Source organism: Phaseolus vulgaris, chromosome 5, assembly GCF_000499845.2.
Source record: "Phaseolus vulgaris cultivar G19833 chromosome 5, P. vulgaris v2.0, whole genome shotgun sequence".
NCBI classification, from domain to species: Eukaryota; Viridiplantae; Streptophyta; class Magnoliopsida; order Fabales; family Fabaceae; genus Phaseolus; species Phaseolus vulgaris.
Genome location: NC_023755.2, coordinates 4714243 through 4858421, shown reverse-complemented (window position 1 = coordinate 4858421; position 144179 = coordinate 4714243). Strand labels below are relative to the sequence as shown.

General features: G+C 30.5%; 12 protein-coding genes across 20 annotated transcripts in view; 5 read left to right on the top strand and 7 right to left on the bottom strand.

Annotated features, from left to right (window-relative positions):
- Positions 1-11890: 11890 nt before the first annotated feature.
- LOC137834954 (aspartic proteinase NANA, chloroplast) lies at positions 11891-15491 on the bottom strand. Its single transcript, XM_068643219.1, has 2 exons — positions 14467-15491; positions 11891-13024 (listed from the first exon to the last, which is right to left on the bottom strand). The coding sequence occupies exons 1-2, from the start codon at positions 15159-15161 to the stop codon at positions 12202-12204; spliced, it is 1518 nt and encodes a 505-aa protein (XP_068499320.1). The 5' UTR covers positions 15162-15491; the 3' UTR covers positions 11891-12201.
- A 22133-nt stretch (positions 15492-37624) lies between these two features.
- On the top strand, positions 37625-41109 carry LOC137834953 (cyclin-C1-2-like). Of its 7 annotated transcripts, none has more exons than XM_068643217.1 (6): positions 37625-37685; positions 37822-37920; positions 38010-38116; positions 38502-38538; positions 39942-40060; positions 40190-40674. In XM_068643217.1, exons 3-6 carry the CDS (start codon positions 38041-38043, stop codon positions 40429-40431), a joined length of 474 nt encoding a protein of 157 aa, XP_068499318.1. In that variant the 5' UTR covers positions 37625-37685; positions 37822-37920; positions 38010-38040; the 3' UTR covers positions 40432-40674. The 7 variants fall into 7 exon arrangements, 4 of the variants coding, with proteins under 4 accessions (XP_068499318.1, XP_068499317.1, XP_068499316.1 ...); XM_068643216.1 differs by lacking the exon at positions 37625-37685 and adding an exon at positions 37690-37742; XM_068643218.1 differs by lacking the exon at positions 37625-37685 and adding an exon at positions 40722-41109 and having other exon boundaries at positions 37749-37920; positions 40190-40291.
- A 4240-nt stretch (positions 41110-45349) lies between these two features.
- LOC137834952 (DEAD-box ATP-dependent RNA helicase 47B-like) lies at positions 45350-47585 on the bottom strand. The gene has a single exon (XM_068643214.1). It carries the CDS (start codon positions 47172-47174, stop codon positions 45501-45503), a length of 1674 nt encoding a protein of 557 aa, XP_068499315.1. The 5' UTR covers positions 47175-47585; the 3' UTR covers positions 45350-45500.
- Positions 47586-55693: 8108 nt separating this feature from the next.
- LOC137836224 (beta-hexosaminidase 2-like) lies at positions 55694-58586 on the top strand. The gene is made up of 2 exons (XM_068645066.1): positions 55694-56530; positions 57475-58586. Exons 1-2 carry the CDS (start codon positions 55735-55737, stop codon positions 58407-58409), a joined length of 1731 nt encoding a protein of 576 aa, XP_068501167.1. The 5' UTR covers positions 55694-55734; the 3' UTR covers positions 58410-58586.
- A 3364-nt stretch (positions 58587-61950) lies between these two features.
- Positions 61951-66412, bottom strand: LOC137836162 (uncharacterized). Its single transcript, XM_068645019.1, has 10 exons — positions 66100-66412; positions 65881-65986; positions 65051-65784; positions 64753-64852; positions 63793-64695; positions 62941-63654; positions 62740-62890; positions 62376-62446; positions 62141-62285; positions 61951-62046 (listed from the first exon to the last, which is right to left on the bottom strand). Exons 1-10 carry the CDS (start codon positions 66410-66412, stop codon positions 61951-61953), a joined length of 3333 nt encoding a protein of 1110 aa, XP_068501120.1.
- Positions 66413-69229: 2817 nt separating this feature from the next.
- LOC137836161 (uncharacterized) lies at positions 69230-69667 on the top strand. Its single transcript, XM_068645018.1, has one exon. The coding sequence runs from the start codon at positions 69230-69232 to the stop codon at positions 69665-69667; it is 438 nt and encodes a 145-aa protein (XP_068501119.1).
- Positions 69668-80601: 10934 nt separating this feature from the next.
- On the bottom strand, positions 80602-81756 carry LOC137836223 (zinc finger BED domain-containing protein DAYSLEEPER-like). Its single transcript, XM_068645065.1, has 3 exons — positions 81346-81756; positions 80941-81259; positions 80602-80832 (listed from the first exon to the last, which is right to left on the bottom strand). The coding sequence occupies exons 1-3, from the start codon at positions 81634-81636 to the stop codon at positions 80726-80728; spliced, it is 717 nt and encodes a 238-aa protein (XP_068501166.1). The 5' UTR covers positions 81637-81756; the 3' UTR covers positions 80602-80725.
- A 571-nt stretch (positions 81757-82327) lies between these two features.
- Positions 82328-82974, bottom strand: LOC137836160 (zinc finger BED domain-containing protein RICESLEEPER 4-like). The gene is made up of 2 exons (XM_068645017.1): positions 82380-82974; positions 82328-82335 (listed from the first exon to the last, which is right to left on the bottom strand). Exons 1-2 carry the CDS (start codon positions 82972-82974, stop codon positions 82328-82330), a joined length of 603 nt encoding a protein of 200 aa, XP_068501118.1.
- A 6087-nt stretch (positions 82975-89061) lies between these two features.
- On the top strand, positions 89062-90222 carry LOC137834951 (non-specific lipid-transfer protein 8-like). The gene is made up of 2 exons (XM_068643213.1): positions 89062-89658; positions 89920-90222. The coding sequence occupies exons 1-2, from the start codon at positions 89321-89323 to the stop codon at positions 89927-89929; spliced, it is 348 nt and encodes a 115-aa protein (XP_068499314.1). The 5' UTR covers positions 89062-89320; the 3' UTR covers positions 89930-90222.
- A 4364-nt stretch (positions 90223-94586) lies between these two features.
- LOC137834950 (protein neprosin-like) lies at positions 94587-98240 on the bottom strand. Of its 3 annotated transcripts, none has more exons than XM_068643210.1 (7): positions 97522-98240; positions 97037-97123; positions 96644-96898; positions 96047-96211; positions 95858-95911; positions 95615-95761; positions 94587-95348 (listed from the first exon to the last, which is right to left on the bottom strand). In XM_068643210.1, exons 1-7 carry the CDS (start codon positions 97681-97683, stop codon positions 94971-94973), a joined length of 1248 nt encoding a protein of 415 aa, XP_068499311.1. In that variant the 5' UTR covers positions 97684-98240; the 3' UTR covers positions 94587-94970. The 3 variants fall into 3 exon arrangements, with proteins under 3 accessions (XP_068499311.1, XP_068499312.1, XP_068499313.1); XM_068643211.1 differs by having other exon boundaries at positions 97493-98053; XM_068643212.1 differs by having other exon boundaries at positions 97260-97807.
- Positions 98241-120024: 21784 nt separating this feature from the next.
- LOC137836159 (uncharacterized) lies at positions 120025-127555 on the bottom strand. Its single transcript, XM_068645016.1, has 7 exons — positions 127524-127555; positions 122315-122757; positions 121767-121990; positions 121542-121670; positions 120551-121174; positions 120221-120397; positions 120025-120102 (listed from the first exon to the last, which is right to left on the bottom strand). The coding sequence occupies exons 1-7, from the start codon at positions 127553-127555 to the stop codon at positions 120025-120027; spliced, it is 1707 nt and encodes a 568-aa protein (XP_068501117.1).
- Positions 127556-139749: 12194 nt separating this feature from the next.
- The window catches only part of LOC137834949 (myosin-12), a 12362-nt gene continuing 7932 nt past the window's right edge, over positions 139750-144179 (top strand). Inside the window, exons 1-16 of the mRNA XM_068643209.1 lie at positions 139750-140060; positions 140175-140303; positions 141119-141262; positions 141368-141513; positions 141598-141754; positions 141830-141888; positions 141980-142139; positions 142224-142373; positions 142466-142602; positions 142683-142829; positions 143062-143163; positions 143245-143302; positions 143384-143485; positions 143570-143607; positions 143825-143951; positions 144036-144179. The exon at positions 144036-144179 is cut by the window's right edge and continues 27 nt beyond it. Of these exons, the coding sequence (XP_068499310.1) occupies positions 140058-140060; positions 140175-140303; positions 141119-141262; positions 141368-141513; positions 141598-141754; positions 141830-141888; positions 141980-142139; positions 142224-142373; positions 142466-142602; positions 142683-142829; positions 143062-143163; positions 143245-143302; positions 143384-143485; positions 143570-143607; positions 143825-143951; positions 144036-144179 (1803 nt within the window). The 5' untranslated portion in view covers positions 139750-140057. The remainder of the gene's footprint in view (positions 140061-140174; positions 140304-141118; positions 141263-141367; positions 141514-141597; positions 141755-141829; positions 141889-141979; positions 142140-142223; positions 142374-142465; positions 142603-142682; positions 142830-143061; positions 143164-143244; positions 143303-143383; positions 143486-143569; positions 143608-143824; positions 143952-144035) is intronic.

Sequence of the window (144179 nt, the reverse complement as noted above, 5' to 3'; positions counted from 1 at the left end):
GATGAGGGTTGGGCCTCGGGCCTTTTCTGAGTCCTATATTTTTTTTCCTTTTGCTGAGTCCTAACTTTTTTTTTTTTCAATTTTAAGAGACTAAATTTAAAAAAATTAGGAGAACAAAATCAGAATTTACTCAAATTTGTAAATCCTCTTTTATCAGATAAAAACTTATTTAGATTCATAAATAATATTTGGTAATTTCTTTTTTCATTAGTTTGTGTTTGAAGACTTGAAGTCACGTCTTTTAAATTGTAAAGTTCTAGTTCTTAAATTTTTTATATTTATTCATGGTTTGTTTATAATACTTGTTAAATTAATGTTTCATCCTTTAAATAAGATCAGTATTATTATAATTTAAGATACATAAATCAAAATAAATTAAAGTAAGACATTTTCTTGATTATGTTACTTTTATTTAAAACTTAATTTGAAGTATTTTAAGATATTGCATAGTTAGTACTATAAAAAAAAATTAAAAGTAAATATAAAATAAAATTAATTGATTTATAAAAAGAAATTACAATATTTTAACATTAATTAAGAAAAGTAAATTGTAAATACCTCAATATATTTTTATCAGTTGAACTTTGATATGAATTATACTTAAATGTGTCTATTGTGTTGTTTTACATTTAAAATATAATTTAATAAATAATTTTACCGAATATTTATAGTTCAATAACTTAGTCTAACCAATTTCAGCTATTAGAAATTCTGCCAAGAGTTAGTTTTCCAGATAGTTTTTGCCTTATATGACCTAAATATCTAATTAAAATAAACTATATGTTGTGAGTGTATGTATATTTATTTTATATATGTAACTATATGTTGTGAATCAACACTTCTTAAAAACTTTGAAGCATATGATCTATGAAGACTACAATAAAGAAGCTTTGACAAAGAATTATGAAGAAATGATATGTGTATTGTAACTTGGCTAATTAGATTTATGTTTGTAAGTTGTCATTGCCATGATTTGATCAAAGGTAGATTTTTAATAAGTTAAAGTGAGTTTTTAATAAATTAAAATAAATATTCTTGATGGACTGAAAATACTGTAAAAAGAAACATTTTAATCGAATTAATCGATTAAAAAAACTTCAAATCAAGAATAAGATTCTGTTTTAATCTTCCAAATCAATTTTAATCAATTTAAAGTCTCATAAATAGATTATATATATATATATATATATATATATTTATCTCAGATTTCAAAGTCTTAAAGGTTTCAAGACTTTGATTCTTATTTGTTTTTCCTTCTTTGTTTGGTAGTGTGGTTTTAAAACTTAAATATGATTGAGTAGCTAGCTATAGAACCAATGTATATTCTTATAAAGGTTAATTCGGTCAATTCATGGTACTTAAATTATTATATACTCAAATAAAAATAATTCTATTCTAACTATTAACTATAACTTTTGATTTAATAACAAACCTTCAATCAAATAAAATAATTATTAGAATTAAAAATAAGTCAAATTAATCAATGTAAACTTAAGTTAAAATAGAATATTTTAAATAATATACCAGACTTAGGATTTTATAAATATCTATTTAGTTGAAAATGATCTAGCATCAAGCCATTTTAAACGCTTTTAAGAACTATAACATGCCCACTTATTTAAGTAATTTAAATAATATTAATAATAATATTATTATAATATAAAAAAATCATATATATATATATATATATCTTAATAGTAAGAATATTAATCAGCACAAGAAAGAAAACTTAAAAGATTATTGAAATATAGATTTGTATTTATTTAAGACTCTCATTGGCTTTTAAATAAGTAATCCATTATGTAATATTGTACATGCATAATTATATATATATATATATATATATATATATATATATAATTTTAATTTATCTATTAGAAAGTAGTTTATGCAATGTATTGGAATTTATAAATTTATTTTATTTTAAAAATTGTAAATATTAATCACATTAATCATAAGAATAGTTTTATTTTCATCCTGCAGTTGTCTTCCGAATGTAAACAATTCTTTTGTAAGAAGCCACAAAAACTCATTTTTTAAATTATTTAGATTTTAAAATTAGTAGTAAAAATCTTGGTAACTAATTAAATACTAATTTAGAAATTATTTAATAATAATAAAAATTAATTTAAAAATTAATTTTTTTTTAATTTTATAAAGTAATTTTTAATTTAGTTAATATAATAACTAATTATTTTTTGTCTTTATAATTAATTTCTATTTAATGATTTTTTTGTAATGAGTGTTTCAATGGACAAACAACTAATATTCTTCAAAATCAATGAAAATTCTAAAATAAAAATTTTAGAAATATGAATTTTGGGGTGTATTTAAAATATGTTAAGAACTTAAACTAGGTTCTATCATAATTTCTATTTGGTAATGAGTGTTCACAAAAAGTGAATTAAAAACCTAAAACAGATTATTTTTATTGGAGATGGTGTTAGATGCTTGATCTACCATTCAGAAAAACTAATCTGATTGATATATTTGTATTTGTCTAAATTAATAATTTAATACATTTCAACCAAACACCTAATTATTAAGACCATAATATAGTCTACATAATTTTATGTTTTATTCTTATTGTCATCTTTAAACAGACAAAAGGACTAAAAAAGGTCCTCCAATAATTTATTAATTTTTTTAAAGCAAACTTAAAGTTTGCAATATAAAAGGCCAAATGTTTGAAAAACTTTTTAACCTTTTATTTAACTATTCATCTTCATATTTATTCACACTGCTTTTTCCATTTTTCTAAAGAACTACGCATGGGAACCCTAATTGTGTTCTAACAATGTAAATGCTTAAAACTATAAAAATTATCAAGTGTGTGAATTAAATTATTGGTTGGATCTTTTCAATATTTGAAAGTATATATATATATATATATATATATATATATATATATATATATATATATATATATATATATATATATATATATATATATATATATATATACTGGTATGGGTGAGGCCGAGTTCACTTGACCGAGATCAAGGGAAACTGGCCAAGACCTCATAAGACTTGGCCGAGAGGCTGAGACCTTAGAAGGCTTGGCCGAGACAATCAAGACCACTGGAATATGGCCGATGGCCGACCCATGTCATGATGATTTGACCGACGGCCGACTCCATTACAGTTAACGCTCAAAGCAATGTCAGTGAAGTTAATCTATCATTAGGAATTAGGTAATGCGACCCTAAGCGGTATCCACCTCGATAAACGGGCCCAACAAGGTAGGCCCATTAGAATAATATAAATAGCACACATCCCAAGAAGTAAGGTATGTCATTTATTACTGTTCACCTACCTAAGAGCTGATCACCCGCTTTACTGACTTGAGCGTCGGAGTGCCTTCGCAGGTACCCCCACCATCCGGTGATTTGCCCGAAGACCGAGTGTCGAGTACCGAAGGATAAGCAGGAGGACGAGAAGAATCATAGTTCATCACCCAGTCACCTGCCCGACCGAAGGAAGGAGAAGAAGACTTCAATAGTTCTCTAGGTCCCATCTCCCTAGCAGGAACAATATATATTCAAATTAATAAATAACCTTTGAAAGTAACTTTAACCTTGTACATTCTTTTTTGTTTTAAATAAGTCTCACATATTATCATTAAAATACAATTTATTTTTTCTACATAATGGACTAAATTATATTTAATTGATATTCAAAGAAAACAATATGTTTTAATACTTAAAAGGAAAGATCAATATTTGAAATGAAAATTATATTCAGATATTAAAACATTTATATGCTTATAAGTAACAAATGAAACATTCTACCTGAATTATTAAAGTTTAATAACTAGTCACACGTCTAGAGCCAAATTGCCTCCTAAAAAAGAAGAAAGCAATAAGATGCTTTGTGTTTTGACATTCATTTGAGAATATCACAAGATAACAATTCAATAGTAAAATGTAATTAAATAAAAACTAATTTTAAAAAATAAAAATAATTAATTATTATATTGATTAAATTAGATGTTATTTTATAGACTACAAAATTATTGATATTTAAAGTAGTTTCTATTATTAATAAAAAGTTATAAACAAGTTTCTAAATTAATATATAATAAACTACCAAAGTTTTAGACTGCTAAGGTTGCTGAGTTTTATAGAGTTATATATGATTTGGAGGAAGCTCAAAAGATGAAGCTTACTAATGTATGACTTGAATGTGATTTTGTCTTGATTTGTGCTACGTTTACGGTTAGGACTAATGTTCACTGGATACTTCGTAATCAATGAAATACTTGTCTTAATTACTATGAGAAAATAGGTTTAGGGTTACTTATATTTTTCGTGAAGGGAATACTGTGTTGATAAGTTAGTTAATTTAGGATTTATTCATAGAGAATTATTTCATTGATATAATAGGCTTCCATATAGAGTCTGTTTTTAGAATTCTTTATGAATAGATATAGTCTACTTATGTAACTTATGTAACATTTGTGCTATGTTTACTGTTAGGACTAATGTTCACTGGATACTTCGCAATCAATGAAATACTTGTCTTAATTACTGTGGGAAAATAGGTTTAGGGTTACTTATATTTTTCGTGAAGGGAATACTGTGTTAATAAGTTAGTTAATTTAGGATTTATTCATAGAGAATCATTTTATTGATATAATAGGCTTCCATATAGAGTCTGTTTTTAGAATTCTTTATGAATAGATATAGTCTACTTATGTAACATATGGGTTTTGGTCTAGTCCTCCCATATTTTTTTTGTATTTTCTTTCTTTTATCTTTTTTAATAATACTTTATTCATGTGATGGCAGATGATTGTCATTACTTGAGGTGTCAGCTGAGATGTCAAGTTGTATAGTGATGTCTAACATGAAAACTTTTATATAAAAAGAACTCTCAATGTTTTAGCTACCAACTTTAGAATTTAAAGTAATTGATAATTAAAATTGTACTTGTATAGGCTGAGGGGCCCATATAGTACCTGCGACTGGATGTACAATTGTTGACGTGTCAGTGATCTCCAAATTCCCTTAAGTCTCTTTCTTTCAATGCTGATGCTCGGTCGGTCAGGGGTACTTGCGAATTGCACTCCAACTCTCAAGTCGGTGTTCTGGTTAGGTGTATTCTAGTAGAATGTAAAAAAAACATACCTCATTTCTTCACAAAATGCTCTATTTATAGTGCTTGGTTGAATATTAGTTGTTAACTGACATGCATAGCGGTTCTTTAATATATGAGGTGTATCTTTGTTTAATCAGTTTTATCTATTATGTTAGAGATATTTCTCGTATATTTTAAAGTGTGAGTTGACTCATTCAACGCCTCGTAATTGTTGTTACTTACTACATTTATATCCTTTGACTCGGGTGGTCGGTCACCTGGACCGAGACTGATTCCGATATTGACTAGTACAAAATATTTCGTAGCTAATCATATATTAATTTAAAAATTAATTTATAGATTTTTATTAATAATAAAAGCTATTTTAAATACTAATAACTTTTAGTTTATAAAATAATATCTAATTTAATTAATATAATAATAAATTATTTTTAGTCTTTAAAATTAATTTTTATTTAATGTTTTTTTAAGTGAGCACCGTAGCAAGTGTATGCTTTTGAGTCAGTGCAAATGACAAATTACTTTACTATAAATTCAGCTTTGATTATGACTAAGAGTTGCATATGTGCACATGGACTTCAGAAAGTGCTGACATCTTCATTCTTATTCTCTTAAGAGAAACAATCACAGTCTTATATCTGTTCTTGAAAGTTTCCCACTTTATATCAAATTCCAAATGCATTAAAAAATGGCAGAAGAAAAAAAAACCAGATACATACAAGAATAGCAGGAAAAGTGGGTAGATAATACATGGCCACGACCGGGTAATGCGCCTTGATTGATGTAAAACACACAAACCTGAATCATTGATCATCTTCTATGCACTTTTTTGTTGATAATTTTAGTAAAGTTACATTTGTATTCATTAATAATTGTGATGCTAGCATTTGTGCTAGATGCTAGTTGTCATTTTTTAACTACCACCTTTGATTATCATTTCTTATGCCAGATAAACAGTAGTATTTTACATTGTAAATTGTTTTCAAAGGTTGTATAAAAACATTTTTCTTTGTCTGAAGTAAGAGATTGTTACTGATAGATAGATATGTAGCAGCCAATTCAAACACACTTCCTCTAAGATCTTTTATTCATGTTCGTGACTTGTTTTTCCACAGATTTAGCTTATGGAAGATGCATGCATGTAGAAGATTCATGATTGCCAACGGTGGTTGAAAACCTTGTAAAATCAACTTCAGTTCTCTCCAATTCGCACATGGACATGTTGTGTAACATTGAATTTTGGTTCTTTTGAAAATATGTGTTTTTTCTAGTAAATAAATAAATACGATTGGTGTTCCTAATATTAATTGGAGAAGCTAATCAAGATGACTTTTTTTAGGGTTATTTTCCTTTTATTTTAATAAACAAATCCTATCTATTTTTAAATGAGTAATTATTTTAAAAACACTTATTCTAGTAAACAAAATTGCCATGATCTACTTGGTGATATGCTTGTAGAACAAGTTTGGAAGATGTGGTGTAACATCACACAGATGAAAAGTTTGAATTTTGTGTGATCCATGAACTCCAAACTTGCGTTGGAAACTAACTTTTTGATTTTGGAGACGCTTTCGGTAATCCAAAAGCTACCTTTCATAATCGAAATGATAATAAGAACAACAGAAGATATATATACGAGTCAAGAATTTTTTTTTTTCTTTCTAGTTTCTGTATACAGTGAAGGATTTCTTATTTTTATAATGACGGATTTAGTAACATTATATGAACAAATATTGATTGTATTTTCGTTTTGAAAATATTATGAAATATGAGAGAAGGGATATAAAAACCAGTAAGAATTAAAAGCTACATGAAACCATAAAAAAAAATATTGATGAAGAGATGCTTTGCAGATTTAATTTATCTTGTTGTCATAGCGTCCGGAAGTTATAAGTGAGTTTATATATATAGTTAATAAGTGAATAATTTATATAGTTAAACCTTATTCAATGAATTAACTTTTCTAATTTTTAATAAATTTCTTAATTTCTTTTCAATAATATTTTTTTATTCTTTTACATATAAGATTACTTAGGATAATGTATCTTCTCTCTCGAGTACGGTGTTAATTTTTTCATAGAATAATTTATTATTTTTTCTCTTTATAATAAAGTATCAATTTTTTCATATTCCACCAAAAAAGTGTGAAATAGAGTACTTGAAAGATTTTTTTCTCATTTAAATGAAAATAAGTTTTCTCTATAATCTTAATCTTACAATTTTTACCAATAGAAATCTTGATTTGAAACATAATGGAAAACTTTTCCTTCCCACCAAAAGATTTAATATTATCTTATACTTTATTTAAAAAAATCGTTGAATCTTAACTTAAAAAAAAAAAAAACTACTCCACACATATGACTACAAAAGATAGATTTTGATTATCCAATATAAATTTAAATGCTCAAATCACAAACTCAAAAATTGAAAATGATGGTGCTCCACTTTTTTTTTTAAAGAATTCACACTCTTTTCTCAACCTTTTATTTATATATATATATATATATATATTATAATTTAGTTATATTTCTAGATAATGTAAGATCTTTAACATGCATCCTCATATAAAAATATCAAACGTTTATGTCAAGGACATTTTGTGTAAAAATAGAGGAATTTATAATGAATGGTATGATTAACTCAACTAATCTCAACTAAGATAGACTTTTAATAACTCATTATATGTTAATAAGTGATTTCATGTTTAACTCAATTCTAAAAAAAATATTTAGTAAAGTGGAATTTGTATCCACCTATATGTCTATAAACATATCATTTGACCTTATTTTTATACTATATGATCTTGTACATTATAAGTATGACAAGTGACAATGAAGACATTAAAAAGAACAACAATATTAATGTGAGTAAGTTTTATGTGGTATAACTATTTTAAAATATCAAAATTTTAATAATACTAAAACTATTTTTAACTACAATCCATTTGTATTAATATAGATTGGCTCAAACTTCAATTCATTTGCAAACTATAAATACAAAAATAAAATTTAAATAAAAAACCGACAATGTCAAATATAAAAAAAAAATCAATTAACTTTTATCAATTAATGAGGCTATCTCTAAAAAAACGTTTTATTTAATTGAATTTCTATTTTGAAAAACTTATTTGTATATCAAGATCCAGGAAATACAAAAATCTGTCCAGCATCAAGGGGTGAGATACCAGTTTCAATAAGTAAAAATTTAGTTGTCGAAAATTCATCCAACAATTACAAATTACATAAAAAAGAAAAGAAGAATAATTTCCATGAACATCAATTGTTCTTTTGAATTGGGTTCTTATTTATTTTATTTGGTAGCCAATGCCATTATTCCACGTAATGCAAACATAATAATTAGGTTTTGTTTCTTCTTAATACATAAAATCACGAAAAGAAAGAGAAAAAGCAGAAGAAAGATTATATTTACACGCGTTCTTTTGCCATGAAATGGACATCACAAACTCCCAACTTTAAACTATGAATTAACTAAATAATTTGTCTTATTCACGATTGATTGAGCAAGCCATAGATATTTTTCAATTAATATAGTGCAAATAATGTTTGCTTAGTTGTCACATTATGATGTAAAATAACTGATACGTGTTCATTGATTACGTCTTCAATATTATTGTTGGAGATAAGAGAGATTATATATTAAAAATATGTAAATTTTATTTTATAAGTTAATTTTGTAAGATTAAATTAAATTTAAACTTTATTTTTTAATAATTACTTTATTAAAGGATTTGTTTCGTTTTCTTAATGTTGCATGATCATTTAATTATCATCAATAATTCCTTAAGATAGGTGTAAACGGTACACGTCAATGATTAGAGTGGCAAATTTTAATACACTTGCTTCATGTTGCTGCCACATGTGAACATTGTACAGGTCTCAATCGATTCTATACTTAGTTTTCAATATGTGGCTTTATTACAACGACAAGTAAATTAATTTAGAGGTATATGTGTTTGGTTATTATTTTCACACAAATTTTATTTGCATGGTTGGATAAACTTGTACGTAAGGACTTTAATAGGGAAATAAAATAAAATAAAATAAAATGAACTTTTTCATAAATTAAAAAAAGTAAAAATATAAATAAGTTATATAAAAGATTTTTTATCAATTAACTTTTTCATAAACTAATTTTTACTTATTCATAAGTTAATTTTAAGTTTTTTTTTTCTCTTACAGAAATCTTTAAGTTTGTATTAACATTCTTATATATTATTGTTATCTTTAAAATATAAAATTGATGTAAAAGGACAACAAGTAAGTTTGATCAAATTTAAGTAAAGATGGATGAAAATTACGTGAAGGTATAAATGATAAAATAATATATGCAAGATTAAATTGAGATCTTCAATTTTTGTTTAAAATATTACAGTTGCTGATGAAACACACAGACAAATAACTTTTAGATATGTGTCCGTTTGAGTATTAGAAATAGAATGTAACGACATTTATTAGATATAAATTGTAATCATTGATATAAAGTAGAAATCTAACATGTCATACATTTATTAAAAGTAGTAATTATCAATGCATATCCATAAATGGAAGGATCCATATTTGTAATTACGATATTAATAATGAGAAGTAACATAACACAAAATAAGAAAGAATATAAAAATAGAATAAGAAAAAATTATTTATAAATAAACATGTCATTTCACAACTATGGAATTTTTTATAAACAAATTATAAATTTAAAAAATTCAATTGAAGAATTATCATAGTTTTAATAATTGTTCAAACTTTTACAAGACACTCAAACATATGAATTCTCTTGAAAAAAATAGCTAACATGACTAACTAACTTATAACTAACCAACACATATAATTAAATATATATATATATATATATATATATATATATATAATCGATGGATGACTTCAACAATTGAACACGATCAACGATGCACAATCACAAAATGAACGTTTTAGTGGACGATCCAAAAAAAAAAAGATCCCAAGAAATAGTCTCACAAATCTCCACCTTAACTCATCTTCTTCAAAACTAGTATTAATAGTGACTAAAAGAATCAACATTATCAACATTGAGAAAATGCAAAGATTGCATGAACTTACTCCTCAAATTTGTAACTACCAATGTATGATAAGCAAATAAAGATTATGCCATGACATAATCTTAAAAATCTCCACTTTGACTTGAGTATTCTTACAAACTAACGTTAGAAGTGATTGTTATTGACAATTAACATTAAGCAGGTGTAACATAACATGAACTTACTACTTTTGGATATGACTTAGGATTTGAGTATTAGAATAGATTTGGATTCATTTGTATAATGTAAATATATTAGAGATTAAACACGTCATATGTCCATTAAAAATAGTAATTATCAATAAGAATTTATAAATAGAAGTACCCAAGGTAGTTATTGGTGGTCATAATATTAAGAACGAGAAGTAATAACACACAAAGAAGAAATAAGATAAAAAAATTCAATGAGAGAAAACCAACTGCACATTTAAGCCCCTATATTATACCGGTTGACTCAAGTAATCAGTGTAATATATGGTCACATATAACACCGGTGACTTAACCGGTATTATATATAATTCACATTTTACAACGTCCAAAACAATACTGGTGCCAGGATCGATATAAAATGCCTCATAAAACCGGTGTAAATATTATTTCTGCATTGATAGTAATGAAAAACTTTTCCAACTTCAAAAGAAGTGAATATGTATTATCCTCCTCTTATGAAAATACACTTATAAATGTTATTGCCATTTTTATCTTTCATGCATTCTTTTTACTTATTAATTTTGCTTATCTTTAATTTATTTACAGTTTTTATCCTTTATACATATATTTTAAATTTATATTTAATTGCTTTACACTTACTTTACTCAAACTTAGATCAAATTTATTCATTTATTTTCAAGCCATTTTATTATTTTTGATCATTTACATTCATTTCCTTATTTCAATTTCACTGCATTGCTTTACATTTCTTACTTTTACAATTAAATTAATACTTTCGACATCGTATTTTGAGACAAGGACTCCATCAATGTTGTATAGACAATAGCATTTTTTTTTCAGAAATAATATACTCAGCTTTCCTTCCGGAAAAACAAAGGCAAATTTAAAATTTAGGCATATACTCATCAACTAACATTTATTATATAAAATTGTAATGATTATTTTTAAAATTAAATTTAGAAAAATTTAGTGATTAACAATATATCAGAATTGTACACTTACATTATTTCAAATTATTACACAACACACAAAAAAACATATACTTTGTCACGACATAATATATGATGTTGACGCTGACTATCTTTATTAGTTTAATTGAAACCATAAAATAACATTTGATTGCGACATCTCTCTATTATTGAAAGGCATAGTTTATTTATTTCAGAACTAATTCACTGTTCTAGCCGCAATCTTTTTCTTTATTCTTGCTGCTATTTAGTCGACTTCCTTTGAGATCAATGCTAATTATCTTCTTATTAAGTGTTGTTCTTCATATCTCACATCCAATAAATAACCTTAATAATCCTATTTTAGAAAATTTCATCTCTGAATATTGATAGTATATACGGAGAGAGAGAGAGAGAAAGGAGAGTTTGTTTTGATATTCAATATAAATTATATAAGAGTAAATGTGTTTTTGATTACATTGTTTGAGAACACTTTGATAAAGAGAATAAGTATAAATAGTATTATGATGAGGATGTGAAGAAATGATTGCAGTGGTGGTAGTGTAAAATGAGAGAGATGGAAGTGTGAATGCAAGAAATTGTATCTAATGGAAATCTGTGGCCCAGCCACGTATGATTAATCATAAGTTGAATTAGATGTATGATACATCTTTACACGTAATATTTTTACAAAGGTGAAAAAATAGAAAATGAAAAGAATGAAAATGGAATTGGAATTGGAATTGGAACTGGAACAAGAAAAACACCTAGTGAGTTGTTTCTGTCCGGAAGGGAATGAAGAAGAGTGAATATGGAGAAAGAAAGGGAAATAATCACATTGACAAAAGCAGATAGGTGCAGCAGATAGAAGGAATTAGTTGCATATATGTTTTGGAGGAAATCAATAGAACTAGGTGCAGATAGAAGGAGCAAACCCCACTGTGTTTTTTGCAAAGTCAAACTCCCAGAGATGGTCTTGCTGCATGATATTGCCTATAACTGAGACACCATTCTCACCCATTACTTGCACAATTCCAAGGCACTTCACTTGGGGTGCCACATCAATGATGTAGCTCTTCACTGGTGGCTCAAACCTTGCTCCCCCTGAAAAGTGGAAGGCTAATCTTGGCATTACAATCTCATCAAACCCTTCATTTTCAAAGCAAAAGTCCAAAGAGCCAAATTCTTGCGCAATGACCTGCTTCACTTTGGCTAGGGGTTTGGTCAAAGCCTCAAAAACTGGCTCATAGGCTGGGGTAAGTAGAGCAGTCAGGGTTGTGCCTGAGTCAACTATGGCGCCTCCTTGACCATTGAAATCCCAAATATGAGATGGGATTTTCAGCATTTCGTTCCCAATTGAGATGCCTACCACATTCACACCATAGAATGGAGGAAACAGAACGAGATCAGTTTTTTTCATTTCAGCCATCAATTTGGCTCTGTGATAGCCACCAAGTGTTAGATAACTAGAGACGTCTCTGTGGCTCAAATGGTCAACAAGACAGTAGGAGAACTGGGAACCATATTTACCACCAGCTTTGTCAATGAACGAGTCCTTGGCATAGCCTAGCCCCAATATGCCGCCAGTTTCCTCGTTGAAGTTTACCCCATCTAGCATTTCTGTTGTGCACCCAACTGTGACATTATGCAGTTTTTCATGCTTCCCATTTACGCGATTTAATGTGATACTGTCAGTGCCAAAGAACCCCCTTGCAGATGATCCATCGGCATAGCTGTCAATGATAAGATCAGAAATGTCAATAATTGAGCATTGTAGGCAAGAAAACAAAAATGAATCATAGGGAGAGTCCTTATAATTGAAGAGGGGTTCACTCTGATTTAAAAAATTAAAGTGAAAAGCTATGTAGATGGGGTGGTGATGGTGTGGTAGCAGGCAGAGACTCATGCCTTGGATACAGAAATGTGGGTCATGTGATGCTCACCTACTAACATTAATTCTCATTTATAACCATGGTTGGATGCTGGAAACAATGGTTGCTGGCTCACCAGCAGGAGCATGCCACTTTTTGTGCTTGTGTCTGTTTATGAGGGGTACCTTTTTGTTAATTAGTAACCCCAAGATTTTTCTTTTCTTAAAGAAAGCAAACAAGCCTAGCACATTTAGATCTTTGGCTATGATGGCCATAAAACAGGAGGCTTGTTATAAATGTCCACTCCCTCCTTTCACAACTTTAAATGCTTTGCTGGACTAGTAATGTTCTCTTCTTATAACTGCTCCTTAAAGTTGTGGAGCTAATAGGATAATGATGTGTCAAAACTTAAAGTACCCAAAATCATAAAATGGTCTTGTGAAACAAATAGTATCATTTGAACCTTAAACCAAACAACCACCAAGGCTCAATTATTAACAAATCATAAAGATCAAATTTGTGCCTTGATTCATGCCATACCTAATAATAACTATAAATAAATGAAACTTAAATCTCTTTCAGAAGAAAAAACATTCCAAATATTTTGTGCTATCTATCAAAATTAAACTAGACATCTTAATATTACTTTGGAAAGGACATACCTTTCCACCCTCTTTAATTACCCATCTCACTCGCACACAGACACAAACTGAATTTCAGGTCCAAAAAAGACAGCCATTAATTTCTCCCCCACCCTCCAATTCATTTTTTTCTTCAGTAGATATTAAAAAAAAAATCATTCAAATCACAGTCAAACATAAAACATTTCTTTTTACAATGATTCTAACTTTAATCCACCATTCTAAAAAACTAGCCACTTTCATCTCACCCTGTTCATCACCAACTCCTTTCCAGAATGAAGATATCACAAGGCCTCATCTCCTTTTTCTTTTCTAGAAAAAAATAAAAGAGGGAAAAACCCGGTGCCCCATTCCTGCCATCTTTCCACAACAACCCCATTAATTATTTCCACCAAAACTCCAGAATGAAGAAACGAAACAGAAAATAAAATAAAAAAACTTTTTCACCCCACCCAATCAATGAAAGAAGAAAACTTACACGAACATATAACATCATTGCATTGTTGGTTTGTAATCAAAGTTACAATTTCTCTCCACCAAAGAACATTCATTAAACAGCAATGCATATTGTTATAATAAAACTCTAAATCTGACAAGAAAATGTAAACATGAGATTGTCCATGGTGACGAAAAGAAACAAGAAGGAGAGGAATTTGACGAAACCTGATATCGTATAAGCAAGGATCAGAAGGATTGGGGCAACTGGTCAAGGAGAAAAGCTCGCTGAGGTCAACCTTGCACTTTCTGGAAGAACATGTCACAGATTTAAAGCTCTGAGACTTGTGCGGACAGAACACCCCATTGCAGGGATCGCTCTTCTTGTGACTCTTGCTCTTCTTCTTCGAGTGCTTCTTCGACCCTTTGTGGTGGTGCTTCTTCGCGCGACGCGCACGCTTCTTCTTGTGCCTCTTGTGTGGGGTCTCATTCTTCTGTTTCATCACGGCGTTGAACCACGTGAACTCGCTGCCGGTGTCGGCGGCGAGCCAGACCCGCTGCCCCGGAGAGCCCACCTTAACCTCCACGAAGTACTCTCCGATGCCCATGTCACGCCCCGTGAGCAACGGCATTTCCACCTCAGACGGCTCCGTTTCCGTGGCCTTCCTACGGTTGTCGTAGTCGGCGCTAATTCCCAACCTCTGGTTGATCTGCAGGCGCCGCACGCTGTCCCTCTGCACGAACCCTTTGAAGGCCTCGACCCGATCCAACTCCCCGCCGGTGAAGCGGTCATGGTGGCGGTGCAGCAGCTCGAGGCTGGTGCCGTGAACCGGCGCAGGGAGGAGAAACAGGAAAAGGGTGAAAGAGAGGAGAATCGAAAGCTTAAACATGTTGTTGGTGTTCCATTGCATTATCCTCCCCATCAATTGTGTAATGTGATATATTGATGATGATGATAATGAGAAAGATGGTAGTAATGAAATGGTAATGTGTTTTGACACAATGTGTGCTTTTGTGTTTGTGTTTGTGGTTTTGTGTTTGGTTTTGGTTTGAAGAATGGGTGGTTGATGAAAATGGGGTTGTGAAGGAATGAATGAACGAGAGGGGGAGAATAAAGGGGCTAGAAATGTGAGGGAGAATGAGATTGAGCTGGTTTTGGTGAAGATGGGTCCATTTTACTAGGATGGCATAATCATATACGAGAATGGCTTTTCAAGGTAGCACCTTTGTTTTCGTAACACTTCCTTTGGGGCTCATAGCCTTTTGCCTATATATATATTCATAACCACCCTTCAAATATTTTATTTTTATAGTAAAAATATTATCCAAAATTGTTTTTTAAATGATGAAATATTTAACAAAACATTTAAAAAAAAGGACTCTTACAGGATCTAAAGTAAATATTTGAATATTCAAACATTAAATTTATTCTAGAGTTAAATAGTTATACAACATTAGTCAAACCGAGTTTAGATTGTGAATCAATTAAAAAAACAGTTGTCGTGTGATTTTTATATCAATGATTGAATGTGTTAACATGTAAAGGGATTAAATTACTTCTTCTATATTTGATCATATATTATTATTATTATTAATAATAATATTATTATTATTATAATTATTATGAGTGTTTTTGTGATTTACTTTGTGGTGGTATTAGTTTGTTGTATTGTGGGTGGCTTTTTCTCTCTCTCATGCTCTCAACGTCCACGTCGTTTTTTGCTTATTTGTTTTTGGGGTTTTGTCTTCGTTGGCTTCCATAATTGGTGCAGAGTTTTTGCAGTGCTAACTATTTTTTGGATGCTGGTTTAGTTGCCACCACCACCTTTGATATTATTTTAAGTTAGAGGTTTTTGGTTTTCCTTTTTTTGTAATGCCATTTTTATTAGTTTGTTGGTCTTGCCCACGAAATTGAGAGGGTTGTGTTAATTTACCTTTTTTAGAGTATTATAATAGGCATTATTTTGTTGAGGAAATTCAAGTGAAAAAAATGGGTATTCGTTTCTTTTAGACTTCAAATTTGAAAACAGTTTTAGATTGTCAATTATAACCTTACGTAAAAGTTGGAGCCATCTTCCCTTAATTGAAAGTTTTAAAATTCAAGTGGCAGTGTTAGTGTTTGGAATGGGTCTAATTTATCTGATAATAATAAAAGTGTGGGGTTTAATTGAACCAATTATGGTGAATCTACGAGCCCTTTTTTATTTTTTTTTTAAATTGAAACCTTGAATAAAAGGATAGTTTTTAAAAAATTATTGTATTATTTAAATTATATATAACACTGTAACTTAAATCCGTAAGACTTACAAATTAAATTTTAATTTAAGATGATAATTTATGTTCTTTTCTCGTATTTTTTTCACATAAAAAATGTCTTACTATCAATTTTAATTGTGTAAACTCTTACACTTTCTTTGGACAAGGATGAGAGTGAAAAATGAAAGAAAAGAGAATTAAAAGTTATGTTATTTGGTGGAGAAAATGTGTGAAAAGTTAGTACATTTTGAGTAAAAAAAATTTTGGTGAAATGTAAAAACAATTGTGTTTTTTATTAATTGATCGAAATATTATGAAATTGGGAAGAATTTCAATTAAAATAAAAAAAAATATTTATATATATATATTTATTGATATATATTTAGAATTCGTTTCAAATAAAGAATAATATTTATAATTAAAAGTATATATATTTATGTAATTATTATTTTTTGAAATTTGTAATTAAAAAATAATATAAGATTAAAATATTTTCAACCAATATTTTTAGGTAAAGAGAATAATATTCGTAATTATAAACAAGGTGAATGCATAATTGATTAAGTGTCCTACATAATTCAAATATATGTGTAATTAATTACAATAAAAGGCATAATATGTTACCGTGTGAGTGGTAATTGATTATGTGTTAAAATGTAACCGATTAAGCGCTTCATGCACCATATTTGCAATGTGGTCGTCATGCATGTAATATCTTCAGTCTCATCATCAAGGAACAAACAAATTCATCAACACAACATTTGTTTATTACACACTATAACAAACTCATCTTCTTCTTTATTTTATTTGGTCATTCGAAACATTCTTATTTTGTTGTTCAATTTTTCTTTCTCTCTCGTTCATTCATTCAAATTCATGAGATAATTTTCCTCCCAACAATTCTAAAAATAAAAATAATAAAAATAAAAATAATAGATGTTGTAATTGTCATAAAATTTCAATTATTTGTATTACTCTTTTTTATAATTAATTGATGTTAATGAAATTATTATTTGATACCCTATTTTAAAGTTTATGTATAACTTCTTCCTTAAAATCTTGACATTGAAAAAAAAGAAAATGTGTGTTGTTTTTATATTGAATCTTTAATAGTATAATATTTTATTTACTATTTTTTTTAAAAATTATTTAATTAATATTAATATGAGAGTGCATGTATGAGAATGAGTACATATATAAGATATGAGAATGAGACACAAATTTTATATTTGACGGACATGAGAATGAGACACAAGTTTTATATTTGACAGAGATGGAGATAAGAATGAATATGAATTTTTACTTTAAAGATAATAATAAATATAGTGAATGTCAAATTTCTTACTTAAGATTTTACCAAAATTATAGCTTTTTCAGATTGTGTTTTATTTATATTTTTCCTTCATATTGTTCATGAAAGTCTTCATATATGTTTTCACATCAAAACTCTTATAAAGCAAACTTTGGTAGCAAGTACAAATGTATAAAATAACTTTATGTTTAGTTTTTAGCTAACCAAAGCTTATCTATTTATACTTTTGGGTTATATTTTTTTATTAAAGATTTATTTACAAAGGTAATTCTACTAAAGTTTACACATCATTCTCCCTTACTAAATCAATTTCAAAATTAACGGCTTGTTCTTGAAACTTTGCACATGAAAAGCTAACAACTTTTTAATAACTTTCATTATCAAGTAGATAAGTGATAAAGTGACCTTTAAAAGATATTTTTTTATATATTTTACTTCTCCTAAAATATAAAAAAATAGGTTCATCATAGATTTATAAGAGTTTGACTAGAAGTTTAACTTATCCTAATATTTATTGTCATAAGATTTCAAATGAAACTTGTATTAATCAATTACATTACTCTTTAGAACAAGAACATTATAGTAAATACGAAGTTTAGTTGATACCTTTCATTTCTATTAAGTTCAAGTAATATTATTTTAGTTAGATAACCCAAGTTTTCAAACATTTCAAATTTAATTGATATCTTCTCCATAACTCATAACTTATAAGAAATTTTTTTATTTTTCTTATATGGAATCTTATTTTATTATAAATTTTTCTTTTTTCAACTACTCCATTGGATCATGACACTAAGGTGGAGTTATTTCACATATTAGTTCCTTTTAAAAAAAAAATCATTAAAAAATAGTAATCACCACCCTAAACTTATATTTTACCATCTTACCCCTTAAATTATTAATAAAAATTCTAATGTTGAAACTCTATTTATGATTTTGATTTTTGGATTATTATTTAAGTGTTACATTTTTTAGGATTATTAATTTATATTACCCTTTTTATTATTATTTTAATTATTCAATTATTTATTAAAAGTTAATAACCATTTTAAATTATGGAAAATAAATTCTACATGGATATTAATTGAAATTTAATTAATATAAAAAAATGAAAATTGTAAAAAAAATAAAAAAATAATAAAAAATGTATAAATGTATATAATTATTAAATATATAATTACTTAATATTAAGATTCTATTTCATAATTAGTCACGACTTATTTATCATTTTACCGTTTCGAATTAATTTATCAACTAGTTTTGCCAAACATTATTTACCAAATATGATTTTCAGTTCATTTTTAAATATATGTTCATTTATTCTTATCAAACATAGCATAAACATGTTCTTAAACGGAAAAAAAAGAAATTAACCCTTTTTTTAATATTATATGTCTAAAATTTATTGTATGTTACATGCTAGATAGTTTGATTATTTCATAACTCTCAGTACTTGGTCCAATCCTGTATGTTCTTTTTTCCAAAATTGTTTCTCCATATATTATATAACTCTTTCCTTATTTGTATTAAACTTTTTTAAAATTTATTTAATTAAATAACAAATCTAGTGTTAAAAATATTAAATGTTGAAAATTTATGAGTTTAGATTCTTTCCCTATCATATCAGTGATACTAGTGGAAACACATGTGCAAACGCATGTATATTTACATTTATTTATTTATTTTATTATTATTATATATATATTATTATTATTGATGTAGTAAAAATATATTAAATAAATTTAAATTTATAACTCAATTATAGTAAGATTAAACAAATCCTAAGAAAATATCTATTTTCTAATATTTTTCTCTTTTCGCTAGAATGTCATTTTGATTTGTTACTAATATAAAACTAAAAAAAAAGAATATAATAATGAAAAGAAAAGGAAGAAAAATAAGATGAGAAATTTCACTAACAAATCCTAAGAAAATATTTATTTTCTAATCTCTTTCCTCTTCTCTGCAAGAATGTCGTATTCGGAATGCATTCATTCTCCCCGTCGACTACCTGTGCAAAAATCGGAATGCTCTGTATTCAAGTAACGATTTGAGATATTTTGCTTCTCTATCTTCTTTCTCTTCCGCCTCCACTTGTGGTACAAAAAAGAAAATCAGAGTAAAAGAAATAAAAATGAAGAGCATTAACAATTCACTAGTGCAAAATGTATAAACAAGTGCGATTTATTTAGTGCGGCTTTGCGCTCAAACGCTTTCGTTAAAAACGCGTTGCATTTTTGTAATTAAGTTCATTTACAAGTGCGGCTATTAGTAAAGCCACACTTGTAAATCAAGCGTTTGGATTTACAAAGGCGACTATTTGTACAGTCGTCCTTGTAAATCAAAACGCTTGATTTACGAATGCGACTTTACAAATAGTTGCCTTTTTAAAACCTTTTTAACCCTAATTCAGAAATGTGCCACTTACGTTTTGATACTCTCCTTTCTCTCGCGCTTCGTTTCTTTTATGTGCTTCCTCCATTAATTGTGTTTCCTCTTTTCTTCCTCTCTTCTTTGCATTGTCTTCATGCCATCGGTAAACATTGTCTTCCTCTCTTTTTCTTCACCATTGATTTTTGTATGTTTTGCGTTTCTCTTATGTTTTGTCTTATGCATTGCTAAGGTCATGCTTCATTGAGAAGGTTTTTGTTTGTTGTTGCTGCCTTGCTCCGTCAAATTTTATTTGTGTTTTTTGGACTTCCATTGGGATGAAATACGAAGAGATATGATATGGATGCACCAAGAGATAAAAAGAAATGATAAAATAATGACCATATTCTTCAGAAAATATCAAAGTTGAGAACTTTGATTAGAAACCCAATCAACAGTGAAAAAGAAAAAAAAAAACTAAATGTCTCTCGTAAATGCGATTTATAAATGCGGCTATGTACATAGCCGCATTTATAAATCGAATTTATGAATGCAACTATATAGCCGCCTTCTTATCTCTTCAATCTACACATGCGTACTCATCAAATGCGGTTATATAGCCGTCATTATAAATGTAAAATATTCGCACTCGTTTTGCTTTTCTGCACATGTGGATTAAACTATCATAATTTATACAACCTGTATTGATTGATTAGGACAAAATAAACTATAATAGAAATACCTTTAGATTGGAGAGAATGAAAAAACAAACTAAGTTTTTGTGGTTTACATTCCTTTCTTAATGTTTCTTTTTCTTTTTGTTTTGTATTTTGTTTTAGTATTTTTTTTTCTCACATTTCTACCAAAAGTTTAGTTTTCTTTTCTAATGTGCCTTTTTGCACGAAAAAAAAGTAAAGTAAACTACCCAACAAACCATGTTTGAAATCAAAGTTTTATTTGACTCATTTTTTTCAAATAAATGTCAAACAGTTTTTTAAATTTAATATTAACTCTTTTTTTTTAGTTTTAAATTTAAATAATTATAAAATGACGAAATAACCAAAATAAAATAATAAAATGAAATATTAATATAAAGATAAAATAAAAACAAATTTATGTACAATAAAAAATGGTTAAAATGGGAAATCCCCTTTACATATAGGTATAAGATATAAGAGGAAAATGAATAATCACACTAAAAATTAAGTAATCGCCTTTTTTTTTCTTCAAAACGTTAATAAATTAAGCGATTAATTAAAAAAAAAAAGAGATAACTAATTTAAAAAATATTATAAAGATCATTTTGAAAAAAAATTGCAAATTATGATAAATTTAATGTTCATACCCAAATTAATAAATTCCTCAAATATAAATTAGTTAAAAAATCTTATATGAACATGAATACGAAAATATTTCTTTAACAATACATATCTATTAAACATATTACCTAAAAAAAAATTATTTGTGAAAACTCTTCTCACCATATTCTTTTTCTCTTTCTCTCCTTCATAAATTTCTCCTTTTCTCCCTCTAACTTCTCCGATCCCATTTTTCAAAACCTCATCCTCTTTTTACAATATGATAACACATCACCTGGTAGTAGTAACAAAAACAAAGATTATTTTCAGCTGATCATACTTTAGTAAGTTCCTATTTATTCTGAAAATTCTTTATTTCTTTTCTTTGTGAATGTAAATTTGTCATCAATCTTGTAAGGTTAGTCAAGAAAAGTGATTCCCTCAACTTGGTTAATCTTGTACTGAATTTTTATTATGTTGGAATATTTTGCTCTTGATCTCTACATTTTTAGTAATTCTCTTGTTTGGGTTAAAACGTTTTTTAGAACCAGAAATTACAAGTAAAGAAATTTTTTTAATGTTTTTTTTATAAAACCTTCGGATAGATTATTAAAGTAAAGAAATTTTTTTAATGTTTTTTTTATAAAACCTTAGGATAGATTATTAAAGATGATTTAGTCATATCATCTTAATTTCTATGTATGGATTATGTTTTGCTCGAAAACAAATTGAATATATGAAATTGAGTGAGGATTTTATTTGAGTTTTTGATTAATAGAGAAATATTTTAAATGCTTTGAATCTGATACTTTTATTCAGATTTTGATATAATAGTTAAATTATGCATGTTAAAGTATATAAGGTTTCTTATCCTCAGTTTTGAATATGATTTAGATGAGTAAAGTTAGTTTCTTATAATTTTTCATATATTAGTTTATGAGTTTAAAGTGAATGAAAATATATATTAAATTTGAATGATTAAGATTGAATTAAAATGAGTAAAACATGATATTTAAGTAAATTATGGTTGTATAAATATTTTAAATTTATTTAAAAGTTATATTTATTAAATTAATTTTGAATAAAACTTTTAAAAATAGAGTTATTATGCTACATGTAGTTGAAACTTATTTTGTGATATTTTTCCTAGCGAAGAATTTTGGGTTAAGTGAAAAAAAAAATAAAAAATTATGCGTACATTATATTTTGAAATACTAAATGATTTCTGTAGTTTATAATAAAAATATAATTTATGAGAGTATTACATTATTAAACAAATAATAAGTTAAAATATTTTGTAAAGTAACCTAAAAAAGAAGAAGTAATGAGTATATGAAAATAATTATAAGATTCGTAAAATTTATGATTTATGGTTTGGAGTTTATATATAATATTTTAATTATAAATATTAAAAATAATTATTTATATTTAAATATAATTGAGTTATATATTATTTTATTTGTTATCAGACATATATTTTATTATATTTATGTATATTATTGATTTTTTTTAATAATTATATATAATTTTTCTAAATATTTGTATTATACGTAAAAAAAATTTTATTTTATATATTTTTTCTTCGTTATCTTTTTTTTAAAGTATATCTATGTTTTTCCGTCTTTAGAAACTAATAAACTCTTATAACGAATGAACATAAAGAAGTCAACATTATATTTTATTGAGCGGTAACTTTGCAATTTTTCAAGGACTAACAAAAGTTGTACTTTGAGGATTGATTTCTATTTTTTTAAGGACTAAAAGATAATTATCTAATAGTAAAATCATATTTAACTCAAAGATATATATAATTAGGTGGTTGGAAAAGTAATAACTTAGTTTAATTTTATAACTCCTAAAAAGAAAAATGTTTACAGCATAATTTTTTTTATTTATGAAACTCAAATATAAGATGTTGGAGTTTAAATGTAAGCAGGTTAATTGTGTTATATTATGTAACGTTATTAATTTGTGCCTTATTAGTGAAAATCTCCATAATGTTTTTCTCTCTTTAAATTAGCCAACTGCTTAAAAAATATTAAATATTTTTAGTATTTAAAATATATATTTATCGTTAAGGGTGAAAAGTGTGTCAACTTTTTCTTAATTAACATGGTTTTCTTTCTAAGTGTAATTCTTAAAAGAACTAATCTTTATTCAATACAATTTATGTAATATAATAATTATAATTATCGTTCATAAGAACGAGCATTTTTAAGTAGTATTTAAAAATAAAAATAAAAAAACTAAAAAACCCACTTTTCTCTTGCAACAAATTTCTTTTTCTTGTTTGACTCAAGCTATAGAGGAAAAGATTAGTCTCTCAAGATATAAAGATTGATTTATGGATTTGACTTTTTTCATATACATGAATTTATAAGGATCATTTCTTTACTACACTCCTAAATAACATTGTGGAAAGGGAAAAAGAATACATCTTATTAAATAATATTAAATAATGAAAATAAAACTATAACTACCTAATTATTAATAAATAAAAAATATAAAAATTTTAATTAAGTGAAGAAGAAAAAACTCAACTCCTCAAAATAAATAATCAAATTTATAACATAAAAACAATCTCCACTAAATTATCTATCCTCAAATAACAATGACTAGTGAAGTAAACATACTCGATATAAATCTAGAATTAATCCATTCACACAATATTAAATAGTGTTTAATCAGCAAAATTTAGACAAATTTCTATAGCATTAAAATAATGTTTAGCTAACAAAAATCAGTTTTGGTGAGTACAGATAATACGTGGTTTCTAAGTTTGAGGTATTGGTGTGACCTTGAAAATAAAAAAGCTTCTTATAAATAATTGAAACAGCTATGAATATTGAATGATATATTACTTTATTTGGTGGGAAATATTGAATATATTACTATAAAGAGAAAAGGTTGTGAGATTTGACTTGTGAAGAAGGCCAGTTGGCTGAAAATGAATGGTTGAAAAATAACACACGCTTTGTATTTACTCTTTTAATCAAATGAAGAACCAAAGAAAATTGAGACCCTTTTACTTTAATAACTAATAACGTGCATTGCAATTTTCATAATAATTTATGAATGCTAGAGTTTTCTATATGCTGATTTTCAGGTGATTTAAAATGTCTGCAGAGGAACTACACCTGGTTAGCACAAAAGCATTACATCTAAATATGAACAAAACATTATATCTGAAACATTGTTTATTCTATCCTTTAAATTAGTTTAATGTGAGAGTAGATGTGCAGATGACAGAATGTGGGAGAAGTAAAGTAATGGCCAAACATTCTTTTTAAATGTTTTTCTTGGACTTTTGTTCAAGCTTCTCATGCTAAAATGTTTGTAACTATACAAAGGTTTCCATTCATCATGCAATTCTTTTCCATATTTCGTTAAACATTTTTGTTTCTTTTATACATGTGCTTTTGTGAATATGTTTTTTTTTCATATGCATCATAGTTATATTGATGTGTAAACTTAATGTGAGATATATGTTCAAGATAATCACTCTCTTTACTAACAAATACTAGATAAGTTAAGGAGAGTAATTATGCATGATCTTTTAGGCTTTGTTTGGATTAGAGGTTGTGAGAGAGTGAAAAGTTGAGGATGTGAGGGAGTGGAAGTGTGAAGAAAATGTGGAGAAAGTTGAACTTGTTTGGATTGAGATATGTTAGAGTGGATGTGTGAGGAAAATTTATTGAAATTGGTGAGTGATATGATGGTTGTAAGAATATTATAAATTATTTTGAATAGTAAAATTTATAAGATTACAAATTTATCCTTATATATAAAAGAAGAATAAATAATGATTAATTTTTTTTTTCATATTTTAGTTAATTAAAATAATTTAAAGTTTCATTTATAAATAAAAAAAAAATTAAATTGAAAGAAATAATGAATTATAATTTTAATTTTAAGTATAATTTTATTATTTAACATTTTATTAATTAAAAATTATTTTTTACTTAAGTTAGTTTATTTACGTAATTTTAATATTATTTATGATTCTTTAAATTATGTTATGTTATATATATAAATATATATAAAATTAATTTTAGTAATGATTTACATTATTATGAATAACAAAATAAATATATTTTAAAAAGAAAATAGATATTTAGAACATAACATGAATATTAACTAGTTGTTAAAATATATAATATAAAGTCATTACATTTGATCGGAAAGCGATATAAAAACATTTTGATTTGTTTGTAATCTAGAAATTTAGAAATTATGTAAAAATGAAGAACATAATAATGTTAATTAGAAGAAGAAAAGACATCCCCACTAATAACATTTTAATCCTTCTTGTGCAGACCTTCGAACGGTTTTCTAAAACATATCTTATTTCGTTGTATGATAATAATTGCATCTTTTTTATCGGCAACGTCTTCAATGCACCATTTGAAAAAATTATAGCCTAGAACCATGTCACTTCTAATCTATTTCTTCTCTAAAATTTTACAACTTATTTTAATTACTACAACATTTTTTATAATATTTTTAATTATAATACTAATAAATAATGTTAAAATCTAAAATTATTAAAACCCTAAACATTATAATTTTTTATTTTCATTCTGTCACAATTTTTTTTAAAAAAATAAATAATTCTATTTTTTATAAACAATTCAATTTTCATAAAATAATAACTTTCTACATTTATTATTAAAAAATCATATTTCTTCTCTAAATTTTTACAGCTTATTTTATTTACTACAACATTTTTTATAATATTTTTAATTAACAGTAATAAATAATGTTAAATCTAAAAAAAGTAAAACCCTAAAAAATTAAATCTTATAAAAATAATACTATCTACACATATTATTTCAAATTAAAAAATTCTCCTTAAAATAAAATCTTCAAAAATACAATAATAAATACATAAACAACTTAACAGACAAAATTAATTTACTAACTTATTAACATAAATCACTGCTATAAACCCTAAACAAATTTAATTACAAAATCATAACCATCAAAAAATAATATAAATGTTAACCACAAATTTAAACCACAAACAAAAAATACAAATAAAAAAAAAACTGAACACAGTAGAGGAGAGAAAGATCAATTCAACTAAGGAAGAACACCACCATAAGAAGACACTGCAAAGCTGCCTGGAAAAAAAAATTATTTAAGCAAAAAAAAAATTCAAATTCTGAAAAAACTTAACCGATTAAGCAGTGCCTTATAAAAAGAGGATAATCGATTCTCCAACCAATTTCAAAGAAACATAATCGATTGTGTATACACTTAAAAAAATCACATAATCGACTACTGTATTACATAATTGATTATGCTCCAAAAACAACAAGAGATAATCGATTATGCAACGAAAATAATCGATTATCTGCTATATTTTACACCATAATCGATTATTCAGGCCCTCTATTTTCACTCATAATCGATTATATGAAAATAAAAACCATGGCAATGCTTACTTCAGATCAATGAACCACTGCGAAAGTCACCCCCTACTACTATGATGCCTAAGGAAGCTCTCCAAGCCCAGTTTAGTTTGAGTTTCTTTCACTTATGAAGTTTCAATGCACTGGTTTTAGTTTTATATACAACTCAATAACAATTAATAGGAACCAGCTACCTCAACCGCTGCATTCATGTCTTTGAAAGGCACTGACTGGTCAAACGATTCCTGAACCAAAGTCAGGAATATGATGCCATGCGTAACAGTGTAAGGTCAGTGCAAAGGTGCATGCAATTTTGTTGTTGCATGAAAGACACACACATGAAGAAGAAATGAAAAAGAGAAGGTTACATTCGTAACTACTCAAATATGACGTGGCTTTCATTCCTCACTCTCTTCTTTTCTCTTCATTCCTCAGAAGAACCACTTCCCCCTCTACTTTCTCACCATCTCCTCCCTCACCCGCATGCACCTATGGAACCAAACAGGGGTGGCACTGGGACATCCGTCGTCGACTACATTCCACCCCCAGAAGCAAACATTGACTTATAGTTACACTATGTGATAATGATTAATGTTGTTAGTGTTTATATCTAATACAAAGATTTGTTCTAATTAGTGAAAAAGCATTAAACACATTTCTAACATTAAATTATGTTTATTTTTGTTATTTAATTAAGTTGATGAATTGTCTATTCGTTAGGATTATCTGACATGAGAAACAAGTTGTAACTACTGGTAGGAGATAATCTCTTATTGATTATGATTACGATATGGTAGAAATTAAAGATGATTTTGTAGTTAGACTTTTCACGATAATGTGAAGGTTGATGAGGAGATCTTTGTAGACATGGCAGGACAACATAATTTTTTTAAAATGAATAACTTTGTTGTTTCATTGTATATTTTCCTACTAGATGCATTAAAGATTACTGAAGTATCTTCCATGTTAAACATTAAAGACAATGTGATATTTTTTATTTAATTACATTTTTTAATATTATAATTTAACTAAAATATATATCCATTTAGGTGCATTGAAAAATTGATTATGGAGTAAGGAAAATTTGAGGCATATAGATTTGTTGAGTATTAATTCATTTATAAATCAAAGAACACAAAAATGCATATCCAAGACACTTACAAACATGGATGAGAGAGTGACAAAAGACATAAATATTTGACTCCATACATAGATTGGTTATTTTTGAACAATTTGTTATTTTGTAATTATGATACTTAAATCAGTATTTGGTTTGTCATTACAAGGTCTCATTGACAAATAATTGTCATTATACTAAGGCATTACATTGTTGTATTGTGTTGTTCATTAAAGCGCAAGTCCACCAATGAAATGAAAAACTTATGAAAATGGTAAGTTTCAAAGCATTATCCCATTTTAAAATATATTATCGACTTACATGTGTAATTCATTTAATAAGAGTTATAGTTGTATTTTAAGTGAAAAAGAAAGAAAAAAGATAATTATAAACATTTACCCTTCCAAATCACCAAATTGGTCCAATAACCCTTCATGTCTTTTGTTTTATATAGATTATTACCATTATTTTTTAAGAATTTTTCATCTTTGTTTATATAACAAGGAAGCCCTAATACTAGACAAAAATATTATAACAATTGTTTACGAACTATCATTGATTCAATTGTTCCTTAAAAATCACACAAAGCCGAATAATAGTTATAATTCTTGTTATTTAGTTTAGATAGGATGACAATTTTGATATGAATCATCATTGTTTATATGACTTTTGATATTAGTTTTTAGCTATTTTAGATGATGATTAACTTAGAAATTGTCGTTGTTGACATGTGATGATGAATTATTGATAATTGTCGTTATTGTTTCCCCAAAAATTGTTTTTATTTATTCTTGGTCAATTTAGATGATAGTTGTAATATATCTGTCATCATATATGTATTTTTTAGTTTAATCTATTTTATAGTTTTATAAACATCTGCATTTGAAAAAAATATCTAAACATACAACAATTATACCACAATTCTAATTCAATTCACGTCACAAACAATTATAAACAAATGACCCAACACCATTTGAAATAAAAACATAATTTACATATAACAACTAAAATTGCCCCTTATAATTTTAGAAATGTCCATTGCTATAAGAACATTAAAAACCATATTTACTTACATATAATTAAAAAACTATGAAAAATAATTATACATATAAACAATGAAGTTTAAAAGTTATTCTACTTGTTGACTATCCTAAAATGTTATAAAAAAGGGACAAAGTGCATTATACACATGTTTCTTGTGTAGTGTAGGGCTTTTGAGTCCATGAAAAACTACAACATTGCCTTTAGTTGGTTAAATATATCAATAAATAAGCATTTGATTTATTCTTAAATGATAAAACATATATTTTGCTTACATAATCCTAAATTTGTTTGATTCTAACTCAAACAAGGATAGTTATCTATTATATTTTGTAGTACTCACACTTAGTCTCTGGTTTGTTTATTACATTATAATTTAAAAGGAACATGATTAAATCATAAACATTGTCGCCAAATAATAAACCAACAATATGATTAAAATAGCTTCAACGTCAATCACTTAATATATTATATTTGGAGTAAACACTAATGTCATGAAAACATTCATTATGGAAAAAGTATTTGTAAACTTAATTTTATACATGTAAAAATTTAGTTTCCCTTACCAAACTTCAATGTATTTAAAGTATATTGAGATCTTTTTGTACATAGAGCAAAATCACACACCAATGTGATCATCCGAAAGTATGACAAGCAATTGTTAATGACATTTGCATTCTATAATAATAATTACAAAAAATATAATTTGTTAACTATAACTTATAACTTATTTATTAAACTAAACTTATTCGCTGATATATGGTTAAAAATAAACTCATTCCCCATGACTCCAAATTGCTTATATAAATTTGGGTTTCAACTTTCTTATTGCTCATTGATTAAATGAGTTAAGGATTAAGGAATCCATAGACATCATGTTTGTTCTTATTAACACACAATCCAAATACATACTTAAAACGAGTAAAAATAGTGAATATTAAATTATTTAGCAAAAAAGAGTCTAAACAAAATATATTATAAAGAACTTGCATTATTGATAATTGCCTCCAACACAAACATGTTTATATATAAATGGATGTCACTATTCCTTCCAAAAATATTGATGTCACATGCCACTTCCGTTGGGTTTGAACCAATGACCCTAGCAACCTTCAATAATGCACCTAAAGGATCATTGGTAGATAAATGTGTCTTATTTTTTGCAACAACCTCTTTCTAATGTTTCTATTGCACACACACAAGAATTTACTAGTAGAAATAATATAATAAATAAATAAACTTTTTAATGTAAGAACCTACCAATTGTCTTGATATAAGCATAACAGGATGCTTATGCTAAATAACAAAAATGTTAAGTATTTGTGCCATAGTACCAGCCTCATATGTAGGCACTAACTAGAACATGAACATCACCTTCATGGATCTTCTTCACCATAACCTTTACCATATCCATAGGCGACACACATTATATAACATAGTGTCCCCTTCAAACATCTTTCTATGAGCTACCAAACAAGGCGAAGTATTGTCATGAACATATAGGTGACATTGACTAGTGAAGCCAATGTCCTCTCCTAATGAATTCTTAAAAGTGTAACTCTTGTTTATGCTGAATCAATTTAAGAGTGATGTTTTAACCAGTTATCCTACAACTATTTTTTTGTGACAAACCAAGAGAAATAAGATGTTGGTCAAATTGCTCCCAAAGCCATTTTGTGACTTTCTTTGTCACATCCAGTTTGACCTCCACCCTTTTTTTCTATTAACCACTACATAAACTCTTAGTTAAAGGTCTCAAACAAGTTTGGTTCAGTGGACGATGTTCCAAAGTAGGATCTAATCATCACACATGCTCCAACAATACGAACATGTTCACAATGTTGAAGTTGTCCAAATGTAGCACTGAGTATATCTCGGCAACCATGAGGACTAAAAGCACCTTGTATGCTTTTGTTAACCAAAGAAACCTACAAAATAATCAAATAATATTACCATGTAAGTTTTATATAAGTAATAATAAGGATTAATTATTATAAATTTATTTATGATTAACTTACTACTCGACATAAGTCCCTAAAACTATAAACACTAGATATTTTAATACAAGTTTTGTTTATGTGGATAACATTCTCAATGAAAATAATCCTAGGAATATTAATAACATAATCACTCTTTTTTATCAGGACTTTCGTATCAAGAACTTAAGACTTACTACTTTTTAGGGATTGAAGTTGCTCGAAACAAAATTGGAATTCATCTTAGTAAGAGGAAATACACTTTAGACCTTCTTGAAGAGACTGGAATGCTAGCATGCGCTACTGTGCCTACTCCTATGGTCCATTTTGCACGCTTTTATGTTAAAAAAGGTTTCAAGCTTAATGAAAAAGACTCATCCTCATATAGAAGACTTATTGGACGTCTCATTTACCTCACCAACCCCCATCCTGATATAGCTTCTTTTTTTCAACCATCTAAGTCAATTTGTCTTTGCTCTCACAATTGATTATCAACAAGTTACTTTTTGTATTCTTAAGCTTTTTGTATTCTTAAATATTTGAATGGTGCTCTTGGTATCAAAATTTTTCTTCACAACAACAAAATTATTAAACTAAAAGTTTATCGTGACTCCGATTGTGCTACTTGTCCACAAACCAAAAAATCTATCACAGCCTTCTTCTCCGTGAATCCCTTATATCATAAAAATAAAATAAAAAAACAATAAATTGTTTCTGAAAACTGTTTTGAAACACAACATTGTGCTTTTGTTGTATCAACCTGTGAGATTCAATAGATCACTTATCTTTTTCAAGATCTTCCGTTGTCTTACTTATCTCAAACCTACTCTCTACTATGACCATCAATATATTCTTCAAATTACATCCAACTACTGTAAAATTACTACTTTATATATAAAAGTTTCATAACTTTCAAGAGGTTAATTTTTTTTTCTTAATGTACTAATATGACTTTTCAAAATAAAACCGTAACAAAATTATAGCTTCAAAGTTAATAATAGTATCTCAAAAGTATCTTATCAATGTATGATGAGGTTGAGATAATTAAGAAGAAAATAAACAAAATAAAATAAAACAGCAATAGAGATACCTTCCTGAAAATATGTGACAGTTTCATAGTAACTACCTTATATCATGTTGTTTACTCGATTTTTGTGAAATACTAGGGTAGAAAATGGAAGAGTGGGACCTAAGTTGAGCTGTCACTGCCAAAGACATATGGGACATGCATTTTATATGGAATTGTCTGATTTGGTTTGAGTGATGATGTGCAATTATATATGTGTTCATGCAACCATTGTGGAAGACAACTTTCTCTAATTCACCACACAACGCGGTTAATTAATTTCATCCAAAGAAATTCAAAGAACGAAAACTTGTTGGAAGTGTCAACTTCTGCAAATGGCTGATGATATATCATTAGGGTTTCGAAGATGACACTTCTATATTATAATTTCTTCATTTAGTTTTTAGATCTTTAACATCATTAAAAACATTTAATGTAATATTCTTTTCATTTCTTTTCTAAAAGTCAAAATAAACATGGTGTTTATTATTTTTTATTCTAAATGGAAATTTATTAGTACTGATAAAGGTTGACGTATACTGTTTAAACTTTAATGTAAGTATTGTAATATATTTGGTTTCAAACTTTCGTATATTCAAGTTTATAATAAGTTATAAAGTTATATTTTATTTTTTGTTTTTTCTATTATGGAGTTATAATATATGTTTTTCAATATTATTTTATGAATTTGTTATAAAAATATCTTGTTATGTATTTCTATCTCTATTCCATAACTGCAATTTAATTGATTTTTCACAGAAATTAAGAATAATAATGAATAGATTATTTTTTTAAATAATTTATTATAAAAAATCTAGAAAATCATGAAATAGAAACCAATTTTTAGACACCAAAATAATTAGTTGCAATAGTAATTAAATTAGAGACCATTTTAGAAATTAAAAAAAAACGGTTTCTAAATTAGTTTTTATTATTGTTAAATAGTTTTTAAATTGGTATCTAATTAACAACCAAAGTTTTAACTACCAATTATTTAGTTTTTAAATTTGGTAACAAAAAACCTTGATGGCTAGTTAGATATCAATAGAAACTATTTAACAATAATAAAAATTATTTTATAAACTATTTTTTTTTAGTTTTTAAAATGGTCTCTAATTTTAATTACTATTACAACTAATTATTTTTGTATCTAAAAATTGATTTCTATTTCATGATTTTCTTGTAGTGTTAATTACCATAAAAGTGTTACCAAACAAATTTGTCAAATATTTTATTATTATAAACATTATATATATATATATAAATCTAACCTTAAGTTAATTTTGTAAGACTGAATTTTTAATTTTTATTAACTAATTTACAATAAAAGTGCTGTCAAATAATCAAAGATCTTATTATTAAAAACATTATATATATATATATAAATCTCATCTTATTATTTTTAAGTTTTATTAACTAATTTATTTTTTAAAATTAAATTAAAAAAACAGAGTATTTAATTGTTATTATTATTTTATTTTAGAACCAGTTTGACTATAATTGATCTGTAACACAATTGAATCATTAAACATCAAACTAGTAAAAATGATTACTCATATTTAGCTCATCACTATACTCACAGATTTATTATTTGAACGTTACTGATTATCTGGATGTTTAACTTATTTTTACTATGCATAAAAATATATTTTGATCATTTAAAGAATTAGCAAAAGTTATTCCACTTTAATAGTGAACAAAAACAAAACATTATAAGTTCCCGTAGAGAAATGTAGGTGCATGATGTAGATCTCTGTAATTTGCACGTTGCAGGTTCTAATAATTGGAGAATCTATATTCCCTATAATCACTCTCACCACTGTATGATGATGTTTGTGGTGCTACGTTGCTGCTTTTTTCAGAACATTCACAGACACATTCATTTTGAATATCATCTTCAACAAATATCACAATCATAACCATCTTCACCCATCAAACCATACATGCCATATCTAGTATCAACCAATACAATCTAATCAGATAAAAAAAAGTAGAAAAAGCTACTTCATATGATTTTTTTGGTAAAATAATCATCTCCTTTTTGTTTCACCAAAATGTATTCACTATTGTTGGTTTTTTCATTTTTTTTCTAATGCATGGGAATGAACATTTAATAAAATAATGAAAATAGAAAGTTTTTTATTGAAAAATATATATTTAATAGGGAATTTTTTTCTAAAAGTGTGGTATTTCTTAAAATGGACAAAAAAAGAATTATTTTAAAATTGAATAAATCTTGCATGTAGAATGCGATTTCAGTAAAATTTAATATAACATTGAATTTTTCATCACCAAATACAACTTCAATTTAATATATCAGAAGTTGTCATTACCAATTACGAAACTTTAAAATAAAGTCGCATATTGTATTGTAAGTACGACTTGTCAAATTTCAGATCAGAAAAACAATTTGTTGATTTAAAACAATATCAAATAAAATTACAGCATTTGAAAAAGAAAACTTTGAATAAGATATATTTAATATTTTTATATCATTTATCTATTTTTTCATTTATTTAAAAAATATTCTTTCAATATTTATTGGAATTAAGTGTTAATTGAAATCTCACATTAAAATAAGACGAACAATACAAGATTTTAGGTTTATCAAATCAACTTCCACTACAATAATTTTTTTCATACTTTATAAGATTCTTTTATAAACTTTTCATTAAAATTTTGAAAAAAAATAGTTTAGTATAATTTTTTTAGTGTAGTTTATAATTTTTTACGAAATATTTGTGATAAATTTTCTACAAAATATGAATTTTTTTAGTAGGATTATGAGTTAAATTAATCCATTAATTTGCATTTCTGTATGATTGCATGTTCATATTGAAATTTTAGATTATTGGTGAGCTTAAGCAGTCCGTGTGCCACGAATGAAGAAAAACTCTGAACATGCTATAACAGATGAGGCCCTCATACCTTAGATTGTGGATCGTGTGCAGACTGTTTGGGTTTGGGCTCAGTGAAAATTAAAGCCCAAATTAAAATTGTGTCATTTGACATATTTTTCTTTTAAAAAAAATTATGACTAATGTTGGATAGATTAAGAAACGTGTATTGAACGAAAACTGGACTCGAATTCTCCAAACAAGATTTATTATGCAAATTTCTGTGCCGGTAGGACACCCAACCATCGAGTAAAGCGATATTCACACTATAACAAGTTCGCAGAATCACTTGTAATTAAAGTTGAATAAGTCAAAAGGTACCCCAAAATATCAGGGAATCACTATACATGATTTGAGAATCACTACACACGTTTTGGTGAACTGATTATCTGACCCACACAATGAGAGACTCAAGTCAACCTATAAACAAGACTTCTTAAGGAGGAAAATGTACGTTTTTCATATCCTGAGAGAACAAACTAAAATAGGAGCACAGACTTGAGTGTCGGAGTGCAATCGCAGGTACCTGACCGACGGAGCACGCACATAACGAGAAGAAAAGCTTCGGAGGATTAGAAAACTACCAAGACAACAATGAATTGTGTATCAGTGGATAAATATTACCTAGGCTCCGTCATCCATACAGATACAATTTCTAAAATCAATGGATATTATAAATATTATGCCTGTCTACGTTTTTTTCTTTTTCTAATTGATGCTTAGATCCTATGGTTTGTATTAGGATGATCTTATGAGATGTTTACTTAATATGTCAGGTGTCTTTCTCTGGGTTAAGTTAGAAGTGTCTTATATAGCCATACTTGGTACTGGGTGTGGTTAAGGTTATCATTATGTATAAGGGTTGAACCACTCTTAAAGTGGTTCATATTTATTTATTTATTATTATCGATAAAAAAATAAAAAATAAAAATTATAAGTATTATGTTTATCTAAAAAAATAAACATTTAAGTGTATTTAAGTGAACCAATAAAAAATAATTAAAACACAAATTAATACTAAATATCAATCAGTTATTAATGGTTTTACTGGAAACACTTAATAAAATAGACATTATACTTAATTTGCATAATATCTTAATATTATTTGATAATATTTTTAGATGATATAAGATGTTTAATACTCTCTCCTACACGAAACATTTATCATAAAAATAAAGGAAACTTCGATAATAATAACATTGATACGTCTATAATTTTACTAGAATATAATATTATCTTAGAAAATAAATTTCAAGTTTAACTTATTCTCAAAAATAAATTAGTACCTTAGCATGCTCCATTGAAGGATTCATGCATGTATGGCTTCAATATTTTTTAAATTTGTCATATTTTTCCAAAATTATGCTTCTACGTATTAAAATACAATGAAAAAATAATATAAGAAAAGTATATGTTTTACTTATTGATAATAAATATGTTATAATTGGGAAACTTCAACCATCCAATTTCATCATGATGCTATGTTCCTAAAAATGTGATATATATTTTCCCTATGAAAAACTTACTAACATATATATATATATATATTTGTGGTTTGATTGATTTGGTTTGGACTAAAATTATAAATTGATCTGAATAACTTGACCTACAAAATCCAAAACCATTTATCTTATTAATTTTCATAGTTTATGTTGGTTTTCAATTATTATTTTTGAATCCGATTAGTTTTGATTAGTTATTTGATTCGAAATAGTCCAAATAAAATTACTAAATGAACCACCATGATTAGTAACGGTACCCAGATACTATAAGCAAAAAATTAAAAATCGTGGGTGTAAGGATGGAGGAAAAATAAGTCCATAATCAATAAATTGATTCAAATTTATAATTTTAACGGTTTTTTAAAATCCAAATTATTTTTTTAAAAAAACTCTATTTGAAAACATCTAAATTTAAAATTACCTATTATGCAAGGGACATGAGAAGCCCATTTCAATAATTTTATAAATGCAGAAGAATGATATGTGAATAACACTAGGAAGAAGAGTGTGAAATCCCCCATCTTGTACTTTTCAAGGTACTCTCTTTAATCAAAATCACTCTGCATTATGCAATTGAAAAAAAATTCTATATTTATATTTTATTTTAACACTTTCGAAATTCAATATTCTAAATTTTGTTTTTTTTTTCCATAAATGAGAGAGGGAGAATGAGATTGTTAAAAAAATTGCAAGATTTTCTTTCTGCACCCCCTAATTCATGCCCTTTTTGTTTTTTACTTTTTCTTGGATCTCATGTATTTACTTTGAATGTAAAGAATGAGAGAAAGAGGATGAGATTTTTCTTTCTGCACCACATAATTTTTTCATATAAAATTACTAACATAATTAATTTAAAACTGTATTTTGAAATACATAATTCAAACATTTTCTGATTATTATTCAAAATATTTTCTGTATTTTGAAAGATATTTTAAATTATACAATTTCAATTTCAAATATTTTAAATTTTAAATCATATTTCAAAGTAATTATATTTTTTATTTTATACGTATACTGAAATAAAAGATACATTTTATATATTTTATAAATATTTACAGATTCAGAAAATGTATTTTGAATTGAAAATTCTAAAAGATAATTTCAACTGTTATTTTTGGCGGTAAGTCGCGGTTTTTCCATTAACCCTGTTCTTGTGTTTTTCTTTTTGTTACACCTGTTCTTATGTTTCCTTCATAACGTAAGTGCCATCCGCGTTGTCTTTTTATGTTCACCCTTTTTGTTTTGTGCAATTCTGGTTTGTTTTTCATCCTTGGTTGAAATTGGATCAATTTTTAATGGGTTCCTCTTCTAAATGGGTTTGGTTCACTCTGCAGTTGCACTGTGATTGTCCACCGTTTTCTGGTTTCTCTTTGGCTCAATTTCGCTCATCTCTGAAGAAACATGGCTGCCAATTTCTGGACATAATCTCATCAGTATGTTTCATCTCTCCCAAGATTCCTTCTTTCTCTCTTTGTGTGCATCTGTGTGTAATTTGGGATTCTTGGGATTCTGAACCTTGCAGCAAGCATCTTCTGGAACAGGAAGATGTGGATATGGTGAATGCACTAGACAAGGAAAATGGTGTCACACTGGAGGATTTTATGCTCATTAAGATGCACATGGCAGATTGTATGATTTCTTTTTTTATGTCTTTCTTCAATCTCTATCATACATGTATTTATTCCCCTTTTGCCCCAGCACTGTTTTGTTCTCTAACCTTTTGTTTCTGGCTATTGCTTATGATTATCATTCTTTTACTTGTTGATGTGGTGTGCGTTCTGAATTTGTAGTTGCTGCTGTCATCCTTAGTTTTGTGTGCCAGGGATTGTTTTCAGACGGAATTTCTTATGATGGTTTTATGGATTTTTTTTTGGCATGCTGTTGTATATAAAATATTTTGAAAGATGAATAATTAGGGTTATCGTTATTGATATCCTTCGTTGACTATAGAGGGATTTGATTTTTGTTATTTATCTGTGCTGAATTTCTTCTTTTTCCTTTCTTGCTTGAGCAGATATTTTGAAATTGGCAAAAGTAAAAGTGAGGCTGAGGTGTGAACTGTATTTCTTGAATATGCACAAATCATTTCTTTTATGTTTATAATTGGTTACGTTTTAATGTGGTAAGGGTGGGGGGAGAAGTATAAAGTGAAAAGTATATTGTATTACCAGAGAAAGATTCGTATATTGGTTTGATCTTTCTGGCTTAAAGGTCTATGCTTAGTCTGCAATGCATGAAGGGGAGAAAAAGGAATTGCCACACTTCTTGAGGCCAAAAGCCCCATGGACAAGCAGAATATGAAGTATATGTATCGTGTTGATTCTTTTTCTAGCCTTGTTTAGTTTGCCTGCATTTTGATTCTCCAATAAGCAAGACACGACCTTCAAGATTGTATGAGATGGGAGTTACAACAGTTTTGAATGCACAATTAACATAAGAAATTTTAAAATAAACTGAAAATTAGGATAAGTCAGCCATTATGTCATTACTAAACCTCCCATCTTCTCTTTCTGATCAAGGTGATATATCTATAGATGTCTGGCTTGTCTGTGATGTAGGTTTATGCATGTACTTTATACACCCACTTTCTAGAGATTCTGCAGAACCATGGCTTAGGAAATAGAGATCCATAACCACTCCCAAATGCTATGCTGCATATCTATAGTTAATTTACTATGTCCTTGATGAATTTCTTTTCTAATGTATTAGTTTAGTATGCATTTATTTATGTTTATTGAAAGTTACTTTTTATGCAAAATTGGCATATATACGATATTGATCCATGGAATACATTTGTAATTTCATAAGTCTCTATGACTTTGTTTGATCAATTTTTGATGTAACAGACTAGACTTTTAGTGATGATCATTTACATTTGAAAAGGATATATAACACCCATATTCCCATAAGTAATGATGCTTCCTTGCCTTTTGCCATTCATAAGTGTATATGAACATGTAGAAGAGCTCTATTAGAATTTAGGAGTCTACTCAACCAATAGTGATACCACTTTAGAAGACAACTGCTATGTATTTCAGTTTTGAAATTGGACAAGTAACAAGTTGACCTTTATTACAGAAGTAGAAAATTCATCTCTAATATCCAATTCATTTATATACAATAAGGGGAACAAACAGAAGAGAAAAATAAAAGAGTAAGTGATTCCATCTTCTGCACATTTTTTTGTTTAATGTTATAAAATTTGTTTTGTTTCTTGGTTGCTTTTACTGAAAAAACTATGTTTTTAGCAGTAGCTAACTTGTTGCCATTGCTGATTCTAATATTTTTTATTTTCTCTTAATAGCTTCCGAATTTATGTGCTTGCATTGTTTTAATGTCCAGGCTGTTTTCTTATTCATAACGCCATCTTCTTCTGACCTGAAAGTAGTAGTATGTGCTTAATACCCTCACTAAGTGTCAACTGTTGACAATCTTCACTTTTTGTCATTTTAAGGAAGAGTATGGCAGAATATGATCCACGCTTGGTAGCTCCAACATGCTTGTACCTGGCATCAAAAGCAGAAGAAAGCACAGTGCAAGCTCGGCTTCTTGTATTTTACATAAAAGAATTGTGTAAGATGTTAACCTATAATTTTATTTTTCTTCATGTTGACTTCTGAACTTAAAGTGAGTAATTTGTTTTCAAAGTTGTCTCGATACTAGATTTCCTTTCTATGCTGAAACCACAGACTTTTTATGCAGATGCTGATGAGAAGAATAGATATGAAATGAAGGACATACTTGAAATGGAAATGAAGATTTTAGAAGCTCTTAATTATTACCTGGTTGTATACCACCCATACTGTGAGTGTTTGATAATGATCTCTTTGTTCAAATTTTTCAATTGTTGTACACAGGAGTGTGAAAATTATGAAAAAAACAATTATTTTGTTCATACTTTTCTGGCCAGAAAGCTTGCAATTTTAAGGGTGTTGTCCACATAACTTTCACTAATCTAATCACAGAAAAGAGAAACTAAAGACAGTATAAAAACTGAATCACCTAGTTTAGGAAACAAAATTGTTTAAAACAATTTACATGTATTCATTGTTCCTTCTGTTCTCAGTCTTCACATTTCCGTTCTGACAGAAAGTCAAACAAATACAAATAATGAACATTTTGGCAAATTGAGTCCTGTCAAGTTAAAAATTGGTGACAGAAGAACTGGTCTGACATTCGTGTCATTTATATTCATTTATGACTTCTCATTGTGATTATATTGATAATTCTCCAGGTTGCTTCAGGATGCAGGTTTGAATGATCTAAACATGACTCAGCTAACTTGAATAAAAGTTAATTATAATACATAACTAGCTTTTTTAGGAAAGGTAAGATATGAAGAAAATAAAAAAAGAGCAAGTTGAATTTTAGGGAAAAAAAAATATTAGAGTAGTGGTGAGGAAGGTGAATGTAAGAAGGAGCAGTACTAGTTTGGATATTTCAAAAAGTTTAAAATAGGGGAGTGGTGAATATTAAAGAGGGTGTGAACAAAGATTTTATTATGTATTTTATTTGTAATATAGCCCAAATGAAATTACTAACTCTACCCCTATACTATGGAGGTCTCTTTAATCAAAACCACCTTTTATGGGTTGGACAATTGAAAAACAATTCTATATTCATATTTTATTTTGTTATTTTCGAAATTCAATACTCTAATTTTATACTTTTTCCATGCCTTTTTTGTTTTAATACATTTTCTTGAATCTCATGTATGCACGTTGAATGTAGAGAATGAGAGAGGAGATGAGATTGCTAAAAAAAGTGCAAGATTTTTCTTTTTGCACCCCATAAATTTTTCAAATAAAATTACTAACATGTTCCCTCATAATTAATACAAAACTATATTTTAAAATATATAATTCAAAACATTTTCTGATTATTTTGAAAGATAAATACGTAATTCAAAACATTTACTAATTATTTTGAAAGATATGTTAGATTATGTAATCTTATTTTAAATTATACAATTTAAAATTTTGTTTGAAATTATCTATTTAAAATTTTAAATCTTATTTCAAATTATGCAAATAAGAAGAGTGTGAAGGATTATTATGCAAGAGGAATAAAAAAATAAAAAACTGCAGAGAGTATGTACTTCTCCAATAATCCAACTATTTAGGTAAATGATTTTTTATTATTTTTATAGTTTCTTTGTACATTTCAATCCTTACATTTTTCTTCTTTTGTATTCTTCTTCTCATGACATTCTTCTTATTTTTTCTTTTCTTCTTATTCTTCTTCTAACTTTTTATTCTTCCTCTCCCTTTTCTTTTCTTTTTCATTTGTTTTCTCCTTTTGTCTTCTTCTCCTGACATCTTTTTTTTTCTTCTCTTGTCTTCTTCCTTTTCTTATTCTTTTTCTTCTTCTTCCTCTAATTCTTGTGCTTGTTCTTTTTTCTTGTTTTTGTTGTTCTTCTTTCTTCTCGTTTTGTCTTCTTATATTCTTCTTATAAGAAGACAGAAGAAGAAGAAGAGGAAGAGGAAGAAGAAAAACATAAAGAATAAGCAGAAGAAGAAGAGGAAAAAGAGGTTGAAGAAAAAACTGAAAGAAAAAGAGGAAGAAAAAGAAGAAGAGGAAGAAAAAGAGAATGAAGAAGAAGAATTAAAATTTGTCCTTAAAACTGTGGCTACTACACTAATAAATGATCTAAGAAATAGGTTTTAATCTTCTTCTTCTTTGTTATTTTTTACGTTCCTTTTCTTCTTTTGTATAGTTTCTTCTCATGACATTCTTCTTATTTTTTCTTTTTTTACTCTTCTTCTAACTTTTTATTCTTCCTCTCCCTTTTCTTTTGTTTTCTCATTCTTTTCTTTTTCATTTGTTTTCTCCTTTTGTCTCCTTCTTCTTCTCTTCTCTTGTCATCTTTTTTCTTCTTCTTCGGTCTTCTTCCTTTTCTTATTCTTTTTTTTCTTCTTCCTCTAATTCTTGTGCTTGTTCTTTTTTCTTGTTTTTGTTGTTCTTCTTTCTTCTCGTTTTGTCTTCTTCTTCTTATAAGAAGACAGAGGAAGAAGAAGAGAAAGAAAAAAAACTAAAGAATAAGCAGAAGAAGAAGAGGAAAAAGAAGTTGAAGAAAAACTGAAAGAAAAAGAGGAAGTAAAAGAAGAAGAGGAAGAAAAAGAGAATGAAGAAGAAGAATTAAAATTTGTCCTTAAAACTGTGGCTACTACACCAATAAATGATCCAAGAAATAGGTTTTAATCTTCTTCTTTGTTATTCTTTAAGTTCCTTTTCTTCTTTTGTTTAGTTTGTTTATTTCTTCTTCTTCTATTTTCTTTTCTTCTTACTCTTCTTCTAACTTTTTATTCTTCCTCTCCCTTTTCTTTTGTTTTCTCATTCTTTTCTTTTTCATTTGTTTTCTCCTTTTGTCTCCTTCTTCTTCTCTTCTCTTGTCATCTTTTTTCTTCTTCTTCGGTCTTCTTCCTTTTCTTATTCTTTTTTTTCTTCTTCCTCTAATTCTTGTGCTTGTTCTTTTTTCTTGTTTTTGTTGTTCTTCTTTCTTCTCGTTTTGTCTTCTTCTTCTTATAAGAAGACAGAGGAAGAAGAAGAGAAAGAAAAAAAACTAAAGAATAAGCAGAAGAAGAAGAGGAAAAAGAAGTTGAAGAAAAACTGAAAGAAAAAGAGGAAGTAAAAGAAGAAGAGGAAGAAAAAGAGAATGAAGAAGAAGAATTAAAATTTGTCCTTAAAACTGTGGCTACTACACCAATAAATGATCCAAGAAATAGGTTTTAATCTTCTTCTTTGTTATTCTTTAAGTTCCTTTTCTTCTTTTGTTTAGTTTGTTTATTTCTTCTTCTTCTATTTTCTTTTCTTCTTACTCTTCTTCTAACTTTTTATTCTTCCTCTCCCTTTTCTTTTGTTTTCTCATTCTTTTCTTTTTCATTTGTTTTCTCCTTTTGTCTCCTTCTTCTTCTCTTCTCTTGTCATCTTTTTTCTTCTTCTTCGGTCTTCTTCCTTTTCTTATTCTTTTTTTTCTTCTTCCTCTAATTCTTGTGCTTGTTCTTTTTTCTTGTTTTTGTTGTTCTTCTTTCTTCTCGTTTTGTCTTCTTCTTATAAGAAGACAGAGGAAGAAGAAGAGAAAGAAAAAAAACTAAAGAATAAGCAGAAGAAGAAGAGGAAAAAGAAGTTGAAGAAAAACTGAAAGAAAAAGAGGAAGTAAAAGAAGAAGAGGAAGAAAAAGAGAATGAAGAAGAAGAATTAAAATTTGTCCTTAAAACTGTGGCTACTACACCAATAAATGATCCAAGAAATAGGTTTTAATCTTCTTCTTTGTTATTCTTTAAGTTCCTTTTCTTCTTTTGTTTAGTTTGTTTATTTCTTCTTCTTCTATTTTCTTTTCTTCTTACTCTTCTTCTAACTTTTTATTCTTCCTCTCCCTTTTCTTTTGTTTTCTCATTCTTTTCTTTTTTATTTGTTTTCTCCTTTTGTCTCCTTCTTCTTCTCTTCTCTTGTCATCTTTTTTCTTCTTCTTCGATCTTCTTCCTTTTCTTATTCTTTTTCTTCTTCTTCCTCTAATTCTTGTGCTTGTTCTTTTTTCTTGTTTTTGTTGTTCTTCTTTCTTCTCGTTTTGTCTTCTTCTTCTTATAAGAAGACATAGAAGAAGAGAAAGAAAAAAAACTAAAGAATAAGCAGAAGAAGAAGAGGAAAAAGAAGTTGAAGAAAAACTGAAAGAAAAAGAGGAAGTAAAAGAAGAAGAGGAAGAAAAAGAGAATGAAGAAGAAGAAGAATAGGGACAAATATTTTAATGTTCTTTATTAACAAAAGAGTAATGTTTTTGGTTAAAAATTTATAATTTTTTTTCACAAACAGCCATTATTTTTTAAATTTCATATCACTCATCAGTAACTCATTGTGTTAATTTGATTAGTTGATATAGTCAAAATGAACCAGTCTCTAACCAGTACAAACAAACTCATAAGAAGAAGAATAAGGTCAGGTACTAGTTTTTCTGTCTTATGCGTAACATTACTCTTAAAAATTTCACAATAAATTGTAGCAGTGGCTTCATTTATCATTTTATTCCTTCTAATTAATGGAGGAAAAAGTAAAGAATGCAGATACTTGATAAACCGGAAAGTCCTATAATTCATGTATGTATATATATATATATATATATATATATATATATGCATATATTGATGAATAACACACAACTTTTTCACAAATCACTGATGATGGTAAAAGGTAAAAGCAAAGAAATGCACGTTATATAATTTCTAAATAAAGCAATCTAGATTTCTTAAGTAAAGATAGTATACTAGTAGATTCTGTTCATTAACAATGCTCAATTCAAAATAAATAAAAAAATTAACAATGCTCCAACAGTGATCTAAAGATCCTATAGAAGGTCCTAGAAGCATTAAGATGTCTCATTCAAAATGAAGCATTCCTAATGATTATCATAAACATTACCTAAACTTAATGTCGTTGACATGCATATGCATTTATTATTGGTGAAGAAAGGTGCTGCCACAACTCCTCCATGAGAAATAGCCTAAAGGGATGAAGCAACAACATTACATTGTCAAGAGAAAACCACAAAGTGTCTTGTGCAAATACCCTTTTAGAATCAAACATTGGATCATTACTAATAAAACAAGGTTTAACCACTTCAATAAATAAATCACCTTCTGAGGTTACATCCTCCACCCTCTTATATGCACACCTTCGATGGGATAATATTCTTTTCAAGGGACTTCAACATCTTTCGGCCATGTGCATCACAAATCATGGGATTTATATAAGTTGTTCATAAACATTAAGGCAAAATCCCAATATCCAGTAGAGTGATAACTAATTGAATCAATTATTGGTTATGTGAAACAAATATGAGCTACTATTATCACTTATCAGTCTACTCAATTTCAAATGTAAAATACCAGGAAGCTTTTAATGTGCACTCATGTACAAGTTGTCATTAAGTACAATAGGTAAGAAGCAATATGAAGAATTAAACATGGAACATGGGAACTGCATCGTTGACTAGACTAAATAAGTAGTAAAATATAACACATCAACTGATAGTAGAAGTGCTAACTGTTTCCTCTTCTTCAGTGACAAGTAGTTTCCCCTCTGAAAAATCACAGGATACAATTGGTATTCCCAGCTGCTTCTTCAATTTCTTCACAACAAACACTTCTGGCTCTTCACATATGGTTAGCACTGTACCATTCCTACCAAGCCGACCAGTTCGGCCAGCCCGGTGCGCATAATGAATTGAATCTGTTGGTAAGTCGAGATTAACCACAAGATCACATTCTGCCACATCCAAGCCCCTTGCTGACAATTCATTTGTCACCAGAACTCTCACCTCACCGTTCTTGAATTTCTTCAGGGTTGTTGACCTTGCAAGCTTCCCTAGATCCCCATGTAACTCCACAGCTTTCATCCCACGGGCCTCCAGCTTGAAGACAACATCCTTTAGCTGTTTAGTGTGGTTCATGAAAGCTATCACAAATTTGGCATCCAGTGCATGAATACACCTTCTCAACACATCAACTTTGTGCTGCAACCTTGTTACACAGTAATAGTGTTTCAGCGCAGGAGGCAGACTCTCTACCGCTGCTTGAGATGGCACAGCCGAATTGGGCAAAGAAGACCGGGATAAACTGACAGGCTCAGAGGGAGAGACAGTTTCAAGCGGGACAATTTTCTTAGCTTGGACAAGAAGAGGGTCACAACCCCAGCTTCTTGCTGCCCTTACAACAGAAAAGGGCACAGTTGCAGAAACCATGATTAACTGACGCTCACTCTTTCCAGCATTTGAGTTTGGGTCTGCATTTGATTTCCTCCCTACATGCTCCAATATCCGGTGCATGTCTTCCCGAAAATTGAACGACAAGAGTTCATCAACTTCATCTAATACCAAATATCGACATCCATGAGTACGAAGTTTCCCGGATGCACTTAGCTCTGCTATCCTACCAGGTGTGCCAACAACAATTGCAGGTTTATTTTTCTTGAGAGCTTCTTCCTGCCTGGTTCGGTTGGCACCCCCCACAAGCTGCTGAACCACTCTCTTGTTATCCATTCCTAGCACCTTCTCAAACTCCCTCACTATCTGCATTCCAAGCTCTCTAGAAGGAGCAACAATCACTGCTTCTATTCCCAACTTCTTCCCATTCTCTTCACCATCATCACCACCTTTCCCCCTCAGCGGTCCAACAACCGAGAGAATAGGAAGCAGATAAGCTAGTGTCTTCCCTGAACCCGTGTAAGACTGAATTATGACATCGCGGTTGTTTAGAATGGTGGGAACTGCAGCAGACTGAACTTCAGTCGGAACAGTAAAACCCTCCTTCTGTAGTCTCTCAATCAACACATGTGGGAGGCCAAGTTCTGGAAATGACTTTGCAGCAAAAGGGGCAAACTCTATTTGCTGTTTTTCTACAACCCTAACTGCTTTCTTCTTCTTCTCATTAATGCCAAAGGGTTTTTCTTTGCTCTTGAGATTCTCAGAGGGTGAACCAAATTGCTTAACCTTATTAGATGTGCTTCTATTCCCAGCTTCAGTTTCAGTTTGGAAACCTATGCTAGAGAGGGTGAGGGAACCATGATTAGGTTCCACCTGGCTCATGCACTTCACACTAGTGTGCAATAAAACAGACCTAGAAGTGGCCAAAGCCCTTCTCAAGTGGAGTGACTCCCCAACAAGCAAAAGAAACCTAGATGAAATCAATGTTGGCATCTTTTAAACAAGAAAAAAAGAACAACCTCGTATGTCCGGTTCGTCCTCCAAATCGGACAACACAAATATTAATGGATGCTAAAACCCCTTCAAATAAACCTTAAAATCTGCTACTGATAAGAACGACAAAATCCCCAACCAAAATAAATTCAAACTTCGAGACAAGGGTGGTGAAAAAATGAAACCTTTTTGGTACTCTCAGTTCCAAGATATGTGAGAAACTAGTTGCTACTATTTCCACAATGTGAACCAATGGCCATGAAGTGACTAGCAAGTACCTGAATTAGGAAAATTGCTTTCCTGATTGAGGAATTTGGCCATGGCTGAACTTCACAACTTCAGGGCTCTTTGTTCTCGTTTGTGGAAGAAAAATCTATCAGGGTTTATCTAAGATTTTTATTTTATATATTAAAAACTATTTTATTATACTATATTACATACATATATATATATATATATATATATATATATATATATATAAAACTTATCCAGTAGGAAAATATCATCGAAGATAAAATCTTAGTATTGCAGTATCTGGTAAAGCACGTTTGACCCAATACAGTAACCCATTAAATCCAATTTTTCTAGCGATTTAGATATTTTTGTTTTAATATACGAACCACTCTTCATTTTAATTTAATTGAGAAGTATCTTCATTGACTTTTATACTTTTAATAATTCGATTTTTATCCATATATTAGAAAAGTTTAATCAGTTGTCCAAAAATATTGCATTAACTTCTTTTATATTCTACCATGCATATATCTTCCTTTTAAAAATGCAAGAAAATATTGTTAGGAATATTTAACAAGAGTTTAAAGTTTACGAAGAAGGGTAATTATGTTTTTAAATTAAATAATAAAGATTATAAAATAATTTTACTTTTTTATTATAAATGTTTGACTTTTTTTAACTTCAACTAAATACTTAAATTATACTCTACTGTGTACTGTACTCGCGGATGAAAGACATACCGAATATGTTAGGTATTTCTTTATATGTATTTGAGCATATTTGCAAGAGGAAAGATGTTGGTTTTGATTTCATCCTTATTTTATATGTACAAATTCACGAAGAAAGCCCACACAGAATAGATTTAATTTACTTTCTTGCTCATCATGCACTATTTTTTCATTATAATTTTACAAAACTTTCTATAAAAAATAAATATCAAAATTAATTATTAATATAAATATACCGGTGAGGGTCGTACAACTGATGTTACATCTCGGTTCCATCATTGGGCCGACCGAAGTTAGTCAATGCCCACGTCCTTCGAGATGACCAACAATTCAAGTCCAATTACGCTCAACCAAAGTCAGTGAAGTTAATTCGTGATTAAGAATTAGGTAATGCAGCCTTAAACACGGTTCAACTTCTTAACCTTACCCAATAAGGAAAACTCACCAAAAGTAATATAAATAACACATATTCCAAGAATCAGGTACGTCATCATATATAGTGCATTTATCTATATTAGCAAACAAACTATTTTTCCTAAGCACTAAAAGAACCTCCCTAAGGTGACTTCGGTGGGAATATAGGCTTTGACTATAAACTAATATATCATCAAAATAAACTACTACATATTTACCTATGCAATCCCTAAGGACATGATTCATAAGGCTCATGAAAGTGTTAGGTGCATTAGTTAGTCCAAAAGGCATCACTAACAACTCATATAGTTCAAATTTGGTTTTAAAAGTAGTTTTCCACTCATCACCTTCTTTGATTCTTATTTGGTGATATCCACATTTAAGATCAATCTTGGAAAATATAGTGGACCCATGCAATTCATCAAGCATATTATTAAGTCTAGGAATTGGATGCCTATATTTGATGGTGATGTTATTGATGGCTCTACAATCACAACACATTCTCCACTTGCCATATTTCTTAGGCACCAATAAAACAAGTACAACACAAGGACTTGGACTCTTTTGAACCCAACCATTATCCAACAATTCCTGAACTTGTGATTCTATCTCCTTAGTCTCCTCAAGATTAGTTCTATAAGCTGGTCTATTTGGTAGACTAACTCCCGAAACCAAATCTATTTGGTGTTCTATACCCCTAAAAGGTGGAAGTCCAATGGGTCCTTCACACCGACTCAATTGGAAGCTGAATCCTCACAGGAATACATCACCAAATTCTTTTAAAAGTCTTTTGACTTGAGGAGGTAGCTCACAAACTTCACAAAGTGTGGCAGTGCATGCAAGTGTTCCTTTACAAAGAAGGAGGTTGGAAGGTTGTTCAGATAGAAGAATCTTTTCAACTTTATTTTTTTCAATTTTTTCTTCTATTTGAACACTCTTCCCCCATGCCTCAACTTTGTCCCTAAGAACTCTTGATTTTCTATTTTTATTTCTTCTCATTTTCTCTTTTTTGTTTCATTTGTACTTGACCCTTTACCACTTATGGAGGTGTTCAAGGATAAAGTACAAACTTCTTTTCCATATGAGTAAAAGTAATCTCATTGGTAAGACCATTATGGATAGTTTTCTTGTCAAATTGCCATGGTCTTCCCAATAAGATGTGGCAAGCTTCCATGGTACTACATCACATAAAATTTCATCTTTATAATGACTGACTTTTACTCGCTTATCTACAACTAATTTCTCATCTTCATTTATCCATTGAAGTTTGTAAGGTTTTGGATGAGGTATTACTTATATATTAAGCTTTTCAACCATCCTAGTGCTACAACAATTGCAACAAGATCTACTATCCACAATGAGAGAACAAATGTTTTCTAAAACTTTACATCTTGTGTGAAAGATGTTCTCTCTTTCTGTTTCATGGTTCACAGTAGGTTGATTGTTGAGGGTTCTTCTAATCATCATTAATTTCCCTCACATGGATATGTTTCCTTACTATTTTCTTTATCTTCTTCCCTACTAGACTCATCTTCGTGGCTGCTATACTCATCCTTCCCTTTTAAGATCATGGTTCTCCTATTTGAGCATTGAGATGCTATATGACCTCTACCAAGACACTTAAAGCATTGAATGTCTCTACTATGGGGTTGTGCGGTGGACAAATCTTTCCCTAAACTTTTAGGAGTTTGCTTGGATTTATCTTTCAAAAAACTCTCCCCCTTTCTTTTTTATACTCTTTCTTGGGAAAAGAATTAGAGTAAGAACGCTCCTTGCGACTTGACCCTTTTCTCAAAATTTGTTGCTTAACTTTTATGCAAAGTTGGATCAAGTCATTCAAGTCCATATAAGGAAAGAGTACCACTTTATCCTAATCTCAAGATTGAGACCACTAAGGAACCTAGCTATGGTGGTGGTTTTTCCCTCCCTAATAGAGGCTCTCATCATATAAAGCTCCATCATTTGCCTATACTCCTCTATACTCATGTTTTTTTGTTGGAGTCTTTGGAGCTTGTTCATTAACTCCCTATTGTAACAACACAGAATATGGCAGCGTCTCAAGGCTCCCCTAAGGTCATTCCAATATTATATGGGAGGGTCCTTGTGGAGGTGCCTATCTTTCTCTAGGGTTGTCCACCAATACATAGCATTTCCTTGAAAGCTTAAAGTGGCTAGGGGTACTTTCCTCTCCTCACTAACACGATGGCAAGCAAAAAGTTGTTCTACTTTCATTTCCCAATCTAGATATGTTTCAACATTTTCCTTCCCATAAAAATAAGGTAACTCTACCCTAGTCTCTTTTGGGCTTTCTCTTCTAGTTCTTCTCAATTGAGGTTGATAATATTCATTTATTCTAAGACTCCCCTTAGCATGTGAGTCACTCGACCTAGAACTAGATGCATGTGAATATTTTTTTAGTTTTCTTGTGTATTCATCTTTTTATTTAACAAGTTTCAACTACTCTTCCAATATTGCAAGATGGACATCACTTTCTTTTTTATCTTCCAAGATTTGAGCTTCATGTTGCACTTGTCTAAGTGATAGCAATTGTCTAAGTGATAGTGATTGAAAATCTTTAGCCAATTGTTTCAAAAGAGATTTTGTAGACTTTATATCACTTTCTCTATGACTAAAGTTATGTGATCAAAGTAATTTTCAAAAAGAAAGATAGGTGGAGTGAAGTAGGTAATTTCCCAAGAAAGGGAGGTGGATCACTTGGATTCTTGAGTACCAAATCTTTCCTAGCCAGATACTATCCCACAACACTTTCACAAACCTTTCTCTAAGAAATTTACTTAGAGCACAACCAAAGATGAAAACAAAGTTTTATGCAAGAAAACAAATGCAAAGCAATAAAACACAAATGAAAATTGTTATCAAGAAAGCTTTAAAACAATTTTAAGGCACTCTTTCACTTGTAGCTCCTTTGTGTATATTTTTTTTTGTAAGTTTGTTGCTACCCCTTGCTATGCCTCTTTAGGATATTTAACCTTGGACATTCAGCTTTTTCCTTCTTTAGTGATGTAGCTTTCATCAAGAATTTTCAGCTCCATAGTTCACCAAAGCACTTTTTAGGTCACTTCCACCAAGAGAGGTCAAACAAGTTTAAAGCAACAAATGGAATTGATATTTGACATGACTTGAAAGAGTATTCAATAAAATTGACAAGCAAAAAAAAGGTACACAAGAAAAGGTAGCACATAAATTGAAACCTAAAGAATGACACTAGAATAGATGAATAAAACCAAAATGCACAACATATTTTTTTTTTTGTGTAAAAAATTTCTCAACTTGCCGAATTTATACTAGGCAGAATATTTTAAATTTGAATTTGAAATTTAAACCATAGAAACCTCAATGTTTAAGCTCAAATTAGGCGTTGGAATTTCACAAAAATAGTGCGCAATTTAATTGCAATATGTTTTTTAAATTCACTGCCGCTTCAATTTTTTTCAGAGTCAGAATTTTGCACTTTGTTCATTTTTCTTTTATCATTTTTTTTTCTTTTTTGATTTTTCCTATACTTCTTCTTCTTCTTCTTTTTACTTTTTAGTAACATATCAATTTGCTCAAATCCAGAATTTCATAATTTTTCACCAATGAAATTAATTTTTATAAACATTTTCAACCAGCACAGGAACTGTGAAACAGAGGAATCCTATACTGGAATTAAAAACAGAATTGAAAACTTCAACAACACAATGAAATTAAGTGGAAATGAACTTGTATGGAACTAACACACAAGTATGAACTCAAATTTGGAAAAATAAAAATGAACCAAAGCTCAAATTCATAATAGAAATTGTACTCAAATTAAATTCAAACAACCAAAATCAACAATAAAGTACTAATTTATGAAAATTTTGGATGAACATGACTTTGACAAAACTTGAACTGATTCAAATATTAAAATGACTCAAGTACCAAATAGTTTGCACCGATTGAATTAACAGCAAGACTTAAATAAAAGAAAAAACAGAACAACCCCCTTAAACCGAACATAATTTTAAAAACAACAACACAAACTAAAATCAAAATTAAAAAAACAAGACAATTAAGAACATGATGAACAACACGGAAGAATGAAGAACACACAAAAATAAAATGAAGAGAAACACTAATCTCTTGAAGAACCAAAGCTATAAATAGCAAATTATGGTGTTGGCTCCATTTTCGAGTTGGCTCCTTGGAGAATTTGCTATCTGGATTGGCGGAAGCTCAATGGAAGTAGCGGACAAGGATGACTCCAATGGAGCAATGATTTTATTGAAGGTGCATGATAGGTAGGGAGAGTGATTGGTTGGGCCATATAACTTGAAGAAGGTGAAAAAGAATATCAAAAGTGTCTAACCTAAAGAGACTAGACAAGGGAGTATAAGCTTGCAAAACTTGACAGCATTTACTCATAAAATTGATCTTGTAAATTCATGAGTCAAACACCTCTTTATATAGCCTAGAAGTCCGACCATTGTACAAATAAATTGGTGGGAAATTCAAATGCAATGGGTTTGAATATTGGCGCATATTTTGGAGTCACAAGGCAAACATGATCAAAGTGTGCCTCATGTGACTCTTTTTAGGTTTAGAACCGACCTAGGTTAATTTATGAGTCTTCTAGAAACCCTAATTTAACCTAGGTTGGTTTATAGGTGCCTAATTCAACCCTAATTACAATTAAGAAAAAATTACAAGTAAAATTCCTATTCTACTTTTGACAAGAAAATAAATTCTACTCTAGGTTTATGGCATTTTTGAACATGTATAGGAATGTTTCTTTGCCATCAGTAGCAGAGTCTTAGTCTTCTTGTATCTTGCTTGCCATTAACCTAGTTGTTGGGTCTGAACTTGGTCTTCTTCCATCATTTCTTGTCCCTCAGCCAATTCAAGTGAGATCACAAAAAATATAATCAAATGAACACAAAAGAGGCATAAACATAAATAGTTGTTGCATAGATTCTTACAACAAACAAACTACAATAAAAAAAATCCCATGCATTGTACTGGGTATCAATACCAATTTGAAAGTATAATTGAAGCAAGGTACATCTATCTCTGTTCGTTCCGTTTGAAGAAAGGAAGGATGTATAAGATTTGTATCTACCCTTATACATCCTTAAATACTATATTGTTCTTATGGTTCCATATACTCCAAACAATAGCAAATCCACGCACCTTTCCATACATGATTCTGTTTTTTATTTAGTTGAGAACAATAAAATTGAAAAAAATGGCACATTGGTGAATAATGTTGAACAATTTGGATTCCTACCCAGCTACAACACAAATTATAGACATTGGAAGTTATTTTATTGGTGAAAAAAAAAGAAGATGATTTACAGTTTCATCTTGTTCTGAACATAAGGGACATAATATGTTATTTAGGTTGACCCAAACAAGACTTATTCTAGTTGTCACACACCACAACAGAATCCTCCAAATCAATATATGAGCATTCGGTTGTGCTCTGATAGACCAAAAATAGTGAAAGTTTGTTGTGTTAATCGTGTACTATTACTGTTATGCAAACAAGCATAAACATACCTTACAAAGAATACACCATTATACTCCCCTATCCATGTCCATCGTTCTAAAGTTATTCGTGTTCAGATTGACTCTATAAATTTTCTGCACTAATTCTTTCTCTAGTGCAATTTCCCAATAGTATATGATTCTTTTCCATGATAACTGTCACTCCCATTCATTATTCCTCCTAATCACTATTTTTTGTTGTAAAATTTTATTATTACAAGTTGATATATAATATAATCTAGAAAATTTATGCATGAAACTACTTCTCATTCCAAAACCTGACATCATTTCCATACCCTAATTTTTAGATTATGTTTTTTTATCAAACAAGGTATCTTCTTCAATCACCTTAATGAGATCTCTCCATCACCAATATTGTTGTTTAATTGGTATTGTTCCACACTTCCTAGCAACCTCATTCTATATTTTGAAAGTAATATTTCACTTCACTTTCCTAGAGTTTCGGTCCTCATCCTCCATCTCCATTGCAATTAAAGAAAATAATGTATTCTTTTTAATTTCTTATAATGCAAATATTTAGAAACTGAAATAAAAAGAGGCTGAAAACAAAATCCTATTTTATAATTAAGAAAAGAAAAAGGAAAATAAAATCATAAGTGAAGGTTTCAAAGTATCTTTGTAATCTTAATTAACTAATGAGCAAAAGTGATAATCTATAAATAGGAAAATGGAACACATAATTGCCGGCAAGTATTAATGGATGTCCTATTTTCAGTTGAAATCCGAACACATTGAGAGTGGCCGGCAACTATTTTCAAAACAAATCAGTTTTTTCTAATAATCCAAAATGGTGAGTTAGAATAAAACAAAAATAACCTTTAGTTAAACATAGAAGGCCTAGAACTCCTTAGTTAAACAATTTCATTTGCCTTTCAAATGAACCTTTTCCACCAACAAAGTTCCCTTTCATGCAATATTATAGTGTTGTTTTCTTGGACTTATTTTGAAGTAGTTAGAGCAGGGTTAAACTTTGTATCAGACATGTTCCATCCTTGAACATTAAGAAAGACATGTTTGGAAAGATGAAAGTGAACACAAAATCAACATAGACTTCCACGCCGGCAAAGAATTAAACAATTTCCATGTAATTGCCATCACTGAACAGTGTGACATAACTGCAGCATGTTAATAAACTGAAACTTCAAGGATTGCTTAGTTTTAAAAGGAAAAGGAAAGTTAAGAAAAGAAACTATATGGATGCATAATATACTACTAAATTTTCAAAATAAATTTGTTTTTTATAATATAATATAAAGAGTTTAACACCATTTGTCAGTATAACAATTTTTTACAATTGAACATAACATCTTATTAATGATTTATCAGTGCAGTCCATTGCTCTAAACAATAGATTCCTTCTAAATCAATCTGCAAAGAAACAAAGGAAGTGTCAACACACATACTCCAATCAACAACCAAACAAACAGCAGACAAACAAAGAACCAACTTTCCAATGAATCAATCTGCTGACTCTTAAACCACTTCCATCCATTTTCAAAACAATAAACATACTTTAATATCACTGTTATCATTCTTTTCAAAACACAAATTCCTTGTATATAATCCTGAACTCCACCCATCACAACCATATAAAACCAGACATTCCAACACACAATCTTATCAGCACAACCACCATGACAAAACCAGAACCAACTCTCCTTTTATTACTTCTCTTCCTCTTGTCATGCGCATGTTTCACACTGAACAATGCACACTCAACCACCATCCTCAATGTCTGGCCCAAGCCCAGAAACCTCACCTGGACTCCACCATATCAAGCCACCCTCACTGCCTCTAACTTCACCATCACCACCACCACTCCCCACCACAACAAACACCTCTCCGCCGCCATCATCCGCTACCAAAACCTCGTAAGATCCGAACACCACTACCCTCTTGTCCCCCCAGAGGTGAACATCTCCACAAACCTCCCACCATTAGAGTTTCTCACCCTTATCGTCCAAGACCCTGATGCAGCACTCGTCCATGGTGTTGACGAGTCCTACACCCTCTCCATCCTCCCTTCTTCGGCCATCCTCACTGCTAAGACTACGTGGGGCGCCATACGAGGACTTGAGACGTTCTCCCAACTTGCATGGGGTCGCCCCACGTGTGTTGCAGTGGGAGTGCATGTGTGGGATTCCCCACTCTATCCCCACCGTGGGATCACGTTGGACACGTCGAGGAACTACTACCCCGTGAAGGACTTGTTGAGGACAGTGGAAGCCATGAGCATGAACAAGCTCAACGTGTTCCACTGGCATCTCACGGACTCACAATCTTTTCCATTGGTACTTCCTTCGGAGTCATCTTTGGCTGAAAAGGGTGCATATGCTTCTCACATGGTGTACACACCAGAGGATGTTAAAACGATTGTGGAGTTTGGTCTCGATCATGGGGTTCGTGTTCTGCCTGAGATTGACGCACCTGGTTAGTTCAATTTCTTTTACTTTTGAAGTTGTTCTTTTTTTGTCTCTTCGGCTTCAAGAACAATAAATTAGTGAACTACATGTGTTTGATTCCTGTGTCTGTTTCTTTCTGTATATATTTTGACACTTTAAGGAATTATGATCAATTAATTAATCACAAACTCCGGGTAAAGTTTGCATAAGATATTCTAAGATAGTCTACTGCGTGTTCAATCTTAATACATTCATATACTTAATAGGTTAGTTTTCCATTGAGAACCTTGTTCCACCATATTTTTTAAAGGATTATCATAATTTTGACAGATAGAATTCAGAGTGGGATATTTTGATACTAAATTCTCTCGAACAAAGATTGGAATCTTACTGCATGATGAAAGGGGGGGTTCTCTCACTACTGTGAATTTGTGATGCTTAGTTTCTCTGGTGAGAAGCAGAGAACTTGTTAGGAGTTAGTGTTTTGTTTTTCTTTATATACAAAAATAAGAAAGACTTCAAGTGCACCACCCCCTTTTCCTGTTGGTTAGTATTAACATAATCGAGCACTAAAAAATGATAGCTCTAGGAATGATGATTAAATTTGAGATTGGCAGAACTTGAGCGTTGTCTTGCTGCAGCTTACCATGAAATTTTAAAATTTTAAATTCTCTGTTAAAGTGATATTTTGGAAATTAGGCTGATTGGTGATTAAATTGAAGCCTATATTGGAAAAGCACAAAGGATCATGGATTACAGCTTACCACGACAATGTCACATTCTTTCAGTTTAGAACTTCACACACATAGACACAGAAAATTAAATCTTGTAATCATATGGCCAATTAATAAATTAATTAGGCTTTTGTAACATTGTTTTTTGTAATGATACTCTACTTTGTGTTTTTCTCTTTCACCAGATACTAGTTCTGAGAATTATGGTCACTGACTGGTATGAGCTACTTTTTTGCAGGGCACACAGGATCTTGGGCTTTAGCTTACCCTGAGATTGTAACTTGTGCAAACATGTTCTGGTGGCCAGCTAAAGGTGATGTCCTTGCTGCAGAACCAGGAACAGGTCATTTGAACCCTCTAAACCCCAAGACTTACCAAGTCCTAAAGAATGTCATACGTGATGTGACCACATTGTTCCCAGAACCATTTTACCACTCAGGTGCTGATGAGATTATACCAGGTTGCTGGAAAACTGATCCCACAATTCAGAAATATCTATCAAATGGTGGAACTCTCAGCCAAGTTCTTGAGAAGTTTATCAACAACACTCTCCCTTTCATTCTGTCCCTCAACCGCACCGTTGTCTATTGGGAAGATGTTTTACTAGATGCAACAGTCCATGTTTCATCCACAATTCTTCCCAAAGAGCATGTGATTTTGCAGACATGGAACAATGGACACAACAACACTAAAAGGATAGTTTCCATGGGATACCGCACCATTGTGTCATCGTCAGACTTCTATTACCTGGATTGTGGCCATGGTGACTTTGTGGGGAACAACAGTATCTATGATCAGCAAAATGGGGATGACAAAAACAACGGTGGCTCTTGGTGTGGACCTTTTAAGACATGGCAAACTGTATACAACTATGATATAGCATATGGGTTGAATGAGGAAGAAGCAAAATTGGTTTTGGGTGGGGAAGTAGCACTGTGGTCAGAACAATCTGATTCAACTGTTTTGGATGCAAGAATTTGGCCTAGAACTTCTGCATTGGCTGAGTCATTGTGGTCAGGAAATAGGGATGAAAAGGGTATGAAAAGATATGCAGAGGCCACAGATAGGCTGAATGAATGGAGAAGCAGAATGGTAAGTAGAGGAATAGGGGCTGAGCCAATTCAGCCACTTTGGTGTGTTAGGAACCCTGGTATGTGCAACACAGTTCAATAAGCCTAGTTGCATTCTTCCTCTGTCATGAAATGGAAGGAATACACTTAAAAGAAGCCATTCAGCCAAACCTTTTTATCTTAATTCTAGCAAAAAGGTATATATGCAAAATATATCTTATAGGTGTGTAGGACTCTTTCAAAAAGCTATTGTTTTATGATGAGTGATTGTAGTTGTGAAGCAATATTAAATTTTTACATATATTTATGCAGTTTTTTATTTCAATTAATCTGTCTTCAGCTGGTTTATTGATAGATTAAGACTATAATCAATGTTCCTGCTGGGGTTTTAGGTGTTTGAGTGTTGTGTTTTAGAGCAAGGAGACAAATGGAATCAACAGTGATAATCAACTTGACTATTCTTCTAACTTTTTGGACTCTATTCTTCCTTCTATTTTGACAGATGGACACTGAAAACTCCGATTGCATATATTCAGAGGGAAGGTTAAATTACATTGATTCTTCACTACAGTATTTTTATTTCTTTTTATTTCTAAAATATTTAATTTAGTCCTTTAATTTTTTTTACATTTAATACTGTTCTTATATTCAAATTAAAATTAAGTTAGTGAAAAGGAAAGAGTGAGACGGAATATATTCTTTTAGATGTAGAAAATTAAATATAGAATTTTAGAAATACAATTGACAAAAATTTAGTTAGCAAAATAACTTATTATTATAAAACAGGGGTGTTTTTTTAAGCTTAAAATTGTTTTAGACTAAATTACAACAAAATAAAAAATACCTAAATTTTGACAAATTCTTCCACCACCTACCTCCGTATCTCTTCTACCTTTAAATTAAATTATGAACATTTTAAATTTTTTTAAATAGTCTCAGTTGTACCCCTTCTTTCTAATCGCATCATTTTTATTATCTTTTCACTGCAATGTTTAAGTAAATAATCTATCATTTAAGAGTGTGTGAAAGAGTTGACTAAAAGATTCGTTGTATTCCATGTTTCTCAATTTTTTTTACATTATTGATTTTTTTTCTTAGATTTTGTGATTTTCAAAAGGATAAAAAAAAAATTAACAAATCAAAATAAAATCACCATCCATAAAAGCACCACAAAGTTTATCTCAATCATGTTTATCGATAACCACCACAAACAACCACCACTATTTTAGAATGAAGAAGGAAACATTATATGCACCATCATAATTATAAATATATTATTAGAATTATATATATATATATATATATATATATATATATATATATATATGTGGTATTGAGGTGTTGAGAGAATTATTTTCCCCAATTTTTTTTTATCAGTTTTAGATTGGTTTGTCTAATGCATAATAGTTCCCATATAAGCTAGGATTTTAAAATTATTAGAACAATTCTCACTCAGACCAATTGAACTATTTTTATTCATTTTTTAAAGCAATGATATAAATAAAAACGAATGGAGAGGACAAACTTAGTTACCTTAAGAAGATGATGAAATGACAGACAATAAAATGGGTACTTAAATAGAAAAGTTTTTAAAAATAAAATAAAAATTATCACAAAAAAGAAAGAAGAGTTATCTACACTACAAGAAAAAAAGGTTTTAATAGAGGTTATTTAGTGGAGGTTAATATAACCTTAGGAATTGATTTAATTAATGGAGGTTTTTTCTAAAACCTCAACAAAATAACGGAGGTTTTTTAATCTTAGCTAAATTCCAAAGGTTTATTCTAAAACCTCAGTAAAATAACAGAGGTTTTTTTAACCTTTATTAATTTCCAAAGGTTTATTTTAAAACCTCCGCAAAATAACGAAGGTTTTTTTAACCTTCGTTAATTTCCAAAGGTTTATTTTAAAACCTCCACAAAATAACGAAGGTTTTTTTAACCTTTGTTAATTTACAAAGGTTTATTTTAAAACCTCCATAAAATAACAAAGTTAAATTCTAAATATTTATTCTAAAATCTCATCAAAATAATAGAGTTTTTTAATTTTTTTTTAAGTGTCAAAAGTTTATTGTAAAACATCAATAAAATATTTTATATTTTATATTTTCTCAATTCTTAATAAATAGATATAATTAAATTTTTTAGTGAGTTTAGCCTAAACTGGTATATATATTTAAATATGCTTTGAACTTAGGTCTTAGAGGTTGATTTATTAATTGAAGTTAGAAGACACTTCATTAATTGAAATTATTATTCAATTCTTAACGATTGTTTTTATGAATTTCAATAAGTAAAAATAAGTTGTTTGTAAAGTGACATTAACTTATCAAATATATACATCATCATAATTTATTTTTTGGTTACATTTGCAGTATCAAATTTTGAAGAATCCGAAACTATTCATTATAATAATATTAATAATAATATTTATAATAATATTAATAATAATATTAATAATAATATTTATAATAATATTTATAATAATAATAATAATAATATTAATAATAATATTTATAATAATATTTATAGTAATATTAATAAAAATATTTATAATAATATTAATAATAATATTTATAATAATATTTATAATAATATTAATAATAATAATAATATTTATAATAATATTAATAATAATATTAATAATATTAATAATAATATTTATAATAATATTTATAAGAATATTAACAATAATAATAGTAATAATATTAATAAATATTAATAATATGAATAATATTAATAAATATTAATAATATTAATATTAATAATATGAATATAATATTAATTATAATAATAATATTAATAATAATGTTAATATAATATTAATATGTATAAATTATGTTAATAATTATAAGTGAAATAAAAATGATAATATGACCAAAGAACTTCTCTGGTCCAGTGGTTAACCCTTCTTTGATTACTGGAAGAACTCATTTTTTCTTGTAGTGCTAGTAAGACAAAAATATTAGGTAAAATAAAATTTATATTTATATTGAAAACATAAAAGAATAAACTAGTTTCATAAAAGGGTAATAATAAAGATGTTAAATTACTCTTTTAGGCCTTTTTATTAATAATAATAATAAATAAATAAATAATAATAAAAATAATAATATTAATATTAATATTATGACCTATTCACTTAAAAAAACAAACATTAAAATATGTTAATTAAGTGTTTGAGTTATGGTGTAAAAATATACATCTTACATCACATTTCCAAACTAAAAAGTTAAGAACAAATTTAACATTCAAACATGTTTTTGATCTTTCTTTCTAAGATGTTTTCAAGAGAAAAATATGTTGTTTCATTATATGAAACAATGTTGAAAAACATTTGTTAAAAAATATATTTCTTTAAGTCTTATTGTCTTCATAAACTTTTTAAGGTCAAATATGCATCAAGATCTTGTTCAGACGAAAGAATTACAATCTAATCTTTAAGCAAAGTGCATCTCACATGACATATTAAATTTTTATTTTTTTTTATCAGCAAAGAATAGAATTTAATTAAAGGGGATACAAAGGGGTATCCCAACCCTTTTACACAAACATATTGAAGATATAAATCTTCTATCTGCAAAATGCAAAAACAAGCTACTGCTACAACAAGGAGACCCTGCTACAAAGTGTATCCTGGCATTACTAAGCTGCTTTAGGATTAACCATCTGTGCTTTTGCACAGCAGCCCCTCCGTGATATGGCTCCACCAAGTTGTCGACACCATTCTCGTTTGATTCTCTATCATTCAGAACCACATCATCATGACCATTTGTTCTTCATTCCATAACAGCATCCTCCAAATTTGTAAATGACGCAAGCTCCTTCAACCAACCACTCCATCATAAGCACGTCCCTGGTCCTTCCTCCCTCTTGATAGCCAGTGGGCATAAATAATAGCAGCTCCCACTCCTACACCGTAGGACCTGACTTCATTTGCGTCACACAGTACCAGCCCAACCTTGCTTCTAAGCTCAATCCTAGCAATCAACAGAGTTCAGCCATTCACACGAAACATTACCAAGATCAAACTTCTCAATAAAGCAAGGTTACTATGCATTAAACCATACTTCTGCCTCTGCATCATCCATGGGATGAACACAACAGCCTGCTTGTTACTTAACACTTCTAAGACAGATGACTGGGTTGAGGACCCAATCAAAAAATGAGTAGTTAAAAGAATGCGTCTTGTGCTTCAGCCAGAGCCAAGATTTGAGCTGGGCTTTCTGAAAAATCTCATTCGCATCTACTACCCCTTGCTGGAATACGATTAAATTCCGTTGGTCCCAAATGCATCTGATCACGTTCACCCAAACACCTTTCCAAATCTGATTTTGTTTATTTGTGGCTTGGAACAAATAAAAGTTCAGAAAATGCATCTTAAGGTCGTTGTGTTGGACTGTAGATGTACCTACCCACTTAAAGCATTCTAACCATACCCGTTGGGCATATTTGCAAAGTAGAAAAATGTGCTGGCAGGATTCCTCCTTTAGCTGGCACATAGGGCATAACATTGAGTTCATCAGCACCCCTCTTCTGCTCAAACATTGTCTCGTGGGCATTCTCCCCCTCAACACCCTCCACGCTGTCATTAACACGTTCGGAAAGGCCTTTGTTTTCCATAAAAAGTTATACACTTCGGATTGCGGATCTGCACTATGCTTGGTTAGGCATTCGTAGGCAGCGCTTACAGAAAACATTCCAGAATCCTCCTTCCCCCACACCTGTATGTCCTCCATATTCTTCTTTAGTGTGACTCTGGAGAGGAGTAAGTTAAGATCAGCTTCCAATTGGGACTCCCACTCAAATCTGATACGCCTCCACCTCAATGTCCACGTCCACTCTGAATTACACCACATTCCAACTTCGCCTATAGTTTGGCCTTGGTGTAGGGAAAGAGAGTACAGACGTGGGAACATGGTTTTAAGGTTCTCACTTCCAACCCACACCTCCTCCCAGAATTTTGCTTTGTCTCCACATCCGAGTTCCCATCGTAATTCTTCTTGGAACCACCCACTACCTACACCCTCTTTGCATGTTTTGTTTAGATCTCTCCACCACCAAGATTGGTCTTTGGCAGTTGTACAACCGTTATCACAAACCAGATCATACTTTGACCCCAACACCTCCTTCCACCTACCTTTCTCCGGTGATATACAACGCCATTTCCATTTGGAAATCAAAGCTTGATTGAACTTCCGAATATCCCTGCAACCCAATCCTCCGTCCTTATTTGGTTTGCAAACGTCTTTCCAACTTACCCATGATATTGGTTTGTTGACCTTCCCCCAACCCCATAAAAATCTGCTTTGGATTTTGACTATCCTTGTACATACCGACTCCGGAGCCCTGAACAACGAGAGATAATACAAAGGTACAGCTGTTAAAACAGAGTTAATCAGGCAGCTTCTCCCTGCTAGAGATAAGAACCTCCCTTTCTAAATGCTGAGCCGTGCTTTAAGCTTATTGAGAACAGGTTCCCAGAACTGTTTCTTCCTTGGGTTCCCTCCCACCTCAATACCCAGATACTTAAAAGGTATTCCCATCTGAGTACAGTTCAAGATCTTGGTGAAACAAGTTACAGTATTACTTTGTATGTTAATGCCAGCCAGTTTAGACTTGTGGAAATCAATCTTCAGACCTGAAGCAAGCTCAAAGCCCCTTGGGATGGCTTTCAGAGTTATCACATTACTTATATTATCTTCACAGAAAAATAAGGTGTCATCCGTGAATTGGAGAATGCAAACTTCCTCCTCTTTGCGTCCTATCTTGAGACCCGTCAACATCTTGACCTTTAGAGCTTCTCTTACTATCCCTGCAAGGCCTTCCGCAACAATCAGAAAAAGAAACAGTGCCAGGGGATCACCCTGCCTCAACCCCCTAGTAGGTTTGAACTCCTCCGTAGGACTCCCATTAACCAACAAGGACACCGTAGCAGAATCCATACACCCTTTAATCCAGGAGATCCACAAGCTATGAAACCCCATCCTGCTCAACATGTCATATAAAAATTCCCATCTGACCGAATCATAAGCTTTCTCAAAATCCACCTTCAGACAGAGCCCACTTCTTCTCCTTATCCTTAGTTCCTCCAGAACTTCATTAGCCGTCAGCACACTGTCCAGGATCCCTCTACCCTTTAGGAAGACAGATTGATTGTCGTCTATAATTGCTGGCATCACCTTCTTCATTCTATTGGCCAAAACCTTTAAAATGATTTTGTATAAGGCTCCTACTAGTGAGATGGGTCTGTACTGTTCTAGCTTAGAAGGATCCTTATTCTTAGGGATAAGTGCAATGAACGAAGCATTGCAGCCTTTCGGGATCGACCCCGTCGCATGAAACAGGGCCATAGATGCTACTATCTCTTTGATAAACTCCCAACTCTTCCTAATGAAGTTGAAGTTAAACCCATCAGGACCAGGGCTCTTTGAACCCTCACACTACCACACTACCTTCTTTATCTCTTCCTCGGAGAACATGGCTACAAGGGTCTCATTCTCCATGGCTGATAAAGACTGCAACTCAACACCATCCAACCTTACCCCTAGATCATTCGTAGCACAGAATCTAGATTCAAACAACTTCTTGGCCTCTGTTCACACTGTTGACGGTTCCTCAGACCATTGGCTCCCTACCTGAACACCTTTCACTTCATTCTTCAACCTCCGCCACCTCAGTGACGAATGGAAAAATCTAGTGCAAGAGTCTCCATTCTTAAACTAGCTAGCTCTAGCCTTCTGACATATGAGGGATTCGATTCTCTTGTCATTCTCTGCGAGACAGCTTGCCAACTCCATTCTTTTCAGTCTATCTCTTTCCCCCAAGTCCCCATTACAGTCTTGGCTATCAAGATCCTCCAACTCCTGTAAAATCCTCCGCTTGGTATTATCAAGATTACCGAATACCTCCTTATTCCATGTCTTCAGGTCAGACTTGAGGCATTTCAGTTTTTCTTTAAGAACTAAGAAAGCGTTCCCCTGTACTGTATAAGACTGCCATCGAGCTTTCACCATCTTAAGAAAATCTTTATCAAAGAACCAAGCATCAACAGATCTGAATGGTTTGGGTCCCCAGTCCTTCTCCACGGACTTCACCAGTGCACAATGATCAAACACTTCCCTTAGAACGTATTGTTTGCTCATCGGCCATATTTGTAACCAATCTTCAGTAGCAAAGACTCTATCAATTCTGCTTTTGGCCGTTCCATCGGGTTTGAACCACGTAAAAGTCTTGCCAACCAAAGGTAACTCTATCAGGGAGAAAGATTCAATAAAGCTATTAAATCCCCTGATTTCACTTGATTGTTCAACCCTACCCCTAACTCCTTTCCTTTCGCTTCTACTTCTTACAGCATTAAAGTCACCACATAAGCACCAAACGTATCCTTGGGATGCCTCCTTCACCTTAGAGAGTTCCTCCCAAAGAGCCTTCTTACCACTCAGGTTACACGGAGAGTAAACATTAACCACCACACACCTAGAAGAAGATTTAAGATGTTAACCAAAAACTGCAATAAAGCCTTTGCCCATCAGGTGGTTTTCATAAGAAAAAAAGTCTTTGTGCCACATAGACAGCAAACTTCCACTCCCTTCATCCCCTTTATTATGAATCCAACCAACTGTATTAACTCCCCATAAAGAAAAACATCTAGCATCTAATAACTCTTTAGCTTTTGATTCTTGCAAACACACAAAATCAGCTCCCTCACATCCTATAATCTGCCTCATATACCTAGCCTTGGTTCCTCCCCCCAGCCCTCTTATATTTATATCAACTATAATCATAATAAACCATCCTTGTTCCCTTCCTCAACATTCTTCAAAAACTCCACGTCTCTAGCTTCCATACACACGTATTCTTTTTCGACCTCCTGATCATCCCCTCTGTAAAAAATCCCTACTCTTCTACTAATCTCCCACAACTTAGACGGATCCGCTGGTGAAACCATATCTCGAACTCTTGAGTTACAATTATCGATATCCCCATCCGAAAGGGAGACAGAGGACATACCTCGAGAGGTTTGATGCAGATTCCCAACACGGGCTGCCTTGGATCTTATCCTTACCGAGCGACGTGGGTGAGTGTTCAGAGTTGCCAATTCCATTAATCCTTTAGTCTTCCTTTGGCGTTGAGCGTTTCCTACGGACTGCCCCCCCTCTTCAATTCCTGCGCGTAGAGGGAGCCCACTCTTTGTGCAGATATCCCCAAGGCCTTTCGCTTCTACGGTTGCTTCGTGTTGGTGACAGCCTTTGGGCATCTCTTCCTATTCCACGGTCTTCGTCTCCGCCCCACTCTAGGGCTATTGTACGGCTGGCATTGTTTTCCTTGTTCGAATATGCTGAGGACCACTCCTCCTGAGACTGCTTCGTCGCACTTCCTCCTAACGGGCCTCCTATTGCACCTCGAACAAACCTGTGATCATTGTCTAACCCAATGCTCGACTGAGATGGCCCAGACCCGGATCCACTCGCACCTGCACCCGTCTGAATCTCCACGGATTGGGCCTCCAAATTTCTAACTTGGCCCAAACCCCCATTGATTGTATTTTGGGTATTCAGGCATTCAATATCCACAACTATTCTTGCCAGCTCATCAAGTTCGCAGTTTCTAAAAAGGGATAACCACAAAGTTGGTCATAAATGTTGTCAAAAGCAGGTTCCAAAAGAGGGTTCTGATTCTGTATTACTCCCTTCGTGAAAGAAAATTCTCCTCCCTTCTGACACTCTCTACTGCGTGCAGAATGTACCTCAAAAAAGGCCTTTGACTTTTGGTCATCTCTTCCATCCTCCTCCCCTCCTCCGACCGCCTCTCCTGTTGGTCGCCATTCTACCCCAGGTTCACGGTTGCACTCCTCCTCTCCACTCTTCACGGAAAGCGCGGATTCCTCAACATAGGATTCTATAGAGGTAATGCTGTCAGAAGACTCAAAGTTACAGTGGTAACCATTGCATTTTCCTACCGATGCCTTGGGACACTCCTCTTCAATAGAAATACTAAGGATTTGATTATTGATCCTCATCTTCTTTGCCACCTTGACAAAGCGACTGTTCTCAACGCGAACTTTCAATCGAGCGAACTCCAAGTTTTCCCATAGTAGTGTGGTATCATCAATAACAATCAGAGAAGAAGCCGATTCGCCAATCACCTTCGCAAAGCATTCTTGATTCCAAAGTGAGATCGGTAACCCAAAGCATCTCACCCAGACGACCCTGTGGTTGACGATTTGAGCTGCTGACCAAGGCATAATACTGATAAAGACACTATCGAACCACTCTCTGTTAAGATGCACCAGCTCCTCCATATTCTCTCCCTCTCTAGGTATTAACAAAGCTAAGTTGTCCCCCAACGATCTCACTCTTACTATATTCATACCCCCTCGAACAAATTCTTCACCCAGCTGTTCAAAGTCCATATCTTCATTATATTTTCCAACCAGGCTTTTCTCCATCCATGGCAAAACCTGTTTGTGAGTTTTAAAGACTGGTCCCTTCCACTCCAAAGATGTATGACCTCTAACAACATCAACGAACGGTTTCAACCCCCTCCTTTCCTCCCAGCCTTCCTTCCTTTTTGTAGTCTTGTTTTCGTCAACATCTTCCATCTTGTTCTTGCCCATCGTTGGCCTCACCATGATCATTTTCCTGTCGTCCTTTGACTCTACCCTAGGGACCTCCACTTGATGACGACGATACTTCGGAATATTAACATAGAGTTTCATGTTTACTATGTAAATCTGGTCAAGCTCCTTTTCCATCTTTGCCACGTTCTTCACATCGAATAAACTCACGAAGTCAAATCTTCTTCCCCACTTATTCAACCTACGGGAGATGAAGACATCTGTCACCCTTGCCCACCTTTGAAAGGTTTTGAGCATGTCCTTTTCTCCGTAATCATCTGGAAAATTAGAGAAAAAGAACGTAGTGGAACTATTACTCCTATAGACTCTTCTGTGCTGGGAACCATTACCATCATTCCTCACTAGTAAGTGAGATCTGCTGCCCTCTCCGGTCTCTTTACGACGGTCTCCGGTCATGTTATTGCTGATGAGGTGTCCCATGAGCGATTGTCTTATGTTGTTTATATGTTGTGATACATGACATATTAGATGAAAGATCATAAGTTTGATTGTTTTACACGTGAAGTATTTGTTTTAGCTTCATTAATCAAGCAATTTTCGCAAACTAAGGAAGAAGATACATAAGAGGCAAGGAAGAGGAGACAGACTGACTGAGTGACTTTTCGAATAGTGTTGTGCTCCACATAATGGATTTCGTAAACTCAAGAGATGTGGTTCGAACTTGTGTCTTGTCTAAACGATTGAAGAGCCTATGGAAACATATCACCACTCTATCTTTCTACTCCTCGTGAAAGGATCTACCAAATCTTGTTACAATGGAAATTCAATCTTCATTCTTTGTTAGATTGAAGTTCTTGAAGATTATAATGGTGAATCCGCACAAAATATCTGATGAAGAAGTAAACATAATAGTACGACACTTGCTTCAAAGAGGATGGAAGTAAACATAATAGTTTATGGAAGGAGATTCTCGTGTCTAAATATGGCAGCTGGAGAAGTTTGAGAGAGGATGAAAAAAGTCGTAAGAGCTCTCTCTGGTGGAAAGATCTAAAAGAGGTGTGGGCTTCGGAGGGGTGGGGTAGAAACTTTGAAGATAGGGTCGAGTGGAAAGTTGGTAATGGTAAGAATGTTTATTTTTGGGAGGACAGTTGGCTTGGGAGCGATGTGTTGAAGAAAGTATTCCCGAGATTGTTTTCTTTGTGTTTGGTTAAAGGTGCAAAGGTGGTTGATCTTGGGTCATGGTCAGTTGGCGTGTGGGTTTGACGTCTTGCTTGGCGTAGACCTTTGTTCGTCTGGGAGAAGCTTTTGGTGGAACAACTGCGTCAAGCTTTACTTATGGTTAGGATGATTTCGGGAGAGGAGGATAGGTGGGTGTGGAAAGGTGAGGGTCTCATTTTCTCTGTCAGCTCTGCTTACTCTCTTGTAAGGAGAGATTGTGAAGCGGATTCCTCTCCGGTTTTCGGTAAGTTATGGAGTTGTAAAGTTGCACCCTCTACCTTACTTAGTGCTTGGAGGGTGTTGGAGAATAAGATTGCTATTAGGGCCAATTTGGTAAGGCGTGGGGTGGTGGTGGATAACTCTCTGTGCTGCTTGTGTGGGAAGGAGGAAGAGCACTACTGTCACTTGTTTTTCGAGTGTAGTTTTGCGTGGCGGGTTTGGTGCTTGTGCTTTAAGAGGCTGGGTGTGTCATTTGTGTACCACAGAGATCCTTTGTCAAACTTTGTTCAATTCAGGATGAGTCAGTCTTCTGAGATGATTAATGATGTGTGGAGATCTATCTAGGTTGAGATGGTGGGAGAAATTTGGAACCACATGAATTTTATAATTTTCAACAGGGGGTGGCTGACGCGTCTGAAGTGTGCGCTTTGATGCAAGCTAAGGTTTGGTCTTGGATTTCTGCAAAATCTCGTTCTGCTTCGTTTCCCTTTTCCAGTTGGTGTTTGGAACCTTTGGAATGCATGGGGCTGTTCGTTTGATGTAATGTTAGGTTTTCTTATATGTTAGCAATAAGGGGTGTTAGGTTGGATTTTGAGCTAGTATCCGATTATTGTTTTATTGCTATTGTTTTTATGTATACGGGTTGAACTACTCTAAAGTAGTTCGCATTTTATATTTAATTGTCATTGCCTATAGAAAAAAAAACCAACACTTGCTTCAGAACTCGACAATCACCACAATTGTTCTTTATCATGAATTTCAGGAAGTTAGATTGTTATCCTATACTGCACTGTTGAAATAATTATTTTACAAATTATTTAGTTTTTCCTGCCTTATTTTTCTCTTTTTGATAATTGTTTTCAGTAGATGTTTTTTATTTGACTAGATGAAAATTCTAAGAAACCATTGTTTATGTGGGAATGCATCTAAAAAAATATTTTCCAAAACAAGTTTTATGATTATTCTTGGATACTAAAATGAAACAGTTATGATTTACCTTATTTGTTACTCACACACACATGTAAAACTACAATAAACAATACATTTTCAATATCATATTTTTCCAGCATCATCATCAAAAGAAGCTTCTCTAAACTCTTTTCAAAAAGAAAAACATAACTAAAATATATATACATGTCAACCTCTAACGTCTCAGCACGTTAATTTATAGAAAACAATTACCAAAATTTTATGTCTAATTGAAATGAAAAATTCTAGAATAGTTGAACCAAACACGCGTTTTTGTCATCTGTAACACTACAAATCCATTATCCATCATGAAACTGATCTATAGTGTTCCATTTTATCACACACACAATGAAACAGAAGATGTTGTGGTTTAAGCACAAATTCCTACAATTTTTAATGAACCAAAGTCAGGTTCAAGTCAACCTTCCCTTCCCATCAAAGATCCCCAAAATGGCCACTTAATTTTCTCCTCATTGCTGCGCGTCAAGAACAATAAAATAGAACAACGTTTCACACCAAATCATGATAACCACCACCAAATCTCTACCCACTCAATAATATATGAGTAAAAATGGAAACCAGACACAAACTAGTCAAAACTTCTAGTAACCTTAAACCCAAAAACGATTAAAAAAACCAATATTTATCAATTGATAATTTAAAAATTACAAGGTCGTTAAGGATACATTTAATTTAATTTTTATTGGTGATCTTAAATGCTATATAATTAATATTAAGCACAAACCCATCATATTATTATAACATTATTGCTACTTTTAAGAATTTAAACATTAGCTTGTTGGGTTTCCGCCTTTTCTTTTAAGTTTCTTAAAACTAAAAAAAAGTGCATAGTTAATCTCTAGAAAACAATTAAATTGATATAATTTTTTATTTTTAAATTGGCTATTATTTATATAAAAATAATCCCAACCAACCATGCTAAAATTAAAATGACAAGATGTTTTACAATCATCAATAAAAAATAAATTACCAGCAAAACAAATGCTTGAATGAAATTATCAAGAGAGATGAAACGAAAATTCTCCTTCCATTAATTACTTTTTATATAAATTTAAATTTAAGATCTTAGTAAACAAATTAAACCTTATTTTACTTGAAACATGTTCGTTTTAATGTTGACTGTTTAATTAAAATAACGTATCTTTGGCTTAGGGTACAAAGTCATGAAATGAGGTGTAAGATGAAGTTTTGTAGAATTTCCCAGTTGTGAAGGAAACATATAATACAAACAAAAGTTTCCACTCCCATGACTCCGTCAATTACTTTCGATCTCTATATACGCATTCTAGAAACAAATCTCGTAACATTAACGTTAAAAGATACACCAGTGTTGTTGTTGTTTTTTTCTTTTCTCTTTTTAGTTCAACTATATATATGTTTCTCTGTGTTACACTTCAGTTATTCTACAACATTCTTTCTCTCAGAAAATCAGTGTTCAAATACTAACTGTTTCCGTTATGGAACATTCTGAGTTCGAGTTTCCCACAACGGCTTCCGTTTCAAGAGCCTCCCCAGACGACGTCGTTTTCTGCGGCAAAGTCATAACGCGCCGATCCGAAAGCGAGACCCGGGTTCTGTTGATGTCCGAGTCTTTGGGTCGGACCAATGGCTTTGTGGCGTGGCTCCGGTCGCCGTCCGGGAGGGAGATCCGGTGTCGGAGGAGTGAGAGTTTCCAGCGACGGTATAACGGAGTATTTGGGGCGGTGAAATTTCCCTTGCAAATGGATTTAAGTGACATGAAGAGGAGGCAGGACCGGCGAGATATGCCACCTCCGCCGCCGAGGTTTACGGCGAAGGAAGACGGCGGAGAGGGTTGCTGGGAACTGGTCCGGCCGATGAGGCGACGGGGAACACTCAAGAATGCCTTATTTGGATGCCTTCCCATTGTTTAGGAATTTTTTTTCATTTATTTATCTATTTTCTTATTCATTTGGGTGAACACCTTATTTATTGATTTATTTAAAATAGATAGATTTTTTTACCATGTTTCATTTCATTGAAGAAGTTTAGTTTCGAGTTTATAAACTCACCCGAGATAAAATTTGTATATTAAAGCAATTAATTTAACCATTACAAATACATAAAATAATATTAAAAATATATAGACTATTATTTTATATTGTAAACTAAAATTTCAATAAAATATAAATTTATAAAAATTTAACATTTAAAATACGTATGAAAAATTAAAATTTGTGTACTATGCATTAAGTTTCATTAATATTCATAAATATTTGTTAACAACAATAAGTTTATATGTACAATTAAAAATAACTAGTTTTTTTATGTTGGTTTTTATTTTTTTAAGAAAAAAGTTAAAAGTCTGAGTTACTAATTAATTATGCGCTGCTTTTCTTTATTTTTAGATCAATTTTACTAGATTTAGTGATTTTGTTCATCACCACTTTAAGATCAGTTTTACGAATAAGTGCTTAATATTTCCTTTATTCTATAATAAATAAATTTTCGTTATATGAGAATTTTACCAAAAACTAATAAAAATAATTTGAGAACTTTTACTTAACTAATGTAGAAAAGTTATGGTTGATCTAATCACATATATTATGTATAATTATTCAACAAGTTTATTAAGTGTTGTAGTAAAGAAGGGATTGAGAGATAACTTTTTACTGATTAAACAATTAACTCTTCTCTTAACTTTTTTTTTTTTTTTTCAGTTCCAGGGATTGAGAGATAACTTTTTACTGATTGAACAATTAACTCTTCTCTTAACTTTTTTTTTTTCAGTTTGACTTCGCTTTCTTCCTTCTTTTATTCTTTGTTCCCTGCCTTCGGCTTTCAGTTAGGAGGACACTTGTAAAAGGTGTTCCAACGCCCCAGTAAGTGTTAGGTATTCGGTGCAATAAATGCGTAATAATGACATACCTTTTACTTTAGTTGTTATGCCTATTTATACAGTTGTGCTGGATTTGGATCTTATTACTGTTGGACCGATATTAGTATATGGGTTCTGATTAAGGACATGTTACCTAGTTGTTCATTTTGCTTAATCTTCTTAATCATCCTTTAATCTTAATACATTTTAAGTATGTCGATCGGTACTAGATACCAAGACATCTTGAAACCGCTCAGTCCTGACCCATTAAAAAAACAAATGGTAATATTTTTAGGATTTCAATTCTTATTGGCTAAAAATTAAATTAAATTACTTGTGAGTCTATAACTTTTGAAAGTTATGAATTTTATTACCTACATATGAAAAAATAACATAAATTTATAAATATCGATATTAAACGAGTCAAATAATGTGAACAAGATGTTGAGAATATTTCGAGACCATAATATTGATGTTAAAGTTGATGAAAGATAACCTATCCAAGATTCAGATAATTTATTTTAAAATAAATAATAATAATTTATAATTATTTTTATTATTATTAATATTAATATTATTATTGATAAGTATATTTAAAGACATGAAAATGATGGATTAAAATATATATTTTTTAACATATGTATATCTAAATTTCATCTAAATTAGTGGATGTATTTACAACCTTCATTTACAAAGAGGACTGGAGGATGCAAAGAAGGGGAATTGCAAAAATGAACGCGTAATTAAGAAGTACTTTGACCAGGATTAAAATAAGCAACACATAGACGATTTTACTTAATTGTCGCCTATTTCAAAAATTTAGACTATAAAATCGTAGTCTATGCCAAGCTTATAGATTATGATTCATATGAATAACCATATAGACTATAGTTTTATCTTGAATCGTTTTTTATATGATCATGTTAATTTCAAATTTGTCACCGCATTTTATTTAAGCCATAAATGATTTGGAAAAGAATACTGAAGTGTACTTTGCAATAGTAGTATGTCAATGGAACTTGACTAATTGGTCAAGAATTAGACGTATCTTGGGTGATCAGACGGAGTAAAATAAAAGTACCGAGTATCTTCTCTTTCCTTACAACTTTTATATTACATGTTATAATTGCTTAAACTAACTAAAGAAGGAAGGAAAAACGTAAAACCAAACTTGCAAAATCATTTTATACACTGCTTAAAGTTCATCTTTGTATCGTCTGATATTGCTTGCACAAATTATGCAAGCGAAAAATTGCAAAATTTTTAAAACAGAATTCAATCCCCATTTCTTGTGTTATTTTTTGTTTTTCACAAATCTAATGTTGGAATAGTGATAAATGTAAGATTTCAGTAATATTTCATATGAAAATACAATCACTTATGGATATTAACTGATAAAATAATTAGAATATAACCCCTAATTTTTTAATTTAATTTTTTTTTACATATTTTGTGATTATAATTTGAATAAGAATGATTTATTCCCGAATTTCTGTTAATTTCAGGATTCTAGAAAAGAATGGAGATGAAAGGGCAAATATACAAAGCTAGAAAGGGAAAGCTGGAACACACCAACATTCACCCAAAATCGCCCAAGCCAGAAGCTCCCAAAGGATTTCACCCAAGCAAGCCCAATCTCGCCCTGGCGAGATCACTCCAAGTGACGTTGGACCTTTTTTCGTGCAACTTGACCAAGCGAGGCCAATAATGTCCAAGCGAGAAGTCACTTAGCCCAAGTTCAAATAGGTTAAATATGAGGTGTGAGGCACAACCCTAGACATTCATTGGGAGAATAAGAGGTGTTAGAAAACTCTAGAGGAAGTAGCCGTTAAGGAGAAACATCATAGATATTCTTTTCTTGCTCTCCATGCTTGTAATAACCAACGTGAGTGGCTAATTCTACCCTTTGGGATTGAAAGTAATATGTTCAAACTCTTATGTATTGAGGTGATATTTAAAAATAATATTATGTTCTTGATTGAGGATTGGTATTTTCATTTTTATTTGTAATGCTTGTTTCTATGATCTAGATCCTTAGATTTGACTAGAAAGTACTTCTAAGTTTCTGACCCAAATGATAATGCTTAACAAATTTGTCTTGAATCTTCATCCTTATCTATACTTGTGAATGGTAGCCCCACCCTCGAATTCAAACCTGAGAAAGAACTAAGACAAGGCGATTCGCTCGCTCCATTTTTGTATATGGTGGTCGCGGAAGGACTAATTGGTGCGATTAGACAAGCGCAAGAGAAAAATGTACTGGAAAGTATTAAGGTGGGGAGAAATAAGGTAGAAATTGTTAGAATATGTGGCCAAAACAAGAGGGGGCTAAATTGTTTTCACAAGATTTTCGCAAAGCTTGGAAGTAGAGTGAAAAGTTCTGTAAAATTAGTCAATTGATTTTTTGTTCAACTGGATAAAATATATTTATGAAAATCAACTAGTTATTTTATCAAACAACTGACTGTTTATACTAGAAACCAAAGAACAAAATGTAAAGTCGTGTATAAGAGTAGGGAAAGATAGATTCACATAGAGAGGTTTATATTGGTTCACTCTTAATCAAGAGCTACATCCAGTCCTCAACTAACAACTGAGAATTCATTATGCAATCAATCATAGATTACAAAACACACACCAAGAATGTTGATCTTTAACCCCTCAATAACACAACACTCCTTGGCAACACCACAGTTTGCAGAAACCCTTTATGAAACTGACTTACACACAATTACAGAATTCAAAGAAGGAAATAGAATACACATGGGCTTTACAAAGCAGTAGTACAAATGAATAGAAAACTTATATCCTACTTCACACACAAGCAATAATCCAAAAGCTTTTGATCTTCTCTTGAAAACATTTTTAATAAACTATCTTTCTTAGCCATTTGAAAAGATCACATAACAGTCTTTATATAGACTCGAAGAAGTGGTTAAAACTGTTATATCATTAATCAAAAAGCAGTTAGAAACATTTAAAAGAAGTTTGGAATTCATAACAGAATTCTGTTAAAAAAAAACAACTGATATATTTGAAAAACAACTAATTGATTTATTTTGCTGTTAAGGATTTCACATAAAACAACCATTTGTTTTATCGAAATAATTGACTGTTTATGCCTTACAGAAAAAGGCAAAAGAAAGCAAATCTTTTTCAAAACCTTTGAAAAACACTAAGTGTCAATCAACCAATTGTTTCAACAAATTAACTGGATAAAAAACTTGTTGTAGTCACAAGACCTTGAAAAACAGTTTTTTCAACTGATTGAAAGCTCGAAACAACTAACTAAAATTTACACAACTTTTTAGAAAACACTTCTTTCAAAAGAGATAAACAATCAAGTGAGTTTGGATCAATATTAGATGTGAATTGACAATTCAAAAACAACTAAACAACACATACAAAAACAACAACAGGTTCTTCAAGTCTTCAAAGCAGATTTGGAAGCATCAAAACACCTTGTTCAACAATCTCTCTCTATTTGATGAAGAAAAATCCTTGGTTTGTTTGTGTTGTAGAGTTTGAACTTAAGAATTCCTGCAAAACAGAATTATATACCACACAATACAAGTATAACAACACGGTAAAATAGATTTAAGAAAGCACACTTAAAAAACTAGTTTTTGCATAACCAGAAAAGCAGAAAAACTTAAAAAATTCAAAAGTGTTCAAGGTAGTTTGGTGCAAAGCAACAATAGAAGAGTTAAAGCTACCAATACAACCAAATCAAACAAATAACTTCTCCCCCTAGTTGTCTTCACAAACAGACAAAGAGAACGGATACACAAAACTGGAAACAAAATGATAAGGAATTAATTAAGTATTACAGATTATATAAAAGCATTTCAAAAATAGAAAATGACTTTGAGCTTTCAAGGATCCTTGCCATTGAAATTCAAAGAGTTGGTTTTGAACAAATTCAATGTGCTCATCTAGATGTTGGAATCTGGCAGTACAAAATTCATAGTGGTTATTGATGAAATGGGGGGTTGTGGAACTAAATGCTGATGGAGGAAGGCAAAGTAGATAGAGGGTGATGGAGGATGCTAGAATTTTGTAGATGTTGGAAATATGCAGAAGAAGATGTAGAATTCAGTTTGGTAGATGGATCGAGTTAGGTAGATGGATCGAGTTAGGGGAGTACTAGGCACGATTGATCAATGAAAAGGGGGAATAACAACTAGAGAAAGAAGGCAAAGAGGGAGGCGGGGGTGTTGGCATTATACACAAGGCAAACAGAAAATATAAATTCACCTCGGTGGACACAAAAGAAGTTTGTTGCATTGCTCAAGCTTGAATAACAATACCTGGTGTGGTCTTTTGTGCTGCATAATCTAGATTTTCTACATATGCTTTAAGACTGAGTATAGATTTATATTTGCGTGCGGTTCAAAACATGTTCATTCTGAACTTGGCATAGTGCCTGGCTTGTTTCCTTTCTTGGTGTCTTTGAACTCTTGAATTAATGTGCTTATGGAGATGACCTTATGTTAACAACTCCAAAATCATTTGTTCTCTTATTTGTTCAATTTTCTAGACACGTGAACTGTTGGAGATCCCACATCGACTAGAGATTAGAGTATTTCATTGTATATAAGAGAGTGCAAACCTCACCTCATGAGCCAATTTTATGGGGTTGAGTTAGGCTTAAAGTCCACTTCTTAACATGGTATCAGAGTCATTTAAAGCCTATCCTAGCGAATGTTTGTTGGGCTTATCAGGTCACCCGCTATCGGGCCGTTATCGGACCATCCATAATATGTTATCCCATGCACAAACTATCACTCTCGACGTGAGGGGAGTGTGTTGGAGATCCCACATCGACTAGAGATTAAAGTATTTTATTGTATATAAGTGGGTGCAAACCTCACCTTATGAGTCGGTTTTATGGGGTTGAGTTAGGCTTAAAGTTTATTTCTTAATATGAACTACTGAATTTATGGCATCTTTTGGTTATTTGGATTTTTAGGAGAACTTTATATTTATATTAATCTGTATAAGAGTTAAAATTCCTAAAGTATTCCATGTATTATTCATTTTAATTGGTGATAAAAGAAAATTGCCTCAATAATAAATTTAAATAAAAAATGTACTACTAAAAATATTGATAACGGGTTAAAGGGTAACCAAAAGAAAATTAAACTACCAAAATCAAACATAAAAAGAGGCCATAAAATTAGTATTCTAGTGCATAAATGAAGAAGATTGAGCCTAGAAACGTCTATGACTTGTGTACATTCTTTGAACATTACCTTTCAAGTTTGTCTTTAACTATACATGCACTTATATTTATGACAATCGTATCCAATACGTGCTTCTTCCTAACTTATTAATGTAGTTTCTCGTGACCTTGTAACTTTTTCGTGATCGTGTGGATCCAAAGAAAGTGACTGACCCAGACAAACTAAGTTCAAAGACAAGAAAATTGGAAAATTAATGTGAAGAAGAGGATACATCCGTAAATAATTTACAAAAAGAGAAGAAGAAAGAATCTTAGAATATGGACCACTTTCCTAGTTTTTTCCAATACAACATTGTTACATATTAATCATCATCGGAAACAATAATTAATAACAAAAGAAACCTTAAGCACACACACATAGATAATCGCTTTCCAACAAAATGCACTTTAAATAAGGGACACAAATCTTACTACTTGGATATTCAATTCAAGTTAAAGGAGATAACAATAACCTACAATAGAAACAATAATGTGGTAGAAAATTTAACTTGGATAAATAAGAGATAGTGTGTATATTTAAAAAGATAAAGCTCAAACTTGAAATATTATTTAAGAGGATCTATTAAGACCAATAACTTGTACTAGTGTGTATATGAGAAGGTGAATGAATCCTTTTATACCAAATTTTCACGTTTAGTAGTGTAAAAAATTTAGGTTGTACACACATTAGTTTACGTGTAATTTTGTAAAACTTATTACTTAATGGATAAAAGACTCATTATCCAAACCTAAGGATAATATTGTCACGATCATGGATCTGTGCAACTAATAAATAGGATGTGTGATATTTGATATTAGAAGAAAATTATTAAATAAATATTAATTTTATATATAAAAGATAATTAGATATTATATTAATTAAATTAAATATTATTTTATAGACTAAAAAATTATTAATATTTAAAGTAATTTTTATTATTAATAAAAAAAATTAAATTAGTATCTAATTAGTTTATTAAGATTTTATTTAATAATTTTTAAAATTTAAAATGATTTTGTAGTTAAATTTTGGTAGTTAAAATTTTGAAAGTTAATTAAATATAAAATTAAAAATTATTTTATATATTTTTATTAACAATAGAAATTATTTTAAATACTAATAATTTTTTAATATATAAAATAGTATTTAATTTAATTAATATAGTAATTAATTATTTTTTTATTTTTAATTAGTTTTTTTTTGTAATGAGATAAATAGGTATATTTAAGGTATGTAGTCTAATGTATGAATTTTTTGTCTATGGAAAATAAATTCTTAAACTGAGTTCAAGAAGAATTTCAAATTTTAGTAAAAGTTTCTAAATAACTTTTTATAGTCGAGAAAAAATAATTTATAACCTTGAGCCAAAATAGTATGATTGAGTCTAATGATGAGTCCGTGCAGAACTCGACGCTCTTTTTTGTTTTGTACTGCGCGCAAGGAATCATTATCATCCGAGAAGATTTTATATTGGATGATAAACAAAATAAGAGTTTAAAATATTTGGAATGATTGAATTAAAACCACCACATGTGACATTGTTCTTAGTTGGCAGAGTGATGCAATATGAGAAACCTTGATCAAGACCTGTGAGCCCCATCTCTACAAATAAGCTAGGATATCAATTTCAATTTTGGAATCATCATGTTCATTTTATATTAATATATAGCAAACCCAGATCAAATTTTATTCAATAGTAAAATAATACTGAAAAATAAATAAAAAGAAGATAAAAGAAATTATGTTCACAAACAAATATAATTCTTCTTTTGATAAGATTATTTTTTTTGTCTTTTTGGAGTGATAAAAAATATTTTCTTTCGTATTGTTTTCATTTTGCTTAACCTTGAAGGTGCCCTTTTCATTTGTTTCATTCTCTTGTTCTATTTTTGAGTTTTACCATTATGTGGTTTTGGTGCACCTCTTTTTGGTGATAAGGCTTTTAAGGTCATAATGTCATTGCCTACATGGAAATATGACTAGTTTTTATTGATCCTACGTTATAAATAGGGGTGACAAAGCGGGCTGGCCCGCCCCGCTTTGGCCCGTCCTGCAAAAATAATAAGGGCCAGTTTTCATGACTCGCCTCGCGTGCGGGTTGGTCCGCATAACTTTTATAAATAAAATATTATATATAGATGTAATATGAAATTATGAATTAATCCAACTTGCGGTGTACTATAAAGTATGACAAACAAATACACCTCCCAAATTCTGAAATTGATTATATAAGGTGGCCAAAAAACAAATACACATCATCAATAGTTACAAGAGATTTGATGAATTCAAAAACAACACTGAATAAATAAGCAACAATTAACAATCAAGAGCAGTTATCACATCAAACACTTGTTATGCAATTGCTATTATGTCATCTTCTTCCACTTCAAGAACATTTGATGCAACCTTAGAAGAGCTTTCATCTTCTACTTTTTGATAATTATAATCTTTTCCATCATCTGCATACATTTGAACAATAACAATGAAAGAATGAATTTACCCTAAAAAAATCCATGCTTCCAAAAATAATACAATAACAATAGAATTGGTTAAAATAAATAAATTACCTTCAGAAAATCCATGCTTCCAACTAGAAGTACAAATAATTGCTTCCACATTTTCAGGCAAAAGAGAATTCCTATACTTGTTAAGAATTCGAGAAGCAATGCTAAATGCAGATTCTGATGCAACTGTGGTTATAGGAATACTCAACAAATCTCTAGCCATTAAAGCAAGATCCGAAAAACGTTGACTATTATTTTTCCACCACTCTAACACATCCATATGCTCCAAAAAATCAAAATCCAAAGTTGGCTCATTCAAATAAGTGTCAAGTTGTGTTTTTCCACTTTGATTAGCTACTTGAAGCTTGCGCATTTTTAATTCCTATTATAAATGTAATAAGTTAGTAACATGGGGCAAGTACAACAAAAACTAAAAAATGAATTGAAGTACATTCAAAAGCAACTTACATAAAAAAGACTTGGTTTAGAAGTAGATGGGGATGAAGATTGTCCTTGCTTACGCTTTAGAGTATTTGATGTTGTTGCTCTCAAACCTTTGCTAGAATATTCAGCAAAAAGTTTGTATAATTTTTGCTTGATGTTTTCCAATTTCAACTCCCAAGTCAATGAATCAATTTTTTCAAAGCAAAAACTCAATGTTTCTAACTTCATCCTTGGGTCTAAAATTGCACCAAATGCAAGTACAACACTATATTCATCCCAATATTTTTGAAATTTGACTATCATAAATTCAGCCATATTCTTAATTAGTGCATCTTCATCTTTCACATTTTCTATCAACAAGCTTTGAATTTTCCAAACTTGTAAAAAATACAAGTTGGAAGTTGGATAACTTGTAGCAGAAATCAAGGTAGTGATATCATAAAAGCGTAACAAGAACTTACAAATTTTTTCTGCTCTCTGCCAATCTTCCTCTAAATGGCAATATTTATAAGATTCATCAACCAAGTGCAAGCTTCCAAAAACACGTTGATATTTAAGAGCACTTTGAAGCATCAAGTAAGTTGAGTTCCACCTTGTAGGGACATCAAGACACAAACCACATGATGCATCAATATCACTAAACTTTTCCAGGCATTGTTTGAATTTCACCATTCTACTCTCTGAACCCCTCACATATTTGATGCTATTTCTAATTTGGTTCAAAGCCTCACCAAGCACCTTTAGTCCTTCTTGAACAATTAAATTTAATATATGTGCACAACAACGAACATGAAAGAATTCACCACCACATATCAAACCGTTTTGTAAAAGAAGTTGGCTTCTTAGAGTATTTTGGAGAACATCATTAGTAGAAGCATTATCCAAAGTGATAGAAAATATTTTTTTCTCTAATCCCCAATCTTGTAAAAAATCATAAATTTTCTTAGACAACTCAAAACCTGTATGGGGGGGGGGGGGGGGCATATGACAAAAGTTGAGTAGCTTGCTATTTAACTTCCAATTTAGGTCAACACAATGAGCAGTCAATGATATGAAACCTTCAGTATTAATAGATGTCCATAAATCAGAAGTTAAGCATATCCTACTAGGAATAGAAACAAGCAATTCCTTAAGCACTGTCTTTTCTTTTATATACATTCTCCCAATATCAGCCTTAACAGTGTTCCTAGAAATCATAATTGCATCAGGACACAAGTAGCTTATCCAAGTCCTAAGTTCGGGATACTCAACAAATTTATAAGGCAAATTATGTCTAATAACTAGATTAGACAACAATTCACGATGTACAACTTGATCTATCTTTTTTCCTTTCAACTTTCCCTGCATATCTAAAATCATTTGACCCACATCTTCAGTTTTTCTTTTATCACATTTCATAATATGACGATTTAAATGAGAAGTGCCATATTTTCTTCCACCAGTTAGATATATTCTATTGCAACTATTGCACCTTGCCCTTTCTTTTCCATCTTTATCCACCCCAATCTTAGTAAAGTACTCCCAACAATCAGAGGTGGTAGTCTTATCCCTTTTCTTTTTGTCACCTTCAACAGTTTCAGATTGGTTTTCAAAATCATCTTTCTCAATTTCATTTTCACATTCGGGAATATTAATATCCTCTTCTTTAGCCATTCCAATTTCAAAATTAAGATCCTGATTAATTAATAGCATAAACATAAGAACCTATCTAAATATAACCATAGATACAAAGAGATAAATGCAACATAACCAACATGATGTAGAATTTAAAAATTAACCCAAAGCAGAAAGTTGTCACCTACAAAGCCAATACGATAACAAATACAAACAAGTTGTTGCTCCACAAATCTTGAATGACTAAAATCCTAAAACTGCAGAAAAAAAGTAATGGAAAAAAAAATTCTCATGAGTAAAAATGGCGGTTGCAGATGGTGGAAGGTTAAGGAGGAAGAGATAGAACCTGGAGGAAGACGGTGGTGGAGGGCGACAGTCGCAGATTGGTGTTGGCGGTGGAGGACGACGAAAACTGACGGTGGTGGAGGGCGACGGTCGCAGATTGGTGTTGCCGGTGGAGGACGACGAAAACTGATGGTGGTGTTCGTGGAGGAAGAATGGTAGCGACTGGCAGGGCGGTGGAGGACGGCGAAAACAAACAGTGGTGTTCATGGAGGAAGAGAGGCACAACGACAGCTTTGCAGTTGCAGATGCTTGTTGTTTGTATTTTTTAGGGTTTCAAATTGAATGTGTGTGAATGAATTTGGGAGAAAAAAAAAAGGGCACCAGCAGAGCAGAGCACAGCACACATCAGTTTTCACATAAGCGGGTTGGCGGGTCAGCCCGCCTCGCCCCGTCGTAAGCCCGCACTGGCCGCGAGTTATGCGGGGCAGGCTTAAGTGGGTTGATGGGTCAGAAAAGAGAACCCACCCCGCATTTTTTGGTGTGGGCTACGGGTCGGCCCGCGCGGCCCGCCCCGTTTTGCCACCCCTAGTTACAAAGTACTTTATTTGTTTATGCAGTGTAAGTTAGCAAAGTTGGTATGGAATAAAAGCTATAGATGGATAGGGATTTTGACTGCACAACATGAAGATTGAAGATTTAAGGTTCTTGAATAATTCTATTAGTATAATGTTAATCGAAAACAAAACTTGATTTGGAAGGGTCATGGATGGTTGTCATTGGATGTATTTAGGAGTATAGAAAGAGGACAATCGTTGAGCAAGGAAAGATTGATATGGAGGAAGTCTCCACATGGTCCAATTAAAAATATGGACTTGTTGAAAGTAAAAATAATAAAATTTAACTTTGGGTTTGGTGAGTGGCTAATGAATCCATATATGTTATTAAAAATGTGTATATAGTGGGTTGATCTGACTAATGAATCCAATCAAACTTTTATTATTTTGTTTTATATTTAGTGAATATTTTATTTGATTATTCAACTGTTCTTTGTGAGTTCGATATCCGTTCTTAGGGACACATTATTACTTTTAACAACATGATGTACTTGCTGTAAAAAGTCATCAAACACATTTTATTCGTAGTGAGACAATTGTTGAGGGAGACATTATTCTGGACTGATCAATCATCTCATGGCCGATGTCAAGTGGGCCAAACCAGAAGCAAATATAGTGTTTGATTATTTATACTCTTAATAAAAAAAGAGTTACATCTTGACTATTTGTTATAACTTTTAACCAAGTGGTAAACACTCACTCCAACATTAGAACAACAATCTTCATTGTCAATTACAAATATATTTATTTTATTTGGACATTAGAAGCAATATGTTCATGTCCTAAACACTTTAAACATTTAATGGAACTTATCCTTTGTTTAGAAAAAAATGAAGAAGTAGAAGAAATGAAATCAAAAGAATTCTTTCCTTTTACCAAAAGCTTACCTTACTCTTTGGAGGATGATCCTTCACCTTTGAAGAATAGCTAGAGTTTTAATCTTGATAGGTCTTTTTGCTTGAATTCTTCTCTTGAATTATTGTTCCATGTTAGTTGTTAGGTGGAAAGGGTTTTATACTCAGAGTTTTACAATGACTTGAATATTTCTATTCAACCCATGCAGAAATGTAGTCATTGTACCGTCTTCTTTTTTTCCAATTAACTTGATAATAGTTAGTTCCATGCTTTGTAACATCCCTTCATATTTTTGTCACCTTATACAAATCTTTGTAGTTTGATGTGAAATTACCTTTTATAGTAAAAGGCACAAACATTTTTCTCAAGTAAGCCATACCAAATGATGATGTAAAATCCTACAAATTTAAGCTTAACGAGTAAATAAAAACTAGTATTTGTATGTTAAAAAAGTTCTGGTGTTAATTTTGAATATATATGGAGTTAATTTGTTTTTTATGGTTTATCTGTGATAGTTATTACTATGTCAAAAGCTTAGGACTTAATAGAAATGGAAATGGACTTAGAAAACTAATTACAATGAAAGTAAATTGTATTGTGTAAACCCTAAACCCTAAACCATACTACATAAAATTTAAGTTGTTTTGAGTTAGTTTATATTTTTCGAAAGTTTTAGGTAATTAACACTAATGTCAATGATAATTAGACATATAGATTTACTACTTTTAGTAAATTCAAACTTCCCATTTTTTTTGACTAATCTAGTTTAACCGATTTTGGCAAGGAAATAAAAAAGACAAATTAGTCACAAGTGGACATTTATTGTATCTGCAACCAAGATTACATCCTTGCCATCAAATTTGATCCAAATCAAATCCTTATACCTTCAAATAATTAGAAGACATTGACTATCTTAATACTTTCTCTCCAATAGCTAAGATGATCACCATGAGGTTACTTCTTTCTCTAGCTTCTATCTATTCATGAGAATTGAAACAATTAGACATAAACAATGTCTTTTTACATGGAAAGTTGAAAGAAGATGTATACATTGTTGCTCCTCCTGGATTGACTTCTATTTAACCAGGACAAGTTTGTAAATTAAAAAAGGCTTATATGGCCTTAAGCAAGCAAGCAGAGAGTGGTTTTCCAAACTGACATCCTTTTTGCTTTCTATGGGATATACTCAATCTATGAATGATCATTTCCTGTTCATTAATTCTTTTGAAGGATCGTTTATAACATTATTGGTGTATGTAGATGATATAATATTGGCAAGAAATGATAAAGAGGAGATTGAGTGAATCAAACAAGCCTTGAATCAAACATTCAAGATTAAGGATCTTGGGAATTTAAGATATTTTCTTGGTCTTAAAATAGCAAGAAGTAAGAAAGGGATAATGATGAATCAAAGGAAATATGCACTGGAATTATAAACATATGCAAGTATTTTAGCCTGCAAACCTGCACCTATTCCAATTGATAATCATGCAAAATTATCTTCTACTAGAAGTGTTCCTTTCATAGATGTCCAAGCCTGTAGAAGATTGATTGGAAGACTTATGTATTTCACTAATACCCAACCTGACATAACCTTTTCCGTGCAACAACTTTCTCAACTTCTTGCTAAGTTGGCAATTGCTCACTATAATGCAACAATTAGAATTCTCATATATATCAAAGGAGCTTCGAGTCTTGGTTTATTTTTTCCTTCCAACACTTTTGCTCATTTAAAAGTCTTTTGTGATAGTATTGGGGCACCTATAGAGATTCAAGACAATTAATGACTATTTTTAGTGTGTATCTTGGCAATTCCTTCATATCCTGGAAATCAAAGAAGCAAGGAACAATATCAAAGAGTTTATGTGAAGCTGAATACAGGACAATGACCGCTGTTACATGTGAAATTCAATGGCTAACTTATCTTCTTCAAGATTTTAAAGTTTCTTTTGAGTAACCATCTTTTTTGTACTATGACAATGACTCAACAAGATACATTGCAGCAAATCCAGTGTTTCATGAGCGTATGAAACACATAGAAATAGATTGTCACGTGTTAGGGAAAAATTGAAGAAGGGTCTCATACATTTGCTTCCCATTTCTACCATAGAGCAACTGACTGACATTTATATCAAAGTCTTAAGTCTTCAATCTTTCGAGGGTATTTGTTTCAAGCTACGTCTCATCAATATTTACTCTCTAGCTTGCGGGGGATAACAAATGATATGGATGCAAGGCTTCTACAAAGAAGCTAATATTAATTTTGTCTTTTATAATTCTTAGTGTTTCTCTTTTTACATATGTTTAGCCTTTATTTTGTCTTTTTTTATTCTAACCTTATTGACTCTTTATTTTACATTATGTCTCTTTAACTAGACTTAGAATGAGTGTATTGTTGGTATATATTTATATTATTTGCTTTGATTTAAGGAAGAAAAATAAAATAGAAGAAATATTCTTTCTCATGTCTTTTATCTTCCTTTTTCTCTTTGATTCATTTCTATTCTATTTTATAATAAAAAATATTGATGAAGAACACAAATAATAAATTAATTGATCATATTATATAAATAATAAAATATTTTATGTTTTTTAGACCTAGTTTAAGACAGGAGTACAAGTAAATCAATTATCATAAGTGATAATCACTTATCTTGAATATTTTTTATTATTATAATATATCATTAATTATATTAAAAAATTTAATCGATTATTTCTAAAATGTAATAATAAGGGTCAAAAACCTTATTCTGCTTAGAATAACCGATTATTTAATCAATTAGGTAAAGGAATAATAATTGATTACACTGTATATATAATGCGGATTAGCATGTCAAATATGATATGAATGTTAGACATTATTTTTCTCACACTTATATTTTCTTTATTAACTTAAAATAATAATCTCTTTATAGTGTTTACTCCTATCTTTATAGAAATCCTAGGTTGTATTCTATAAATTTTTCTTCAAACTCAAACAATATATTAAAACAGAATGTAACTTAATTAAAAGAAAATTACACTCCATAAGAAGTGTTATTTTTTCAAGTTATCGTAACTCATTTTATCTATGAATGAAGTTTTATAGGCTCGGTTAATTAAAAGTGCTTTTTTACATGTTTAGATTATTTTTTTATTTTTTTTCTAAAGACTTCTATAACTGAAAAAAAAACTCATAAATAAAGCATAGGAATTTTTTCGTATAATTTTTTAAAATTTTATTTTTAACTTTTAACTACAAGAAAATCATTAAATAGTAAATAAATTTAGAAACTAAAAATAAATAATCACTATATTAACTAAATTAGATACTTATTTTAGGAACTAAAAAAATATTGATATCTAAAGTAATTTTTATTATTAATAAAAATTTATAAAATAATTTTTAAATTAGTATATAAATTAACTACGAAGGTTTTAGTTATTAATATTTTAAATTCTAAATTAGTCTCTAATTTGAAGACTAATTTAGAATATAAGTAATTAGTAGATAAAACCTTAGTAGCTAATGGTTAGATATCAATTTAGAAATGACTTTATAAATTTTTATTAATAATAAAAATTACTTTAGATATTAATAATTATTTTATTTTTTTAGGATGGTATCTAATTTAGTCAATATATTAACTAATTATTTTGATATCTAAAATTAGTTTCTATTTCACAATTTTTTTTTATAGTGTTTAGATAAGTTAATTTTAAATTTTAAAATATTTTTATTTTATTTTTTCTGAAAATCCTTACGAATGAATTCTAAACAGAACCGATTTCAAAAGACACATACAAGCTTCGTAACATATTTTGAAGGTAGAAATTAAACTTCAATCCTAAGAGAGGTTCACAAAAAAAAGAAAGTATTTGCCAATATTTTTAATTATAAAGAGTAAATCAGTCACATCCCTGTTAATGATATAATCATAATGCTCGAGAGTTACTTGAACATCAACAGTGATAGATTAGAACATATATTCAAGGAAAAATAAACATAATAAAGGACACAACCTTAAAAAAGTGTATCAGACAAAAAATTGTCAATAATTATGAAACTTTGAACAACCAAGCAAATGCATCTAGTGAAAGCAAGACCCTCTGACATAAATTAATGTAAATTATGAATATTATATAATGTATGGTTGAAATATCCAATTGAGGGGCCTATTGCTCCAACCAATTAAAACACATTTCAGAGCCAGATAATGATCCTGTGATAGTAACTTGCACATGATTTTGTTCCTAAACAGAGAAACTGTCACTGTTAGCAACAAAGTTGCAAGGGTGTGACACCACTCACAAGGCTTACTTTCACCAAAATTAATGGTTTTTGTAATAAGCAGGTTAAGTGACCAAATTCTTGCATGAATGGAAATCATACAAGAAAATAACCCTTTGCTCCAATGAACTTTCACATGCCCCTTTTACTTGTTGAAACTGAATAACCCCTCCTTCACCATTTCCACCTAACCTAGAATTTGACAAACACAAAAATGACAAGTTTCTTGTTTCTTGCACTCATTTTCCTCCATTAGTCAAATCCAGCCTTACTTGCAGATTTTAGCTTCCCTTTGAAACTCTATAAATGGTGAAAAGGAAACAATGCAAATTCATACCAGTTTTTTCTGTTTTGAGCAAGCATGAAATCCTCAGGAGCATTATTCCCTGCCCTTGTGATTCTGATCCTTCTTGTATCAACTTCAGAGGGTGCAATTTCATGCAGTGATGTGATAAAGGACTTGAGGCCTTGTGTGAGCTACTTGGTGAGTGGCAGTGGACAGCCACCAGCTGCATGTTGCTCAGGAGCCAAGGCTCTTGCATCTGCTGCATCAACCACTGAGGATAAGAAAGCTGCTTGTAACTGCATCAAATCCACTTCCAAGAGTATCAACATAAACTCACAATTGGCTCAGGCTCTTCCAGGGAACTGTGGAATAACCCTTCCTGTGGCTATCTCTCCCAATGCAGATTGTTCCAAGTAACATTCATTCACTCTTTTAACACACTCTTTTCAACAACAAGAAATTATCCCACCTTTTTACCTGCATAAACTAAGCTCATGCATTATGTAATTTGTAGAAGCTTTCATTTAACTAATGTAAAAGTTAATTTTAATGTGTCAAAAATCACTAAAAAACATCATTATTTTTTTTACTGTTTTGGCTAACTCTTAAGTTAAGTTACTTATTGTGGACTTCATTACATGTTTTGTTTTTTAATTGATGTACAATTTTGGCAGGTTTGGTTGAAACTTGGAATTGGAGGGTGATGCAAACATGCTCAACATTTTTTCTGCTACATATGTATGGGAACTTAAAATATTTACTGTAATAAACAGGAATCTACCTACGTGGATTTCTTCACTGAGTGCATGTTTTTGTTTTTAATATGCTGTCTCAATGTTTTTTCTACCGTGATTGTAGAGCAACTGAGGCACCTTTTATTTAAAGTTCACAAATGTTGTGTTGCTATCTATTTGAAGGACAATGTTAAGTTTATTTGGATAACAATAATAATATTCAAAATTCAAAATAAATAAAAAGAAGAGGGTGCTATGAATAAAATAAGAGTTTGTGTTTTGGAAACCATTCAAATCAATCTAAATTCACGTTAACCTCAACATTATTCATTTTAAAATGTCATCAGTATGAGATCTCCAACTCCAACTCCAACTACATGGTTGTGAATGTTTCTTCTTATTCTTGATCATAATGGGATTTTGATTTGGATTTCAACAAGCACATAAAAATAAAATACTTACAAAAAAGTTTTCAAATACTGAAATTAATATTAGTAATATGTATTTTTTTTGTGTGATGTTTTATTTTGGTGGACTATATCAACACAAAAATAATCGAATTTTATATTAGGAGAAATTCTTAACTAATTATGAGGTACCTAAAAGTGTAATACACCTGTTATCCTCTTTCCAAACCAAAACATAAGTTATTCCTGGTCTAGATTTGATTTGATTAGTCACTATTTGTAGTTTGTTTTGTGGTTGACTCCAACTCAAATACGTGTTAGGCACTATCTCCATTAGGCAGGTTGAATATTTCCAACTTAGGGATTATAAATTTAAGATTTCATTTTATAATATTATCTATAGTCCCTATAAGAGTTATATTGGTGATAAATTATTATATCTAAAATAGTTTATATTATTAATAAATAGATTTTAAATGTGTATGTAATTTTTAGTTATCAACTTTTAAACTAAAAGTTAAAGTAATTAGTAACTAATTATATATAATTTATAAATTTTATTAATAATAAAAATTATTATAAATATCAATAATTTTTTTTTCTAAAATAGTATATAATTCTATTTAATATATTAAAAATTGATACAATTTTATCGTACAAATTACATATTTAATTGAAATTCATAAAAATGAACTTGATAAATTTTTTGGAGAGAATAAAAAGTACAAATAAAGTCATCTCCCAAACAAGCCCTTATCCTTGGTATGGCTTTTTTCCTTTGAGCATAATTGGCGTTCCTAACTTGGATATGTTTGAAAAATTTGTTGAATGGGACAACACCTAATCATTAATTATTTATGCATTGATGGACAGCTCTATTACTCACATCACATGTGGCATCAATACATGCTTTGACTTCTAAAACTAACACTTAGGTATAAAGAGTTTTTGCTATGAGCAATTTACCCTAACTCACTTTTGAAACACATTATTGGAGTCATTATGAGAAATGGACTCCTAAGTGTTACTCCTACCAACCTTTTATAGGCATTTAAATTACACATAGTCTTCCAATTTCAAATCTTCTTCCCAAACACCATTAATATATATATATATATATATATATATATATATATATATATATATATCACCATATCTCCCAAAGGAAAAACATAACATGGCTTTGAAATGACATGTAATCTCACTTCAATAATGAATGGACACCTTCTTTATAGTACTTGTAGACCTTTGCAAAAAAAAAAAAAAAAACTAGAGCATTTACTAAACATGTAGGTGTATGTGTAGGAGACATGCTTATAAATAGAACACTTGCTTCATGAGAAATAAAGGTGAGGGAAAAAAGTTTTTTTTTTTATTCCTTGCCCAAATTAATTGAGATTGATAGAAAATATAAGGGGGGAAATGTAAGAGTTAAATTCATCTCCTTCCACTTTTATTATCTTTTTTCTCCAACATTGAGGGAAATTAATGGGAATGAAAGTAATAATGAACTTAGATTTTTTTTTAAATTAAAGTATGGAGTTCAAGTTTTATAGGTTGAAAATTATAGTTGGAAAGAAAAATCCCAACCTAATTAATTAAGTTTTTAATCAAGATTAATTATTAATAAAAACTGTTATTAAAGTGTAAACTCAACTTTTATATATATATTTCCAATTCATGATTTTATATGCATTATATATGTTTTTTGTTAAGTAGTTTTTCAAAAAGAATTCATGGATTTTTCTTTAAAGTTTATAAGGTTAAATATATTTTTCGTTTTTATAATATAATACGAACTTGGTTTTCATCTCAGATTTAAATTTTAGACCATGTAATTTGAAAATAATTGTAATTGATTAGTCTGTATTTGAAATGATTGTTAGTTTTTTTTCAAAAGATTATTAGTTTTTTTTTAAAAAAAAAGTTGTTGTTATTTTGAATGCATATTGATGATCATTACTTCCAGATTGATAGTTTGATAAAGTGAAATCTCAAATTGAATAAATTTTATATATAAAAATATTTATTTCAATAATTTTTATATTACAAGCACTTAAATAGTTTAAAGTTTATATAAAAAACAAAAACCATTTTTATGTTATAATACAATAACAAATAACATATTTAATCCAAATTTATATTAGTTAATTTCACCTAATATCTATGCATTCATATTTTTCTTCTCTCTTCAATGTAACATTTTTTATCAATAAAATTACTATGGAAATCTTAGAATAATTAAAAACCTTCAATACATCATCTTAATTACTCATGAAAACATAAGATAGGAATTAATCTTAACAATTAACTATACCTAAATGATCGACATTAATTCACTTAATTATAGTTTTGACTATTTTTTTTAATTGCATGATGAAGGTTAACCTTTTAGTTATCTAACAGAAGGTCTTTGGTAGGAAATTTTGTGTCAGCATTATGAAGAGATTAATTTTGTAATTATGATTATTAGTTACACAAAGTTGTCCTGCTAACACTGCTCGAACTTTCACATCTCTCTTTCCAATTGCAATATCATTACATGGTTTTTTAAAGAAAGAAAAAGATGGAATCTTTTTATAAAGCTATTAAACCTAATTGAAGAAAAGTATCCATCTTTTCTGATTTTCTCCTTCATATAAAGCTGAAACATAATTAACGGGGGTTAATAAGAGCTTTAACAACCAGTCACAATAAAAAAGAAAACAAAAACTTCAACAAAAATAATAAAACAAAACACTAATGACGTATTTCAATTCAAGTTATTATGTTGTTAATTGTGTCATTTTATCATAACCAAACATGTGGGGTTTGAGTGCTAATTTTTAAAGCATTCAATAAAAAGCCATAATGATTGAACTTAAAAGCCATGCTTTTCAAAATTGGAGTAGAAGTAACATTGAGTTTATTTCATGAGAATTATACACATACAACATTATTCAAGGTATATTAGTTTTAATTAGTTCACAATAAGTTTTTTTTGTTCTTGATTGATTATAAAATTTGCATTGGAACTACAAAGACATCTATTTTTATAATTGAAATTTATATATTTTTCCATTAAGAGGAAAGAAAAAAGAACAAAACAAACAAGGAACTAAGTCTTCAAATGAAAATCCTCATGCTAATTTGCTAAAGAATTCATATCAAAAGCACTGGATAATGAAATCATCTTAAATATGTAGGAGTGAGTAAATATGGACAAAATGCATAAATTAAATAATAGTAAAATTTGATTAAACTGTACAAATGATTTGATAAAACTGATATGTATAATTGTTTAGATAAATTTAATTGGATTTTAATATATTTAAGTAAACTTAATCAAAGTTTAGCTAAAGTAGTTCTATTTATAAGCAATTTATTTTTTAAAAACTAAATTAAAAAAATATTTTTAATTTTTTCAAATAATTCAAATTTTCTAATGCAATTCAGTTTGATTTAATAATAATTTCTGGATAGCCCGTTAAATAAATATATTTGAACACAATTTTTCAATCAAGAGAGTGGTAACACTTGATTTCTTAAATAAGACTTAATTGAACTATAAAGGCAGTGTAAAATATTTTTTATCCAATCATTGATTAGCATAAAACTTAAAAAAAGTATTAATTTTTTATGATAATCATGTAGAACAATTTTAATTGATTGCCAATATAAAAGACTTTCCTCTAGTAGTATTATACTATAGATCACTTTCTTAGCATCATATAAAGTCATGAAGCTTTTCCCCTACTTATATATATACATGTATATGATGTTACTTTCTTAAAGGTGAAAGAAATATAAATATGAATAATTAAGGGTAAGTGATAAAGAGGAGGTGGGTGTGTAACCAACCACAAGGGTGGCTTTTATGAAAGAAAATGCTAGCTTGCCACACTAACATACCATTCAATCTCATATGGGTCCATCCATATCAGCATCACAATAAGGAGATAACGCGTTTGTTCACTTCTTTTCTCTTTTTCTAAGCTCTTCTATAGTTTAGGATAAGTGATGTGAAGTATATTCCAATTAAAAACAACATAAACTTCAATGCCATAAATTGTGCACAAAGATGTGAAGTGACCAAAATAGAGTAGCATTCACCTGTACAATCACATGTGCATGTATCTCATTTTGTTCTTTCCACCATTGCTTTCTTCAATAAAAAAAGCCACCCACTTAGGTGTTTGGTCACAAGCAAGAGCATAAACATAAATAAATGTCCTTATTGAGACAGCTTTTCACTAATCCAACATGTAGTAAAATAAAAAAAATACAGTCTCCTTGTAACATAATAGACTATTCTGTTCACATTCACACCTCAGCCTTCACAGCTCCAGAGAGAGGAGCAAACAAAACAACAAATATATATTTATAAACAGGGAAAACCAATGAAGAAACTTGTTTCTTGTAAATCTAAGAAACTCTTACTACCCTTTTCTCCAACAATTTTTTGGAGATTTTGAAGGACCAAGAGCTTCATTATACACCACAACTCTAAGTGGTACCACAAGTTACTAAAATAACTAAACTAGACAAAAAAGAACACCTACTCATCCTCTTTTTTTTTCAGTTTTCTTTGCTTAACCTGAATGATCAAGGACAATTTGGGTTTCTACCAGGACCACCATAATAGAAGTAGTTACCCCAATCTCCAGCACTGCCAGTTTGGACATTGTAGCAACTATCTTGTTCAGTGTAAGTGCCAAGGTCTTTTGGAGCTCTAAGCTTGTTGTTACCATCAACAATCTGAATGTTCTTGAAGTAACTAGCCTTGCCAAAACCTTCTTCAGGGAAATGGCCACTTCCCATTTGTGTTGAGGTGTGTTGGCCATCGGATTCCGAGTTCACAACCTCTCCTCCCCATTCAATCATTGAGGCACTGTCAGAAAGGTACGAGAATAGAGGAGCTGGCCAGTATCCCATAACATGATCACTTCCAAATTGCATCCACCAGTTACCCTCTTTGGGGTCCTACATACACATTGGTTTTCCATAATAGACAACATCAGATGACTTTGTTCCATCTTATTAAATTCATGGACCCCTAAAACAATGTAGCATTCAGATATAATGAAATGTGTGTCAGAGATTCTCTCGATTTATAATTAACTAGTGTGGTCTGCACAAAACAATCGTATCAATATACTAATGGTAGTGTTTGTTAAGTGCTGAGCATATTTTCATGCCAGAATGTCCAATATCAAGAGATAATTTATAAAAAGGATATAAAAATGTACCTTCCAGACCAGGATGCTGATATCATATTGGGAAGAGCTATACTTAGAAAGTGGAGAGATGCTTGCTCCTAGGGCTATATCACTGTTAATTTGAATAAAGCCTGAGCAAAGGAGATTATAACAACCAGTAGCTTGATATGCATCACTCTGTCATGGTAGTGGAACAATTGAATGAAGTGATGAAGAAATAGAAAAGTAATTAGAGGAGAGAACAAAATTTGGGTGCCTGAATTGATAACTCACTGTCCAATAAGTGAAGAGTCTAGTGTTGTTGTCTCCATACAAATCAGGGCTGACCTGATTACCAGAATAGAAAAAAAAAACAGAAATTGGAAATTAGAAGGAAGGTGATTAATCTCATCTTTATGAGAATGCTGAATTTGAAAATATTTGCAGACAGAAGATGACAATGGAGAAAAAATTTAATAATACCTGCCAACCTGCTTCAATGCTGTTGAGATCTTGACCAAAAGAGCCACCCAGAATCCACATTTGAGACAGGCTAAATTCATTGGGCTGTTGAATTTTTGGGTCCCAAACGTTTATGGTTGCCTTGGCTCCATAATACTTATCCCCCTCCACATAAACTATGGCATGCTAAATGCTCCAAAAAGATAAAAGGAATAAAGAAAAATACACAAAATCAGGAGAAATAAATAAACGAATAAATAAATAAATAATTAAACAGCATTTATATCTTGCTCCCATACTAACTTGTTTTTCCTTTTTGCATAAAAAGGGGACCTAATATGGTAGTTTACAGCTTTTTCTATCTTCTTTTGCATAAAAAAGAGTCCCAATATGGTAGTGAACAGTTTTTTTTCCTTTCATTGGTCACAGAAATGAAATAAATGAGAAATGAGGGTAATTTTGCTTAGTAATTGGCAGTAGATTAAGCTAGCTTCTTTCTTTGGGATGTATATTCACAGGTTCCAATAGTCCTACGAGGCTTGCACACATTCTCAACCTCCCAATTGAACTGGCTGTTAACATTATGAGTATCATGCATGGTGGTAGCAGCAGTAGTACCTGGTGGCCACTCTGACTGATGAGGTCTGGTAGAGGTTTAGCCGGCTTTGGCTGAGGGAAGCTCTTTTGCTTCTTCTTTCCAAATTGTTGAATAGAGCTTGCTCTTAGTATGTCATTCTTTGAGGTCCTTCTGACAGGAATTGTTCCTTGAGGGCACCTCCCAATTTGGTGCCACAGCTGAGTAATCGGCTTGGAATTTGAAGAGACTTTGCTTTCCTCAAAAGGGTGCCCTTCAGGATGGAAATTTGGTTTCATCTGCACCAACAACCCGTGATTGTTTGAAATTCAAGTTTGAACCAAGGGAGAGAGGAAAAAAAAAATGGAGCTAACCAGATAAAGAATTTTGAATTATAAAAAGAAAAGGCACTGGATAAGAAAAGTAAAATTCTTCACCTGAATCTTGTGATTTTTGAGGTCAGGGTGATCCAAAGCTGGCTGGTGAGAGACACGGACACAGTCAATAGTATCTCCATCAGGACTCTGCTTTCACAACAACAGAAATGCAAATTAGAAACTTGAAAAAAAAGAACTATGCTTATGGATGGGCACAAAAGCAAATGAACCAAACCAATTACACTACAATTCCTAGCAAAACCAAGGGGAAAAAAAAAAGTACCACTAAAAAGCAAACATAGATTCTGCTCAAAATTCAAGAACAAGTGAAAGAGACTAAAAGAAGTCCCCCAGGTGAGACAACAGGAGCATCCAGGATTAAAGTTCCTTTCACCCAAAAAGGTCCATTGTTGTGCAAACACCAATTAGAAAAACAGTTAAGCAATCAGTGAAAAGTGGAAGAGGCAAAAGAGAAATAAAAGTCATAGCAGAATTAAGAAAGAAAGGAAAACTAACTCTCTCTCTCTCTCTTTCTCTCTCTATACCTTGATGGACCTAACGGGAGGCCTATTCAAGTTCTTCAAGTGCTTCTGAACCTCAAGCTTCTGACTTGAATCAGCAAAAGCCAAAGTCACCACCACTACCAACATGTAAAGAATTAAAAACACAACCTTCCCCATTGCAACAACCTTCCTATCCAAAAGCATGCAACTCAATGAGAAATCTCAAAGTGGGTATCTTAGACTCACTATAGAACCCAAAGGGTAGCCAAAAACCATGAAGGATTTATACCTCACACACAAGACCAAGAGGAACCAATTAAATGGCCTTAAAACTATGATGGGTTGTTTTCTTCTTAATAAAAAGACCAATCTTTTTTCTCTTCTCTTTTTATATATTTTTTTTAAATGGGGTTCTTTGTTTCTCTCTCCCTACCCTTCACCCAACTTTGCTGCTTATCCTGCGCACCCCACCACCAACCACAAGCACCACCACCACCCTTTGCTACACCCACAAAATACAAACAAAAAAATGTGCTTGACACCTTTGACAGGGTTGAGTGAGAGAGGGGCCCTTAAAATTCCCCTCCTTGGGGTTTCCTTATTTGTAGCTTTGTTCCTCACAAGCCTACAAAATACACTGCCGACGCTTCCAAGTGAAAAGAGAAGGGCATTATGGGAACTCACGACCAAAGCAAAAGTCTTTTGTGGAAATGCATGGTTGTGTTCTATCAGAAATTGAAGTTCCACTACTCACAGTGCCAAGAGAGAGAAAGTGTGTTAGTTCCCGCTACAATGCATAACTATCTTCTCCTCTGAAGTTACCCTCTTACCCTTGGAGTCACGGGATTCTAAATTCAATTCCCATTTTCCTCTCTCACTGTTTTTGTTGTTTTGCTCTTCGCCTGTGCTAGAAGCTCTGGAAGCAGATAAAGGGTGGAACTGGGAATAATTTGGTTCTTGTTTGTTTCCATTGTAATAACAAGATTACTTCAAGAATTGCTTTTTTTTTTGTTTTGTTTTCTTGGATATGATTATCCAAACAAATGATTTGGTTCGGTGAAGTTAAATTTTATAAGTTTGATTTCAATTCAAGTTTTAAATAGGATTTTAACTCTTCTAATTTTAGTTTTTTATAATTTAAATAAGTATATTAGTCTTCTGTCTATCTAAATGTTGTTAAAATAATTATTTTAATAATAAAATTATAAAATTGAAGTAAATTATCTTGTAAATAACTTATAGTTATTAGTTTTTTACACAAAAGTTTTAACCATAATGGTATACAAAGATTAGAGAGTAAAAATCTAGACATAAATTCACTCGTGATCCACTTTATTTTTTTGTAACTTTTAAATGCCTATTTAATTTTCATTTTCACAAAATTAAACAATACTTGTCCATTGCTAATACATTATGTAATTTCTAAAAAAATACTAACTAAATTTTGACATATATTATCATAAAAATACACTGGTATTTTTTAAATATATTAATGTTAGACTACAATTGTTTAAATTTTAAAATGTAGTTAATTAACTAAATATTTTTATTAATTTTTTATAAGGACTTATATATTGAGGTTATTGTTGGGGAGCAATAGTATATTTAAAAAATTTAAACTTAAATGAAATTAATTAAATATTATTTAAACTTGGAATCACAAGATTATAAGATTTATTTTTAAAAAGGTTGTTTTCAAGACAGTACACGCATGGCTGGGTAAATTCAGTGAATTCACTGAATTGTTCATTGAACTATATCAAATGGTGTATATTAAAAAAATACAAAATAATATTATGTAAATTTATGCTTTAAAAATTTGCAATAAAAATGCATATTTTTCTTAATCTCAGCAATTCAGAACATGATATTTCAATTTCTAATTCATTTTTTTGGTGTGATTTGGTTTGCCCATTCAGATTGGTTGGATTAGCATACTGATCCATTTATGTGCTTTTAGGTAAAAGAGAGGAAAAAGAAAAATGTTTTATGAGAATTAATGAAAAATAAATAAAAGGTTGAAAAACAATTTTTATGTTTAAAAATGTTATTTTATTTTATTTTTAATGTAGAAAAGTCCATCATGTTATACGGATAAACAAAAAGGGTGTGTCCACCTTTAATTATATTTATCTCTTATCTTTGAAATAAAATTTTGTATATTTTTTATGAGAAACTTGTGTCCTGTTCCTCTCATCATAGAATAACGGATAAAGATGTATTTAAGTGTGTATTTATACTTAAAACTTCATTGTCTAAATGACATAAATATCCCTTTTCATAATATAAAGGAGAAATTTTCATAAATTTTAAAATAGATACTAAACAACATTTGCTTAAATATCAACTAATTATATAATAAAATAAACAGTTATATGTAATTGACATTTCATAAAATTATAATATTTATTATTTTTTAAATGTTGGAGATATAAATAAACTTGGTAGATATCATAAGTGGTATTAATTATTTTATAACAAACTAAAGATGTCAAATCATAAAAAAATTTATGCTTAGATAATTATATTTATGTTTTAATTTTATATATAACTTTTGATATTTTGATCACAAAATTCAATTTTTTATAGAAAATGTTAGAAATCCAACCGACTTTACTATTTATCATAAATTATAAAGGAAATTTCTCGGAAATAGATAATTTTTTAAGCACAAATGTAGACAATTTTTTATTTAACTAAGCACACTTATATTTATTTATAGCAATTAAAGTGTGTATAACAAATATTATATATTATATACTTTTAATAATCAATTAAATTATGAAATCTTCAATGAATATTGATTTTCTAATTTGACTATGAATTTTAAAAATATTTCTTATCACAATTTAAAAATGTTTTATAATATTTTTTGGTCAATATTTAAAATTAATTAATTATTTATTGTAACACCCAAATTATATTTTTTCATAAATAACAAAAACATAAAACTATATATTTATATTTCGGTCATTAATAAGGAAGAAAATAAAATATTACATTTATTAATTAATTCATCTTGATAATATTGGGATGAGAATGGACTAGGTTAAGAGGAAGAAAAAAGAACAATATCTTGAACCTAATATCTTTGTTGTGTGATTCACTCATGTTCGTAGGTATTCTAGATTTTTATTTGACTCTTTTTATACTATTTGTTCACATGCATTTTCAGATGTTTTTATCCAATTACTACCAATATTGACTCATCTAATTCCATTCTCTTATCCTTTGAGCCTTATTAACTTGTTTTGATTATTTTATAGTTCATTACAAGCTTTAAGTGGAAAATATGATATACACAAACTTTAGGAATCGAAAGAGCTTTGAAATTGCTTTTGGGGATGGATAAAAATAAGTGTGGGGTTGTGCCTTAAATCTTGATGCAACTTGAGTTTATTGGAAATAACTTGAAAATAGAAAGAAATAATTGAAATAGAAAGATAAATAAATAAATAATATTTTTATAGCTTGAATGAAAGTGGGATAGTAAAAAAGAATTAAGAAAATAAATGAGGAAATAATTGAGTCAATCGTGTGTTTATTTTAATTTCTTTCCCATCGATTCTCTTTTCTCTATTGTTTTATAGCTTAAAATTCCTTATTTATTTTATCCTTGGTCCCATTACAAATTTAATAAAATTCTTTTTGATATTTAGTATATGTGTTTAGGATTTAGTATATGTTTAGGGTTTAGGGTTATAGGGAGCCAAAAAATCACTTCTTAAGCTTTAGGATGAGCGGGGCCACAAAAAGTGTAAATCAGGTATGGGGAGTGTGGATAGCAGTGGTAGAGGAATTGTGGAAACACAGGAACATGAAGGTTTTTAGAAGTGGCATGATTGATCCCATCGAAATTTTTGCTATGTCACAGTTGAAGGCCTGGTCATGGGTAGTCTCCAAAGCGCGAGACATTTGCTTTTCTTTCTCTGTTTGGTCTCTTGAGCCAATGATTTGTATGAGGACTACTATTTTTCCTAGGATCTATTTTTCTTGAGAGTAGACGTCTGTCCTTTGAACGCAAGGTAAGTCTTATGTATACGGGTTGAGGTATTCCTGAAATATCCCATATTTATTCATTCGTTTTTTGTTGATAAAAAAAATACGTATTTAGGATTTAGTATATGTGTTTCAAATAAAGGAAATTATAGTATTGCTTACTTTAATGATGTGCTTTTTGATGAGAAATGTAATCCTAAACACTTAATAAAATTTGTGACTTATATGTGGTTTAATTTGATTATAATTCTTGTTTACTTTTATGTCTACATTCTTGATTGTTTCAATTCTTCGACATTTTGGATGTTTGATTTTTCTTTCTCACAACATCTCATTTTAAGATCTATGGGAAATTTTATTTTATTGTTTTCATCTATAATTTTTAGTTTGTATTTTTATTTTCTAAGTTTTGTTTTGCTTGGAAGTGCAAAAGCTTAACTATTGGAGAATTTGATAACACATACTTTCACATTTATAGTTTTGTTGTATTTTTTACCTTCTCTTCTCCATAATAATTAATTGGATTTATTTTTTACAAATGCTTTAATTATATGTTTTTAGTTAAATCAACATCTACATACTATTTTCGTCATAAATATTTTTTTTATATATTAACTTTTGTTTATTCTAGTTGCATTGAATTCCTCATTTCTAATGTTGGAGATCCCACATCGACTAGAGATGAGAATATTTCATTGTATATAACTGGGTGCAAACCTCACCCCATGAGCCGGTTTTATGGGGTTGAGTTAGGCTTAAAGTCCACTTTGTAATATGGCATTAGAGCCCTTTAAAATCCTATCCTAGCGAATGTTTGTTGGGCTTATCAGGCCACCTACTATCGGGTCGTTATTGGACCACCCATAATATGTTATCCCACGCACGAGTTGTCATGTTCGGCGTGAGGGATGTGTGTTGGAGATCCCACATCGACTAGAGATGAAAATATTAATTATTTTTTGAAGTTGAGATAAATATGCTAAAATTTTGTATACATTATTACATTTGTAATTGAATTTGTACATACACTCAAGGCCCAAATCCCATTAATTTGATCTTATAAATAAGCTTTTAAAGTTCTTATTAAGAAAACTTACATTTCTTTTCAAAATTTCAAAATCTTTTTTTGGCTTTCAATAATGTCTTTTATCTCTTCTCTTCTCTCTTTTTTGTCTTTCTAAATTCTTCTCTTTCTTTTACACTATAGATAAAATTTCTAGGGAAGGTTATTTCTCTTAGTCAGTCTACAAATTTAAGATCATATAAAATCCATAATTGAGTTTTATAGTGATTGTTTCACGCTTTGAGTTTGTTCTTTTTTTCCCTAATCTCATAAAAGCATGTTGTGGTTATAATTTTTTTTCTTCTGTGGATTACAATTTTGATTGTGATATCAGTTTAGTAATTAGTTGCGAATCATATTGAATGATTTTTTTCCAGTTGTTTCGTAATCATAATCTTTTATAATTAGGATATTTATTTGAATTACTTAATTTAATTGATTTTGTGAAAATTCGAATTGAAGTTTATATACAATTATATTCCAATTTACATGCATCTAAATTTTTAGATTGATGTTTTATATGTTGTTATTTAAAAATTTATTTTTTTGCATTTAATTCAAATAATTCTTCTAGAAAAAGCACCGTTTGTTTGAAAAAAAAAGAATTGACCCTAAACCCTAAACCCTAAATAAATACGTGTTAGAATCTATATTGCAAATTTTATAGAAAACTTAGTTGTTTTGACAGTAATTCAACACTGATATCAACACGTTGTACTTGAGGTGATTGAAACAAACTCTTTTATCTTTTTAGAAGATTGTATTATTAACAATATCCAAAAGGGCTTTCACACATTTATTGTTGGTACTTAGTGTCATTAAATTTTTAAGATACTCATTGTGAGTTAGCTATAGAAATTTAGATGTTTTGACATCTAAAAAATGTGTCTACTGCTGCATAACACTCTTTACTTTGTGTCTATTCCACTTTTCTTAAGTCTTTAGATGATTAATGCTAACTTTTAGGAGATGTCTGTTGATAGGTGTTGTATCAAAATCATTTGATCACGGTTCTTCTGAGAGAGTCATCTATTCTTCATAACTTAGCGTGTGGTGCTTCATCAAGATAGAGAAGTGCTTGAGCATCTTCTCTTGATCTTCTGGTTTCTTTATGTTGCCAACTTCTAACGCTTCAAAATAGAAATTTGTTTCAACAAACTTTCTCAATTTCCATCTTTTTAACTTGAAAAACACATTGCATGCATGGTGATAGGCTTATGTTGTCATGAAGTATATCGTCTGATACTATCTTACTTCTGTGTCTTACATTTTAGTATCGTTTGATACTTGAAAAAGGCTTCGTCAAAGCTTAGAGTGCTTGTTTTCTTCTTTGTAGCGGTTTTCTAACCAACCTCACCCACTCTTGCCTTTTTGTGCCTTAATTGTAACTTATTTCTTGAAACAAAGACTTTCTCTTGGTCATGGTTAAGCTTGTTGCACACTAGATAAGACACGCCACAATTTTCATATTTGTTATCATAAAAACTTAGGTGTTAGAACAATAAGAATAAAGGTATTTAAGATTTTATTCTTAGCTCGTCTTTTTTGTTAACAACAAAAGCTAATGATAAGGCTAAAGTTGAAGTAGACACAAAAGCTCTAACAAGATTGTAAGCTCAATTTGAGTTTAAAACATCACATGAGGCTTAACCTATCTCATCAGTACCATCAATGCAACTAAATTATGCCATTGTGGAATAGGTACAACAAATTCTATAAGCATGTGATACATGCTAAGCAGAGAAGATGGTTTCTTTAGCAAACTTTTTAACTAATCAGATGTGTGCCAAACTTACCTCTTCACGTTTTGTCTAGCTCACCAAAAACCCTAACGAAACACCATCATTATTTAACCTTGACCAACCATTAACCTCTCAAATCCAAACTGAAAACCAAACAGAACAACCTTCCCCATCACCTTTGTCGCTTGAGTAATCATCAAGCACCACCTTTTTTGCCTCTGGCAAAGGGGGAGAAATATGAAACTATACGATGAACAAATTTTATGAAACTATAATGCGTACATACACACATTAGACTCATAAGGAATCTTTCTCTCATTAGGTTAAGCAACGACAATGTTAAAAAGTAAACAATGAAAGTTGGACCTCAGTGCTTGTCAAAAGTCTCAGACTTTTTATCTCACTAAGATGCCTCAATGTATTCTCATTAAATAAGGTCGTCATAGCAACAAAATGACAAAAAAAATAGAATTACTAATAAAAGCAACTAGAAAGAAAATCACTATTATTATAATAATACATGGAGATCAAATAAAAAAATTAAAAAGAGAAAAGAGAAACAAAGAAAAAGATGAAAGGGAAAAGAAATTTGGCCTCTCATAAGTCTTAATCCTTGTCTGAAGTTTTAGTCTTTTCTTCTTTCTCAGATCCCTTAGACACATCTTTTTCAATATAATCTCTTTCTTATGATGAGGTCTTTATAGCAACAGCTCCTCATGTTCCCTTGTCAATAAACTTTGAGGCCAAGCAACCAGTTGTTCAAGCTACCAATGTTGCATAAATCTAGAGATAGATGCAATCTGTTTATATAATTTTTTAAAATTTATGTTTTTCTTCAAATGTATGTTGTTTTTTAAAAAAAAAATCTCCTTTTTATATTTCTTTTCTTCCCTTTTCATGTCTTTATTTTCAAAATCTCAATCTCTTGTTCTTTCGCTTCATTTTCATTTATCTCATGCTCTCTCTTTTTTCACTTTTGCCTTCCTCATTTCCTACTCACTTCTAGTATTGATAACATTACAATTCCCCTTACCTTGTATTTGGATAACGCATTTTAAGAGGGTAATTCATTCTTTTAGAAAATTTGAAATGCTTTATGGAAAAAATATGTTGTTTGGGTAAGAAATTTTGAAAGAATTTGAAATTCTAAAATTTCATTAGATTAATTGGATTACTTAAAATTTTAAAAAAAAAATCCACCTAAAAAGTAAGAATTTGAAATTCTTCATATTCTCAAATTCCTATTTTGTTCTTCGTAGTTTGGGTCGGCTTGGACCCAAGTAGACTCAGCTCAGCCTCAGGTGAAATCGACCCAATTTAGTTTGACATGACCTTAACTTGATGTTTAAGCCCAACACGAGCCCAACTTTACTTGACGAAACCTAACCTGATTTTGTCTTGGTCCCACTTGGGCCTAACTTGGCTTGGACCTAACCCGGGCTAGACCAGACGAAACTTGACTTGACATGGGCCTAACCCAACTTTGTTGAACGCGATCCCACCTCAACTTCGCTTGACATGGACCTGAGTCAACTCAGCTAGACTTGGACCCAAGCTAACTCAGTTCGATCGGCCTTCATCTGACTTGACTCGATCTAAACCTAAGCCCTGACAGACTCAACTCGACTTGGGCTTGGCTTGACTTGGTCTTGATCGGGTTAGGCCTGACCAAGTTTTGATCAGACTTGGAACCATTTGGGCCTAGTCCAACTACACTTAATATGTGTCAGTCCTGACTAAGATGAACGTAAAGCCGCCCTAACTCAAGTGAATGTGGGCTTGCCTTAACTCAACTAAACCAGGGCCCTGACCGACTCAGCTCAACTGATAAATATCATTATTTTGTGAAATTTCATGCAAAAAGTTAGACATTTGTTGATTTCAATTGTTGATTAAGCTATGACTCAACCCTAATTTGAAAAATTATAATATAATAATATATTTTGGAATTATGAGATTAATAGAACTATTTATTCTCAATTTTGTGTTATTTTCATGAATTTAAGGAGAGATGAAGCAAAGGGATATATTATCAATAAAGATGTCACTTAGTTCAAGCCCAATTAGCTTAAATAAAGGCGTAAGGCAGAGAGAAATAAGGGAGGGAGGAAACCCTAGGAAGCAGTCGTGAAGGAAAAACATTCTGGATTTGTTTCTTTTGCTTTGGTGCATGTAATGGCTACCATAAGTGGCTAATTTCTTTCTTTTGGAATTGAATGTAATCTTTTCAAACTCTGATGAATCTTGATAATATTGATATATGATATTTTGTTCTTATTTGATATTGGTATTGTCATTTTATGCTTAAAGCTTGAATTTTTATTCATGAACTTGATTATTGGATCGCGTACTTAAAGCTTGAATTCATGAACTTGATTCTTGTATTTTATGCTTAAAGCTTGAGTTTTTATTCATGAACTTGATTCTTGGATTTAACTGAAATGTATTTCTAAGAATATGACCTAAATGAGAATGTTTGATATGTTTTGATACTAGACATATATTACAATATATTAATTACTATATAACATCTTTTCTTAATGATAAGAATGCTTTTTAAATATTTGGGACATTAATGCTAGGAGATAATCTTAATAATTTCATAATTGAGACATCAATATGATGACACTTATATGTTTCATTAATATCTAGATATTGTATGTTTTTATTCATCCATGATTCAGAAGAGCGAGAAAGATTAACTTCAATCCTGATTTTATCAATTGAATTCTTCTAAATATGTACTCTGTTTTCATTTAATTTTCACACAAATTTATTTTTATAGTGTCATTATCTTTTCAATTCAACTTTTTCACACCTCTTGATATTTAGTGAATGTTATACATTGAAATTTTAAAAGAATTGTTTCTTGTATGTTCGATATTCGTCTTTAGAGACAAATTATTACTTTCTGACTTGGTATACTTACTGAATTAGGTTAACTAGTATTAGTTAGACTTAGCTGATTCGACTTGATTTGCAGGCCGACTAAACTCTTCTAATCTAGTAGAGAGTTCTCCCATTTTAGTTTTAAAATCTCTTATAGTCTCTTGGATATTTTCTAGTCAGAGACCGAGGTTTGTATGAATTGATTAAGTGTCTCTTCCAACTTTATCTATTGCTCATACATATTTAGTTCATGAGGCCCGTGATATACTACATACATCTCATAGGTGAGGGTTGCTCTTTCGCCACTAGTTTAAGTGTGATTGATGTAATTTATAAATAATATTTTCTTTCTTCTATGAAGTTTTCTAACCCTTCTAAAGGTTTTCTTAATTTCAGGTCATGGAGATTTAACCTGTAGATTTCCCAACATAAACAAAAAAAAAATCCCTAAAAGAGCATTGAGTTATAATAAAAATGAATTTAAATTAATTCAACTATTCAAAATTAAAATAACAAAAGAAATTTAAAATAAGCATTTATCATGAAGGCTCTTCAAAATTTAAGGATGAAGAGAGAATTCAACATATTCATATCTCCCTTGCATGCATAATTGGAGCTACAAACAAAAGATCAAGTGAAATATGATAAAAATGAATAAATAAATAAATTTTATTCTTTTATTTTACAAATAAGTTTTATTCTTTTATTTTACAAATTAAATTTAAATAATTCAGAAAATTAAACAAATTAAAAAATACTTACCTAATCTTACAAAAATATTATTGACAAATATGAATTATAATAAATAATTAAATAATTATATTACGCAAATCTCCGAAAATGTTGCCATTAACATGACAACTCTTTGATAATCATACAAATTTGGTACATGTAGTAAATGAATATAAGTACAATTATTGAATCCGCATAGACTTATTATATGACTATTTAATTGCAAAGATAATTAATTATAAACTTTTGTTAATAAGAGAGAAAAATCACAGGCAACATATAAAATCTAATGAATAAAGAGAAAAAATATATTTTTGTTTCTGAATAGAGATTAATCAAAAAGACTCAAAAAAAAATGTCAAATAAAAAAAATATAAAGAGAAAAAATAATATTAAAAGAATAAAGACCTGAGTTTTTGGAACAAAAGAGTAAAGATAGATGTATAAATGATAAATGACTTGTGGAAGATTAATTTTACAAAAAAAAAAATTTATCAGCAAAAGCAAATGAATGAATAAAGGAGCACTTAAGGGGTATTTCAACTCTTATACATACAAACCAAGCTATTTCACACATTGTTATCCTCTCCTACTCATAAATTTTGTGGAACTTCCTATATAATACTAAACCTTAAATAAAACATGCATATTCTCTTCTTAGTAAACCAAAAACACATAAGCCAAAAACACAACAAAGACAACACACACAATATTGCAAAAAATGATAGCAAAACACCTTATTCAAATCAAAACAACCTTGACAACAACACAACATTGCAAAAAATACACGGACAACGAAAACTTTATGATTTACGCTTTTATCACATGTTGCTCTCCCACCCTATTTGTCAATTCACAACACCGTGCAATTGTATGGATCTTGCATAAATCCTATTCATTATCATTTAACTCTGTTTGCTACTTTATAGTAGTTCCCCTCATTTGTGACACACACTCCATCCTTGTAAGCTTCCTCCCTTCTCCATTTCTCTTGCATTGCTAAGCCTCATCTTAGCCTTTTCTTATCTTATGAGCATTGCCCTTCTTCCTACCGTTTCAATGTTTATTCTTCTCTTCTCTGTACCTGCACCACACACATACCTTCAAAGCCAACCAGCATACACAATACATAAACAATTATAACAACAAATTTTACACTACTTTTTACCACAAGTTTTGTTTTTTAATTCTATCTCCTACCCAGATCCAATCCTCTACTCCACTTTTATCTCTACTTTCTTATTGATAGCATACACACTAAAGGATCCAAACACCAATCTGAATAAGAAAACCTTGGAGCATCTATCTCAAATGTTACCCATGAACAAACCTTAATTGTACCATTGTGAACATTTCCATGTGATCTATTCTATTATTCTTGAAAATAATTTTGTTTTTGTGCTTCCAAATTTCTCCTAAAAATGCTATCTAGATACTTTCCCACATCATGTTAATTGTTTCAAATGCTTCAACCATCATGATTAGAAAATGCGCCTTTGCATTGTGATGGTCTATCGATGTAACTCCTAACCACTTATAATACATTCTCGGATTTTCCAAGCAATTTTACATTTAAAGAACAAATGACACGTGAACTTCTCGTCCTCTCCACACATAACACATTGATTACTTAAAACCTTTATCCTTCTAGCTTTCAGGTTCACCCTAGCTACAATTTTGTTAGCTAAAACCCTCCAAGTCGTGACTTGTGTTGAGGGTAGAGCCTTTATTTTGCAAAACCTCTCAAACAAAGAACTATCTTCCCCTCCTAAATCATCCTTTATTATGATGTATGTTGACTTAACCTAGAAAATTCTCAACCCTCCCCCTTCCAAATCCACTTATCGCTCACCTCCTTATTTAATTTCTTACCTTCCAAAATCCTCTCCAACTGTTCTACTAGTCTCTCTTCACACTTAAACAAATTCCTTCTCCATATCAAGTTCTATTTCCTTCCATTGTTGCACCACTCCCCTACTTGAGTCAACTTTAGGTCCTTATCCCTTAATAGCGAAAACAGTCTTCAGAATTTACTTCTTAAGTCCACATTTTCTACCCACTTGTCTTACCAAAATCTGATCTCATTCCCACTTCTTATTTCCCATGTTACATTGTCAACAAACTCGGTTTTCCACTTCCCTAATTTCTATATCACTTTCATATCCTTCCACCACAAGGATTCCTTATTATTTTTTTATCTTGATCCGCTAAATTTCGCCAACCTCCATACCTTGAATCTAAAATCTCTTTCCATAGCCCATTTTCATCTGAGTTCATTCTCAATATCTATGTTCCTAATAAATCAATGTTGAATAGGATTATATCAGTGATTCCTAACCCACCTAATTCTCTTGATTCACAAATTTTCTCCCATGACACCCATGCTATTTTTCTCCCTTTAGATCCCCAACCCCACAAAAATTCTCTGTAACCTCACAATTTCCTTTGCCACCATAATTGGTATCTTGTACATGGATATATAAAAAAGGGCAAAGTTGTCATAACTGACTTAATTAAGCAAATTCTTCCTGTTGTGAATACATATTTTCCCTTCCACCTTCCTAATCTACTCTTGATCTTCTCCACCATTCCTTCCCAAAAAAAAATTCCTATTATGAAAGCCTCCTATCATCATTCCCAAATATTTGAAAGGCAATTTAGAAACTAATTTATAAATTTTTATTAATAATAGAAACTAATTTAGATATCAATATTTGTTTCGTCTATAAAATAGTATATAATTTAGTTAATATAGTAACTAATTTTTTTTGTCTCTAAAATTAGTTTCTATTTAATAATTTTCTCAATAATATTAACATATTTCATTATGAATTTTATACATATATATTCACAAACCACCCTATAATGATTGATGCATGAGAGTGAGATTGTATTTTTTTTATAAAATTTTCATTGTGAATTTGTTATATTTGTACTCATAATGTAAATGTGTTTTACATGCAAATTTTGTGGGTTATTCTAAATTTATGTCACCAAATTTAATTTAATCAAAAACTTAAAATCTCTTATTTCTGTTAATTATGTATTACGATGAATTGGGTAAATTATTAGCATATAAATAAATATAAAGATATCTGTATTTTTACATTTATGAACCAATTCGTATAATTCACGAGTTTTACAGGAAAGCTATTTATACAAAATTAAGACTTCTTTTATATGTAGGCTAAACGGGGGAATTTTTAACAATGCCAATTTACACAAATACAAATCTAAAGAAGTGTGTGATAGTGTACAAACTCAAATATCTCCACTTTAATTACCTTAAAACGAGTTAAGTTTGTTTGGAAAACGTAAAGCCTAGGATAGTATTACGTACTTTTATAAACGTTTTCTATTTTTAGATTACATGCATGGCCTTAGCTTTTTATAAAATTAATATGGCCTTAAACTTTATTTAAAACTTACTTTACATTAAGATTATAATAATTCCGTTTAAAGTGATTTTTCCCTTATATTACAAACAACAATAAATGTGTTATGAGTAATTACTATAGTAATTGTGTATTAGTTTTTTTTTTTATATTTCACGTCTAATAGTTTTAAGCAAAGAGTAACTTATGTGTTTTGTTTATAACCCTTAACTTGTATCAGTTTAAGTTACATTTTGTTTTTAAAAATTAAAAAATTCCCATTTAGTGAAAAATATAAGGAAATCATTTTAGTTTGTTCTTTCTTCTCTAATTTATTCTAACTTTAAATTTATATTTTTCAAAACACGAGAGCTCACATTTTGTAATCCACATTTATAATAGTCAAATTTTATAATATGCTAATAATAATAATAATAACATTATTATAATTATTATTATGAATAGTTACTTGAATAAAATAATGAATTGTTGATAAAAGATCTTTAGACTTAATCAATTGGTTCTTTTTTAATTCCAAGTGGATGTGACGACATATGATTTTATGGTAATAGTTGTGATTCATGCTTGTGGATATGATTTTGAAAGCAATTATAAAAAACAACTTTTCTAACAAAAGTAGAAAAAATGAAAAATAAAAAAGGTGAGAGAAATAGCAAACTAAATGAAAATATATGGTATAGTTGTTGTAGTAAAGGTTACTTCTCTCGTATTTTATACATCAAATCATCTTGTTGAACTTTATTAAAAATCACCAATAGAAATACAATTTACTTATGAATATGGTAATTTTGATTATGACCATATGGATGTTACCCATCATGATTTTGCTTTTTTCTTTATTTATCCAAATGAAAAATTGTTCACATTATGAATAAAGGAATATTAAAAATGTAATTAAATGTGATGAGAATATCATGAAATAAAATGTAATATATAATTGTTAAGAAATAAGACTTTATCATACTATGTTTTAAATTTTAGGATTACAAAATGTTTTCTATTTTAATATTGTCACGTAAATATTCTAAGACAATAAATATTTTATTTACAAGATTATAAATTATTATATTTGACTATGTTTTTATAAATAATATATATTTATATTGATATTATTGATTGTTTATATTCATTAGAAATCATAGAGACTAATTTTAGAGAAAAAAATAATTAGTCACTATATCAATTAAATTGGATATTATTTTAGAGACTAAAATAATTATTGATATCTAAATTAGTTTATATTATTAATAAATAGTTTCTAAATTTATTGATATATAAAATAATTTTATTATTAATAAATAGTTTATAAATTAATAGTTAAAATATTCAATAACATATATGTTTATCCTAAAATAAACTTTCAAAATCATTAATAAAATGTTAAAAGTTGTTGCAAGACTATTACTTATGATACAAATATTTCAATAACTACTTTGGGATATGAATTTATACACTGCAATATTATTCACGTCCACTACAAGAAAAATTCATTTTAGCTACCAACAAAAAGTAAGGGCTATAAACAAGAAGCCACTAGTAATGATGAAGTCTACTCAAGTTGGACACAAAAATAAATGTCAAATATTGTTGCCACAATGGAGACCTTTAACTCACACTAAAAATTATTAAAATAATAATAGTAAGTTAACATCTAGAACAGAACGAAGACGCAAAATAGATGCAATGAAAAAAATTAAGTGACATAATAAAACTGAGTCTAGAATGGAAACACAAAGTGGATGTAAGTTAAAAATTATTAAAATAATAATAATAATAATAATAAGTTAGTTAGCGTCTAGAATGGGGACACAAAGTATATGCAATCAAAAAATAAGTTAAGAATGATATTGCGTCCAGAATGTGGACACAAAGTGGATGCAAGTTAATATTTTATTACATTTAGCATAGGTCTAGGCGACACTAATATTTGTTTCCCAAGTAGTGTCCCCAATGTTGACAATTTACTCACATTTGCTTTGTCACGTAGTGTCCCCAATGGCGATGCTAAGTTTAATAATTATTAAGATCTCACATTGACTAGAGATTAGGACATTTCATAGTATATAAGTGGGTGCAAACCTCATCTTATAAGCTGATTTTATGAGGTTAAGTTAGGCTTAAAGTTCACTTCTTAATATGGTATCAGAGCCATTTCGAGTCTATCCTAGCAATTGTTTGTTGGGCTTATCAGACCACCTACTATCGGTCTGTTATCGGACCACCCATAATATATAGTCTCACACATATAAGTGGGTACAAACCTCACCTTATAAGCCAGTTTTATGAGGTTGAGTTAGGCTTAAAATCTATTCTTAATAATTATTTTATTTTATATTCATTTTAGTGTCCCCCAAACCTACACTATAGTTAAATAATATATTTTTCTTTATGTAAACTTAGTCAACACTACCTTGTAAATTTGTGTCCCATTAGAGGTCGTCTCTAATGCATAGTCACCAAAAGATTAGCTTCCATTTCTATTGGGACACTAAGCCCACACTAGCCCCATGTAGCGTCTCTCTTTTCCTCTTTGTGTTGCGTTTTTTGGATTCTACCATCATTATTTCTTGTAGTTATTAGATAAAAAAACTTATCCTCTTTGTAATTATTTTTGGTAAATAACCTAATATTTCTCATTTGAGAATTTTTAAGTGTGTTGTATATGTCTAATTGGCCCACCAAAAAGAACTACGATGGGTTTAACATATGTTGGATTAATAATAAAAATATCTTGTATAATCGAAAAAAATGACTTAATTTATTGATTGCCATTTTGAAGAGTCGACATTCCTAAGTTGTGATTCCTTACTAGGACTACGGTTGACGACCATTGAGCCTGTGCCGGAGAGCAGTGTGTCGATAGTGGAAGAGAGAAGTTAGGAGGATTGTTAGAGATGGTGGAAAATGGGATTAAAGGTTATTTCAGACGACAAGTCATTTTATTGAAATTTTGAAACTCATAGTATTTTACAGAGGTTCCTATGGTATTTAACAGAGGTTTTGAAACCCATTGTATTTTACAGAGATTTTGAAACCCATGATATTTTACGGAGGCTTTTAAACAATGGTATTTAATGGAGCTTTTGAAATCAATAGTATTTTATGGAGGTTCTTAAACCTATGGTATTTAACAGGGTTCTGAAAGACTTTTTATGAAGTTTAAAAAAATCTCGGGAAATACGTTCCTCAATAATGATTTAGCGGGAAAAAACTACAACTTTAAATAAATGACTTAATAAAGGTTTTAACCCTAAATAATTTATAAATAAACTCTTGTTAAAACTATTTTTTTTCTTCCTGTGTCTAAATATTTTTTTTGAAAATTTTTATATTCCGAGTCAAGTTTCAATCTTTGGGATCCATTAAATTACGTTAATCATATCTAACTCAAACGCGATTTTTGTAAGAAAAAAATAAAACCATGACCTACCAACCTGAGTGAAGCATGGTGATGAATGATTGTAGCAAAGATGGATGAATAATTTTACACAATGATGACAAGGTACTATAGTTTTCATGAATTGTTTTTTAACCCGTGAAAAATAACACATGATCATATCTAAAAAGGAGCCAAATCAAGTCACATCTCACCAATTGTAACTATCATTCACATGCAAGATTCCTATTTCCTTTTTGTTGCCTACATGCATGCATTAAGATTCCAACTATTCGTCAACAATTTTGTTATTATATGTTAACCCTATTTAAAGACCCTTTCATCATCACCCAACATCTTTATCCACATCTATTACATGGCTCTAATTTGGATTTGGATTTTGCATAACATATTTATATGATTATGTAATGATTATTGTCACGTCAATAAACAAATTTAATTCATAAAACTACTTCTGTTAATATGTTGATTAATGATTAAAAAACTACTAAATCAAGGTTAAATTTTAACCAAGATTGTTCATCAAAATTAAAATCCAGTTGGTGCTGGTTGTCGTTTTCAGATGCTCACTAGTTCCTGTGAGAAATGGTGTAATGTTAATTAGAGTGGTTGCATTATTCTGGATTCATGTTAATTAACATAGAATTTTTTAAAAATATATAAATATGTACATGTTTAAATTATATAAAAAAATGTCAACAAATATTATAATCAAATAAGTGATAAATCTTATAAGTATATCCTCAACGATTAATTTATTTTAAAAATATGATTAATTTCATAGAAATTATTATTTGATGATATTATAACAACTCAAAAAGGGAAAGTTTTAACTCAAAAGACTAACTACGTGAGTATAATTAATTAGTATGAAAGGATAATAATCCAAATTACTAATTCATTATATAGAAGAGTTTTATAACTTATAATGCTACAATATTATTAATAAAACACTTCTCTCGTGTAATATAAAGTCACCAAACAATTATTCATTCATGCATCTCTCCCAACAATTCATTCATAATTCATAATGTAAAACTATATATATATATATATATATATATATATATATATATATATATAACATGGTGAAAATAGAAAAGTGCCATGAAAAAAGGAATTCACAAGTATTTCATATGACTCTATCCAGATTTCTCGCAGTATTCACCTTATTCCTCCCCTAACCCTACCAAATATGTTTATTTTGTAAATTTATTTTTCCTTTTCTTTCTATAAAATTAAAATCAGTATTTCTAATTCTTATAGAATATGTGAACTTTGATTTTATTTTATATAAAATATTTTCCTTTTATTCTGATTCTATAAAATATTAAATCACTATTTCTTTAGTTCATAAAGAAACCAACATAAAAACTCATTCAATTTACAATGAAAAAAACGTATTTAAACCATAATTTATTATAATACTTTTTACAATTTGCATTTATTAGGTTCAATAATTTTTTTAACTAAATAAAAATATTCAAAGCTCCAAAAAATAATTTTAATTCATTGTTAACATCTTCAAACACTACAAAAAAAATCATTAAATAAAAACTAATTTTAGAAACCAAAATAATTAGTTATTATACTGACTAAATTAGATATCATTTTATAAACTAAAAAAATATTGATATCTAAAGTACTTTATATTATTAATAAAAAAATATAAAATAGTTTCTAAATTGGTATCTAACCATTAACTATTAAGATTTTAACCACTACCTACTTTATATTCTAAGTCTATTAGTCTTTTAGAAACTAATTTAAAATCTAAAATATTAGTAATTAAAACCTTGGTAACTAACTTAATATCAATTTATAAACCATTCATAAATTTTTATTAATAATAGAAACCATTTTAAATATCAATAATTTTTAATCTCTAAAATAATATATAATTTAATTAATATAATAACTAATTATTTTTTATCTTCAAATTTAATTTGTTATATAATGATTTTTTTATATTGAAGACTAGAAACATACAGTGAGATAAAATATAAAAACTTATAATATCTTCTAACCTTATATAATTTAATTATTGTGAGTGAACAATTAATATATATCCAGCCTCATATTTGGATATAAGGTCCACTCTATGTAATAACCGACACAGGCATTTAGTGTAAGTTGTCATGAAGCTAATGCACCCAGACAAAGAATCTTTTGTATTTTGTGTGTGTGATTCTTCTGTTTATCACACTGACTCCTTGCACACTCCATAAATCATCATAAATTGTACAATTCATGCATTGGTTGAGAGTAGTAGCATAGCATGGATGCATATAGTAAAACTCTTAGCTTCTGATACTTCAGAACATAAGAACAGCTCCATGTTTAAAATTCAGATCTGGTGAAATAGAGATCATTTATGTTCATCCAACAATCTGTTTGTGTTTTACTTGTAGTTGTTGAAAGGGCACAAACTTTCACAAACCCTTGCCATTGCAAATTAATGTGCTGTCCAGATATCTATTCATGATTCCATGACAATTCTGTCACACTTAAGAACTGAGCCTGCAAATGTTGTAGTTCTCACTCGAATTCATAGAAATAATAAAAAAAACATAAAATTGGTTTAATAATGAGTTCAAAATGATATTTACAAAAGTAATAAAGAAGAATTTCTATAAATTAATTATTATCTAGTTGCGATTTACATTACAAGAAAATTAATATTAATTAATAACTAATTTTAATTAATAAAAAATAATTAGTTGTTATGACTAAATTAGACATCATTTTAAAAATTAAAATTTTTTGGTTTCAAAACTAATTTTTATTATTGTTAATTGATTTCTAAATTGGTACTATCAAGGTTTTAACTACCAAATTTAAAATCTAAATAATTGTCAGTTAAGACTTTGGTAGCTAATTAGATACCAATTTAGAAACTATTTAACAATAATACAAACTAATTTAGAAATCAAAATTGTTTTTAGTCTCTAAAATGGTATCTAATTTAGTTACTATAACAACTAATTATTTTTTTGTCTCTAAAATTGATTTTTATTTCATGATTTTTTTGTAGTGTATTATCTTAAAGAAAAAATTATTAGTATTTAAAGTATTTTTTATTATTAATAAATATTTTTTAAATTCGTATTTAATTAATTACCAATGTTTTAGCTATCAATTTTATAATCTAAATAATTGGAGTTATAATATTGGTAGCTAATTAGAAACCAATTTAGTAACTATTTATCAATAATAAAAATTAATTTAGTTACTAATAATTTATTTAGTTTTTAAAATAAGATATAATTTAATTAATATAATAATTAATTATTTTTTGTTTTTAAAATTGATTTATATTTAATGAAAATTTATAGTAGTTTTTGTAAAAAAGAAAATTTGAACCAAGGTTGCTCTCAAATTTGATTCCATAAGGAAGCATTAATTTATTTGAATGAAGTTGACATTAGAAAAAGGAAAAGGAGGGGAATGTATTTAATGAATAGTGAGAATAAAACAAGATGGATTATAATTGAAAAGATTCCCTTGGAAATAATTGGTAGTTGTCTAATAATTGACCCAAAGACGTTTGAAACAAACAAAAAGTGAGTTTGCAAATGGGTATTTTATAAATGGATGGAAACTACCAAATTCATGATAAATTTCACATGTTTACAGTGCTTCGAGCCTTAAATAATAGTCACCATGTGTGATCTTAGGCTCGGACACTTGGTGAAGAACAAAAGAAAATTATTTTTATAATTTAAATGTTTGTTTTAGATTAATTTAATTTAAAGAAAAAAATATATAGTTTTAAAATAGTTTCAAATCAACAATGAAAATGATTGTTTGTGGTAAAGGGAAAACTGAATTAAAAAAGAACAATTGAACAGAACAAATTATTCCCCCCACCTCTTATAATTGATTCAATCATTTGTTAACAAAATAACAATTCATAATTCGGGCTTAATTATATTTTTAGATAGAGAGAGAGAGTTTTAAATGTGAATAAAAATATATTAATCAATTATATGCAAATTAAAAATAATAGATCTATATGGCAATGCATATGAATTAATTTTTATATTTTCTTCTTTTTCTCTATATCTTAAAAATGCTTATACAGAAACTTTGTCCAAATAGATTTATAATTATTTAATTAAACAATTTTTAATTAAAGTTTGAATTATTTTTTATCTTAAAAATTCTAACAATACTTTTCTCTCGACAATCTTTGATGAAAGTAGCAAATTGTGTAAGTAATAAAGTAATAAGTAATATCATATCACCAAAACTTGTGCTATAACTAGATAAAGTAAGTATTATATGAGATTTGGAAATGAAAATAAAAAAATTTATATAAATTTTTATTAAGATATTTGATAAATTAATAAAGTATAATAATGAGAATTAAAAATTTATTGAAACATATTTCAAATGTCAAAATAATCAATAAAATATAATAGAGTTCTCCTCGGCTCCTTCTAAACTTTTTCGATTAGGAATAACTTTGTTAAATGAATACATGGCATTGAAAAATAGGATAAAATAATGGGTCAAAAATAGGTTTGGAACAATGGGTGTTGTAGAAAAATAGTTATAGGAAGGAGTTTAGACTAACGTTCTAGTTATCTATAAGGCTTCTATACTAAAGAGTGAGAGCAAGAGAAAAGAGATAAATTTTGGAACCAAACAGACAAAAATTCATTACACATTTTAAGTATGAAAATTACATAAGAGAAGCTCTCTATTTATAGAACTAAAATGACTATTAGAACTCTCAAAAACTCTTCATTTATGGAGTGGCATGTGCCACCTTAAAAACTCTCCATTGGTGGATTTCCATGTGACAATCCATGTCTCCAAAAGCTCTCCATTTACAAGTTGACATGTGGCACAAAGGAAAATATAAGACAAGGAAGGAGGTGCCTCATATGCTCCAAAAAGAGGAAAAGTTACTTGTGCATTATATTTGTAGTAGGTTTCAATAGAGAAAATTGTGTAATATGTTGATCAATAAATTGAGAATTGTGTTTATCAAATGATATAAAACACTCACATATAAATAAAATGGTAGTGATGTAAGGTTTCAAAATGCTTTTATCTAAGAGGGTGGCTTTATCTTATAGTTGTCTTCTTAAAATAAAGCGTTTTGTTTAAGAAGACCACTCTACCAAATAATCATCCTCTTAAATGAAGTTAATTTAAAAAATGTAACCGCATTTTCAATTACAACGTCTGAAAGTAAAAACGTCTTAAATGTGGGATCGTCATTTTGATATTTTGTACTAGTGTTCTTTAGTTGATGAAACTTAAATTTTGACTTTTGAAATTATGTGTGAGTCTTTTTTTTTTATCAACAATAAAAAATCAATAATTGGGAACCACTCCAGGGGTGGTCCAACCCTTATACATAAATAACATTACGATTCTCCTAGCTAGAACCGCCTACCAAAATGCAAAAAAATCATTAACGGATCATCCTCATACAGTCCAAAGAATTCAGAACCCAATTTGAGTAAGGAAAGGGATCACAACTAGACTTTGTGTAAATCCAAGAGCAAACCTTTACTTGCGCCAAAGCAAAAACTTCTACCGCATTTGCCACTCCCCTATTGAAGATGACAGAGTTCCTATGTTTCCAAATTTCGCTCACTACACCAACCCAAATTGTACCCCAAACAATGTCCTCCGAAGTAGAAGCCTGACATCTCCTGAATTGAAAAAAGTTTGTCTTAGGATCCTTGTGAAATACAAACGACACTCCAAGCCATGTAAAGCAAAGACTTCAGACTCGCCAAGCAAAGTCACAAACGAAAAATAAAAGACTGGAAGACTTTTCCTCATTCCCACACAAACAACATAAAAAATTTTCAACCACCACCCCGCGCCTTACCAAACTACCCCTGGTAGCAATCTTATTCTCCATCACCCTCCAAGCAGTGAACAAAGCAGATGGCAAGGCTTTACACCTCCACAACATACTATAGACTGAAGAAAACTCCCCTACTCGGTCCCTCCTTAACTGAACGTAGGCAGAGTTAACTGTAAAAGATTGACATCCCCCAGCCTTCCAAACCCAATTATCCGCCTCTCCCAGGACCAATTTCACCCCTTGCAGTGACTGAACCAACTGCTCTGCCAAAGACTTCTCCCAAACGAAAAAGGGTCTACGCCAGTCAAAATGCCACACCCAAACACCATTAGCCCAATACCCAAACTTAGCCACCTTTGCATCAATGGTCGAACTAAGAGAGAACAATCGCGGAAAAACTCCCTTTAGAGCACTGCAACTCAACCAACTATCCTCCCAGAAAGAAATGTCCTTTCCATTACCAACATACCACTTGAACCCATCTTCAAAACTTCTCCCCCAACCCTCTGACGCCCACACCTCCTTCAAATCTTTCCACCACAGAGAGCCCCTCTTAAAATTACCTTCTCCAACCTCCATATTTAGAAACAAGAATCTCCTTCCACAAACCTCCCTTATCCGTGACCAACCTCCAAATCCACTTACCTAACAAAGCCAAGTTAAACACCCTTAAGTCAATAATACCAAGACCCCCATCATCACGAGACTCACACACCTTATTCCAAGAGGCCCAGGCAATCTTCCTTCCTTCGGCACCCCATCCTCACAGAAAATTCCTTTGTATCTGAATTAACTTATCTGCCACCACTGAAGGCAATCTGAATAGTGACATATAGAATAACGGAATTGAAGAGAGAATAGACTTGATCAAACAAACCCTCCCTGCCAACGACAAACACTTGCCTTTCCATCTTGAGAGTTTACCCTAAACTCTTTCTACCACCCCATTCCAAAAATCACCACACTTATGACACCCTCCTACCGGCAACCCCAAGTAGACAAAAGGAATTACCATCGCTTTGCAATTAAGAATATTCGCAAAACACAGAAGCGAGCTTTGATCCAACCCCGTCCCACCAATTTTACTTTTTAAGAAGTTCACCTTAAACCCAGAAGCAAGCTCGAAGCATAACAGGATAACCTTAATATTGAAAACGCTTTTGGTATTAGCTTCACAAAAGAATAGAGTATCATCAGCATATTGTAACATACTTACCTTCACTTTAGACCTTCATACCTCCAAACTGTCTATCAACTTCTTCTCTTCTCCCATCCTAGACACCCCGGCCAACCCTTCCGCTACTATAAGAAACATAAACGGAGCTAGCGGATCACCTTGACGGAGTCCCTTCCTAGGAGTAAACTCCCTAGTAGGACTACCGTTCACAAGTACAGAGACAGAAGCAGCTTCTAAGCAACACTTTATCCAACGTATCCATAGATCACAAAAACCCAACCTTTCTAACATATAACAAATAAACTCACAACTTATCAAGTCATACGCCTTCTCATAATCAACTTTGAAGAAAACACAACTCTTCCTTTTTCTTTTGTATTCTTCCAACACCTCATTAGCTACTAGCACACTGTCCAGCAAACCCCTTCCTTCAAGGAAAGCCGACTATCTAATATTGATGACCTTGCTAATCACCTTTTTCAAGCGTAAAGACAATGCTTTTGAGATAATTTTATATAAGCATCCGACTAACGAGATCGGTCTAAACTCGCCAAATTGCTGAGGATTTTCTACTTTTGGAACAAGACATATGAAAGAAGCATTTGTACCTCTAGGCCAATTACTCTTAGACGCAAAGTCCTTCACTGCTGACAGCACATTCGTTTTTAGAATATCCCAACAATACTTTATGAAACCAAAATTAAACCCATCGGGATCAAGACTCTTTGAACTATCACAATTCCATATCGCTGCCCTAATTTCTTCTTCAGAGAAATCTCCAACCAACAACTTATTATCTTTTGTTGAAATAGAATTGAACCTAACATTGTCCAACCTAACCTGACAATCTTCTTTCTTGGCAAACCTGTCCTTAAAGAAAACACGGGTCTTGTCCTTGATCACATCCTTATCTACACACCACCTACCGTCAACATACACCCCATGCAACTCATTCCTCGCCCTTCTCCATTTAATTGACGAGTGAAAGAACTTTGTATTAAGATCTCCTTGTTTCAGCCATTCTGTCTTGCTTTTTGATACATAACCGCCTCTTATTTAAACTTAACATTATTAAGCTCAGCTAATAGAAACCTTTTTTCCTCCCTTTCTGCCTCTTCTAAGCCTCTTTCATCATCTTGTGCATTTAACTCGTTAATCCTTTTTTGCAACTCTCACTAGTCTCTAAAAACTTAATAGGGTTGTAATTGCCTTATATACATATACATGTGCATAAATATTAAACTTATATAAAAGCATGTATTGTACTAAAAATAATAATATAGAAATGGCACTGTGATGTTCAAAGGAAAAGCAGATATATATGTGGAAAAGGAAAATAAAGGTTGTTTTGCTGCTACAGAATCTGAGTAATAAGTAATCCTTAATTCCGAGAGACAAAGATTAAACCAGAACTTGGTTAGTTCAACAAAGAAATAAAATTTGGATTGGAAATTTGGCTTTTTCCATTTTTTAAATCTGTATAACTAAAATGAAAATCTGATCTGGAATGCTATAAAATATAAATTAAAGTAAAATCCAAATTTAGATAAATAAATTTTTAATAAATCAGAGTAATGCAGAAAACAGAACCATTTGATTCAATCAGATTTTTTTGTTCACCCTTAGATTTAACTAATTCTCACATAATGTTAACAAGTAAAACAATTTTAACAAATTTAGAACGAATATCCAGCAAACTATAGCAAGAAAATATAGGTATAACTTACTACCAAATTCTTTATTATATATATATATATATATTAGACACACACGTACCTAAATTTGGTCCAAAAACGTAGATGTGGGGTGATGTCCAGCTTAGCTAAAGCTGTATAGCAACAACCCTATTTTTTGGTCAAATAGTGGGCATAAGTAGTTTAACTCTAAAACCAAATTCCAGCTTCTACCACACCATCACTATTATCTCACAACGTATTCAATTTATTTTCCAACTTTGATTTTTCATCTAACAATGTGAAAACCCTCAAAATCTTCTTATTCTCCTATATTATTCTTCTTAATATGTCTGACTTTTCACGGCATACATGTGAATCCATTTTTCTTTTTCAATCTTCCCACTCATATGAAACTATTTTAGTATGCAATGCACTGACTTAAGAGAAGGAATTTGTACACTAAAGTTATATGGTACTACATTCCATGAAAAGATCAAAGAAGTCAAACGTGCTAGTTATTAAAAAAATTATTTAAGTTATATGAAGTCAAGTTGATCAATTCATTGAATAAAATCATTCAAAGATATTTTTGAGAAAATTAACTAAGATAAAAAAAAAATATTTTTCAAGAAACTCCATAAAAGGCAATTATCAAGGTATTTCGATAAAATTAAAGGAATTGAGCGAGATATTACGAAATAAAATAGTCTTCTAAGACACAAATTCACTATATATTATAAATTATTCACATAGAACAAGAAAGTAAGACGTGTTGACCACATTTTAGAATAAATAATCATCACAGAGTGTATAAATATTTAAAGTGTTTTGGATACTATTTTTAGTGTAATATATATATATATATATATATATATATATATATATATATATTAAACTATGAAAATCCTCAATATATGGTTAATGAAAGTACATTTACTGCTATGTAATCTCATCTTTCTGATTTTATAATATCTTATTCTTCATTTTACTATTATTTTATCTCTTGCCTTTAAATTAACAGTCTTGTTTTCATGTTGCTAGAATTTATGTTAGTCATTTTACTGTTTTCCAATTCTTCGCAAATATTTTAATTTCATATTGTTTTAAAATGCTCTTAATTTTATTATTTAAAGTTGATTTAATACTTCTTTCAAATAGTATTTTTAGGAATATATGACTAAAATTTATCAAAACGATTGTATTATTTTCACATTCAAGGATATGTGTTAATAGTTGTAGAAGTCTAAGTCTAATCCTCTCAGAAATGAATTACTTAGTAAAATAAACCATCTTCTTATTGGCATTGAAATGCCTCTATTATGGTTTGTTTTACGACTTTGACTTCAAAATCTAATGGAAGACACTAATGTATACTTTTGATTAATAATAATATATAATTATTATATATTGGAATGAAAAATGTATGTAATGAAGAACACACGTTTAACTCTTTTGCTTGAAAAAATTATCTAAGATTAGTATGTAGTATAATACACAAATTTAAGTTCAGTTCCTTCATATTAATAAGTATTAAAAAGTAAATTTAAATTTATCTTAATTTTATAAAATTAATCTTATAAATTGTAGATATGAAATCTTTAAGACATCATTTTAAGTTAATGATTGAGTCATCTCAAAAATGAAAATATATATGAATGTTTTTGATAACACAAAATCCTTTCAATAAAATTAATTTATACTATATTTTATGTCTAATTAATATAAAATATCTAAGATAGAAATCAATTTCTTCTCCAAATCTATTAGAAAATGAAAAATCGATATACTGTTATTTAAACATAACCTGTTGCTTGTTAATTATCTTAACATGTTGCATAGTTCGATGTTGAGATTTGTCCTAGTTTAGAACCAGAACTATTTGATGTCTTAATTGACAAAGAAAAATTTGATTTTTTTAATCAAGGAGTTTTATTTATATGATACGAAAATTGCACCACACTAAATATAAACAAGTATTAAAAAAAACAAATATAGTTATATTTAGCATGCATACTATTGCACATATACGGTAAGAAAAAACCTATTCTTGATTAACTCCAAAAAGATAAGACAATTATTCTAAGTAGAAATAGTGAAAATGTGGGGTTAGGGAACATAATAAAAATACAGATGAAATTTTTATGAGTTTGGAGAAGTAAGGAAAATTAAATAGTTTTGGATTAAATGAGATAACTTATGTAAGGCTAAGAAACAAGGTGGTTTGGGAATGAAGGAGATAAAGATGTTTAATTCTACTTTCCTACTATGGACAAAAGAGGGACCTATATAGTACTTGGAATTGGTTATACAATTGTTGATGTGTCAGTAATCCTTTGATTTCTTTCTTCAAGTCTCCATCTCCAAATGTTGATGCTCGACCGGGGTGACTTGAAAAAGGTACTCCGACGTTCAAGTAAGTACTCTGTATAAAGAGTGTATTTTGTGAAGCTAATTAAAGCGTACCTTACACCTCCGCAGAGGGTTTTATTTATAGTGTTGGTTATGGGCCCTTGCCATGATGGGTCGAATATCAGTTATTAACTGATATGCATCGTGATCCCTGATTTATAGGAAGATATATTGGTATATAGGTATGTTGGAATATCTGGAGAATATTTGCAACATCTTTCAGTTAATCAGTATTTAGCTTATTTGTCGAAGATATTTATCGCATATTTCGGGATATGAATATGACTCATTAAGTGTTATTGTAACTGTTGTTATTTATTGTGTAACTTGAGGTGTTCTTTGACTTGGTTGATCGGTCACTAGGCCCGAGACTGGCTCGTCCAGTATTAAACAGTACACTTGCCGCCAAAGCTCGAAGAGATGAAATTCTGAAGAGTCGTAAAATGGTCGTTGGGCTTCCCAAGGAGAATCCTATTTTTTGATTGCGTGGGGGGATAGTAATTTGAGTTAGTCGAGGAATTATCCTTGACGAATTCAGTTGGAGTGAAAACTCCTATTATTTTGATTGCCTGAAACGATAATAACTTGAGTTGGTTGAGGAGTTATCCTTGATGAATTTGGTTGGAGTGAAAACTCCTGTTATTCTGATCGCCTGAGACGATAATAACTTGAGATGGTCGATAAGTTATTCTTGATGATTTTGGTCGAAGTGATACTCTTATTTTATTTTGGTTGCATAGGGCGATAATATTGTTATTCTGGTCGCGGGGTGATAATAATTCTAATCGCACGAAACGATAATAATTATGATCGAATGAGGCGATAATAATAAATTTTTGGTTGCACGTGACAACAATAATTTTTTATCGTACGACACAATAATATTATTCTGGTCGCGCGGGGCGATAATAATTCTAATCGCACATGGCGATAATATTTTTCTGGTCGTGCGAGGCGATAATAACTCTGTTCGCACCAGATGATAATATTTTTTTGGGCAATAATAATTTTGATGGTACGAGGTGATAATATTTTTCTGATCGCATAGAGTGATAATAGTTTGCTGATAACGTGGGGTGATAATATTTTGTTGATCACGTGGGGCGATGTTCATGATAAAATCTCAACATATTTTAATGCTGATAGATTTAAATAACAATATTTATGTTGGGACGATAATAATTTTGATCGCACAGGGCGATAATAATTCTTTCAGAATAAAATCTAAATAGATTTAAATAACAACAATAATCTCAACAGATTTAAATCATAACAAATTTAAATAACAACAATAATCTCAACAAATTTAAATCATTACAGATTTAAATAACATCAATAATATGAACAAATTTAAATAACAACAATAATCTGATTTAAAAAACTACATTAACCTCAACATATTTAAATGATAACAGATTTAAATAACAACAATAATTTCAACAGATTTAACTCATAACAAATTTAAATAACAACAATAATTTTGATTGCACGGGGCGATAATAATTCTAATGATGATAATCATAACAAATTTAAATAATAATCATTTTCCTCATTACTTCACATTGGATTTATATCCGATTAAGATCATATCGGTCAACGTTTAAACCTTTCCAATTAGGAGGAAGGTCTGCTTCCATGATTTGATCAGTAAAGAAGTGTCCTTTAGGTTCCTCCTCCAAAATAAATGATGATAATTATAACAAATTTAAATAATAATCATTTTCCTGATTACCTCATATCAGGTTTATATTCGATTAAGACCATATCGATCAATGTTCAAACCTTTCCAATTAGGAGGAAGTTGTGCTTCCATGATTTGATTAGTAAATGAGTGTCCTTTAGGTTCCTCCTCCAAAATAACAATGTGTTCTTGATTTTGCCATCTACCTTGTTGATACCACTTGCTTGCTTTGACTCTATCTCGGCCCCACGGTGGGCGCCAATTGTACCTGTATGGACAAAGATGGGCCTAGATAGTACCTGAAACTAGTTGTACAATTGCTAATGTGTCGGTAATCCTTTGGTTTCTTCCTTCAAGTCTCCTTCTCCAAATGTTGATGCTCGATCAGGGGTGATATGAAAAAGGTACTCAGACGCTCAAGTACTTTGTATAAAGAGTGTATTTTGTAAAGTTGATTAAAGTGTACCTTACACCTCCGCAAATGGTTTTATTTATAGTGTTGGTTATGGGTCCATGCCATGATGGGCCGAATATCATTTATTGATTGATATGCATCGTGATCCCTGATTAATAGGGAGGTATATTGGTATATAGGTATGTTGAAATATCTGGAGAATATTTGTAACATGTTTCAGTTAATCAGTATTAAGCTGGTTTGTCAAAGATATTTTTCGCATATTTCAGGATATGAATGACTCATTAAATGTTATTGTAATAGTCGTTGTTTATTGTGTAACTTGAGGTGTTCTTTGACTCGGTTGGTCGGCCACCAGGCTCGAGATTGGCTTGTCCAGTACCGACCGGTACACTAACTAAATGGAAATGGAGACTTAGGATAAAAAACCAGAGTTTGTGGAAAGATGTACTACATTCTAAGTATTAGTCATGGATGAGTCTAGGTAAAGTAGAAAGAATTAGGGAGGATTCAGTGTGTTGGAGAGACTTGAGGAAGGTCTGTGGAGATAATCAACAGGGAACATGGTTTAATAGTAATGTAGAATGGAAAATTGGAAAAGGGAATATGGCTAAGTTTTGGTAGGATCCTTGGGTTACTCAGGTCTGAAAAATCGCTTTCCTAGATTATATACAGTTTCAGATGGTAAGGACAAAAAAATTGTGGAACTAGGTAGATGGGTTGATCAAACATGAGAGTGAAACTTAGAATGGAGATGTAGGAGATTTGTATGGGAAACACAACAAGAAGCATGTCTTAAGCAAATTTTATGGGGTCAAAATATCGAAAAGGAAGAAGAAGATTTATGGAACTGGGGAGAGGAGAGAAGGGGAAGTACACACAGTAAAGTCAACTTATTATTATCTGTTACTATACTTTTTGGAGTAGTCAAGTGTCCCCTGCTGCCCAACATGTTATATGGCGGTTGTTGAAGGGTAGAGTCCCTACTAAGGTACAATTGTTACTCAGGGAGTTAGGGTTATCTAATACATTGTGTGAATTTTGCCAATTAGAAGCTGAAACTTTCACACACCTTATTTTAGGTGTAAGAAATCACATATTGTCTGGCATATATGTGATACATGGGTTGAGATTCAATTTGTACATCATATAGATTTAATGCAAAATTTTCATTACTTCCATCTATTTGAATTAAATGCAAAACAAAATAAAAATATGGAAGAGAGTGTGGATAGTCATAGTCTGGATGATTTGAAACCATAAAAATAGTATCATTTTTAAGAACAATAAGGTAGATGAAGAAGAGGTTTTATGTATAGTACATCTCTATGCCTGGGTATGAATGACTTACAAGATACCTAGAACTAGATTCTCCTACTCGGACTGGATACAATGCCTAGAGGTTTGTTTAAAATCCTTGTGACTACACATTGTTTTGACTTGAATTGGGGATTTTGTATGTGCTTTTGTATACTTATGGTGGATTTTTATATAAGTTGCATGTGGAATAACACAAGGATGTATATATATGTATCACATCTATGTATCTACAATCAAGCAAGGTTGCAATTATGAGTTCTTGGAACAAATGCAATCTGATTTTATTTGAAGGAAGAAATTTATGTCAGTGTGTTTGTGTTTGTGTTTGGTTTGTATTGTTGTACAATTGAGTGAAGGGAAATATTTAAAATAGAAGGATATCTTGCGACTATTATTTCTCACATTGTACAATTTTTTTGTATTGTTATACTCTATTATGTGTATTGGATTGGAAGATACCATTGTAAGGTTTTAATAAGGCCTTGATATTTTTTTGTATATGGGTTGGAGCATCCCTTAAATATTTTAATTTAATTTTATTATTATTTGTTGATAAAAAAAAAATAGGAAAAATGTAATCCAACAAGAACCCTTCCAAACTTCTTGATTTCAAGCATAACAACACATTCTTTTAAGTTTTCTTTTTGACAACTCCATCATTCAATAACTAACTCCATCATTCGATCACTAACTCCATCTCATGTCCAGCTTCTATCAATGCATTTAAAAAAAACAACCTTCTCAAAGAGATAAAATACTAATTTAACAAGATAGTAACAAATTAGCAATGTTGTGTATGTTGTAGATATTTATTTATTTTATTTTACCTCAGTTACCAACATCATCTAATGAATCATTACCATAAAAAATTGATGTTGCAATAGTTTATATTAGTGGTTGGGTAAGTTTTTAAAAATAATAAGTTATAATGTCTTTTTATTTTAAATTTATTTCAAAATTTAGAAATTAGTAGCTTGTTGAATTTTTTTAATTTTTTTAATTATAACTCTTAAAAAAAAGCATTTTTCTCAATTGGAACAAAGTAAATTTTAATTTAACACTAGAAATAGAAATTATGGTTAGGAAATAAATTATGCATAATTTCTTATTTCTTTCATGGTGTATAATTCCTAATATTAATTTTACAAGTTATATTTTATCTTATTCACAATTTTTAAGATTAATCTTATCTCAATGTTAATCTCAAACGTCATTTGTACTTTTTTACCTTTGATAAGTGCTTAATTTTAGTAATTTCATATTAAAATATAGGCACTTATGAGTATTAATTGCTAAAATAAATATAAAATAATCCCTAATTTATGAATTTATACCTTTTTACATATTTTATGATCTTTATTTGAATAAGAAAATTTTATTCCCAAATTTGGTATTAATTTCAGTTTCTTAGGGAAGAATGGAGATGACTGGGCTAGAGAAAAATAATATAAGCTAAAAGGAGAAAGTTGGAAGGCCCCCAGAATGCACAAGTTCACAAAAAGCCCAAATCAGCATCAAAGCATCTCTCTCAAACGAGTCCATTCTTGCTTGAGCGAGGATGCTCCAGAAATATTGGGTCTTTTTTATGTTTTATTTGCTCAAACGAGCCTATTAGCACCATGCAATAAGCCACTTAACCCTACCAAATTAGGTTAAATAGTGGGTTTGAGGCACAACCATAGTGTGCAAGATTGAGAAAAAAACACCATTGAGTGACTTGTAACCCAATTGGCAGAATAGAAGGTGTTAGAAGATGTGTGGCTAATTCTACCATGTGGATTTGGGAGTAATCTGTCCAAGCTTTTATGTATTGAGGTGATATCTGAATATAATATTTTGTTCTTGATTGATTATTGGTATTATTGTCTTGCTTCTAATTCTTGATCTAAAATCTAAAATCTGACTGGAAAGTACTTTTAGGGTTCTGACATAATCAATAATGCTTAACATATTTGAGTGTTACAAGTAGACTTGAAATGTTAATTGTTATCAACGTCTGATCTGAATACTAAGTTGTTTTTATAAATATGCGATTTAGGAAGCTTTTTAAGAATTTTATATGCGAGGAATCAATATAAATGATTTTTATAATCAAAGAACATAATTTTACCATGTTAATCAAAATACATAAGAGTGAGAAAGATGAAACCTAATCCCTATTTTTTCAACTTGAAGTAACCAATTCTTTTACTGTTTTATGATTAATCATTGCCAACACAACCACTTTGAACACACTTTTTATTGTTCTGTATTAACGAACATTTTCCTTGATTATTCAACTGTTCTTTGTGGGATTGATATCCGTCCTTATGGACACATTATTACTTTTAACAACGCAATGCATTTACCGTAAAAAGTCATCAACCTTTTCTTTCTCCCCATTCATATTTGTAAAAAATTATTAGAGAAAACCACTTATCATATGTTACTCAATGAACAATGCAAAAGTTTATTCTTCTTAATATATACCATTTTAACTTTATTTTTATAAAATGTGAGATTAGAATTTTTCCCCCACTTGTTAACTTAATTTAAATTATAATATCATCACATTAGTTCTATTAACAAGAATTTCAAACTTCTCACGAACATAACCGTGGATTTGCACATTCAATGTGTTAGCAAACACATTTCATACATGCAAATTAGTTAACACAAGTTTCAATGCACTAAAACATAAAAAAACAGCAATGTGTTGTTGTAGAAATCAAATTATTATCTGAATCATTGTTCCTTGAATCCAACCACACCATGAACTAACATAATTTAACCATTGTTGTAGATCTCACAAAGTAGGAAGAACTATAAGAAGATGTGGAATTTTGACGACGGCTTGAAGAGTGTATCTCATCTACACAAATACATAATAAAATATATCTAGGACAAGATGTAGGAAAAGATATATGCATAGTGTAACAATTTTATTTTATTTTACAACGGTATGCATAATGTAACAATTAAGTGAAATGTTTTTAATACAATCATAATTTTTTAAGACAACTTAATTTGAAACATCTCATCAAAAGTTCTCCCTATTTATACACGGGCTCTAGGTGGATTGAGTGCACTTTCTCACATTAATTAAAATTTTGATAAAAATATAAAACATAAATGATTGTAAATCTCATATTCCTTTTTGATAATATTAAATTAAATTTAAAATTTAATTTCTAATATGACATCAAAATCTATTAGAATTAATCATAATAATATTTATTGGATTTATTATTTAAATATTTTATTTTCATACTCCATATAAAAAAAATTTACATAACTTAATTATAATATATAAGTGGGAATTATTTAATTTATTATATTGAATTAAAATTAAAGTTGACTTTTTGAGCAGATTCAACAATACCAACATGGATGTGTTAAATTTTCACATTGCACCAACCAATTTTATGAAAAAGAAACTAACAACTGAAGGGGGTCCTAAGTTAAAGGTAATTAAAAGTGAGGGGAAAAAATAAAGTGGCTTTTTGCCAAACTTTTGACAATGATGCTTGGTGATTTGAGCAAACACAAAATCTACATTCTTAGCTGTCTTTTGTGGCATGTAGTTGAAAACAAAATAGGATTTGGTATAGAGTGTTTGACCTTAGGATTTGGTGAGTTGCAACTTCACAACTCAGACACCACTTCTCTTTCTCACTAATACTTCATATTCACTTCTCAACATTAACCCTACTTCTTGCTTCACATGTATACTAACATTGCTTTTACATATAATGATAAAAATAAGATTTTATTAGTCAATGAAGATATATTATTCAAAAGTTATAAAAACTAATAATTATTATAAATGTATCAGCAAAAATATTAGTCCATTTAAAACAAAAGATTTCGTATTCCGTAAATACATTAGTACCACTTTTTAACCAATGTTAAAAGTGTGTTGATAATATATAGAACCTTTGTATTGTTGTGACAATGATAAAGCATTCAGACTCAACTCTTCTAAACTTTTTTTGTAATAAAGAAAAAAATTGAAGTAAAAGATGGAAATAATTTTCAATTGAATAAAATGTAAAATGTAAAAATAAAATGAAAAGAGAAGTAGTTATTAAAACAAAGTTTAATATTAAAATTTTCAATATATATAATAGTTAAAATTTGATAGTTAATTAGATAATAATTTAAAAACTAGTTTATAAATTTTATTAATAAAAAATATTAATAATTTTTTTAATTTTTAAAATAATATTTAATTTAATAATATACTGAGATGAATTATAAAATTAATGGCTGATACCCAAAAAAATTATGCTAAATAATGGAGGATTTGTTGAACTTTGTGTTGCATGAGAAAGGGGGAAAAGTTTCCTTGCCAAAAAAAATATTTTATTATAATTAAAATAGTAAAAATGATCATATTGATTAATCTTAAATCTGGTCAAGGCATATGCCCTTGAAAAACCAAATGGGCTATGGAGCCTCTTTTTTTTTAACTAATAATTTATGGGTCCTTCTTCTTTCATCCCATATTTTCCTCCTGCACTCCCCATCTTTTCAAAATTTCCATTTTGGCCTTTCTATTTTACAATTTGTTCATTCTCTTGGACATCTATTGGTGTCTTTATTTTTAACTCTTGCTTTGAACATTAAATTTGACAAAGATTATTGTTAAAGGGGAAGGTTTTATAAGTGTTGAAAATTCTTTTGGGTCATTTTTCAATAGATTTAAGCAATTGTAGAAGAGATACTAGTTTTTGAGTTATTTTCAAATTATGCATGTAAGCATTTTAGATTGAATAATTGAAATAATAATTCGGTAAGCATTTTAGATTGAACAATTTAAAATAGTACTTTTATGTTTAAAATTAGGGAAAATAACACTTCATTAAAATAAATATAGATTTTGTAATTTAAAATTTTAATTTTAATTTTAGGATCGTAGAATCTATATATTGTTTCTGGAACATCAATTTAGATATATAATTATGAATTTTGAATTGTGTTTTATACATTATATAATTCAAAATATATTTTCGGATGATATAATTCATTATGTATTATGCTGTATAATCCATAATACATTTTTATACTTACAATATATTCTGAATTGTTGAATTTAAAAATAATCAAATAGGTGATTTAAACTTCTTTTTCCCACATCCCATCCCATAGAAGTACGGCAAAAAATTATGGAATGGAAGATTCAGAATACAAATTTCTGAATATAAAATTTAATTTCGGATTTCACAATTTAAAATAAAAAATCATAAATTTTAACTTTTAGATTCTATCTCTAAATTGCATATTCTGAAATTAAAAAAAAATCAATATAAAAATGTTAAAGAGTAATTTAAATATTTTTTTATGTATGGAGTTGCTTGAAGAAATTCCCATCATAGCATCACCTTTTTTGGCCCAAAATGGTCAAAGGATGAAATAAAGATCCACTAAGAACGAATTTCTACTCTTTCGGAAAGTTCATTTCTCAATGATAAATCTCATTAGAGTGTTCCATAATTATATATTGTTGAATTCTTACTAAAATGATTTTCCAGAAATCTGTTAATTTTTTTCTAAAATAATATTTTCAAAAGGGATAAAAAAAAATTGTGGAGATGCAACAGAATTAAAAAACAAGTACTTAAAGAAAAATTGGTTAATTCATTTTTTCGGTGGTGCATTTTGAAATTCCTATTATGTTTGAATAAAGAGCATAGATGAAAATATATGTGAGGGTGTGTCGTTGTTTTTTAAAAGAAAATTAAATCTCAGTACAAAATTTTGGAGACAAAATGAGAAAGGGAGGTGTAAATAGCATTAGCGTTGTTTGTGTAGCAAGATAACAGGGCATTTGAATCTAAACTGAGTCCTTGTTCAAACAGAAAATAGAATATCTGCTATTTATACTCCCCTTTCCTTCTATTCCCACTGAGTGTGCTTATTTTATTTTAAATTACATATTTATTCCTTTTTCTTTCAAAAGAAATCCCATCTTTAATTATACTCGGGCACTGCTTACCCCACACATTTTACTAGATGAACTGAAAGGAAATAAAATAAATAAATGTAGGAAGGAGAAAAAGAAATCAAAACATAAATTTCACAAACAACTTTTTCGAAACATTTTTTTGATATTCATATTTTAAATATAACTTCTAGAAAGAAAAAATTTATTAGAAGATAATTTTTTTTCTACATGTAAAATTTGCTTTTTCCATTCAGAATAGTAAATTTTGGAATGTAATTATTCTTTTATTATTTCGGAAAGCAAATTCCTGCAATGTTTAAAACTATTTTTTTTTTCATATAAAGGTTTAAGCTCCAATGGGTAAGGTGACAAAATTGGGTGAATTTTTTTTATTTTTTTTTCATTTTATCGTTGATTCACCAAAAACGAATTGGTTGGACGTGTTGACCAATTTTTTTTATATAGTTTTGTTATTTTTATTTTGGAATTGTTTTTAAATGTATATAAATATTTTTTAAAAAAATCATACTATTATGTAATTATTTTATGAGTTTTAATTGATTAATCAATATTTTTAATTGGATAAATTGAAATTATTAGTATATTTATATTTATATTTTAGGATTTAGAACTTAAGGATTTAGGATAATTACTTTAGGGTTTGACTATAGTGATGACGAGGACGATAAGCACGACATCAAACGTGCACTAAACTTTCCAATTCTTGCGATAGTCGACCAATCCACTCATGATTGCAAACATCTATTGATGGTTGTGGTTCAAAGAAAAGTAAGATTAACAAGAAAAATGAAAATGATGAGAAACACGTTGTATCTCCAAAGGCTAGAGGCTTTGACATTGGATAAAGGCTCCACTGCCCATCATCACAGACAATGGAGGGTTTGGGGTTATAGGTAGGTGTAGGTGGTGGGCTATGCGAGGTTGGATGATGTTGTGAGAGCTTCCTGAGTCAATAAGGACAGTACTGGAAGGTTTTGTATGAGACCAGTGAACTTGAGAGTTTGGGGGGATGGTTGTCTAGTAAGGGCATGAGGAGACAAGTGAAAATGAATGATTTATGAAAACTCACTTATGAGTGATTCTAGATTGGGTTCCAAGGGTTGATCATCTATCAGTGATAGAAATCGCTAAGTAGAGCATTTATGGTCAGGAGTAAACTTCTCATCACAATTGTAACATAGTCCTTGGGCGCGACGTTTCTGCATTTGTTGTGGGGACAAGCGCTTAACAAGAAGGGGTAGGATATTGGTGGGGGACGAGTGGTGGTAATGTTGGAAGGGGGGAGGGGGGGGGGGGTTTAGTAATATAAGGTGGATGTGAACGTTGTCTGGTTTTAGAATCTCTGCATTTTTCTTCTATGTGCTTGGTTAACCTAATGACTTATGAAATAGAGAAAGGGTTTATGATAGCTAACTCTCGACAAATTTCTAGTTGTAAACCCAAGATGAAACAGTTGAGTATAGTTTCTGGAGTAAGTCTCACAACGCAATTGCATAATTTTTCGAAACGAGCCTGATATTCAGTTATTATGGTGATTGAGCTTGACTAGTTCCGCTTGGTGGTTAACATAGGTGGATGGTCCAAAACGCAGTTCCAAGGAATGGGTGAAGGAGTGTCAATCTGTGATTAGAAGGATTTGATGCATCCACTTAAACCATCTGAGAGTTTCTCCCTTAATGTGGAAAGTTGCTATAGATAATCTTTGCTCAGGTGGGATTTGATAAAAAGAAAAATATTGTTATGCTTGAAAGAGCCAATCCAAGGGTTCAAGACCTTCAAGGAAGGCTAACTGAAGCTTGAGGGGTCAGATGGTGGGGGCAGGATTTTGATGTTGTTGAGTGTTGTTTGGGGTGTGCTTAGGAATAGCATGTGCCTCACTGGTGAGGGGAGAGGATGTTGCATTATTTTGAGTGATGGTTGTGCCACCTAGGGGCTAGACAAGGTTCTCTATATGTGGAATAGAGGATACCTGATCAATAGAAAGTGATAGTGGAATGGAGGGATTCATTACGAGCTTCCATGGAAGCTTGACGGGTGTGGGTTTCTTCCATCTAAACTTGGATGGCAACAAAGTGCTCTTGGATGGAGTGGAGTATTTTCTCTAGATCTTTTGTTTGGGGTTTAGGAGGCATGGTAGGTCAATGAAAGCACCAATTTGTTAGGCTTTTGCTACAACTATACTAAGAGAAGAGAGAATACACTAATATAATTAGGGCACACTTTCATGCATTCATTTTGGTATCAATACTGTAAATAGATGCCATATGGGCCCTTGAGCCTTACAAACATATATTGTATTGTTATGATAATATAACCTCATTTTCTAACTTATTAAATTGCATAGTGGTCCATCCATTTAGGTTGTCTAATTGGTTTCTTGGACCATCTTGGATTGTTGGGTTGAGATGTATCAATAAGCGTCAAATGTTCTTACAAGGACTAAGATGACCTCTCAAGATCACATATTCAAACTAAGTCCTAGATGATGTCTTTATCTAATAAGATAATCTCCTTACTTATCTCAGATATTCTCTTCTAACATTTGGTTAGAGAAAGGTGACATTGCAAAGATATTTAGATACTCAAGTAAGTAGAGATTTTTGGAACAATAATAAATTTGTCATTAATGGACAATACCTATCTTAGGTTTAATATATTTATAACCTCCTAATAGTCTTTTACTAGAGTAAACTTGAATTAAATATCCCAATTATCCTTCATGTTCCTAGTATTCTAGTTGTGGTTTCAACAACATTCATATTAACAAATTAAATATTAATATCTATTAAGTTGAGATCATCTATTAAGATATTAACATCTACTACGTTAAGATCATCTATACTAAGATATTAATATCTACTAAGTTAAGTTAAGATTATTTCGACCGATACACTTATAATCATCAAATATAATAAACTAATTGACTTTCTATCTTAAGAGTTCTCCAAAAATAATTTATCATTAGTTAACATAATAGAACTTTTCTATAAAATTCACTTTTTTACAAGATTGCCCTATACTAGTTCAAACTCTGATGAGCTAAACACTTAAATATAATATCAACTTATAATATACGAATCATGTAAAACATTATTGGATGATAATTTCATTGATGGACTTAAAGAAATTGATACAACCTACCATTTTATAAGAACATGATGCAATAAATGCTCATAAAAGGAATTCCTTTGTATGGTGTGTGAAGGAAAAGTAGGGTTTCTCATGTCCATGAAGAAACTCCACGGACCTGTGTGGTGGTAGCCTTGACATAATTGGGCTTATTAAAACACCATCACACTCATTTGCATCACTTCTCATCTTCAAATTCTCTACACCCCACTTTACCCTTGTTGAACTAAAAAGGGTTTTATTCCACATTCAGAAAAATTGGGTCAAAAGCACTTCCAAAAAGTTGCGTTTCAACAAAACTACTTTGAACCAATGACCGACAAGAGAAGCATCTCCCTACACACAACACTATTAGGTACAGCAAGATCAAAATTTCCATGAGACCCCATCATATGAACATTTGACAAAAATACCCAACTTAGAACCCATAATAAGAGAGAGTAATGATGATTAATGATGCCCACATCAGCAAAATTTGTTTAAACAAATAGCAAAAGAAAAAGAATGATGAAGAAAGCTTGGTTGGAAAGCCACGCCTGTGTAAGGCTTTTTCCTATGGTCCATGGTCCCACCACCACACCACATGACATGACCCTTTTCTCATGTGAAAGACCATAGGCCCAAAAATCTGGCACCTCCCTTAGCCGTCCCACAAGGGAAACAAATTAAAGTAAAATGGAAAAAATCAATCTCTAACTTCCCTTCACTTTCATGATTCTAGATACACAGAATCATAGATGGTAGTATTTTTGGTTAGTAGTTACACTTCAAAGGCTGAAAGCAGAAGGGGTGACAAAATGTTATTTTTGGATGGTTGAGACATACATAAAGTTGAAAACTTGGGTCCCCCTCATTGGCTTTTACTATGCCAAGTGGATCCCCTTCTGTGGATCAACTTTCCCAATCTTCTTTTCCTTTCTTTTCTTTTGGGCATCTTTAATATGAGACCCTTCCATCAAACTCAATTGACAATTGACTTTAAGGTATGCTTCAAATAGAGTTTGATATACACATCTCTTCTCTTCCAAAAGTAGTTATTATACAAAAGATAAACAAATTCAAAGAACTGCTAGACACTCTCCCATATGGTTAATCACTTTCTTTTTGCATGATTATATAGAATGAATTATGCATGAATATATAGAATGAGTAAAAGGTGACTAGAGGATGGTAATTACTGTAACAATGAAGTATGACAAGTAACACCAGCTGTGTATGTATGCTACTAGTACTACTCACCATAATACCAAATAATACACATCTGACCAATCCATAACAAAACTATTTAAAACCAAAATTATGATGATGCACCAAAACACAAATTATTCAAAATTATCAGCTGGAGGACGGTGGCTCATTCTTCGTATGGCTTAAGCAACATGGCCCCACTGGTGTGATCATGTTGCAGGCAGCAGACACAGGGATTGAATATTTGAATAATTATTTTTTGTGACACATTTTTTTCTGGGACTTGTGTTGGTGCCAAGTCAGCATCTGTCGTGGAAGGAGCAAAAAAAAAAGTACATGGGACTGTGAGGGAAGAAAAGGTGGTAAGGTGAGGTGAGGGGGTGCTTACTTCCCCTTTAGCTTTAAAGAGTTGTTAACCACCCTGGCATTTCCTATGCCTTTGTTTTCCTTTTGGACATTCCTTTCTGCTTTCTCAAAACTCTGCAACACACACCAGCATTCTTTGATCCACTTTGCATTCATTCATATTGGTCTTGTTCCACAAGCCACCATTCTGATTTTCATGATCAGAAGAGTTTAGCATATCATGGTGAGAATCTGAACAACAAAACTAGTTCTCTTTGTGCTGTTGATCACCTCTCAACTTTTCTGGTGTCAGATCATGTGTGTTAACACTTTTCATGCCCTTTTATGATTGGTTCAGGGAACGCCTGTGAACATCATCGTTGGATCACAGGTTTGGGTTGAGGATCCGGAGGTTGCATGGATTGATGGTGAGGTCACAGAAATCAATGGCAAAAATGTAACCATCATTGCCACAAATGGGAAAACTGTAAGCATTTATTGGAATATTCTAAGTGTTGTCATTGATTGGTGAAACACTTTGAAACTTGATTAGAATTGGTCCATATCATAGATGTTGATATAGAAGGCGTTTCAGAGATAGGTGCAGATGTTTGCTTTTTTACTAGGATGGCATGGCTACTTTGGATCCGAATGATGGAAATGGAATAACTTGTTTAAATAATCATACAAGATGATCCATCAACTGTAAATTTTATTCATTTTGTTCTGTAACTGGATTTTTCTTACTATGGTATTGTGTGAAGTGAAAACTTAATATTATGTTATGCGATAATAAAGTTGAAACTTGATCAGTTTTTGTTCTTAGCCTGGTAGTAGAGACAAGATAGGTAGAAAAAATAATAATACAAAACCAAGGTGAAATTTCAGCTCAAAAGCTGAGTCGCAATTTTCAACCTCATCACATCTCCAATTTTAGAATCCACAGGAATTTAAGTCGCAACACATTCTTGTGTAGAAAAAAAAATTATTCTTTTCCTATCACATTTTAAATAAGATTTCCAAATACAGCATAATAAAGAATTAACTAGTTGCTGAAATGAGGAACTTACAGTTTATATCAAATCAAGTGCTTATCATTAGATTAAAAGCTACACTTAATAGTCAGGTAACAACTTTATTTTACTTCTTTCGACAAGCTCAAGTACCATACTTTGACTGCATTCTTACCCAAAGCCACTACCCCTCCCCCAGAATATGTCACCATTCTCACAATTTTGATACTTGAAGTAAAACCATAAAGGAGAATATAAAGCTAAACATTTGCATTTACCTCAATTTCAGTTGGTGGCAGAAATTTCAAGCATATACCCCAAAGATACAGAAGCACCACCTGCAGGAGTTGATGACATGACCAAGCTAGCTTACCTTCATGAGCCAGGAGTCCTGCATAACCTTGCAACTCGTTTTTCTCTCAATGAGATATATGTGAGTCACAACCAGTCAACCAACTTGTCAATTGTCATTCTTAATATATTTGATAGATATAAGGAAAAGAGAGTAAAATCTGACAAAAATAAATGAAATAAACAGACATATACAGGGAATATCTTAATTGCAGTGAATCCTTTTCGAAGATTGCCACACTTGTATGACATCCATATGATGGAGCAGTACAAAGGAGCAGCATTTGGAGAGCTTAGTCCTCACCTTTTTGCTGTAGCTGACACATGTTACAGGTATATTTACATCAATGTAGAAATATATTTAGCACAAGTAGACTCAGAGATCAATTATAGAGTTGACTCAGTTAAATGCATCAGGGCAATGATAAATGAAAATGGAAGTCAATCCATTTTGGTAAGTGGAGAGAGTGGAGCTGGTAAAACTGAGACAACAAAAATGCTCATGAGGTACCTAGCATTCATGGGGGGTAGAGCTGCTACAGAAGGAAGAACTGTAGAGCAACAAGTTTTGGAGGTGAGTTTGAACTACTTACAAATCGTTTCTTAGAACCCAAATAAGGTATATCTAGTGACATTATCACTTCTGCAGTCCAATCCAGTGCTGGAAGCATTTGGAAACGCCAAAACGGTCAAAAACAACAATTCAAGGTAAATTGTATAGATATATTTTCTCAGGTCTAATTTTCTATAACAATTCCCATTTTAGTTTATCTTACAAAATTATATGAGTTTGTTGCAGTCGATTTGGTAAATTTGTTGAAATTCAATTCGACAAAAATGGGAAGATTTCAGGAGCTGCAATCCGAACATATCTCCTCGAAAGGTCACGAGTTTGCCAGGTCTCTGACCCAGAGAGAAACTATCATTGCTTTTACATGCTTTGTGCAGCACCACCAGAGGTGACTTCTCTATAATTATCCTGAAAATAATTCAGTAACATACCATTACCTCACTAAATCTAACACTTAAAAGTTTCTAAATAGGATGCCAACAAGTACAAGTTAGGGGATCCAAGGCAATTCCACTATCTTAATCAATCAAACTGTTATGAAGTGTCAAATGTAGATGATGCAAAAGAATACTTGGAGACCAGAAATGCAATGGACATTGTAGGCATTAACCAAGATGAGCAGGTATTGGATCAGTTCATAAGGGCACCACATTTTAATGAAATAGTGATTTGATTATATCCAAACAATTGGTCAAATAAAATTTCCCTTCACAGGATGCTATCTTCCGTGTGGTAGCTGCAATCCTCCATCTTGGAAACATTGACTTTGTCAAAGGGAAAGAAGTGGATTCTTCCAAATTGAAAGATGATAAATCACTCTTCCACCTCCAAACAGCTGCAGAGTTGTTCATGTACAAGCTTTGATCTTCCCATCAGAACTGTATAATTCATATGCTTCAACTTCCATGTCTCTTAACATGTTTATGTTCAGGTGTGATGCAAAATCACTAGAAGATTCACTTTGCAAGCGTGTCATTGTAACTCCTGATGGTAACATCACCAAACCTCTGGACCCTGATGCAGCTGCTTTGAGTCGAGATGCCTTGTCAAAGACTGTGTACTCCAAATTGTTTGATTGGTAAAAACAAACTCACTAATTCCACCACCATGTAACTAACCTTGTTCAGTACAGAACATTGAAAATCTAAAAACTATGATGTAAAGGAAACATACTTATTCTAAAATACATATAATGCAAAACTAAATCTTCTGTGAATAGAAGTGCTTTGCTTGTATAGCGTATTCTATGAGCATATTTTCAGTTGAGACAAGGAATGACAAATTCTAAACGCATTCTTCAAATCTGGCAGGATTGTGGACAAAATTAACAGTTCAATTGGTCAGGATTCCAATGCAGTAAGCATAATAGGAGTCCTTGACATTTATGGATTTGAAAGCTTCAAAATCAACAGGTAAATAGCATAATTATTACCAGCAGAAGAACTAGAGTTTCCACATCTCTATCTTGTAATCTCATTGTTCTCCATTTACAGTTTTGAGCAACTATGCATCAACCTAACGAATGAGAAGTTGCAACAACATTTTAATCAGGTGTGGTGATAACTTCTAAATACAACTTGAGCATCATTATTTGCTGCAATACATAATATAAAAATGCATCTGTTTCAACAGCATGTATTCAAGATGGAGCAAGAAGAGTACACAAAGGAGGAAATCGATTGGAGCTATGTAGAGTTTGTGGATAACCAGGATGTTCTTGATCTTCTTGAGAAGGTATTCTTCATCATCATCATTGCTTGTGGAAAGATTTTTTCTATCAGATAAACTTGTGAAACCCTTTGTATGCCTTTCATACAGAAACCAGGGGGAATAATCGCTCTTCTAGATGAAGCCTGGTATGTCCTTTTACTCAAAAAACTGTGAACATATTTACATGAAAAATAAAAGAACAGATGAGCATAGTTGCTTATTCTATGCCTGCGAAATAATTCCTCAGTATAGAAGAATAGGGTGGAGCAACTCACTCAGATGGATTTTATTTCCTTTCTATAAACAAAAAGCAAAAACTATTAAAACAGGTGAAATTTTAATTGTATTCTTCTGCTTCTGCAGCATGTTCCCAAAATCAACTCATGAGACTTTTGCACAAAAAATGTACCAGACATATAAATCCCACAAGCGCTTCAGCAAGCCAAAACTTGCTCGAACAGATTTCACAATTAACCATTATGCTGGAGATGTAAGTGAGAAAGTTCTAAATTTTTTCCTTGGCCATTCACCATGAATTAGAAATTAATCATCACACAACCCTTTTGATGCACAGGTCACATATCAAGCAGATCATTTTCTTGATAAAAACAAAGATTATGTTGTAGCAGAGCATCAAGCTCTTTTATGTGCTTCCAAGTGCCCATTTGTTGCTAATCTTTTCCCTCCTTTACCAGAGGAGACATCAAAGCAATCCAAA

Bases quoted from the DNA above. Each gene is read 5' to 3' on its own strand.
- LOC137834954 (XM_068643219.1), bottom strand. From the start codon at position 15,161: ATGGGGAGGATAATGCAATGGAACACCAACAACATGTTTAAGCTTTCG. The intron at 13,025-14,466 runs GTTTCGTCAAAT...TATCATTGACAG, and splicing joins CCTTGCTTATACGATATCAG to CTATGCCGATGGATCATCTG.
- LOC137834953 (XM_068643217.1), top strand. From the start codon at position 38,041: ATGGTGAATGCACTAGACAAGGAAAATGGTGTCACACTGGAGGATTTT. The intron at 38,539-39,941 runs GTGTGAACTGTA...TGTCATTTTAAG, and splicing joins AAAGTAAAAGTGAGGCTGAG to GAAGAGTATGGCAGAATATG. The intron at 40,061-40,189 runs GTAAGATGTTAA...CTTTTTATGCAG, and splicing joins ATTTTACATAAAAGAATTGT to ATGCTGATGAGAAGAATAGA.
- LOC137834952 (XM_068643214.1), bottom strand. From the start codon at position 47,174: ATGCCAACATTGATTTCATCTAGGTTTCTTTTGCTTGTTGGGGAGTCA.
- LOC137836224 (XM_068645066.1), top strand. From the start codon at position 55,735: ATGACAAAACCAGAACCAACTCTCCTTTTATTACTTCTCTTCCTCTTG. The intron at 56,531-57,474 runs GTTAGTTCAATT...ACTTTTTTGCAG, and splicing joins GCCTGAGATTGACGCACCTG to GGCACACAGGATCTTGGGCT.
- LOC137836162 (XM_068645019.1), bottom strand. From the start codon at position 66,412: ATGGAATTGGCAACTCTGAACACTCACCCACGTCGCTCGGTAAGGATA. The intron at 65,785-65,880 runs GTCTATGTGGCA...ATCTTCTTCTAG, and splicing joins GAAGGGAGTGGAAGTTTGCT to GTGTGTGGTGGTTAATGTTT. The intron at 63,655-63,792 runs GTTCTGGGAACC...CTCGTTGTTCAG, and splicing joins GGGAACCCAAGGAAGAAACA to GGCTCCGGAGTCGGTATGTA.
- LOC137836161 (XM_068645018.1), top strand. From the start codon at position 69,230: ATGATTTCGGGAGAGGAGGATAGGTGGGTGTGGAAAGGTGAGGGTCTC.
- LOC137836223 (XM_068645065.1), bottom strand. From the start codon at position 81,636: ATGGCTGAATTTATGATAGTCAAATTTCAAAAATATTGGGATGAATAT. The intron at 81,260-81,345 runs GTAAGTTGCTTT...CATTTATAATAG, and splicing joins CTAAACCAAGTCTTTTTTAT to GAATTAAAAATGCGCAAGCT. The intron at 80,833-80,940 runs GTAATTTATTTA...AAATGTATGCAG, and splicing joins GAAGCATGGATTTTCTGAAG to ATGATGGAAAAGATTATAAT.
- LOC137836160 (XM_068645017.1), bottom strand. From the start codon at position 82,974: ATGGCTAAAGAAGAGGATATTAATATTCCCGAATGTGAAAATGAAATT.
- LOC137834951 (XM_068643213.1), top strand. From the start codon at position 89,321: ATGAAATCCTCAGGAGCATTATTCCCTGCCCTTGTGATTCTGATCCTT.
- LOC137834950 (XM_068643210.1), bottom strand. From the start codon at position 97,683: ATGCTTTTGGATAGGAAGGTTGTTGCAATGGGGAAGGTTGTGTTTTTA. The intron at 96,899-97,036 runs GTGAAGAATTTT...TTGTTGGTGCAG, and splicing joins TCAAAAATCACAAGATTCAG to ATGAAACCAAATTTCCATCC. The intron at 95,349-95,614 runs GTACATTTTTAT...ATGTGTATGTAG, and splicing joins TCAGCATCCTGGTCTGGAAG to GACCCCAAAGAGGGTAACTG.
- LOC137836159 (XM_068645016.1), bottom strand. From the start codon at position 127,555: ATGGTCTTAATCGAATATAAACCTGATATGAG. The intron at 121,175-121,541 runs GTAATTCCTTTT...TGGCTTTGTTAG, and splicing joins TTCTTAATTGCAAAGCGATG to GTAAGTGGATTTGGAGGTTG. The intron at 120,103-120,220 runs GTTTGCTCTTGG...GCATTTTGGTAG, and splicing joins TTGCTTTGGCGCAAGTAAAG to GCGGTTCTAGCTAGGAGAAT.